We start from the raw sequence: 142,169 nt of genomic DNA, 5'->3' as shown, positions 1-142,169 counted from the left end.
GTCGACTGGGCTCTAAGAAAGAAGATGAAGAAATTTTAATAAAATTGGGATGCATGTCTAGGGGCCTAAGATGTGGTGACTGTAGTAAAAATGTTGGTTTATTATTGTGTCATTGCCACCTGCATATTTAAATCTGAATTGAATTATTCAGCCACATGGGAGCAGTGTAACAAACAACCTTATCAAAGATTGAATTTGTTGTTGTCCTTTTATATGTGTGTGTGTTACTTGTTTGGCCGTGCTTTAGTCTCAAACTCTCCGTCTCTTTAGCTGCTACTGTTTCCTGATGTTCACCAGTTAGCTGGAAGCAATGTGGACGAGGCTAAACATAGCACATCGAAGTCAGAGTACTTGCTGCGTTACTTTCTTCCCCATTATTACACATGTACATCAGCTAATCATGCAAAACCAGTACGCCACGAATCAGGAGACACCTATCGTTTGACCAAAGACCTATAGGATAAGTGGTCAATTTAATAAACTGAAAGATGCTGAGAGTCTAAAGGCAGGAATTAATGAACGTGTGGTGGTGAGAGAGTCACTGGGCTAGTGAGACCAATGGCTTGGTTATTGAATTTAAAAAGCCATTTAAGATTGAGATTATTTTACAGACGACAATTTTTTTGGGGGATACTCTAAACTAAAGCATGCAAAGGGCTTAATCTCTTGAGTGAACTGATGTCAAATGTGAAGGTCTATCTAAACGTGACAGATGTCGAGCTCAAGGACGCCCAGAAGGGCGCAGCTGCCACGGGATATTCATCTGCAAAGGGATAAGACGATCTTCCTAGTTATTATGCCAGCCTCATTCCACTAATACTTGGCTCTTTTAATACTAAGACGTGTATTACAATGTGCACCTCTTCTCTTACATCGTCTTACGACAGATTGACGAGGCAGGCGAGGGGAATTCAGAGAGTGGGAGAATCCCCAAAGAGACTTCTAAGTGTGAGAAGAGAACACAGTGGAAGATGAATGTATGTTCTCTAATTAAAGTGAATGATGGCTTACCATGATCACAATAAGTTGTCATTCAGTCTGCAGGCCTTATGAGTCATTATCCATGCACGTGCCGAGCAGCGAGAGACCGCAACAGCCGTGTTTGTTTGTTCATTGCTCCGCGGCGTGCTTTCAGTGGTGGGGAAGACATTTTTCAATCCCCACTCCAGGAGTAAGAGGGTAATTGAAAACACATATCAGACACACGTAAAAAAAGAACAAAAGAAAACCAAAATAAACACGCTTGACGAATGAAAGGATGCATCAAGCGATTAAGCTCGGTCAGCTCCTGAGATTGGCTCAAAATGCAGAAAAGGAATGTTTAATCAGTTCATTAAGTATCCATGTGAGGCGAGCTCTCAGGGCAGTGTTCATTAGTAGCATCCTGGCATTCCTCTTTACAGACCTTCACATGAAATAGAGGCACTGAGGCCTTGAAGCAGGTTTTTTTCCACAGAGATGTGATGTCCTGGTAAGTACATCACAGAGAAACTCGAGTGCTGTGTGATGAAATGACGGGTGACTTTAGTTGAAAGGCATTTGACCAAAGCTTTATTCATTTCAAATGCCTTTGCAAATCAACAATTTCGCATTTTTCTGTCCAGCAAACCAGGCATGAGGGAACACATACAGTTTTAAATGAATGTACACACGGCACAAACAATCCGGCTCTCGGATAACGGCTCATGGCCTGTTTCTTTACTCGGCCGTTAGGAAAGAGAGATGTGCTTGTTGAATGCCAAACAGCTAAACATCGCACACAACAACGCCCCAGGGTTCTGAAAATGTGGCCGATGGATGTGTAATATGTGATTGTTGCATTATTCAGGGTGTTCGGAAGATTTTAATGACAATAATTAACAAGCAACTCAAAGATTAGACTTGAACAACTTGTTTTATCAGAAGCAGTTTACATCTTGCTTTTTGCTCTAAGGCATCTGAAATAAGTAATGGCTATAAACTTGCTGCAGTGATACAACACATCCATGTACAGCACAAGCATGCAACAGGGAGATCATTAAATCGTACACTCTCTCAGATTTATGCACATATAAATATACGTGTGTGTTTGCATAATGTATGGAATATCCCTGGTGGAGCTGCATTACCTCTCGTCATAACCAACGTAAAGGGCAAATAATTCCTCTGTCACCTTTAGGTTTCCTTAAATCATAAAAGCAATGGAGGGAATCAGCATTTTCTTTCACTGATTCCCAGTCTGCCATTTCATGTTTGTTATTTTATTGTATCACTCAAACTGGAGTGTTTGCAAACGGGGCACGAGCAGCATCCTGCTTGTTTTCTTGTTTGTTTGTTTGTTTGCATCATCGCTCTCTACTGGTGCTCCCGACACATTAATGCACATTACGAGCTGCTTCTTCCCCCGACTCTTTGTGCTTTCTCCCAGGTTTGTATGCATCGAGGTTACACCTGCTGGATGCTGACACCCACGACTCTTATTATTATTATTATTAATAGTCACATTACTATTGCTGATACCATTAGTGTGTTTATTATCATATTCATTCTCATGTGTCCACCGCTGCGGTTATTATTAGTACCGTAATATTTCCATCATCTCACAGCTTCCTGCTCTCATTGAATGAATCATTTCTGTCACACGCATTGAATGTGTTGTAACTCTCTGTACACATGACATCTATTACACTTCTGTCTATCCTGAGAGGGGGATCCTCCTCTGTTGCTCTCCCCGATGTGTCTTCCTTTTTTATTTCTCTATGTTAAAGGTTTCTTTTTTGAGAGGACTTTTTCCTGTGCCGATGTGAGGGTCCTGAGACCGAGGATGCTGTACGTCGTACAGATCGTAAAGCCCTTTGAGGCAAATGTGTGATTTTGGGCTCGACAAAATAAATTGTGTAAAGTGCACTCTGTTCAAGGATGCAGTCGAGGAGCTCAAATAAGCATGTACACCTCTACTCCACATTGATTAAGGATACTCTTTTAATAAACTTGCATTCTGCTGCTGCTAACTGCATTACAGTGTTGGTGCCGCTCGAAATGACACAGAAGAGTGGATCTCTGACCCCAGCCCGCATCACCTCTCGTTTTTTGAGTTTGAATGAAGCGTCTTTTCGTGATGTCTGGCCATCGGTGCCTCGGCGGTGTCTTGACGGCGGGTTAGCCATTTATATATAGATCATATATATTCAATCTCACAAAATGCCAATGGTCGTTGCAGACGTACCTGGGGGAGATCTGCACTCTAATGAGTGCATCTTTTCAGTCGTGGGTGAGATTGTGTGTAACCAGTGTGTGTGTGTGTGTGTCCTCTCCTTCAGTCCCATAAAACATCTTTATTTAATGTCAGATTTCATTTCAAACTCTGATGGGATGTTTCGTAAAGATTTCACGTTGCTTTAAATTTTTAAACAGCACTTTCTGTACAATCGCGTCATAAACCGCAGCATCACATTAACATGCCACACCACTCCGAGGCATCATTCAGTGTATTTGTGTTTTATCAAACTGTTAAGCAGTGATGATTATGCACTTAGTAATTGTCTTCACTCCGCGTAACAGCTCTCTGCAGACGTCTCCCACACACTCTTCCTTATGCCAACCTGACGCTCCTGCTGAATTCACTAAACACCTATTACTGAAACTGAAGCAGACATCCAATTACATAGTGAGAGAACAACAGCAGGAATAGACACAGGATTGACACATTCCTTTCTCCCTACTTAATGTTTCACACAAATGAGTAGAGATGTATTTAGCTAAATTAGGTCATAGTCTGCTGAATGTAGGCTGAACAGAACTATAGAGCTTGTTTACATTTCTGAATACTTCATTTTTAATTAAACAGGTCGATATATCGACTAACTTTACAGATCATTGTGTTTCTATCCGCATGGTGCAGGCTGAGCTTGTGGTTTTAGATCCTTCAACATAATGTCCATGTTGCCATGTAATTATTCACAATCCATCAGTACATTATGATCAGTTTCTGGTTTCAGTGTTACAAATAGTATACATATGCTGTGATTATGATTCACTTATTGTAGGGTTGGAGATATTATGGGCTGTTTTTTATGATTTATTCATGCTGCAACCAACTGTGTGAGTCATTAACATTAATGAGCTTTACACATTATGGTAAAAAGGACCCATCACCCTGACTGCTGCTAAGGCTCGACAGTCCACTATGGATGTCTGCTGTGCTTGTTGCTCGTCCACTTGAATGATTGGTGGCCTGGATGGATACTGCACCCTGTGATTGGTGGGTCAGTTATACTCAATTAAAATGTTCAGCCGTGACTACTATACGCACGTCTGTGGCTGTCCATAGTGAATGTATTATCACTTATCAATCACATATATCTGTTCGAAGTCATTGGCAACGATAGCTCAATCATCATTATCAAACATTAGAGAATGATTTATTGTTCACACAGATTTAACAAAATGATTGATCACACAAAGGTAATGAATGTGCCTCTAATTGACATTTTACAGATTGCTCTTTACACTGCAAAACTTTCATAATAAAAATAATAGTGTTTAGATTTTTTATTCGATTCCGTCTCTCACTTTGTTTCTCATCTCCTCTTTAAGCTGCGGCATAACTGTTCATTCAAGTTAGTCTACCCCTTCAGTTAGTTGGTTTGACCCTTTGTTAAAATGGAGCTTTCGCGCAAGTTCAGACAGGAAGACCCTCATGCCCGCCGTTTTTTCCTCATTCGCCTGACAATCATTTCTCACACATGCCCACTCATTGTTTACTCGCTGTCATCGTTCGCCGCCGTCAATCATGATTCCAGCTGCACAGAACAGCTGGTCCCCTCTATCCAAAAAGCATGGGCAAACAATGACATGGCGAGCCAATCGTCTCGCTGCTGCCTCATTTAAATATGACCGTCTCTCTACCTTCAGTTCTTTCATGTTGCTGTCGCGCACCCCTCCACCTGCCCATCTACGCCCAGTCTTCCCGGATCCATCAGCTTCATCAACTCATCATCCCATCAGCTCATCAGCTCAGCACCACCAGGTCTCCACGGGGGGGATCTATTTCGTTGCTGATGGTGGCAGTCGGCCCTCAATTATAAATCTCCCCGTGCAGTCCAAGCGCCAAAGACTCTGAGACGTCATCATTTCATATTATCTGTTAACAATAAACATGATCCTTTCTTCATCTAGCTGGTCTCTGATTGAACTACAATACTGTTGTGTTGCATTGTGTCAAATCTAAGTTTATCAATAAACTACGAGTCATAAAAACTATGCAACTCCAAGTGCTGTACATCAAATCCTAAAATACATAAATAAATAACAACATTAAAATGGGTGAAACAAGTCATAATATAATAGAACTAAAAGCCAATCTTAAAGGGTATTTTTCAAGTCCTCCACGCTGTTGGAGTAAACACAACACTAATGCGAGTGGCCAGTTTGAAGCCATAGCAATTATTTTTTCATCCAGCAGAATTACTTGAATTATCCCTCAGAACTAGTGGTAATGCAGCCTTTACACTTTTATTAAATTAAAACTGAAGGAGCATCATATTCTCTTTTCATCTTTTGGTGGTTTTGAGAACCCTTCTCTGCAACACTTGTGGAGCCAGCTGCCTTTTTTTCCAAAGAGGAAGTTGTTTTGGAGACAAGTGTATATCCTCACGCAGGGCACAATACGAAAATAACATATATACTATTTTTTTCTTCCAAAGCCCGGCTTACAGGTTTCTCACACTGCTGCGAGCCTTCCTTGGGAGAGATCACTTGAATCTGTCACAAAGTCAGGGAAGGGTTGGATGGCAGGAGGGATGGATGAGCTGATGGATGGTTGTGTGTGATGTGTGGGGTAAAGGTATTTTACCTGAAGTCCTCTGGCAGCTGGAGCTTGCTGTCAGCCTGCAGCACCCCAGATGGAGTTGAAGCTTTACCAAGTTTTGATAAAAAAATCATACGGAACACAACTTTTCTCTTATTTTTGAAATTGGGGGGAAATTATGCTCGTACTTGTGACTCATCGGGAAACTAGCGGAGAAACCCACAACGTGAAAAACAACTTTATAAAACTGCATCACAACTATAGGTCTAGGTAATAGAACAACCTTGAACACTTTCACGATATTTCCCGATGCTGACGTTAAGTTTATGGGATTCATTTTCTTAAACTAATCTGTCATATATTTTCCTATACAAGACCAACAGCCAATACGCTGCAGCCTCCACTGGAGCTACTGTTGCGGTGGTCAAGCATTAATATTATCATCGTGAATATATTATATCGTGGTAATAATTAACATCGATCAATATTAACCACCAATCATCTTCTTTGAGTTTTAAGAGACATACTATCCTGATATGTTGTGAAATACAGCAGTTATAGTTTGTTGCAGACCAACACTGAACAATATGAGCAGTGTAAGAATGAAAAGAACATGTTCAAGACTTCTTTTTTTTCGATTGAGGAAACTAAATCATTTTTTATTGAAAATCTGCCCTCAAGGGAAATAATGAGGAATTAGCTTCAGGAGTTATTGTTTGCATCCTGTGTGGACAAAGGATTACGGGCCAGAGGGATGAAACCCCTGAGGTGAGTCTGGAGGTGGGACATTGAGCGGAGAGAGAACGAGGCAATCTGGGTCAGAGAACAAAGAGTGGGAGGCGGTTGAGGTATTATAGAAGCTACAGATGGGGCTCATCGGCTGCGAGTGTTGCAAAAATATTGAAGATACGGCAGCGCATGCTCTGTTCTCAAATCAGCCGGAAAACCATCCAGTTCCCATCACGTCTCACTGTCCACCCCGTGAATCATCGCTCACTGTAATATATCAAGAGCTGCACTGTATCTCAGCATTCAACCCTATTTTTCAAGTCATAGCGCCTCAAGTCTGATATTCTCATGCTTACAGTATCCATATTGGAGATAACGAAAGACAACTCTCATCTGTACAGCTCCAGCCTACTCCGGCTGCATTAATCTCACTTGGTGCCGTTACAGAGTCCTTTGTTTCCAGTCTGTTGATAGTGGAGTAATAAGTAAGTGCACACAGAGGAGAGAATGACAGGGGAGAAAGAGGGAGAGATTTATGAGGATACAAAAATATCGGACCAGATATAAAAAGTTCAGGTAATATCAGTTTTAGAGTTTGTTTGACCCCCTGCTGAGGTTTCTGAATAATTCACTGGCTGCTTAAATAGCTTACTGCTTCAGGTTCTGCGAGTTGGGGTGGCCCAGACTGCGAGGCTTGCTCATGGGGCAAAGTCAGAGTCACGCACAGGCAGAGTTGGTTTAATTGGTTAAATGAGCTCAAATGAGATGAATCTACTTTCTTAACGCTTTTCTCTTGTGCCGTTTACTTTTATGCTTTCGTTCTGCTATCTGTCTCTGTTGCTTGTTTTTATTTGTAAATCATCCATGCCTCATCTTTGTTTTCTAATTGTAATTTCTCTTCTAGCTTTTCCTTCTCGTCTGCCTTGTTGTCCCTTCTCGCCACTTTATTTTATTCTTTTGTACTCTCTTCTCATTTTTCTTACATTTCCTCCACCTCCCTCCCTTTACACTACCCCTATCTGGTCTCTGTGCAACCATGAATAATGCAACAGGGCTGGGGTGCTTTGGAACTTATTTTAAAGTGTTTGTTTTTGCACTGAAGTCCAATACACAAGCCCTCCTTAGAAGCAATACTGTAATAATGTGCTACCGCTGAAGTATTCAACTACAAAGACAACTCGAGCCTTGGGCTCTTCCTGTTATAACAGCATTTTTTAGTGAAATTGAAAGGAAGTGTTTTTTGGCATATGCATTTGAGAAATGGTATAGATGGAGCCGTTGGGTCTACTAGCTGCAGGCGTTTCAAACGGGGAGGCGTGTGATCTGCATGTGAGCAAACATGACGCCAGCTGAGGTTTTTTATAACATAGATGGGGACGACGCGGTAATCAAGTTGATAATATATCTTCACTATTCACTTGAAATATAATTATTTGTCAGTACTAATTGATGATGTGGTTTTGCTTAATGTGTTTAAGAAAGCATCCACTCTCCTGTCTCATGGCATTGTGGTGTTTTTCAAGTTTTTAAAGTGTTAAAGTGCTTTACGATCATTACGTTTGTCTTACACTGACCTGCCACGGTAACCAGGATGATATTTACTGAACAGCAGTTTCTGTGTCAGTGTTGCTACTCTCGCCACTGATGCAGATATTCTCCTTTGGCTCTGCTTATATTGGCAGCCTTGTTAATTTGACAAATTAACTAAATGTAATCCTCCATGATTTGATTATGAGAATGTTCATGAAAACAACTAGGCCCTTTACACAGAGCACATTTTGACATGTCACGGCGGGAAATCACAGGTGTAAATAGTCCAATTAAATGCTCCAGGCAAAAGTCAATTACACAGTGTAGTTACTACTGTTGCTGCCTTTTCAGGTTCATCTCATATGCTGTGGAGCCACGCTGTAACTCATTCACATCACATGCACATCCACTGTATTTCACATAAATACTCGTGGGTCCAATGCCATCTTAATGAGGTACACATTTTTCATTAACTTTTAGTTGTGAAGAAAACTTTGTAGCGGAAGGTAAAACTACTCCAACCTCAAGCTCCTGCCAGATGGATGTTTTTAGTTGTTGTTTCGGGCTTTGCACACCTGTTCAGTATGTACTGGTTTTGTTCCACTGAGTGGGAGTAAGCAACTAAATTTGCAACTGAATTTGTCACTTCATCTATTCATATTTCAGGTTATGGCAGCAGTTGGGTAATATCCTTGTGGTCATCTACTCCTCCTCCCTCTCTCACACTGCGTAGTAATGTTGTAAATGAGATTTTCGTGTGGGGAATATGAAGTTTAGGAAACACTTTCCGAAACAATAGAAGCCACCACATACATCTCTATTGCCTTTCAAAAGAAAATCAGACACAACTTGTTTTCCAAATTCACTTTTTTTCTTTTCTTGCACACTCACCCAGAGTGAGTGAAAGTGGAAGAGCAGATAGCGTCTTTTTAAGATCATCAGACATCAATGACTTGTCTCACCGCCGTCCCCGTCTGTCAGCCCACAGCGGCTGAGGAACCGCGGAAGTCTCCCTGGTAGCAGTCGCAAACAACGGTAGCAGGCCGTCCTCATCGATAGCGAGAACTTCAAATGGGCCGACAGATTTAAGCACCTACACACACCGGAATACACACAAACACAGTGACTCAGTGTTAAGTCGCACATTTTCCTCAGATACGAAGATCTGGGATGCAGAAGAAGGTCTCCCTTCAAGCTTCAGAGCCACACCAATGCGCTCAGTCGGGGATACGCCAATGACACACTCTGAAGAAAAGGTAAGCGATCAGAGAGGAAACAGATATTGCCAGTGTCAGGCAGTTCCCCAAAAAGTTCTCCAACCTCACCGGGACTTTGTCAACAGATCTTTTTGTTGCTGCATTGCGTGTTTAATTTTAACCACAAGACTCACAACACATCTTTGCCGCCTCACAGTTGTTTGCTTCCGCCAACCATCCAGGCTGCAGTGATGGGAGGGTTACTTTTGAAATGCAATGGGGTACAAATTACAACCTCATTAAAAATCTCAAAAAGTAATCTAACTCATTTAATTGCTTCATGTACAATTGCATTAATGTGTGTAATTAAATGACATAACTCATACACATGTAAAGGGTAACTTTGCAGTATGATGAGACGTCCTATAAAACTTTTGCATCAGAGGACATTCCCAATGTAAATTTGTAAATGTTAGGCATTCAATGCTCCTGTGGTGTCATCACCACAAGCAATGGACAACAGCTTTGAAAAATGATTGGTATATTAAGTATTTGTGTCAATCTCCTATTATAATGCAGGGTTACACCTTTTTATTAGTACACTTATTAACCTTAATAGGCAGATAGGAGTGTGATGTTGTATATAATTAAGTGTTTCCAGTATCACTTCAATTCTTTCATAAACAGCCACACTTGGTTGTTGTGCTGCAGCAGTTCTATTGCTGGCCTCATGTTACCTTATAAAAAGTGCACAGATTTTAAATTTGGGAAAAGAGAGCACAGGTATTAGATGTGTACTCAATATCAGCATAAACCCTGATTGGAGATATCAACATGTGTATTGGAAGGAAAAGAAGGATTGGTGCTACTGTGGTAATCTCTTTAGACGCATATTATATATATAAATATATCTCCTTTTAACAATTGTCTTTATTGATAAGATAATAACATAGTGAAAGACTGTTTTGGTTCAATGTGAGCACGATCATGCATCCCTTCCGAGGAGGGATACAGATCACTTCACAGAATGTGTCACTCAGCCTCAGTCACGTAGAAGAAGTTCAAAGGGGTGAGAGTATTACCGACAGAGAAAATAAGTACTGTGATTTGCCGTGCGGTGAATAAAGAACACAGCAGCAGGAGGCATGTGTGAACGCTTTGAGACACATGTGTGCATACACAGCTGTGGGTAAAATTAGGAATTGGAGCGGAAAGGAGAGGGGAATGTCTGCATTCAGTGTGGGTCAGTGCGCAGCCTCCCTCCCTGTTTCCCTCTGAGACGGCTATAAAAGAATATCTGATGTGGATGCAGCGAGTGAAGGAGCGGCTGGGAGGACACAAAGAGTGCTATATCACTGTGGCGTTCGGAGCCAGTGGGTGTTACTGGTGCCAAGTGACTCCATGAAACCTATTCAAAACATGCAGGTCAGCGTCCACACCTGCAGCCAGGGGAAGGCCTGAGAGAGCTGGGAGAGAGAAAAGGAAGGAAACAGAATTGCTTCTCTGAATTATGTTCCCCCTGTGCCATTAGTCTCCAACACTCTTCAAATGCTAGATGAAGCAGAGAGCGCAAGGAGACGGGTACCAAAGCTGCATCAGTGGCTGGTTTACTGGCCCCACGGAGACATTGCCACAGAGCATGCAGTGGATCGTCACGTAGACCTAATGAAAAGATGGTCAAATGTCATTGTCAACTATTTTTTATCATAAATTATAAACGATTGGAGCCTGAGCTCAAAGTACTGCAAACATCCAGGCGCAGAGACAGAAAACATCTTTTTTTTAAATAGAAAACAAGACCATTTAAAAAACAAATGACCACTAAAGGGAAAGTCTAAGCGTTTAAATAGAGACACCCCCTGAAAACCAATCTCACTTCATTGTTAGGTGTGGTCAGACGTGCAAAACACTGCTTTTTAATCGGCTATTAAAAGCTGTTTAAAGTGTGTGTCTCATGGTATGTTGTTAAAACATAGCTCCTTCGCATTAAAAGTGGTCGAAATCTGGAGAGAAAACCTTTGGTTTGCTATCATGATCGACTGAGGCTCAGATGGAGGCTCAATCAGGCTCACATGGCATTGACATATATAATTAATGTGTGCAGGGACAAGGCCTAGATGAGCTTTAAAACTCATCAGGTCTATGCTAGAATCCATTTCCAGAGGAGACAGGTAACCAGTGGAGTGAAACTAAGATATGTGTAATAAGGGTCCCGCTGTCAGGTTTGCATTCTGAAGATACGGAATGATAAAATTATGGATTACTTTCTCCATGTTGGTAAAGATTAGGTTTGACTTTGGATGCATTTCTCATTACAAGAAATTCATTCTTCACCTGCTTATCAAACAGGAGGTTGTTATAGTTTTAATAGTTTTCAGTCATGTGACATGAGCAGAGACCCGGAGGGCGAAACAATGTTCCAACATGGCGGCTTACGCTGTGAACTCTATAACGAGCCACCGCACACGCTTTGGTTCGCTTTGACAGACAAACAGGAAATCTGAGGCACGTTTGACCCATATGGAGCAACCGCTGCCACATTTCAATCACTACAAACAGCTCAGTCCCTGCCGAAGAGGATCCATCCCCTTTAGCTGCTGTCGGGATGAGAGAGTATAAAAGTACAGACAGTTATCTGAACTTTATATCTGGATCAGTCGAAGCTGTCAAAGCAAAGATGTGTGCTAATTAAGCATTTAGTGTTGGTTTCAAAGATTACACGACTTCTTGTCAGCGGGGAACAGTGTGTCGAGTCAGCATATTTTCACACCTCTGGGAATTGAGGGCTTATTTCAACCAAACCAGAGTTGGTGATTGTTGGAACAATGGAAAGAGTAACCAAGACAGTTTTCATGAATTTTAATTGGTCTGAATTCAGTTTTTTTTTTTTTTTACAATGATCAGCGATTGTAAAGTGACTGTTACTGGAGTCTTGTTGCTTTGAGGAGGGCATATTAATTGGATATTTTGTACATTTAAAAAAAGCAACTTTGGCTATCAGGACAGAAAAAGAAACAATCTGTTTGCAATCCACTTGACATTCGTTATTTTGTTCCCACTGTCAGGTTAACTCTCCCTCCAGTTTAAATGACCCACCAGTGACCGGAGGAGGAGGAGGGGTCGGTGCCATTTGTAAACCTTCCTTTGTTACCAGCTTTCAGAGTACTGTCCAACATCCTACTTTTGGTTTACAAACCAGTTGCTGGTCACGCTTCACAGACATGCTGTCATTTATAACTGAAGCAAATCTCTCTGTTCACAAGGTAGAAATCTCTATGTGCCCGGAGCACTTTCTCAGTCCAGTGAGATGGCTTTGAATATTTGAACCTGCTCCCCTAAGACCTACGCCAACACCATTTAAAAAAAATTCAAACTGAAGACCTTATTTTTCCCTGTATCACTTCTTTACACACTATATTAGTGTAGTTTGCTGTCGTTTGCTGGCATTTTAAGGCAACATTTTGATCAACAAATGACCTTGTGGTTTAAAAATAAGTTTGTCTAAATAATCTCGCCTAAGGCATTGTATTGGAATGGCTGGAATGATATAGGACTGTTGTTAAAGTTGTGAATTAAACTCTTTTATAAATGACAAAAGTCAGCCAGCCTGAGCCATGGTAGTCTGCCGTTCTTCGTCAATGGTATTATTGTATTGGGTTCATGACTGGCAAATACTTTTTTCCAGTTATTCTCCATTGTAAAAGCTTTAATAGACAAACTGTAGAACGCGAGTTACACTCTGCTTATGAATAGATTGCCAGCCTTAAATGGTCCTTGAAAACCACTGAAATCTAGAGGGAAATATTCAGCCTTTGAAGTTTTGAAATCGAATGCAATAAAACAACTAAAAATAAATGAAAGTGATTTGCTAGTTGATGTGAATATTCTGGGAATTGGTTTTCCTTTTTGTGAAAAAGTGACTCATAATGGAACTTAAATCTAATTATAGATATCAATGAAGTTCTGATATTGTCGTCATCATTTAAAAATAGAAAATAAAAAACATCTAACCCACTACGATTTCACCACCACTAAATGGTCCTTAATATGAAATATTTAAATTTGTATTTCACATTGTGGACCATCTGCTCAGACAAATGAAGTGGAGGCACATCTGTGCCACCACATTATTGGCTGATTTCTGGGATACATTCCATTCTATTTGTTTAATATGGCAAGCTACTTTAAATCTGGGTGCTACTTTTAAAAAGCTTGTGGCTCACGGAAGAAAAGGTAGAGGAGAAAGTTAGGGGATGGGAAAAAGTGGGTGTGACCATTTTCAGAGGGGCATCACGCTAACGAGAGCCATTTAGTGTGATGGGATGTAATATGGGAATTCTTAGTAGAGTTGTGAAAGTGTTACACTGATATTTAGCAGTACAAGATTAAAGCTTCTTTATTTGGGAATAAAATCATTCAGACTCAATTGAATGCTATTCAATTAGATGTCCCTACAAACCAATCTCAATATTATTGCTTTTCCCTGTTTGTTGAAACAATAAGTGGCATGCTTCACAGTTGAATGTGCTCCTAGAAAGCCTGAGTCGTCAACCAGTCAGCTGCAGGTTTATTTCAACTGCAGCGACTACTTGATGACTTGGCTGTTCAGAGGCTGGAGGGAGCGGCAAAATGCAACGAGAGCATTCTGCAGCAATAACTAATACGAATTAAGATGTACTGCATAGTAGGTATCTCATTAAGCCATCTCTGCATTAAAAGTAATAAAACAAAATATAAAATGAGTGCCTAGTGTAACTACCTTTGCTCTATTGTGCATTATTACCATATTATGGCAGGACATTTTAATTATTCCATTTTGCAGCAATGCAGCTTTGTGCCAAATCTTCTTTTTCACACAAACAACTGCATTGGAGATACATCCGTTACCAACGAAAACTCATCTGTACGGTGTCTCTCAGGTTTGTATACTTGATGCGATGAGGACATCATTCACAACAAAGAGCAACAACATCAACCACACAGGTTGCCAAGAGCAACATACAGCGCAGATCATCCGCACCATTAGTAATGTTTGTTCAAGGTCATAGTCTAAAGAGAAAAAACAAACTAAAGGTTTCACCCATCAACATTACTTGCGTGTGCCAACAAAGGATTTAATCATTGAATTAAATTATCTGTAGAAGTACTAACTTGTGCCATGCACACTCGTAAATCACCATTCATCTGTTTATGAGTTTCTCTGTTAAATCATATCCACATGTAGCCTTTTCAATCCTAACTCATCACTCCATATGCATCCGTCTGCCACTGTTGCACACACTGAAACTATACACATAACTACCATAAGCAAAGCATTGATCGGGGAGCAAGTGAAAAAGTTGCACTCATTGCTCATTGGTATCCACACGCGGTAACTGAGCCAGCTGTCTGACCTTCAACCAGCTACTTATTTTTTTCTTCATTGATGGCATGGTGATGTTAAAATCCCTGGCTCTGAAGAGATGTGCGCTAATCAAGCTCACGTTGGACAGATTAGCTAACGTTGGTTAGCTAATGTTGGTTAGCTAATGTTAGTTAGCGTTAGTTCATTAGCAGTTGTCAGCTCCAAAGTAGCAGATTTATGACTTAGATAATGCAAGTAACTACAAACAGCTTTACGGCATTGATGTCTCCTCACATTACATTTGCTACCTGTTGACTTCTCGTTTAACTAATCATGTACAGTGGGCCCATTCCCAGCTACTTTGGGTTTGGTTGGTAATGTTAGCTACCTTCACAGATCGGTTTACTTTTACATGATACAGGTCATGCATATTAAGTTTAGCTGTGCTATGGTTTCTGGCTTGGTGCCTTGGTCTATGTAATACAGCTGATAAAGATAACCAGCTCTATCTTCTTAAACTAGAGCAACACATACATCAGATGTTATGAAGTCATTATCTTTAATGTTTCTCAGGATGTAATTTTGCAGCAGACAGAAAACAATCAGGACACTGAATTATTCTCACATTAGAAAAACCTACACATAATGCCTCATACATAATACTGCATGGTCCAAACACTGCTGAATGATGCAGTTGTAGAATATAAATTGCATTGTGGGAAGTCTGCAACTCTGCAGACATATCTGACCATGTCACTATGGCAACACAATGATATTTTGAGGCGAGAACTTGATCTTTTACTTGGCATGTGAGAACAGTAATCTAAGATCACAGACTGTTTGACATGACATGGCACTTGCATTGCCCTCTGACTCCAAAGCTGTTTTGGCAAAACGTACATAAATTATCATCAAGCATAGTTAGAGAAGTCTGGCAAGGTCACCACAATCTTTAGTCCCATTCATACATGCTTTTTATTCCAGAAATGTTCAGGAAGCTTGTTTGCATGGTGTCATGTGTAAATGGGTGTTAGGATCTGGAGTTTGTGTCTCGTTTTGTGTCTTGTTTTGAAGTCCTTGTGTCATCTGTCTCCCTGTGATTGTCTGCCCTGTTCCTGATTGTTTCGTTCTGTGTGATTGCTGGTCCCGCCCTCATTGTGTCCACCTGTGTCTCGTTCCCCGTTGTCCAATCCTCTCACCTTGCCTGTGTATTTAAACCCTGTTTGTCTCATTCCTGGTGTGGCTTTGTACTGGTTGGTCCGCGTTTTTGTCGTCCTGCTGGTAGTTTGAAATTAAATATAGTTTTTTGTAGTTATGTCGGCATTTGGTTTCTCTCTCGCTGCGACAACCGTGACAAGTCATGACAATGGGAGCAGGGGTTGATATGCCTGGCAACTATACTCTGGACATTTGAGCAAAAATAAGCATTCCTAAAGTTATTCATTTCTGTGGTGAGCTAATCCAGAGCTCATAACCACAGGCAGCTGAGAGCCCGGCAAGTGGTGCCCACTGGATGCCATGAAGAAGGCTGGTTGGTGCTGCACCCGGCAGCTCCACACTTGCTCGTGACAACAGCTGGCCACCTTACAGATCCAGAAGGCCATGTCTCAATCTCGTGTGTCCCCTGGGTGTGGATGCTGCCAGGCCTGCCCTCCTTTTCTGAATCCTGAGCCCAGCCACGACCTGCTGCAGCTGGACCTGGAAAAAGCACTGCCAGTTATGATATTAAGACCTTTTGAGATCCCGTTCATCGGTCAGTTATTTTGGGTGGGTGCCAGAATTCGGCTGAGAATCTTAAATAGGAATGACCACAGACTTCAGTATCATTGTCAATATGTGTCTGCTGCACTGGTTATTGCCTTTATATTGTTTACATGTTCCTCATGGATTACTTTTATGCAACTTAACTTCCTTGTATCCCTATCCTTATATATAAGTGGACTCACTCATAATGCATGGTGTTTTTATCTTTTGTGCTCTGTGAAGATAAAAGGCATGCATCAGGTGAACACATGTATAATATGTGATCTGACTTGTGTGTTATGTATGTTTATCAAATTATGTTCGTAAAGCATTCTTCATCGAATAATCAAAGAAATGTTGTTGTGCATGCTTCTCAGTCTTACCCCAACCAATGAAGTATTCATTTGAACAGCATTAGGTTTCAGTGAACAGAACTGCAAACATAGGGCCTCAAATAAATTATTAGATTATAGCCTCAAACCAGCTATTAAAAGTTAAGCACTCTGGACAAGATTTAAGAAATACTAGAATAATAAGGCGTATTGACATACTGTTTGAATCATGTTAAGATCAGTGGATACCACTTGTGGAATCCACAACAAGACTGATCAATTATTAATTGGAAATGTACCTGATCAATCGTTTTTTCCCATCCAATCTTTTTTTCTTTTGTGTCAATGCGTTGTGAGCATTTGCACACATGACAAACATATTTATAGACTACATTCTAAAGAAAGGCTACAAAAGTTGGACCGATTTTATTCATAATATTGGATAAACCGTGTGGAAAGAGCGTCTCCTCAAGATAGTGTTGCATGTTGGGTTATTTTTAAATCCATAGTTGCTATAGTTGCTGCATTTATATTGTTCTTTCAAGTGAGTACTCTATCCTAAAAAGTGTTAAGGAAACCGGGAGTTTTTAACAGGTGGTGTGGTGAGTTTTACTAAAATAAACACATGTTATCACTGACCAACACACATGTATGTTAATAGGGGTATTTTATGTTTTACCTGTATGTCCTAAAATATAATATTAAAATAGATGTCTTTGCGGTCTGATTACTCCTTCATGTATCAAATATGTTACAGTGCATGGGTACTCGATCCGTGAAAAATGTAAGAGTCAACATCCCTAGTTTCCATGGTGATGTTATGCCACTCTGAGATCAGAACTCAAGCTCTTTAAAGAGAAGGCCTGCACTTAAGATGCTGCCGACATCTGTGCAAATCAGGACTAATATGCCTTCTTGTTTGAATGTGCAATAACACAGGGGTGATTCATAACATGGTGTCAGGTTGCATCAACATTTGACTTTTGGTGTCTCGGTTATCATGCCTCACATGGACGGACCAATAAACCAGCATGTTAGTGCAATGCTTAATTAATTGTGTTACTTCGGCTCAACGTTTCTCACAGAGTGAATCCAAGCGTTCCTGCTGGCCGCTGGCTTTACAGCTCAGCATGTAGATTTATATCAATAAATGATCTTCATACGGCAAATCAAGTGTGACGCTTGCACATTCATGAGAGGTAATAAAGTACACAACCCACCAGAAACACAACAACTGCTCCCCACAAACACACACTTTCAAATGAGTGCATTTTGCATAACGACTCGTGGGATAGACTGCTAATACTATAGAGGTTCATTGATTTTCAGTTGCTTCATTTAAAGCGGAAGTGTGTTTTTTGGATCACGAAGCTGAAAGACGAGGCCTGCTGTTCTCTCGGGGTTGTGCAGCACATTCCTCAGATAGCCCTCCAAACACTGGCCTGTTATTACAATACAGAAAGATCTCCACAGTTAGTAATATCCATTGTTGTGCTTAGGGAAATGTCTGTGCGGCCTGAGTGCATTGTATATTAATCTCAACATAAATTGAGGTATAGAGAGATGGGTCACTGAGGACTAACTGCATTCTGACCATTTCAATTGCAGCAAGTTAGAGCTGTTTAATTGATTTCCTTGATTTTTGTTGTGTTGCTTTGCATGCATACACACATACTACACATGTGTGTCTACACACAAACACTGAGTGGTCATGGCCGGGTGCTGATGGCAGCAAGTGAAATACATAATGGCAACCTGTGAGCCCCTGTGTGTTGTTAGTCATTGAGATGTGTATGCGTTGCACGGACTATGAGTTAGATGTTATGTTAAGATTCAGATGTTTTATTTGTCACATAATGCACAGGGTGCAGTGAAATGAAAGTGATCAATCACTCCTGCACTAGCTGTGCACTGGCTACAGTAAAATCAAGAATCACAATATTTACAGTAAGTGTGTGTGTGTGTGTGTGTGTGTGTGTTGCCTAAGAGAGCTAGTAAATGTGGGTCTATGGGGTTCCCAGAGTTTTAAAAAGGATGGGGGAGCCCTTTGGTTATATCTCCTCTTCAGGGCTGAATCAGGTTCACCTGGTCCAGCCCTTGATATGCTGCGCTTATAGCTGGGGACGCTAGGATGCACTGACACCCCTCTCCTTTTTTTCTCCTTTTGGATGAATTTTCATCTCTCAATCACACGTTACTAACTCTGCTTTCTCCCGAGTCCTTGACTTCACTCATGGGGTGGACGATCCTATCTGCCTGATGGATCATCGAGGTCTGGGTCGTGGAATTCCTGCACGCCACTGTCCTGTTGAGACGCCCACTGTTGAGACTACCGCCATCTGCCTGATGGATCGTGGAGGTCTCCCTGTCCTTCTGTACACATTACATCTAGCACCTGTCCATCCTGGAGTAGTGTGTCTGTGAGATTCCACCTTCTGGAAAACAATAGACATGATGAAGAAGTCCAGCAGGAAGCTCTAAGTGTGGACAGTCGAGGTGGAAGAAGCGATCCTCCTTTGCTCACCTGAAGGTTTCTGTGTTATTTGGGAGTTTTTCCTGATCCATGTGATGTTTTGGGGCAGGGATGTCTATGTATACAGATTGTCACCCTCTCCACAGTAGTCCGTTAATCCCCAGTGGTGAGTCGTCCTCTGTTGTTGTACCCTCCTAAAGTCCACAATCAGCTCCTTAGTTTTGGTGACATTCATGATGAGGCTGTTGTCCTGGCACCAGAGTGACAGATCAGCAACTTCCTCCAGGTAGGCCTTCTCGCCGTTGTCGGAGATCAGGCCCACCACCACTGTGTCATCCGCAAACTTGATGATGGTGTTGGAGCTGAACCTGGCCACACAGTCATGTGTGTACAGGGAGTACAGTAGGGGGCTGAGGACGCAACCCTGGGGGGATCCTGTGTTCAGGGTGAGGGATTTGGAGGTGTGTCTGCCCACCCTGACCACCTGTGGCCTGGCGGTCAGGAAGTCCAGGATCCAAGCACACAGGGGTGTTCAGTCCCAGCTCAATCAGCTTGCCGGCCAGTCTGGAGGGACTATGGTGTTGAAAGCTGAACTATAATCAATGAACAGCAGTCTCACATAGCCCCCTCTGGCTGTCCAGATGAGAGAGTGGTGTGCAGTACCTGGGAGACAGCATCATCCGTGGATCTGTTTGGGCGATAAGCAAACTGCAGCGGGTCCATGGAGGAAGGGAGGAAGGCGCAGATGTAGTCCTTTATCAGCCTCTCAAAGCATTTCATGACCACCGAGGTGAGGGCCACCGGTCGGTAGTCATTCATACATGCTGGAGAAGCATTCTTGGGCACAGGGACAATAGTGGATCTCTTGCAGCAGGCGGGGACCACGGACTCAGCCAGGAGGAGGTTGAATATTGTGGTGAACACTGGAGCTAGCTGGTTAGCACAGGTCTTCAGTACTCGCCCAGATATGCCATCTGGACCTGCAGCTTTCCTGGTGTTCACCCTCAACAGAGCCCTCCTCACACTGTGCTCGGTCACAGAGAGTGTGTGTTCATCCCCAGCGGTAGAACTCACCTCGGCTACGCTTAACGGTGTTGTTGTTAGCGGCGAGCTAGCGCTGTTGTTGCTAGCCTCAAACCGTGCATAAAATGAGTTCAGGTCGTCCGCTAGGGATGCGTCGGCACTCACCATTGCGCGGGTCTGCTCTGGTAGTTTGTGATAGTCCGTAGCCCCTGCCATAGGCGCCTGGTGTCGCGCTGCTCCATCTGTGATTCCACTCTGTCTCGGTACCTCCTCTTGGCTTCCTTCACCGCCCTCCTCAGTCCATAGACCGCTGCCTTGTACTCGTCCATGTTGCGGATACAAGACCGGAGTTATAGGCAGCAATGCAGGCGTTCACAGCTTCACGGATGGATCTATCAACCCACGGCTTTTGGTTAGGAAAGTCCCTAACTTTTACCGTGGGGCGATGGTGTCGTTAAGCGTTGCTATGAGGCTCATTGCTACTTCAAAACTCGCTGGCGTCACTGGAACTGGATTGGATCATGTCCCAGTCGACAATACTCAGAGCGTCCTGTAGCTCAGCCTCTGATTGGTCAGACCACCGCATTACGTTCCTCGTCACTACCGCTTCCCGCGATCCTTTGTTTATACTCCGGAAGCAGAAAAATGGCGGCATGGTCTGATTTCCCTAACGGAGGAGAGAGACAGCCTTGTAGCCTCTCTTGAATGGCGATAGCAGTGGTCCAACGTTCTTTCCTCTGATAGCACACGTAATGTGCTGGTGAAAGTTCGGCATGACTTTTTTTAGGTTTGCCTTGTTAAAGTCCCCAGCCACCACCACAGCCCTGTCGGGATACTTGTTCTGATGCCGTCATAACACATCATGTAGGTCCGATAGTGCTACGACGGTTTTCCCTTGTGGTGGAATGTGACGGCTGTGGTGATGACCGAGCTGAACTCCCGGGGAAGGTAGAATGGACGGCATGAGATCGTCAGATGTTCCAGGTTCGGCGAGCAGGAACGAGAAAGAGTCTTAATGTTCTTGGGGTCGCACCACATGTTGTTCGTCATGAAGCAGACCCCTCCACCCTTAGATTTACCAGACTCTTCCGTTCTGTCTGCACGGAAAACAGAGAAGGACTCGGTTGGGCATATGACTCGATCCGGCACCAGCGGGGTCAGCCAAGTTTCCGTCAGACAAAAGATGTTACAATCCCGCATGTCCCGTTGGAATCTGATCCTTGCCCTAAAATCATCCATCTTATTTTCCAGAGACTGGACGTTAGCAAGAAGGATGCTGGGCAAAGGTGGACGGTGGGCTTGAACTCTCAGTCTGTTCGAATTCGCTCCGTTTCCCTCGATGTTTCGTCGTCTCCCGTAGTAGCGGCTTCACTGTTGTTGTTGAGGTTTGCTCGTACGATCTCTGCCGGCCACGCTGGATCGATGGAAAAAGTGGACAAAAACCCTTGTTTTGCGCAAAAGTTTATGTCCAAAAGTGTGCTGCGGTCGTATGTTGTTAGTGCCGATGTGTTTGTGGCAAAGAAAATATTAAAAATAAACACAAAAACTAAAAGAGCGCACAATCTCCGCGGAGCTGCCGCGACGGCGACTGGACACAGCCGCGCGACGGCGACTGGACACAGCCGCGCCACCCGGCCATCTCTGAGTGGTCATGGCCGGGTGCTGATGGCAGCAAGTGAAATACATAATGGCAACCTGTGAACCCCCTGTTTGTTATTAGTCATTGAGATGTGTGCGTTGCCACGGACTATGAGTTAGATGTTATCGCCCCATCCACATGATCCAATGCTCAAAGCCTTAAGAGAAATGTAGCCCACTGATCAGAGCTCTTTCAAATAAATCTGTTCAATATGCCTGCACACCTTGAGGTGTTCATAATAGTTTACCGGATAATAGCTTACTCCGCAAAACACAGCGGAGCACTGTTTGAACGCTAAATCAGAAGTCAAATGCCGAGTGAAAAAAGTAAATCTTTAACCTCGCATGATAGTGTCTCATTTCATTTGGCTCTGGATCACAAAGCTCAAGAAAAGCAAATATGTCTCCAATAACCTTTCCTTCACATGTTCCCACCCACTTCTTTAAAAGTGAGCACTTGAAGAGTCTGACGACAGGACTGAGATGGGGAGAGATTAAGTTATTTTCAATTTCAACTGGATGATTCTCTGCTCAATGCCATTCTGCACATCAAAGGAATTGGTGAGCTATTGAACAAAGTCAATCTGGGCTTTAGCATTTTTTTTAGGAAGGCAGCTGTCCTACATCCAGCATGATAGCTGCACAAAAAGCTATTAGTGATGCACATGTGGAAAAATAATGATCTAATTTCAAATGGGTGTTTCTGGCAGCACTGGAGAGAGAAAAACTATCTGTGGGTTCTACGCTGTGTCCTCCTTTGCCCAATCATTTACAGAGGCTCATCATCAGACGGCTGCATGTCCGTTCTACAAAAACGTTAGTCCAGTTCTGCTCTCTTCGAGGACCTGAGGGACTTACAATAGATTCTCCGCGCAGCTAAATTTGATATAGAGCCTGTTGTTAGTTATTATGTTGAATATACAATGTGTGTGCTGGCAGCACAAACCACTCTGTGTGCTACGCAAAGACTATGAGATGATTACACTATCCTGTCAGCACTTTCTAAACTGTGTGCGTCTAGAGGACGCACGGAAAGTACTAGCCGTTATGTGAAATTAATAAATTGAAACTTTATATGATGCTTTCCTCCCAAGACCAACTGATGCATTAGTCAAGTAGTGTGAGAGTACAGCCATAACATCAACAGATGAAGGTGGTTGGATGGGTCAAATATTTCCTGTTTCTTATCGACAATCACAGCTGGTTTCATTAACCATGACCATGACCGTTCCTTGACCTCAACCAGGTGGTTATTATTATAACCATATTCAGAATGTAATTATTTTTCCCCTAATCCTAACCAAGTTGGTCAATCTAACTAAACCCATGGGGAACAAAGCAGTTTGGGATAAATAAAAATACAAAGACAAAGCTATGTGCACACAAGTCATTATCTTCTGCAAAAAGATACAAAATATAATTATTTTTTTCATGACTTCCAAGATTCCCCTGATAGTATTGTCGCTGCACCATTAAAAACGTTATACTCCTTGTATGGTAGACCCTTCCATCAGTGTACGAATGTATGTCAATGAGGTGAAGCACTGGTGAAAATTACAAATGACCTCTTAATAGCAGCAGATAAAGGACTCCTCTCTGTCCTGGTCTTGTTAGACCTTAGTGCTGCATTCGACACCATTGACCATGACATCCTATTTCAGAGACTGGATCAGTCGATTGGCATTTCAGGCACGGCACTAATTTGGTTTAAATCCTATTTATCAGATCGATCTCAATTTGTATTTGTAAACGATGACGCCTCGATAACCACCAACGTTAATCACGGAGTTCCACAAGGTTCTGTGCTTGGACCAATTTTATTTACCTTATACATGCTTCCTTTGGGCAATATTATCAGGAAACACTCCATAAACTTTCATTGTTATGCAGATGATACTCAACTATATCTATCGATAAAACCAGAGGAGAACAACCAACTCGGTAAAATTCAAGCATGTCTTAAAGACATAAAAACATGGATGACCTGCAACTTCTTGATGTTAAACTCAGACAAAACCGAAGTAATTTTAATCGGCCCTGAGCACCTCAGAGATCAATTATCTGGTGATGTGGTTTCTGTAGACGGCATTGCCCTGGCATCCAACACCACTGTAAAGAATCTTGGCGTTATCTTTGATCGGGACTTGTCCTTTAACTCCCACGTAAAGCAAATCTCAAGGACTGCATTCTTTCATCTACGTAATATTTCAAAATCAGGCACATCTTGTCTCAAAAGATGCAGAAAAATTGGTTCAGCGTTCGTTACTTCGAGACTGGATTACTGCAACTCCTTATTATCAGGCTGCTCTAATAAGTCTCTTAGGTCCCTCCAGTTGATCCAGAATGCTGCAGCTCGTATTCTCACTAAAACTAAGAAAAGAGATCACATCACTCCTGCACTAGCTGCTCTGCACTGGCTCCCAGTAAAATCAAGAATCACTTTTAAAATTCTTCTCTTAACGTACAAAGCCTTGATTGGTGATGCACCATCATATCTTAAGGAGCTTGTAGTACCATATTGCTCCACTAGAGACAGGGTGTCCGCGGGTCCTTAAAAAATCTTTAAAAGTCTTAAATTGCTTTTCCTAAAAATAAGGCCTTAAAAAATCTTAAATTGTCTTAAATTCAGATTGGATTGGTCTTAAATTTTTTGGGTGTCATGTCACTGCGAATATGAGGCAATCAGTTCTGCCAGGTCTAATATTTTGCTCCGGTCGCTCTGCGGTGTCTCTGGTGTCACCGGGGCCACGCCCCTTCTCTTAAAGGGGCCCCGCGTATTCTGTCCCATCCCCTACAACGTGAAGCATCGGCTACTTTAGAAAACATGGCAGGATGCAAGTTTAACAACGGCTTGAAAAGAACGAGTGTTTCTGGTCACGGTCGGTGAAATGCTTCTGAAGCTGCGTTATGTGTCGGGAGACTTTCCAGCGGTGGAATCTCACGAGCAGAGCAAGAAGCACAGAGACTAGCGAAGGCCGCCAGCAGCCCGCGGGGCTAGCTCCTGCTCCGCCGCTAGCTCCTGCTCCGCCGCCAGCAACGACGTCAACGCTACAACGCTGGAGGTCACCGGAGGAAATCCAGCGCCGTGCAACAAAGAGCTCATCACCGAAGTCCAACGCTGCAGTGCGTTCTTCATTCTGTTCCACGAGACTCTGGACCAGACCACCACGAGCAGACAGCTGGACTTCATGTGCGTTATTGGTTAAATGACCAGGTCCCGTCAGGATCCTATGGAGCTCATGGGCCATGACACGCCCAGGACCTACTTCACATCTCAAAGTAAGTCTAACATAAATATAACTAATATAACTAACCTCCTGTGAATGAGTATGTGTTTCATATAGTTAAGCTTTACTCGTGTGTCAAATTAATAACAGCTATGGATAGGCGCACTACACATTAATTAGACTAACAAAAAATAGTTTTAGAATGGTAGTAAGTAGAGTGGTGTTTACCTGTCAATATGTCTACATAGTGTTCACTCGGCTCAAGAGATGGCTCGCGTTGCTTAATTTGTAAAAATAGTTTTCATTCATATTTATCCAGTCTGACATTAATCTGAAGTGGTGATGTCATAAGAGATGTGGTGACTGTTGTTTAGCTAATGTCTGCCTTTTTTTTCTTTTTTCCAGGAGAATGGACCAAATGTCAACTGGAAGTTGTTTTTTTTCATATAGTTTGAAAAGGATTGTTTTCCTAGTATATTCACAAAAGCTCAGGAGTAGACGTATGAACCTGTGCACAAACATCCATCACATAGAGACATGAGAACTCGCTCACTCACTCACACACACACACACACACATACATTCTGTTATGTAAATGAATTTGCATTTTAAAAGCAGCTGGAATTGTTATTTATGTTATTTTATAGATTTTTTTGTTCAAAAGGAACTATGTTGCCCGTATTTTTTTCAATATATTTACTTGATGTTATAAGCATTTGTTCATGGGACCTAAATGTTATGAAAATGTTGTATTAATAAATATAATTTACAACAGCAATGACATTTTTGTGTTATCCTTTCACATTACACCATACTGTTCATTTTGAACAAACATCAGTGTGTTTAGATTAATGTATATTTCCACTTTTGATTTGTATTTCCATCACAAGTTAGGTCTTAAATTTTATTTAAACATGGTCTTAAAAAGTCTTAAAGTCTTAAATTTCACTTGTTTATTCCTGTAGACACCCTGAGAGAGCTACGCTCACTAAATGCGGGACTACTTGTAGTTCCTAGAGTTTTAAAAAGTAGAATGGGAGCCAGAGCCTTTAGTTATCAAGCTCCTCTTCTATGGAACCAGCTTCCACCTTCAGTCCGGGAGGCAGACACAGTCACCTCGTTTAAGATTAGACTGAAGACTTTCCTCTTTGACAGAGCTTATAGTTAGGGCTGAATCAGGTTCACCTGGTCCAGCCCCTTGATATGCTGCTATAGGCTTATAGCTGCCGGGGGACGTTTAGGATACACTGAGCACCTATCTCCTCTTTTTTCTCTCCTTCGGGATGAATTTTCATCTCTCAATCACACGTTACTAACTCTGCTTTCTCCCCGGAGTCCTTTTGACTTCACGTCTCATGGGGTCATCGGACCCTATGAGACGGCATAGATCCTATCTGCTGATGGATCATCGAGGTCTGGGTCGTGGAATTCCTGCTCCTGACTACGCCACTGTCCTGTTGAGACTCCGCCCACTGTTGAGACTCCGCCCACTCCTCCTCTCTACCGCCATCTGCCTGATGGATCGTGGAGGTCTCCATCGTGGAATATGCCTACTATGAACTATTCATACACTCTGTCACATTCATTGAATGTATTTTAACTCTAAATCTGTCCTTCTGTACACATTACATCTATTGCACCTGTCCATCCTGGAGTAGTGCGAGTGTGTCTGTGAGATTCCACCTTGTGGAAAACAATAGACATGATGAAGAAGTCCAGCAGGAAGCTCTCGGAGAAGTGTGGACAGTCGAAGTGGAAGAAGACGATCCTCCTCTGTTGCTCTCCTGAAGGTTTCTTCCCTTTTTTCCCCCCTGAAGGGTTATTTGGGAGTTTTTCCTGATCCGATGTGAGGTTTTGGGGCAGGGATGTCTATGTGTACAGATTGTAAAGCACTCCGAGACAAATTAGTAATTTGTGAAATTGGGCTCTACAAATAAACTGAATTGAATTGAATTGAATTGAATGACGTGTAGTGTAAAAGCACTTTAGACGAGAAGGTCGCCGTACAAATACAAGTCCATTTACTATTCCCGTGTATACAACCTTTGCAGCTTTGCACAGCTCCAACCTGAACAGGTCCTAACAGCCTCATAACTGAGAATACATAACTTTGAAATCTACTTTGCATATTCTATACATTTCTATAATTCTATAAGTTTCTCATATCATATTTGCATGTAAAGTCAACATTACTGCAGCTGTTGAATAAATGCAGTTGAAGTAAAACATACACCATTTCACAATTACATAAAGTAGCATGAATTAAAGATTATGAAGCACGTACAAGTACCTCGGAATTACACTTAAGAACAGTACTTGAGTTTACAAGAAGCCAATGTACAATAGACTTGGGCATTATGAGTAATGAATCCACAATTAACACCAATGTACATATTGAAGGCTAAAGGCAGCAGCATGAGGGCAGAGATTAGCATCCAGCAGATGCCAAGACATTTAATGCCTCCAAGCAGATCTGCAGCAGACCAATAAAGCAGCTGCACATTGCCAAGCACACAAACAGCCACTGAACAAAGCCCGAGCATCAGCTCTCAGTATTCCTCTGGCTTGAAGTGCAGTTAGAGGCCGACAGCTGACGTGAGAAACAAAAAGAGATGGTGAATAACAGCAGCGGGGCGTGCGTAGCGAACACGATTATTACCCCACAAAGCAGTTTAAATAGGCCGTTTATCGTTTAAGGGTGCGTTAGATATATTCGAGCTGGGAGAGTATGGCATACCGTACGTAAGTATGTTCCACTCAGTCAACACATTTTCGCTCGTTAAATACCGACACGAGGCCAGAGGCTCTAGACTTCAAACGCTTTTGGATGTGACGGGGATAAAGTTCTGGAGAAATGTCCTGTGTGTTTGACCGTTCCACCTCCACTCACTCTTTTCTCATTCTATGCCTGTATTGACACTGTGCTGTATGCCTCTCCATGCCGTATGCATTCCATGTTACTGTTGTAGTCTTTTAGTAAAGTGTGACAATACTGAGCCATGACCTTTCATTCTTCAACGTCATCAAAAGACAAAGAACATACTCAATATCTAGACTGCAGAAAACCTACACAAGAGACATTTCAAGAACTGTGGTTTTCATAATTTTGTATTTTTCAAAGCTTTTGTAGAGGAGAACATTCTCAGAATTGTATTCGTAATGTCTTTCACTGCAACAAAGATTTAACTCCTAAGAAGCCACATCGTGTGTGTGCGCGTGTCTATTTCTATCAGGATTTCTTTGGATATTTTGTTGGTTGTTTTGTTGGATATTTTGTTCTTTGTTCATTGTCCAAAAACGTGACTGCAGTGTGCGTATTCTAAAACCTGACTCACAGATTTCACAGTTGCTTCTCTCCCATTTGTGTCGCTTTTGGTTCGCTTCCAAAGGCGTGTGTAAAATGGGTGTGTGCTGTCCTCGTGTGGGAGTTGTTCCGGCCACTGACCGCTCATGTGGATGAGAAGGTAGCCAGCAGCAGGTGGAGGGATGAGAGATGGAGGCATGGTGAGAACACAGGAAGAGACGTGACTAAATGTCCACGGACTGTGTCGTGCGGGGTGAGCGTGGCTCCGTTCAGAGGCTCTGAGTGTTCAGCATCCAACTCACTAACGTCACAATAAATAGGTGGAACTCCAAAGTAGTGAGATGCCACAACGGCGATTAGGAAGGTGTACAAAGGATGATCTGACTATTGAAACAAGCTTGTTATGAAGATGCCACTGCTGAAGCAGGTGTGAATTAATTCCAAGTGTAATTTGGATAATACGTGCTTTCACATGTTACAAACCATATTCACCAGTTCACCTAATAATGTTCCCGGCTCTTTTAAAGGACCAGTGCAGATACATTGTGAATGACCTTATGTAAAGCCAGTGTTTTACATGGCCGACTCTGGGGAGAGGACTGGATCTCCAGATATGAAGAGCTTATTCAAAGGTAAAAAAAACACAATGGATTTTTAGTTGTTGGTAAGTTATACATGAATGAATACATAGTTATGAATAGTCAATAATATTTCTGCCAATAGAGCCCCTAAATGCGTCCCATTGTCCCTTTGAAGTTAATATGAGCCGTAAAAACGCACTTCCACACAACAGTTGTCGAATGAATTCTCCATTTATGGAACATATTTTTTAAATTGTTGCTGATAAATAGGTTTGATACAATTCTGGTAAGGAGAGGAGAGGAGATTCATCCTTGAAACATATTGGGGACCAGTTTGTCTGTTTCTCTGTAAATCAATGCTTTTGGACAAAAAGAAATCACATTGGATTTAGTACAAGTGCAAATTGTAACTGAAATTTATTCATTTATATGGGAAAGTTCACATAAGAATTCAATCCCCACTGACATCTTAACCCTCGCTGAAGGCGCTTAAAAAAAGTAAAGTTACTTCACCCCTGCGCTCGCCAGTTTTAACATGAAAGGGGAATGACTTTATCCCATCAACTTTGAAGTGAAAGTTGACATCTCCGCTCAGTCTTCAGTACTCCCACTACACTTCTGCCCGCACCGCACTCACCGAGGTGGGATTGGTGGAGATCAGGGAGGACACGCGGTTCCCATGGTGATTATGTGTACCTTTTCCCAGGGGACCTGTCGTTTTAGAAACTGCCTTCCTTAGCATTGACTTCACCGGCCCTTCCCCGTCCCTCCCTCAGCTCTGTGTGCCCATTGTAGGCTGAGTGTGCGTGAAGGCCGGCTGACATTTAGCTCTCAGGCCCCGTGAGCCGATGGGAGATGACGGCTGTGAAGGGCAGCGCAGTATTGCTGCACATCACGATAAGAGAGTACCCCTCATGGGCGGTCGCTGCTCCACCGCTTGATATTTTAAGGGAGTTATCTTGAGGAAATACAAATTGATGAGACAGTTTGGGGGAAGAAGACGTCTCTGTGTTCTATAGCAGCCATGATGAGCTCCATTCATAATCTCAACTGAGCCCACATCTGGCGTTGAAGTTTTTTAGTATTCCACAATTCTTAGCAGGTATCTGACAGACGCCTGCTTCCTTGTCTCAGTTTGACTAAACATGAAGGGAGCTTCGAATAAAACCTGCTGAGATTGTCTCCACGGTGTATATTATCAAAGAGGCTAATGGTGTCGTCTTGCCACCCTCAAGCATTTAAATGTCTAAATATGTAGAACCGATTATATCAAATCATGTTTCAGATGCAACAGCATAGAACTGATATGTGTATACTTTGCTGCAGAAATAATGATCTTTTCTTATCAAGTGTTGTTCACTGTGGGTATTTTGAGAAGCGTTCCCATCCTGAGAAGGCTTTGAGATCACAGTTCTCTTCGAAGATTTGACGTGTTTAACGGGGTGAGATGATTTGTGCCGGGAGGGATTGGATTTGAATATTTGAAAACACAGAGAAGTTTCCCCGTGCCGCGCCTCCCTATTTGGATGGGGACATCTTTTTCCACTTGGGCTGCAACCGACAATTTGAGAAACTGAAACAGACAGCAACATTATTTCTCCATGCTATTTTCTTCCCTGACTGTTCCTGTGAAACTGTTATCTAGTGGTTATAGGATAAACTCCCACCAGCCAGATTAAAGCAAACACCATGGATTATTTTTAGTTCTATTTGGCCCAGGTCACAAGTGTTTTACACACCACAATTAAACACGACTAAGCTTTCAAAGCAAACCGTTGCTTTATTATCAGCAATGGACATATAAAATAATTACTGCAGCACTGCGTCCTCACATCAGCCGCCTCCGGGCAATATCAGCCTGACAGAATAAAGTATGTTAATGGCGGCCTCTACAAAAGCAGTTTCAAAACTAGATGGAAAAATAACCGATGAAAGGTTCTACCGTTACATGAGACCGACAAGCTCGACCCCATAACGCAGAGAGCTCTGATTGTTGAACACTTATATGCGTAACTATGTTTTGCTTTATTGTTTTATTCTTCATCTGCATGAAAGCAAAGTGGAGCCAACCTGTGACTGTATATTCAGCTTGGCCTTGGTGCCATTCAGCACGAACCATCATATTTTCAAAGACATGAGTGTTTAAGTTTAAGTCGAGTGTTCGGTTTCACACAAAAAATGCTTTGTAGAGAATGAAAATGCTTTAGAGTTCGAGGAGTTAGAGTGCCACTCAAACAAATGCAGACTCTGAGGGGCATCGAGACTTCAACAATCCCCTGATGCAAGACTCAGAGAGATGTGACGTTCTCAGTCATTAATCACAGTATTACTATTGTATAGTATTGCCATATCACGGAGATGTGGTGCTACAATCACGTCACAAAAGCTGCACAGACGTTGTAATACACATTTAAAACGTCATTTTTAAGCTCCAGCGCATTTAAACATAGCTCACAGAGAGTCAATGAGACGGACGGCATGACTTGGGATTCAGATGATGACGCAGCTACTGTATCCTGGAGCTGAGTAACCGGAGCGCACAGAAGATGAGCGGAAGCGCCCGTGCGCACCTCCCTGAATAATCTGGCTGAGCAGCGTCGCTGTCTCTTCAGCTCACTGACAATCCAACCGACCAGAGAGACAAGACAGGCGCACTGACTTCTCTGCAACCTGTGTGGATTTTTATTTATTTTTAACTCAAGAATACAAATCAGTACAAGTTTTTTAATTTTTACCTGAAAAAGGAGCTATCAAATCCTGAGACCGAGCTCCCAGCTGCTGAAAGTAAGAATTGAGATTTGTTGGTTTATTTTTTTTTGCAGGCGCGACCATGTGGTTTATGGATATTTTCATGAGTTTTCACTGCGGATTTTGATTTGTCTTTTTCCACGGTTTTAATAAACTAAGTTTACTCCTTTTTTGTAATCACTCTGTGGAAGACTGGAGAAATGCCTTCAACCACTTGAATTATCGAGTTGTTCTTATAAGTTTCGTATTTTAAGGGGCACTTCAATCCCTCAGTCAGTGATTCCGGAGCCATTGTTTCCCTTTAATAAGTGGAATTTGCGTATCCAGTCGGGATGCTGGTTCTGGTAGTTGGACTTTTGTACCTTTTCAGTGGACGCACGGTGCGAAGCCAGGATGCTACAGGTAGCCGCTTCGTGTGTAACGCCATTCCCCCGGGCGCAGAGCCGGGCTGCGGGTTTGGTTCCACGGGAAACCGTGTCCAGAGCAGCAGCACCGTGGAGGACGAGCTGCGGAACACGATCATCCACCTCCGGGAGACCATCCTGCAGCAGAAGGAGACCATCGTGAGCCATCAGGGCACCATCAAGGAGCTCAACTCCAAGCTGGTGCGATGCGAGACAGCAGCCGAGTCTCCGCCGGGCAAGTCCCGAGGTCAGGGCTCCAGGCGGAAGGAATACGTCAAGAACACCATGGGGGACCTGCCCCGGGATCCCGGCGATACCATAGACCAGCTGGGCAAGACCATGCAGACTCTCAAAGGTCGGCTGGAGAATTTGGAGGTAAGATGGCACAAATATGCAGCTCATGCGTAAACGATCCAGATAAGCACTTTGGTTTAGTTTACCCCCAACATATGAATTACTTCTATTAATAGCCACCAACAAAACCATATGCATTAGGCCTACACATATTTTAATGCATTTGTTTTATTTAACAGAGATACACTCGCCTTGGGAATGTCTTTTAGCCCTCTTATATGTAATAGTCCTTAATAAAGAGCACTGCACACAGGTCTGATAACAGGCCTACAGTGCTGCATGAATCCTCGAGGGGGATAGTGAGATCAAAGGGTCACGTAATACATGTCACATCAATACTTTCTATCATTAAAAGATAACTCTGATGTCAAAACCTGCGGTAAAAGAGTCGTCAATAAGAAATGAGCAATAAAACTATGTCAAAGGTGTACTCACGCATGTGGTGTGTGTTTGTGTGTGTGTGGTGTGCGTGTGTGTGTGTGCTTTCTTGCGTGTCCCACATAATGTTTTATTTGCAATCATATACCAAATTATTTATAACAGCTGATGAAATTAATTCCCGCATATTTCACCTGCATAAAAGGCTTAATGGTTTCATCGATCATAAATTCCCGTTGCCCTGCAGAGCTTTATCTCAACCCGCCTCAGGAGACCTGCTGTGTGCATTCATTCCACAAGGCTCCCATATCACAACTGATATTGAGGTCATGAGTGAAGTGCTACAGCAGAAGGCCGGTGTAAGCCATGGCTTTATCTCTTATGTCATGTTACCAATGTAGTGCATTTTTCAGCATCTGACAGATCTGATAACATAAACAGTCACCACTCTTGATTATTTAAATCCAAGGTTGTTTCTATACAGTATGCTGCATTGCCGATCCATGCATCTCTCCCCGTCTCCCTCTCTTCTTGATTGGATGCTTTAATACACCGATCAAATCAAGGATATACTGCAGCTGTGAGGAATGAGGATAGATATTATAGCATTTCAATCGCATATCTATGGATCTGCATCTGCTTAACATAATGATTATAAAACTGGCTGATAGCACATGGGTCCCTTCAGCAAGACCTCTCTAACTCATCAAAGACATCTACATATCCAAACAATTGCATTCAAGACCTTGTGTGTGCACCAGCTCACCGCTCATTTGAGCTATTCAGACGGTTCCATTGTGTCTGAGAATATTAATCAAACACTGTGAATGGGTCACAAAGTGTGTGACAACACACAACATCAACACACCCTTTAGAAATGAACATCTGAGGGTATTTTGCAGCACAGTGAAACCACCACTTATCAACTTGGGACTGTTCAGTTTTGGTCCATCCCCCTTTTTCAAAAATCTTCTGCGATCACGCCTGCATGGGGTGAGCTCAGGGTGACGTCACTCGTGGCGTCTACCTTTAATACCCTGCCCACGTGGGTGTTTGGCAGGTCACCAATGAAAGTCTGCCACAGGGACAAACTGTCTTCATTTTGATATTGCTGTCTCAAAAGCAATGGTGCTAAAGGATATCAGGGCTGAAGGGTCGATGCTATCAGTCCTCTACTGCACAAGGAGGTCCTAATGTTGACTGAATGCTTGCTTGAGTGCACACAGGATTAATTGGATTACATGTCTGTCATTGTTTGTATGTGTCACTCCCTGCCTAATCCATCCATTCATCCATCCATCATCCATCATTCATCATCCATCGCCCATCATCCATCATCATTTCCATCATCCATTCATTCATTGTCCATCATCCATCCATCCATCATTGATCATCCATCGCCAATCATCCATCGTCCATTATCCATCATCCATTAATCATTATCTTGTATCCATTCATCCAACATCCATCATCCATTAATCATCCACCTCTCCATTATCCATTATCCATCATCCATTATCCATCATCCATCATCCATTATCCATTATTCATCATCCCTCATCCATTCATCCATTATCCATTATCTTGTATTCATTCATCCAACATCCATCATCCATTATCCATCATCCATTATCCATTATCTTTTTTCCATTATCCGTTATCCATTATCCATTATCTGTTATCTTTTATCCATTCATCCAACATCCATCATCCATGATCCATTATTCATTATCCATCATCCATCATCCATCATCCAACATCCATCAATCCATCCATCATCCATCACCCATCATCTATCAATCCATCATCTGTCATCCATCCATCCATCATTCGTCATCCATCCATGCAATATGTCCCACTCGGCCTCCCAGCAGCAGAGTGTGCGTCTCCCCAGCACCAACGTGTCAGCTGGAGGCGTCTCGGCTCTGACTCCTCTGCCCCCAGAGCTGCGGGAGCTTCTGCGGCAGCGTCTTGGGGGGCTGGAGAGCCAGCTCCTCCGAAAGGTGGACGATCTGGAGCAGGAGAAGAGCCGGCTATACAATGAAACCGCGGCCCACCGCCAACGCACCGAGAGCACTCTCAATTCACTCCTTGAGAGGATCACGGAGCTTGAGAAAAGTAAGTGATATAATGGGTGCAGGGACATTTTGGCCAGAAGTAATGCTAGACCTTTTCTGTCTGCCAGATTTAGCTATAATTATTCAATCCCTGTGCAAAGTCCTAATGATGCAAGAACACAAGTCTCTATTATCAGAGCCATTCTCGGACCAGCTCCTGGTCTTGAAAAATAAGGCTTGCAACACTGCATGTTTAATTAGTTTGAGAACTATTGGAGAGATACATTCCAGGGTATCACTTTTATGGCGACGTCAGAATAACAGTACCTTTGCCGCAAGCAAAATTATTCTTGAAGATTATGTCACCACTCACTGAACATCTCCTGTGAGAACCGTGTCCCCCGAGACTCAACTGAGTCAGGGACTGTTTTAGGAGACAAGGGTATTGCTCACAGCAGGGGGGCACAACAGCACACCCACCTGTAGACTATAATGAGTCAATACTACAGCCCCACAAGAAATACCACATTTGTGAGCCTTATAAATTCAATTTACATCAAGGCAATACAAGAGGTGTTGAATCAATACTGCAGGGACGTCTGAGGCTTTGTGGTGTTGTGTCGTCAGCTGGAAGTTTAGGTTTTTTCTACTGCTGATCACCCATCAGTGAATTTGTACCACGATCTGGTTGTCTCCTTGCCACCATAACGAGTGCAAGGGATAGAGTGAAGCACTTGAGACTGTAGGAGAACATTATGACAATCTCCAGCTCGTGGCATTGGACCATGTTTATTGCATTAACATCGGAAGAAGACTTTCTGTTATGACACACCAAAGTTAACTTTAAACACATGTATTTATTGTCCATCAACAGGTAATAATGCCTTCAAATCACCTGAGGATTTCAAAGTGTCCCTCTCACTTCGCACAAACTACTTGTATGGACGCATCAAGAAGAGCCTGCCAGAGATGTATGCCTTCACCGTGTGTATGTGGCTCAAGTCCAGCGCCATTCCCGGAATAGGAACCCCATTCTCTTATGGCGTGCCGGGCCAGGCCAACGAGATAGTCCTCATCGAATGGGGAAACAACCCCATTGAGCTCCTGGTTAATGATAAGGTAGGTCCACAATGACAAACTGGCACACACTGTTCTCTAATTATGTGTTGATGGAAAGGAGAGCAACTTTGATTATTTCCCTCTGCCCTAATTTTCTGAAGAGGGAAGCTCAGAATCATTCATGATCGCCTGCAGCACCGCTGGCTGTAATGATGCTGGTAAAAGTGGATCAGCAGTAAGGCTAATTAAATGTAGAGAATGCATGAATATGTTCACGTTGGTAGCTGCTGTATGCACATGTGAGCATCATGATACAGCTGAGACGACATTCGCTGACTATCAGCTCTGAATATTATATGTTGCACCTTATAATCATTTCATATCATTGACCGACAATACACACACACACACACACAATAATAATAATTCATTACAGGACTTGTGCTGCCGTGTGTGCTCATTTGAAGGCATCGTCGTCTTTGCTCTCTGCAGAAAATACTATTGCTGCAGAGTCATACTGCGAGGATTCAGTCAATGAACGGCATTTCAGTTGCTGTGACACAACAGGAAAAGTGTTGGCAGTATAAATATGTTATGGAATTTAGCTTTTAAGTCCAAATAACTAATTGTTATGTTGATGCTTTAATAATAGGTTTTCCTGGTGGCACAGTTGCTTCTGTAACTGGAGAGGCCCTCCCCCCCCCCCCCCCCTCCTTTTTCTTACTCTGTGTTGTTTACCTTGGCCGTTATTGTCACAGGCAGGTCTCCTCTCAGTTTTTCCCTTCACCATGCATTATACATGTGCTCAAGTCAGACAGATGAGTGAAATATGCTGGGAGAAAGGGATGCGAGTATAAGGGAACAGGGAGGGAATAAAAAAGCCGCAGAGCTTTGGAGGCGACAGGGTGCCGAGGAGAGCGAGGGGAAAGAGCGAAAGATCAGAAGACGCCAGGGAATAAGGAAGTTATAATGTAACAGGGAGAGAAAACATCAGAGAAAAAGAGAGTGAGGCAAGACTGGTTAATATAAATACTGTATGTGCAGCAGCACATCCATGTGTTGAACTTGTTCACAGTGATAACAGGGTCCACTGGGGCACATTTTTTCTTATGCTGTTTATTTGGCTGCATACTCAGAGAAGCAGAAAGCTGCCTTGACAAACAAAAAGTGCAACATTGTGTTTTATGTTTGTGGGTGGCTATAGTGGGACTCTTTATTGTTATAAAGTAGCATCTCCGTCAGGATAGTCAGCGTTGTCTTTGTGAGTAAACGTTGTCATTATGTCCCCCTCCACCCCCCAAAGGACAAATTATGTAAAACATGATCATGGTATTTTCATTTTACAATAAAATGTAGCTGCCAAGAGTTTAATCTATAATGGATTCAACTTGCCTTGTACAACAGTTACAATTTTTCCAATTTAAAAAAATATCTTTTCAGCAGTCCTATGCATTATATTGTGTATTATTACAGATTATTGCTGATACCATTAGAAATTCATATGGTGGACTCCGACACCGTTCATGTGAACTGATTTTTAACATGACCTTTTTGACTGTTGGGTAGGAAGTACATAAGTATAGCACTTGTTCAAAAGATTTTATCTGCAGAAGCTAATCTACATCCTTTTGGAACAGAAGAAAAAAATGGCTTTTGAACCAAAAGTGAAATACATCCTTTTTTTGACAACAGACATTTTGACATTTTACAGCAGGAGAATATCCGTATATCAGTTCAGGTGTCAGGGCTCCTGCGAAGAGAAGTCAAATAGTGTCTATAAAGAGCAGTGGGAAAATAATACTACTATTTTTTTCACTATGAAATGTTACCTTTTATTTGTGAGATTGAAATCATTTGTAGTCTTTTAGATGAAAAAGAGTGAGTCATGTGTTCATAATGTCTGCGATGTGGATACGGTGTTTAAATATTAAACTAGCTGTGTACAAAATGTCACTACTGTCATATTTTAAGTAACCCCAAAATATTTTCATTTAAAAATGTCGAAATATTTAACAGTCGGTGAGGCTTAGACTATTCCAACTCAGACAGACTTTATGATAATACTACATTCCTTGTAGTCTCGGTGGTGGAAAGATACCACCAGGCATTCAAAATCTAAACCACTGCTTCTGTAATCGCACGTGGCTTGGATTTTATTTCCAGTTCCTCTTCCCATCTTTTCAGGTTTATGTGAAACTGTAACAAGACACAAGTGTGAAGTAATTCTGTAGGCTTCGAAGGAAAAGGCTAATGAGATACACAATCTCATGCGATGTTCTGTATCCTCAGAGGACTATGATGTCATTGGTTGGTAAAACATCCACAGTTGTTTTTCTTTGATCTCTGAACAAAGCGGGAAAAGCATAAGAGGACACTGTTTCGCTGTCAGCAGCCCAACTGCTTTGAAGGATGTCCCTTGATGTCACCTGGGTAATCTACATTGTAGATGTCACACAGGCTACATCTGGAGAATTCTCTGCAGACGGATGTCTCTTTGAAGCTCGAACCCTTCTAATTGCCGTTCTTGTTTCGAGCGTGCTTCAATTAATCTCAAATCTCTCTTGACACTGCTTGCCCTCTTGTGCTCCCCCTCCCTGCTCCTTGCTCTTGGGAACTGCTGACCAGGTGGCCCAGCTCCCTCTGTCAGTGAGTGACGGACGCTGGCACCACATCTGCATCACCTGGACGACCAGAGACGGTTTCTGGGAGGCTTACCAGGATGGCGAACGTCTGGGTACCGGGGACAACCTGGCCCCCTGGCACCCAATTAAACCTGGAGGGGTAATCATCCTGGGCCAGGAGCAGGTGAGAGCACGAAACACGCTTAGCTGGTAAAGAACAGGTGTGTGTGTGTGTGTGTCTGTTTCCTTGTGTCACTAAGATCCCTGGGTGTATTCTCCTCTGAGGGAACAGGGGAGGTAGCGAGGCTCTTCTCACGCTATCGTGTATTACCTCATTCGTCTACTTTTAAAGTGCACCTTTCCGCCCTTTGGAGCTGGGTCAGCGCGTTATTTTAGCAGTTTAACTTTATGACAGCCTATGTATATATGAAATAAATGTACAGTGACAGATTAACGACATCCTCAGAGAGGCATTACGTCATGTTGCATGAGAGTGGAGGGCCGCTGTGTTCTTGCTTCCCCACAAGGTGAGATTGCTGCATGTTGCACGGCGCTATTGGAAACTTCACAACACTTGGATATTTAAAAGGTGCTGCACACTAGAAAATATTCAGAGTTGTTTCGCAGTTTGATGGAAATCTAACAGAATTGATGCGTTGGAATAAAAGTTGTATGACAATTCCTTCAGAAGTGAACTCACACACTTTCATCTCCTGCTTTTCCTTGAAGGACATCGTCGGAGGCCGTTTCGACGCCACGCAGGCCTTTGTGGGCGAGCTGAGCCAGTTCAACATGTGGGACCGAGTGCTGCGGCCCGTGGACATCATGGGTCTGGCCAACTGCTCAGCCTACATGCCGGGCAACGTGGTTCCTTGGATTGACGCTAATGTGGAAGTGTTTGGCGGTGCGAGTAAAGTTGCTCTGGAGATCTGTGAAGATCGGGCTTTTGATTCTTAAAGGATCTAATGCAAGGAAATTCAGCATTGCAGCGGGGATCGAGAGGCCAAGTCATCTGACTGTTTGCTGCTGCAGTCAAATCCCACAGAAAATGGAACCAGTCCAACATTTTTAGATATTTATATGGTATGACTGTGCATCTGTTGATGTCTCCACTGAATTTGAACCCTGAACACATTACAGCAGACTTCAAATGAGTGTGTTCATCTGAAGAAGATATGCTGTAGCATCACAGTCTACTGTAATGATATGACTTACTGTCATCATGTGCTTTCTCTCCAGTAGATCGGCTTTCATTTGACTCCTCTTTGCAAACCGCTCTTTTTGGTTGCATTCCTTCTTCTGACAATGCTGCACTGTATTCCTCGTGAATGTCAGCTGCAACAGACTTTGATGTGCTGCGGAACCGTATTCCTGAGTTGATTACCAGACGCTGTGAGCTCCCTCCCTGTTTGAAGAGAAATGAGGCACCGAACCAGAAAACACCGGAAAATAAGGTGGAGGTTCACGAGTTCCAAAAGTACAAAGAACAACCTTTCGCTGTTGATTACTTTGAAAAATGACAAAATGTCTGAATAGTATGCATGAGCCCAAGCAGTGAATGGACGTCAGTGCAGAAGTGACAGTGCATGCTTTCTGTCAATATACAGAATGTGTGGTGCGTCCAAAACAAGCCAATGCAGCGTATTGACAGCATTACGCAAGAGAGTGTGTGTGTGTGTGTGTGTGTGTGTGTATGTTCATGGGCGTATGGCGTATGGCTTGTCTTGTGTGTAAAAAGTCCAGAGATTATGAGGGAGGGAGGACATTTTTCATTCTGGTAAATCTATGCTTAATACCGCTCTGCCCCTCGAGCAGCTGCCATATCCCAAACAGCTTTATGGATGGGCTGGCTCTGCTCAGGTTAATAGCGATGTCGGACGGCTGCCCAGGACTGACGTATCGACACAGTTGCAGAGCCCTGCCGAGTCCGCAGTGAGGGCAGGGACTGGGCTTGACCCTCAAGGGCAATCCTTAATTCCTCATCCGGGTACTAATTGTGTTCATGAATGAGTACGGTGGTGCGCTAAGCACACCATAAATATAGACGGATCAAATCTAGAGATGCAGATGTCAGCACTTTACGGACATTGTGAATGCCTTTATCGGCTTTCACTGAACAAGGAGGTTAATTTTGTTCCATGGATAGTATTTATTTTTAAAAGAATGTAGAAAATGAATGGTTTTGGAACAGCTTAGTGAATAAAATGTGTAAATTTGCAGCTTGATTTTTGTGAGTCAACTTAATGTTGTGGTGAACATTCGTTTCAATGCCGTTCCTCGGTACAATAGTATCAAGCCTGGTGCTGGAGCCCCGTAAGAAGACAACGTAAAAGAGTCAACATTGACATTAACATCGCTATCACCGAAAGAGTTTCTTTCTTTCTTGTGGAATTTCTCCACTGAGTAGACACTAGCACACGAGCCATTAAACAGCTTCTATTCAACTTAGAAAAGAATGCAGTAAAAAAAGAAAAAGATGGAGTCGGTTACTGGACAGCACAGAAGGTTGTAAAGAGAAGGTATACTTCTTGTGTGTCACCAACACAATGTGAATGTTCCTCTTTTGAGTGTCTTTGTTTGCAATGTTCCAATGTAACGTCAAGAGACGTCTGTCTCGTTGAAAGTGTATTTCTGTGTTCTTTCTGCTCATGAGTTTTGTCCATTAGGAGCACAATGTCAGAAAAAGTACCCAGAAAATGCAGAAGTACTTGTAGAAAAGCTTTGTTTATATGGTGAATGGCCTTTTTGTAAAAACCATATGTGCTTTTGCTTGTTCAAACTTTTTTCCTTCAGTGCTTATCGCACTAACAGCTCTGTAGCAGTTCAGAGGGACACAAGGAAAAGTGTGTGTGCTATCATTGTTTTAAAGTCACCTTCGCGTGCAGTATCCATTCTAGTTGTGCACCTTTCTGGCGTCCAGTTGAATGTCCTTTTGCACCCAATAAAAAAGTGAACAAGTTCCAGGTGTGGCAATTAAAGCAGCGACTCAAAAATGTGACAGAAAAGCTGGTCTGCCCCGAGCAGTTGAACATGTTTGCTAAAAAAAGTATAACTGCAATGAGTTGAATGTGATCTTGCCAAGGTCATGCAGCATTTATGTTAATAAGGAAACGTTATTCTTTAATAGAGATTAACACTATTTTTTACATTTCTGGTCCCCCTAATTCAAACAGACATGTTTGTGTTTGTCTGATTGGTAGAGAGTCTAGAGACATTATTCGTAGGACTAGCCATAATAAACATGCAAGGATACGTAATCTCATCTGGGCAATGTCATGTTGTCAGCAGTGGACAAATCCTTCGGACTGGCAGACGTCCAGGTGGAAATGAAATAATCTGCCCATGTGGATTATGGGAGCTGCTACAATGTAGGACACTGTGAGCCTTCTTCGTTCTCCTCCACGCTTTGTGTTGATGCTGCAGTGTGTTGGTGGTGACGCACCAGGGGGTCCTGTTTTATTAACAACAATCTGAAGCCTCCTGTAGACAGAATTGTGAAATATGTGTGTTGTTGTTTCTTTAAGCATATTCTTTACTTCTCATTTTAATTGCATTGTTGCTGTAACATCCACTGCATATCACGGTGCTCTCAAATGGCACAGTTTAATTATTAAAGAAAACATATCAACTTGTGTTGAAATAAATGAAACATAATGCAGATTGTCTTCAGAAGCCTGGAAAACAAAAGACTGATGAATACATCATGTGTGGGTTAATTCATAAAAACACTAGATGTGGTTCCTCGTCCAATATTCTCTACGCTCAGATGCAAGAATACAATTCGTAAAATGTAAATATTATGCAAATGATGCAATAATTTCTTATTTCCGTGCAAGGCGTGAAGCCGCAAAACAGTTCCGTGTTTGAGTCCCGGTATAATTCATCCGTCACGCTGTCAATGCATGTGTGTTGGAGGAAGAGGAGAGGTCCCTGTCACCCGACGATAAATATGTGAAGGGGTTCATGATAAACTGATTGCTGCTGACAGATCAAACCTCACGCTTTAATTGCAGCCATTCTCCATCAAGTTTGTTGAATATTAACTGGACACGAGACAAATTATCTTTCAGAAAAGGTGTTGGATGGAACTAATGAAACCTAAGTGGGAGGACATCATATCATCTGTCTCCACGACGGTGGTGTGATGCAGGATAAACAACGTGTGTTGGTAAATTGGGAAGAGTATTTGTTCAAGTAATTGAGTTTTTCTCCCACTGCGGTGGAGTTTGTAAGGGAAATCCTGGAGGGCTTCGTGAAGAAATCATCTGAGCAGCTGCTGCAGATGTAATGACAACAGTACATCACTTAAAACAAATTACCAATTCTGCATCGTCTCCAGCTTGTCCGTTCCTTCATTACACATGGCTGCATAGAGCGACAGTGAATAATTATTTGGCACAATTTTATCAAAGCTTTCTCTCAATCCATGAGGTAATCTGGCTTTTCCAACAACGCCCGAGGTTGTTTTAAAGTGTGTGAAAATCCCATGATTAAAATCAAATCACATTTTGATTGCCATTGGATGCATGTGGTGCAGCGGGTGGAGGTGATGGGGTGAGGGGTCGATTTTAAAGTGCCATTCGGCTCCTGGAAACCTCTCTCTCACACACACCGGGTCCCCATGGAGCCCCAAAGATGGAGCGCAGTTAAAAACTGTAAGAAATACAAGTTTCAAGATTAAGATTCTGGCTTAGTAATTAATGCCTGATGGAAGAAAAGCCTGAGCAGAAGGCGGAGCTCTCCGAGGCTTTTGAAAACTGTTGTTTTCTTGGATGTCACACACAATTAGTGAGACGCACAAACCCCGTTCCAGCCTTTATCGCTGCCTTTATAAAATGATGCATCAAAAATGTGATATTCTCTTCCCATCTTTGATTCTGTTCGGCAGCCATTTTAAAATCAGACACAGAGGACTCACTTTTCCATTGGACACTATGTTCAATATGTTCTCTAGATATACATTGTTTATTATAATCAGTAAATTATTAGTCACAGACAGACAGCGCTCATGTTTTCTCCAGGAGAGGAGGTTTAACATCCCTGCTCGACCGAACGTTTTACATATTTATGCTCAAGAGGCAGATGACAGAAACTTAAATGCTGTTTTAAGGGGACTGAGAATAAAAAGAGTGAAGGCATAGATGACGTGAGAGAGGGATAAACAAATGAATGATTAAAGAAAAGGAAGCAGCTGCCGTATGACAGAGTGCAATGCCACCTCTCTGAAGATCAAAGAGCCTGTGGAAGCTAGATGAAGATATCCATTCATCTTTATTCAAGCAATGCACAGTATCTTCAAGTATACGTGTAAGATATGAAATCCGACATTTCTCCTTGCTCAGATTAAAAAGCTTCACTGTCACACTGTTACCTATTTCAGAGGATGATATAATGTATTTTTTCCAACCGAGACATTTACAACAATATCTCAGAATTTCTGCTTAAGAAACTTTAATAATGAATCTGAAGGACAGGCTGAAATTTTCCATCTGCAAGGATGAGAGCATAGATCTCTCCCACAAACTCTTCAGCACACATGCGGACTGCAAATTCAACACCGTCCTCTTCTGTCTGTCTTTCAACAAGCAGAGACGCTGTGCAGCCACACATCTCTTATTGTGCGACGCTGATTGTGCTCTGTTGTTTTATCCAGAACACGTGTGTGCCACCGCAACAAATAAAGATCTTGACTGAAAAATGTCGTGTGCCTGTCTTTCTTTTCTCGTGTGAAACATTTACTGCGAAATGTGTGAACCTTGAGGGCTGTGCTCAGTTTCAAGGCCAGTAAATCCTTCAGTATCTTTTATTTTGGCTCAAACACTATCTTTACTAGATGCTAAACATGGAGCTACAATCAGTAGCAGGTTAGCTTAGCTTAACACAAAGACTGGACACTGGGGAAACAGCTCACCTGGCTATGACCTTAAGTACAGAAACTCACACAATATATGTCCACACATTGTGGTTTAACTGTATCTTGGCTGTAACTTCTTGGAACCACATTGTGATGACAAGTTTCCAGCTTGTGACAAACAAACAAGTTACATCATGTTAGTAAGGGAGCTTTAGAGATACTGCTTGTTTGATTTGGATATCTTTGAACAGAGCCGGGCTAGCTGCGTCCCCGTTTTCAGTATTTGTGCTACGCTAAGCTAACCGGCCAGCTTCATCCTCACAGTAAGAAAACAAGAGTGGTATCAGTCTTCTCATCAGTGGCGGCTGGCCAATAGAGGGCCACGGGGCCTGGCCCTGCCCACCTTGAGCCACACAGAAAAAAACGTTAAAAAATGTGGGGTCAGTTAGAAATGTCCTTATTTTTCAAAGAATGAATATAACATTAAATTAATCAGAAATACACTCGATACATTGCTAATGTGGTAAATGACTATTCTAGGTGGAAACAGCTGGTTTTTAATGAAACATCTACATAGGTGTATAGAGGCCCATTTCCAGCAACTATCCCTCCAGTGTTCTAATGGTACATCGTGTTTGCTCATCGCCTTAGAAGACTAATGGATGATTAGAAAACCCTGGAAAACACTTGTGAAATTATGTTAGCGCGGCTGAAAACAGCTATGCAGGTGAACTATACAACTGGCCTTCCTTTGAGCTTGAAGTTTGAGGAACAACATTTATACTTCAAAAAAATAATATTTATAACCTTCTCAATGTCTTGACTATATTTTATATTCATTTGATAAATAAAGGTCTGAGTTTCCATGGAAAAATCGAAATTGTCTGGGTGACCTCAAACTTTTGAAGTAGATATATATATATATATATATATATATATATACATTTTTTATAATATTATTAATTATATTAATAATTATACAAATTGTCAATATTTGTGTTTTGGTGATACCCAGTAATATTTGTAAATCAGGATATCTGCACAAAATAGATATTTTTCCCGTACTTTCTGGACGTCCTCTCAGCCTGTCTGCATGTCTCAGCTGGGCTGGGACAGAATTGTTCTGGCCCAGAAGAGACGGGTTTAAGAAGCAGTTTAGCCTATTACTGATTAAAGATAAAAAAATAAGTGATATACTGTACAATTTTGCTAATTTCGCATCCTAAAATAGGTTCAGCTTTGGACCAAAGTCATCTGGCACAAAAGCTGCCCGTTCTCGTCATGGAGCTTTTTTTAGCGACACTCGCGTTTCTCGTCCAAGAAGACCCGACCCGGTAAAATCAATGGGGACATAACCAGCATGGACAGTTACGGGAGGGAGTAAGGGACATGAAGCACTTGTCGGAAGTATTAAAAAAACATGAGAACAACAGGACACGTATGGATAACTCCTCAAGCAGAAGAGGAAACACAATGAGGATAAAAACAGGCACACTTTCACCCTAACAAAGTCCATAGGGGCATCTTAATATATAAACATGTTCTATTATATTTAATATATATATATATGTAAAAAAAAAAAAAAAAAATGCATCATTCTCTCATACAAATCAACTGAAAATAATGCAAGCCTTTTATTCTTTAAGAAAACTCAAATATCCTATCTCTAAATATTAGAATATCATGAAAAAGTATACTAGTAGGGTATAAACAAATCACTTGAATTGTCTAATTAACTCGAAACAACTGCAGTTTCCTGAGCCTTTCCTGACAAACACTCAGCTGTTATAAATCTTTTTTTACTTGGTCTGAGAAATATTAAAATTTCAATATTAAAAGAAAAAAGGCTTAATAATATTTTTTTGATTTGTAATGAATCAGAAGAATGACATTTTTGTTTTTTTAATTGCATTACAGAAAATAAAGAACTTTATCACAATATTCTAATTTTCTGAGACAGTCCTGTATGTGTTATTTACATTATACAATATTTATATTTTATTTTAATATATTTATGATATGTATATTGTATACATTAACATTAGATGGTATTTATATATCATATTATACTGAATATTATGATATGATATATGTATATTAATATACTGAACTTTATGTCTAAGATGTCCTTATTATGTCAGTGTTGGAATAAATGTTAAATATTTAACTCCAAAGTAGAACTGCGTGTTTGATACTTTTTTTGCATTTAATCCCACTGGGATGTTTGCTGAGATTGATTGGAAGACCAGCTGTGAGAATCAGTAGTTTCTCATTTGTCATGATGTAGAAATTAAGAACAAAATGTGATCAGAGTTGAGCAGGTGTGATCATGAAACTCACCTTAAGAACACAAGTGCGTTAAACAAATCAGCGCCTCTTGACTGGAGATTAAACACAGAAAGTCATCACTTTACTCTCTGATGTTGATTCATGGGACGGACTCTCAAAGTCACCCAGCAATAAACCAGACATGTAACTCGTCATGATCCTCTCATCTTTGTGGAAACTAATCAGATGTCGACAGCTCGCCTTCCCCCAGAGGTGCCGTGGATAAGTGTATTATCTAGATCATTCCACGCTGCTAACAAAGTCGCCACCAGCCGACGCTTCCTACCAGAGAGATGAACCCACCCTCCCGTATATCGAGCACACTCTTGCTGTGTGACTAAGCCGATGCTTAGTAGATCATGTGACTTTCATCAAGAAAGGGATCTAGGGACATAAAACCTGATATGTGTGGATATAAATCCATGCAGGCTCTATTTATAGAGCGGCGTATTATGAACGCGAACTTCCTGTTTCCACCGGCTGAAAGTAAGCCCTGCATCCTGCTTTGGATCACGCAATGAACTCTAGCTTATTACTCCCAGACAAAAAGCTTCAGGTCCTCGACAGATGGGGGACATGGCCGAGCATGTTTCAGTGACGAGTCTTTTAAACAAAACAATACTTTTAGCTGGATCTTTGAACTAAGGGAACTAACAGAGAGCATGACAAATAGGCACCTGTGTGTCTAAAAGTGGTGTGAGAGGAATGGTTATTATACGATGAGCGGGAGGCAGGATCAACAGCCTCGTTGCCAAGGTCACTAGCAGCATGTTACCCACATGTTCCTCTTGCAGCCTCCAGGTGAATTAGAGGATGCTGGGTAAAGCTAGAGCAGATACGTTGTGTCTCTCCGTGTGCTTTACAGAGGAAAAGTGTCCGATTTGTCACATAGATGTGTCAGCGCTCATGCTGTCTGAACACAGCGTATCTTGTGAGGGATCGAATGGATTGGATTAGTCTGTGATTTATACACCGGCTTTGTAAGATGTTTGTCACTCTGGGATTTTTTAAGAAACACTGAGAGTCTTCATTTTGAGCCACACACAGATGTAGCCTACAGCTAATGAGAGATGTATGCACGCAAGCATGTTTTGCCGAATATAACCCGTACAGGAAGTCCATGAGGCAAAACACTGGATCAACGGAGAAGAATGGCATCATTACCTTCGCATTGAAAATGCGGAAGGTTATGTTTTGATCGTCGTGTATTTATTTATTTATTTATTTATTTGTATGCGTGTTATTCGCAGAACTCAAAAAGTATTGAACCGAATCACATGAAATTTGGTGGGATGATTGGTTATTATCCGGGGACCAGTTGATTCGATTTTGGGATCGATCGGGTCAAAGGTCAAGGTCAAAGGTCATGAACAGGTCAAAATCTTCTTGAATCGCATGAAATTTGGTGGGATGATTGGTTATTATCCGGGGACCATTTGATTAGATTTTGGGATCAATCGGGTCAAAGGTCAATGTCAAGGTCATGGAAAGGTCAACATCTTTTTTTTTTATCATAGCACGATACATTTTTGTCCAATTGGCATGCAACTAATGCCAAAATGTTCATAATTCAATGCCCAATCTTGTGATATGCGAAGGTATGCGCTCTACCGAGTGCCCATTCTAGTTTGATTATGTTTCTGCCACGCTCAATTTTACACAATTCAATTATTGTTTCTGGCGTGTCATCGCTGACACCATTCAATAATCAAGCACTAATCCATTCTGTTAGGGAGGCGGGGAAATGCTATCGATATGCACAGTGGGAGGAGATTTAGAGGCAGGCACTCAGGAGACTGTCGTTCAGCTGAGTTACAGCGACCATGATTGATCGCGGCAAGACTTTCCACTGACTCATTGTGCCAAAGAGTTTTACGGTTGTTCGCATTAACAGCAGTACATTTTGCATAATTGATAGGAGGCTTGTAGACAAGTACTTCTTCATGAGGCCATAGACAACAAAAGCCATCTTATTCTTTCCTGATTGCATCCTCAGCTCCGGATGTGATCCAGCTGGATTGTGAGTACGAACATGTGGTTTATGGATTTAAAAGTTGTTGTGGAAGCTGCTTTATGACTCTCTGACACACGCTGACGAGGTAATTCCGCTTTACATTTTGAAGTGTGCATCTGTTGTTTAAAAGAACTTCTTTTTCAGCCAGGAGATTTCCAAAGTTAAGTTTGTGTACCAAATCTTAATAATCTCTTATCCTCTCGTAGGATTTATGAACTAGAGCCACATGATATGACGCTTGAATGGCTGGAGGACATTGCCTAATTTCCACAGCTAAATGTGCTAACCGGTGCCCTTTGGGGAGTGTTTTAAAGCCTGTGTAAATATGTACACACTCAAAGGTGAGTTACACGTCCATGTTTACTCAGCTATAGAAAAATGCACAGGCAAAAACACAGCTTTAACCTCTCTATACAAAATGCATAATAATTCTTTCCCTGAATCTTCATTCTGTTAGGACGCTGCTGCTGAATCGTGAGGGCAGAAGTTACTGGACCGATGTCCTTATCGCAAACACGAACAAGTACATTAATGTCAATTCAAGATTTTCACATATAAGCGGTGAAGAGTTGCTGTGGAAACCGTTTCATATTCCCGTATGAATTATTCTAAATGCAATACATTTAATGTAACGATAATTATATGAATTCTAAGTGACACAAAGCTTCTCTTGTCTGCAATAAGGAAGATTTAAATGGCGAGGCGTAGATTCAGAGGGAATTAGGAAGGTGTCCTTAACCCAGATGCAAACCTTGAGTATTTAGGGAAGGCAATCATGAAGACAGAAATAGCAATCAGTGCGTGTGTTGTGTGTCTTTGTGTGTGTGTCTGTGTACGACGAGCCTTCAAACGCCCTCGGTTAAGGTCCCCGAGGACATAGCATTGGTGCACAGAAATGACAGCTCTTGTCTCACTCAGACAGGATTTGGGGGCGAGAAGTTTCGTTGCAGCTTCACAAGCTTATGTAGCTTGGAGATGTGACTTTGGTGTCATCAAGAAGTGTCTGGATCCCAAAAGGAGTTCTGCATAAACACAATGAGGTGATCAATACTCGTATAAATGCCCACTGCCACCGGGAGGTGTGTTTCAAAATAGTAACTGTTTGCATGTTTAAATGTGAATTTACGCCCTGTGAGAAGAAGTTCATTTGTGTGGCATTTTAAAGATTACCCTGATTAGCCCCATGAGGTTGCTCCAACTGCAGGTCAACAGGGCTGCATCCATCATGGCTACACGGCCCCTCTGCTGCTGCCTTGCATGCCCGGGCCTATTTACTCTGTGTGTGTGTGTATCTGTGTGTGTGTGTGTGTCTGTGTGTATCTGTGTGTGTTGGTTTGCTGCATGATTCTCTGTGACGAACGTACAGAAGTCCAGTCACACTTCCTCCACCTCCGACACCGGAGGTGCTTTTTCTGATTTATTTAACCCCCTTCCAAAGTTAACGCAGACCTGGCTCTATGGCCCTGAGAATGACCAATTATGAAATGTCTATCTCACCTAAAAAAGATAAAGTTATTGGACATGAGTGGAAAATTAAATGGCAAAAAATAGGCCGCGTGGTATGCAACTGTTCGCTCTTGAGCTGCATATCAAATCGGCCTTTTTCTCAATATGATGTTGAAGAATACATGAGCAGGTGGTTTAGTGGATCAGCAGTTTCTCCTCATAATAATTCTATTTCAGACTTGTATTCTTATCGCTTTGGAATAAGAATGAGTTTAGAAAAATGCTTCTCCGACTGAGGAACAATTTAATATACATCATGTCTGTCTCTCTGTGGTCCCCTTAAAATTAATCCGTAAATCAATGTAAAATAGTTTTCACCCTCTGAAAGCTATTCCTTTAAAAATCTATTTTCATATATGATGTTTTTTCCCTTATATACTCAAGTTCTTCCAGCCTCCTCCAGGCTCCAGCATATCATCATCTATTCTACTTTTACTTTAGACAGAGATTCATGTCCTGGGAATGATTTTATGCAGTTCAACCCCAAAAGTTGCTCAAATCCCACTTTCTGTGTCCATCACGATGCGCCTGTTAAAGCTCAGGTGTTTAAGGATGATGTGTATACTATGGATACTGTGACGCTGAACAAGACGGCTCATGTTATGGATATTCTGTAGCTATAGTGTGTCACTAAAGTGCTTGGAGATATGTTGTTTTTCTGCTAAATGCATCATGCAGTGCTTCCACAAACAGATTTCCACAAGAGCCTATTGTGCCTATTTTTAGTAACAACAAAGCAACATTGTACATGAGAATTGGTCTTTTTTCTTCAGGTCTTCACTTAGCCTAATATATGATCTGCTTGGTGAACGTGATGAGCTCCAGCGTTGCAGCTCAGTCTGGAAATAATAGTCTTACAGCACATCGGGCCATGGCGTTGGTCAAAATGAATGTGTACATCCAATACTTTTTATATTTATTCTGTCCTTGCAGTATTTTAGAAACAGCATGAATGACGTTAATGAAAAAAAAAAGCAATAAAGAGTTCCAGAGAACGAGGGTTGAAGTTCACATATTTGTAAACTGTTCTTTATCACACGGTGGTGACTGCGAGAGCATGTACGAGTGAGTTCATCTTCGAGGGGAAAAAGCTCATTCTTAGCCTTCTCCATTGTCCACTGCTCTGTGAAGCACTGCCGGGGAAGATATGGCATGTCGGGGAAAAAACGAGTCGGCCTTTCTGGCACAGCACAAGTCTTTTGAATGTCTTGCTGCACTTCGCTATCCCGTCACAACGATTGGAAGGCTGTCCTTGAGAGGACATGCACAGCGGAGACAATGAGCCAGAGGTCACAGAGAGCTCGGACAACACTGGCAGCCAGTACAGTGCATGCAGAACTTCTACTCACATGTTTTATTCAAAGGGATACCGTGCAATACTTCTTATTTTTACCCTCTGCTTTCACGTGTTTGTTTTCTCTTTCTCATCTCGGCCCCATAGGTGATGCTAATTACATCAATTATTTGGTCACAGTTGGCAGTTTGACAGGTGTTATGATTGTCCGAGAGGTCAACTCGCTGATGAAGTCAGAGGGGCAATGATGGGAGACCGGGGGGTGTTTTTAAAGTCGATTTCATAGCAGCGCACTCTGCGCTCAGCTGTGCTGTACAATTTCTCCAAATGGATGCAACAGGTCAATTTTGATTAAAGTAGATATTCAACGTCCAAAATATTCACTGACAGGACGTGCATACTGACAGGTGACTATAGCCTGGGGACTAACTGAGAGGTTGTTAGGGCGGCCGTAATGCAGGAGAGAGATAGAAGTAGAAAACCCCTCTCAAAGTGGCGTTACAGACTAATTAAGTTGTGTGTGGCACTTGCGTGTCGTGTTTCTGAGTGCCGAAAGCAGCTCTATGTGTTCGGAGCCTGAGGGCACAATCTCATTTTACATTCAGCTCCTTTTGTGGCTCCCCTGGCTACATGGAGCTTTCCACAGTTTTAACATCAAATGACATTTACAAAGCATTGGCTCTGCATATTTGCTCTCGCAAGTTGACACTTGTGAACTTTGCCACTGCACTGTTTGGTTTGTTGGGTGTGGAAAAAAATGCAGAAAGTTTAGAGCCTTTGTAAGTTTGAATTGGTCATTTATTTGTATTGATGATGTGACCTCGTCGTTGAATATAAAAAGAAAGAAAATCAAGCACTGGGCATTGAAACAAGAATAACTTTACACGAGGTAAAGTTATTCTTGTATCCTGGAGAGGGATCCTCCTCTGTTGCTCTCCTGAAGGTTTCTTTCCTTTTTTCCCCCTGAAGGGTTATTTGGGAGTTTTTCCTGATCCGATGTGAGGTTTTGGGGCAGGGATGTCTCTGTAGACAGATTGTAAAGCACTCCGAGACAAATTTGTAATTTGTGAAATTGGGCTATACAAATAAACTGAATTGAATTGAATTGAATAAAGACATTGATGCACATATAGTTTTTTGTTTTTTATCTCAAAGGTTATGAAACTTCTCTCAGCATGAGAGAAAATCACCTGACCATGAGGGACATCTAGTGGTAACTCATGAAACCTCCTCTTCAGGTAAAGAGCTGCCACGTGTTACTTCTACTGCACTGTTTTTCATGATACTTGATAAAAAGAAGTAATTAAATTCGAAAGCTGGATTGTTAATATGTTACAACGTATCACTGCAATCGGTGGTGTATTTGAATGAAGTCAATATTATTATTATTATCTTTATTTAAAAGGGACCATGTACAGTTAAAACATAAATGTCACCATTGGATGCACTGTACCAGAGTGTAGCTTCAGCTAATTTGCATCTGTAGTCCCCTGACAGACCGTACAACATAAAACATAAAACAATAACAAATAGTATATTTCTTAATAGTAGTTTGTTTATATATGTTTTTAAAGCTGTTGTCTTTAACACTACAAGCTAATGTAAGCACCACACTCCATGAAGTTAAACTAGAAAACGTACACAAGGAAGAAATAAATGGGTCAAAGGAAATCTCTTTAAAAGGAAATTGTTCATATCAATTAGTCAGTGGCGGGCCGTGCATTTTCTACCTAGGCCTTCAATGCCGTCTTACTACAGCTGAACAACCTAATGTAAGATTAGTTCACCATGGATTAGTTGCCTCCAGGGAGCGCCCGTCTCCTGTATTTAGTTCACTGCCCACCTTTTCTACCTGCCTACAGAAAGTGTCAAGCTGTACAGAAATATACAGAACAATACTGGCCTTCAAAATAAAAGCGTCGCAAAACAAGAACGAACAATATTCAGTGGATTCAAGAGAGGTAAAACAAGGCAACTACACATATACAAAGTTGTATACAGATGAGAGGATAATGAAGAGTGACACCAAAATAAGTGTGAAGTTTCAAACAATTGTAAGAAAGGTGGTAGAAATGTGTTCATTCGTAAAAAAGAAAAATTCAGAGGGAAGAAAACACTGTTTTTGTCAAGCCTAATCTTTCCCTGTGGTATCGGCTAATACCCAGTTATCAAGATTGAAACTGAGAAAGTACGTTCGCTGCATCCCAAAAAATATATAAAACATTTACATTTGATGTTTTAGGTAGAGCCCCAATTTGCAGATACTAATTTACTACAGTGCAGTACTTTTTACTTTGTAATTGAGTAAAGCAATATATTTCCACACTGTGGTATGACTACGTTAACTAAACGCCATGCTTTGAATACTTTTTCCACCAATGAAAATGTTGCAACACAGTGTGACCAGCGACATTAGAGACGACAACAGATTTAATTTGAAAGCAGCCAACCGGAAGTGTGTTGTATTCTTGTTCTCGGCTCGGCTTGCCACCTGTCCACTTTATAGCTCCCCACCTTCACGGGCCTGCCCGCCCTCCTCTGAACTAACCACCTCCAACAAGTTTGACAGCTCAGCTTTTCTCCGCGTCTCCTGCAGCAGCAGCAGCAGCAGCAGTCTCTCCTTCTCTGGACTTTTCTTCGTCCCTCGCGCTCAGCTTTGATCTTTTGCGTCGGCATGTGTGCGTCTCGCGTCTCCTGCTGGATATGAGGAGTTGCATGTGTCCCTAGGTGTTGGTCACTTTTCCCTGTTGGATTTTTTTGGGGGAGGTTTTGACGTCGGTTTAGTTTTATATAATAATTTTTTTAAATAATCTGTTGAAGCGAGTGGACCTAAGTGAAACATGTCGCGGAGCGTGGACGAGGTGAACAAGCTCACCGAGAGCACATACAAGGTGGGTAACTGGTGGGAACACAACAGGTGCGACCACGACACGAGACTCACACATCCATCCATGATATCTGCATGCGACCACGAAAACAACAGCTTCTAACTTTCACGTTTACCAGGGTTTTAAACAGCTGGTTAAATATCCAACTGTTTACTAATAGTGCAGGAAAAGAGTGAGGGGACCCTGTACTCCACCTGGACTCTCTTGACCTTCTTGTTTGGCTTATAATATAGCCGAATATGCATCTGATGGTAATAGGTCGTGTGTTATAAATGAGTGCCAATGCTGTACACGAGCTATGTTAACCTTCAGGTTGTGGGTGTTGTGCTTTTGAGTTATTAGCCTCTGCATCAATAGAGCAACAGTCAACAACTCATCTTACTTTCACAGACCTTTAGTGAGTTTGGACCACTGGGTTTGAAGAAAATAGATCCACCCTCAGAATTCCATTTCCTCATCGAAGTGTTTCCTCGGTTAATCAGCATCACGTGAAGGCCTCCTTCGTGCACTCTGGCATCTGTGGCATCCAGTAATTAACTTGAGGTTATATTCTAAAGATAAGTGGATGCTTTGAAAGTGAGTGGATTTCACCTTCTCTGAGCTGTTGGGTCGTGGGGGAAAGTGTCCCTCAAAACATAACACATCTGTCAGTTGGTTTTTACAAAGCACTTTTTGCTTTGTGGTTTCGTCAGAGAAATCTGACCAATGAGTAAAAAGATCACGCATGGATGGATGTGAGCCAAAAATCGAGGTCAGTCCTCGGCTCAAATAAGTTGACCTTGCGTTTTATCAAAGAAGTGGTCATTAGTTGAACAAATGCGACCAATGTATCGACTAAGAGAGTGACCTTTAACTTATTACACTGTGTAGCCTGTCTGCATACTCCACAGGTGGCACAGTGAAGGTGATGGGGGGGGTACTTGATCATTTCTTCTCACAAGCATTAAGCCTTCCTCAGTAGCTTTGACCCCGCTGGTCTCCTCCACAGCTCCTCGGTGTGATGAAATGCGGGAAGAAGACTCTGTTTAAGGTTTAATAATTTAGCTCAGGGAGTTGCGTGGTAAGATTACACAGCGAGCTCCTCGGCAGCCGTCACCTCCGGCACGCTGCTATGATCAACAGTAGCTGTGTGTTTACTCGAGAGGTGCAGCGAGTTAGAGGAACATTGTGTGGCCAAAAGATTGTCGTGTACATGTTTTGGAATTTCTGGAATGCGAGACTCAAAGATGTCTTTAACTTGTTCTATACTGCGACGGACAGCTTGTGTGTCACTTATTGACACGGGTCTGAATCCGGAGTGAGGGAGAAACATGATGAGACTTGAGGTGGATTAGCCAAATTTAATCATTTCCTGGATTCTGGTCTTGGGTGTGAACCTAAACTAAGAAAATATCATGATGTGTGACATGGAGAGGAAGAGTCTAAGAAGAGATTACTGACGATAATCCCACTTTCTGGCATTGCTCAATGCTGGATGTTCTTTATATGTAAAAACACGAAATCTTTTCTTCTAATTTGTTTCCTCTCATTGGCGTTCTTTTATTCTTCCTCATTCTTTTGTTTTTGTATTGACGCAGTTCGTTAAGCTCCGTGTTATTTCCCGCAGAGCTTTTTGTCTTCCATGACATCCTGTGTCAGTAAGATCAGGACTGCTTGCCTAGCATACATGTTAATTCATTTCTACCTAAAGGTCATAGGTCACAGGTCACAGCTCCTGTTAATGAATAGTCAACAAGGTTCAACACGACTGTGTGTACGTGTCCACGTCTGATGTCACTCAGTCTGGTCGGACCGTCACCCGCCTGCTGAGTCAGCAGCGTAGAGCATAACAATTATAACCTAGAATGAGATCATGACTAACTGTCTGTCTTGTGTCTCCACCCACCCAGAGTGTGATGGACCAGTTCAATCCAGGACTGAGGAATCTGGTCAACCTGGGAAAGAACTATGAGAAAGCAGTGGCTGGTGAGCATGTGCCGACATGATTCAACTTTGACAGTAACTCAGAGTTTAGAACAATGAATGCGTGTAACTAGAAGGTTATTACATGTCAATTATGTTCAGAGTACTTGTACAGAGTGTATGTCATGTTATATTATATTTGCTATGTTATGCTATGGTAGTTGTTGTGTGGTGCCTTGTCCTAAGAATTTCAGTGCCCAGTCTGACCCTGTGTCATTCTGTGCATCTGACAATAAAAGACTTGTAACTTGTAGGTTGAGAGGACAATAAAGGCTTTTTGGGGGGGGTCCAGGTATACCTTTATAGAGAATATTTAGATTGTTGTTCAATGCTTTAGGGAGCCAATGTGACATTAATAGTTGTTTTATTGTTTTTACAGCAATGATCCTGGCGGGAAAGTTGTATTTTGATGCAATGTCTAAGATTGGGGAGAATGCTGCAGTGTCTCCCGTCTCCAGAGAATTAGGTAAGTCTCCATATTGTCCCGTCCTCTGGATCTCTACAGCTACTGCAGGACATCTGCAGAGTGTGGATATAGTTCCTGCTTACCTGGAACAGCTGTTCAATTCAATTCAATTCAGTTTATTTGTAAAGCCCAATTTCACAAATTACAAATTAGTCTCGGAGTGCTTTACAATCTGTACACATAGACATCCCTGCCCCAAAACCTCACATCGGACCAGGAAAAACTCCCAAATAACCCTTCAGGGGAAAAAAAAGGGAAGAAACCTTCAGGAGAGCAACAGAGGAGGATCCCTCTCCAGGATGGACAGATGCAATAGATGTAATGTGTACAGAAGGACAGATTTAGAGTGAAGCTACATTCTATGAATGTGACAGAGTGTATGAATAGTTCATAGTAGGCATATTCCTGTTGCTCTCACTTCGGAGGCGTTTAACGTTGGTTTCCAGGGCTGCATTTAAACAGAGTAGGTTTATTTATAGAGGGTGTTGTCTGGATAATTTATTCTAGACATCAGACATCAACACTTTCTCATTCTACTCTTCGTGTAAATGCAGCTGTAAAATGTGTCAGTGTTTTCATAGGACCGTTTTACAATCAGAAGAAGTAGGAGACTAATCGATGATGTAAACAGTAATAAAAGCAAGATAAAGCGAGGTAATATAAATGCCTCCCCGTCATTGTTTTACAACGCTGCCAGCTTGAGCTCATCGTGCAGGAAAGCAAATGACCAAAAAGTCCCGATAGCCAAACCTGGGCAGCTTTTTCTTCTGCCTGGTCAGAGAGGAACCTGCAATAAGGACCTCACGGCTGCACTGAGCCTCATAAAGACAACATAACCTGATATTCAGCACAGCAAGCGATATATGCAAAGTAATAAAGGTAATCTACAAAAACACCAATCACTTTTACACTTGTGGCTCTTCAGTTAAAGGCAATGCTGCTGAATCGGCGTCAAATTATCGTCACGTTTTTTTTTCTCCATTATTGAGCTACACAAGCCAGAGGGCACCGTAGCTCGAGGACAGCAGCAGTTAACCTTCTATTATTGCCAGTGCGATGCTCGGGATGGCTGTGCGTGTGGTGAGCTCAATACACTGTAGCACAGGGTTTGTTTGCTTGGAACCAACTCCCCAGGCTTCAGATCCCACGAGCTCATTTGTAGTCCAAAGATGTCTGGCTTCCTAACCCGCTGTCACTAGTGGCACACTTTGATAAAACCACGGTATGTCTCTCAGCTCCCCTGAGGATTAGCAGCAAAACTGCTAATTAAATTCAGCAGCCCAACGGGAAGAGCCACCTGGTGTTCTCCTGGTGTCAATATCCCGGCACACCTACAGTGCCACCCAAAAAACATGGAACTTTCCTGACTGCTTGAAGGGTAACAATTTTGTTCATCTCCTCCTTAACGAAGAAATGTGGCCGGTCGGATTAATTTCATGTCGGTCGCACCAGATTCTACTGGTGACACGTTTATATTGTGCAAAACAGTGGGACTGTAAATCCACATGACAGCTTTCCGTCGCTCCATCTGCTCAGCATGGCTTGAGTGTCTGCAGCATATGAGAATATGGACAAGTGAGAAGTGGCTTCGAGTTGAGAAGTTTCCTCTCAACGGGATTAAATGTTCAACAGTCAGATTTTTTTAATGAATAGACAGGTGGTTGATAATCGAGAAAAAAAATCATCAGTTACAGTCTGTTATCTCCTCACACCGTAGTAATGAATAACGTCCTCTCCACGTAAACATGATGACTTGGCAGAAACACCAAGGCGTGTCATCTGTAGGTCATAGAATGAACTCGGCTTGCAGGTGATGCACGTTAGGTGTCATTCTCTGGAAATAAAACCGCCATGACAAATGGTTTTCAGCCCAAAATAACCAAATTGCTTAAAGAAAGCTTTTTCTGTATCAAGTGTCCACGTGTATGCAAACATGGCTGTTGGTTCTCACTGAGGGCTTTCCTTCGAGCAGTTTACAGTAAACTAGATCCTCTGGTGTCCTCTTGTAATAGGAAGTGAAGAAGATATGAGGGGAGGGACATCAACAAACTGGATATGATCAGTGTCCATCTGAGAGATAAAAAGAAACAATGATCACTCTTATTACTATTCAAAACAAACCCATCAATTCCTCTTTAAAAAAACAAGAAAACTACAAATGATAAGTCCGAGGGATGACATAGACGTTAGCGTTGTAAAACAGTTTGAATGCTGGGTGGAGTCCCACTAATCCCTGTATTAGAGAGACAAACGGAGACGCGCGGTCTCATGGCCGATCAGTGTCGTCTGAGTCGCTATGGAGATGTTGCCGAGGAGCAGCGGGTGATTAAAGACACGCTGCAAACGAATGAGCCGGGCCGCGTCATGCATCGTCACCAGAGTCTGCGTCACACCTGGCAGACCTTCTGAAGGTGTTGTTCAAGGCAACTATAGGAATTATGAGAAAGCCGAATTTCTTGACAGAAACATGAGGTGTTTCACAAAGAATAAAAAAGTCTCTTCCCCTTGTGAACTCGGGGATGTGGTGAAGCTGCCCGTCAGAAACCTGAGCTCCACTGACGCGTAGCCAACCAGAAACCAGATACTCTTGAGAGGCATTGGAGGACCGGTGCACCTCACCGTCCTACCTTCTTCCTCCAATTCCTTTAGTCCTCCTCCTCCTCCTCCTCCTCTGCCAGAGGTCAAATGTCAACAGCTCTTTCATTTAAGCACTCGGGCATCTCACTTGTTTCCTTCTTCGCTGGTCGAGCCAGGAGCACAAATTAAGATCTGAATACTTGTATTTGAGGCAGAACTAAATGTCACTGAAGGTGGAACCCAAAATATGGTGTTGGTTTCCTAAGACCATTTATTGAAAAGGACCGTACAACTGTTGCCAAGAGAGTATTTAACAGCCTGTGGGACGCCATGACCGTGGAGCATTTTGTTATCCGCGACCGCAGGGAATTGAATCCCATCCAATCTTGTCCTTTGACTGCAGCAACGGCTTTACAGGCGCTTAATAGACACACACACACACACACACACACACACACTGGGGCCATCCGTTGATGTTTTTCACCCGATCAAATGGCATCAGGCCCGCTTTACATAATCCAAGCATGTTTGCATGATGTGTCAGGTGGCTCTCTCTCCCATGCCAGGATTATTCATCCCAGTCAAAAACGGTGGAAGAACTGTGGGCTGCTTTGCATGCTACCGTAGAAATGGTGTTTACAAAATCAGCTGTGTGTAGGGAAGGTGTGTTCTGTTCCTCTTTCTATGTTTTGCACACACAGCGAACAGACTTTCTTTATTTTACCGTCTTTCCTCTGCTTCATCACTGACACGCAGCTGAATGGCTCGAGAACGAAGTCGCTGACATTTCTTCATTTTCGTCGCATCTGTCGCAATCCCCGCCTGCATTCACGATGACGAGGCTCACGGAGGAGCACGAGCCATCTTTCCTCTCTGTGTTTTTTCATAATTCACGCCTTCACCTGAGGCGGGGTCCACCGATTTTAAACCGCTAAGTGGTGTTCAGTGACGCCGGCCACAATGCTTTGGAGGACAAAAGCGCGCTCACTGTAGCTGTTGTGTTTCACATAACTCGAGGAACAGAGGAGCCATTATAGCCACGGTTCGCTCTCCAACCATCAAACTCTTTGTAGTTTCACTTTTGCGCACTGTGAAAAGTTTAGGCACCCAATTTGCTGAGTCATCAGACGCTACCTCCATTGACTAATGGCCGTCAGCCCCGTGATGTAGAATGGGACACGGCTCCAGACATTTACAGCCCGGGTAAACGGGTCGGTGCCGCGTGGGTTCATCTCGGCTTGGTTTTTGTTCGCTGATGGCGGTGTAATCCACATCATGATGACACGCCTTTGCCCTCACAACTCGCCCCATGGAGAGCGCCTGTTGCTCGGCAACGTTTTGCACAGGCCGTGACAACAATAAACAAATGAGTGTGAACGGCTGGGGGGAGAAGCGCTGTTGGTGTCGTTACTGTAGCGTTGTGTCAAAACGCGCTTGCATTGATTTCATTGTTCAGATGTGTCGATGACTCACTTCGGGGCCAACGAATAAACCGGTCCGTCGGGTATTTGACTCTCCACCACACCTCGTAACGTTTTTCAGATTGCATTGTGCTTAATGTAAGATAAGGAAACGATAAGGTCAGATGTGTCAGGCCTTCAGTCCTGGGTCGTTTGCACAGCGTCCCTCCGAGTTATGCGGTGAACTTTATCTCACGCTCTGAGCCAGAAGTCTCCACTTCAGTATTACTAGACATACAGCAAACTATGCAGTCTCACTCTCATCTATATTCCAACGTGTTTTACTGATGGGTTTGTTTATATATCATCCAGAGCCTGACTTGTAGAATTTTCTTCATTTATTTTTTTAAATGACAAAATATTTTCCGATTTATTTATTGGTAAAAAACAAGAAAGTGTGTCGGCAAAATAAAACCAGACTTTTGAACATTTTGAACGCCAGTCGGGGGTTTGCGTCGTCATTCGAACACGTCAGAAGGCTGTTGAGAAAAAGAAAATATAATTTTTATATTGATTTTATTTAATTTGAACAGAAATAATTAGTGTCAAGGCCCAGGGACAGCTGTTCCCTTGTATTCATCTTTAGAAAGGTGGGGTTTGTGTGGATGACTCCTTTATACATATGGTGCAATATTGTTCAACACAGCATGTTCAAACATGGACATATTGAATGACTAAAGTCTGATTTATTCACTGAGTCACTATGAGATGGCCCAGGTCTTCCATTCATGCACAAAGTAGCTTGTTTTGAATCAGAAGCCACTGCATCTGTGTAAAATGTGGCTTTGAGCAACAGCTCAAGGTTGCAGCCCTTTGTACACTACCGCTGCACCGGTTGGCTACTGGAGAATGTTTTTTTTGTTTTTGTCATGACCTTTCTTTTCACTGTACAGAAAATACCCCTATGGGGAAAAGCTCAGTGCGGGTAAAATACATAACATCCGGTATCATGTTTACATTCTGAACATTTGCATCCTGCTCTTATATCTAGACGTCACACGACGGTCCCGTGGGAGAGACGGTCGTCATTCTGTCACGTATCCTGCTGCACACACAAGCACACCGTTTCTGTAATTACCTTCGCGTTGAAAATGCGGAATGTTATGCTTTGATCGCTGTGTATTTATTTATTTATTTGTATGCGTGTTCCTCGCATAACACAAAAAGTTTTAAACCGAATCGCATGAAATTTGGTGGGATGATTGGTTATTATCCGGGGACCATTTGATTAGATTTTGGGATTGATCGGGTCAAAGGTCAAGGTCATAAAAAGGTCAACATCTTCTTGAATCGCATGCAATTTGGTGGGATGATTGGTTATTATCTGGGGACCGTTTGATTCGATTTTGGGATCAATCGGGTCAAAGGTCAATGTCATGGAAAGGTCAAAATCTTCTTTTTACCATAGCACGGTCAATTTTTATCCAATTGGCATGCAACTAATGCCAAAACGTTCATAATGCAATGCCCAATCTTGTGATATGCGAAGGTATGCGCTCTACCGAGTGCCCATTCTAGTTGTAACTGTAGTGTGTTGGTTTCTCCATCAGTCTTTCTCTTCAAAGCGACCCATCTGTGAAAGAGAAGTTTGCAGAGTCGTTGGCCCACACACATCTTTGCAAACGCACACATTGTTCCTTCATAGAGGGGTGTTAAAAAATGGTGACACACACATGCACATCTTTTCAATCTGGGAGAAGCGCTATCCAGGCAATACAATATGTTAACAACAGACACAAGTCGGATTGAAGGCCATCTGGCTCATAATGCTGCAACGCAATGACACATAAGTTTACTGCAAACATTATTTAGTGGTTTTGAAAAAAGGTAACTCAAATTGAAAGTTTTTAATGAATTCATTTATTTGTTTTCATTAACAAATACATTTGTGGGGTGTTTTTATGATCACTGAAGGTGTGTACTGTGGGGAGGTCATTACAAAATATAATTATAATTTTCCTCATAATGCTCCATAATCCTAAATTGATTGCCCTCGTGAGCAACATGCAATGACAGAATGTATTTTATGGCTGGCTGCCATCTGAGCTCCTATTTATTAGCTAAAACAGTAGGTGGTCCAGTTTTCATTTCAGCGATGGAAAACCGTTGTAACATAATCTGTAGCATAGATATAACAGTGTTCCCCCGAGGTTTACAGCTTCAGGGGGGGGGACCGACCGACCGACACAAACATCTAGAGTTGATGCAAACTATAGATGTTTGGTAACATTTAAAGACGCTTGACAATTAAATGCAGTATAAGAATTATTTAACTAATTTTATGCAAGAAAAAACGAATTAATTGTTAATATAGCGATTTACATAACGCAAAACTACAAAAAATTGTCAAAATGTACAAAAGAAGCTTATTGAGCTTGTCAAAATAGGTGCAGCCCCACAGGTTAGGTAGTTGGTGTAGGTAGGCTACTTATAATGTAATAAATATATAGCTGTTTCATGGTTTAAGACTAAACAAGTTCACATACTTGCCAATAAAGAGTTATTGGCTACTGAGTTTCACACTGCATGTCTTTTCAAAACAACAATAACATGCAACCTTTGCAAAACAAAACTAGTGCAGATATGTGTGTCATCACGTGTTATCATTATTATATGCTGCAAGGAGCTTTCCACAACAACTCTTTTAAAATAAATCTAAAACAATCTGCATACCCGCCGCGCCCCACCTGGAATGCCTTGGCAGCACTGCGGCTCGGAGAGCTACTCCAAGTACGACATGTCACCACTTTGGGAATGCAGATATATCGGTTTGCTTTTCCCGCGACATATCAGACGCGCTCTGCTGGCCGGTGGGAGCGCGCTCACCGGTGTGCGCACACGTGTCTGTGCGCATGGGGGCGGAGCTCCGCCGCGCGGGATACGGAGAGCGGAGAAGCGGCGTTAACGCGAACACGTAGAGACAGAAATGACATGCCGTTATGTAGATACGATAAATAACGAATGGCCGTTTATTAAAAGAACAAAGGGGAGAACCTTAAATTACTTCCGTTTTAATCTGGCGCGATAGAGAACATTACAGGGGGGCGGGGGGTGATTTCGGGGGAACACAATATATAATAGGGGGAACACTATACATATATATATATAAAACATGTGATGGCACATCATTTCTCAGTGATGATTTCAATCAGGAACTACTACATATTATGTATACATTGTGTTTATTGTCATTGTGCATTGTTGTCCGTGTATTTTATGGTAAGAAAGCAAACAAGACCAAACGATGAGGTTACTACCAGCCTATTCATCTTCTGCAATGTGTGTTTGTATATATGATGTTTACATATTTATATATAATCCGTATGTATGTCTTTGTCCTCTTCTCTCTGTGCGACAGGTGTTGTGCTCATGGACATCTCAGAGGTCCACAGAAAGGTTCATATTGAGCTGGAAGAAAATGTGAGTGCTGGATATGTTTTTGCGCTTGCGCGCATTGTTCCTGAAAATTCCTGTGTAACCTAAATTCCCACTAATTGCGTTGCCTCACCCAAACGCACTTTTGCCGGTCCCTCTCTGAAACTGTTACTCGAGACGAGCGCAAGCAAAGCCTCCGTCCGCTAAGCGCCATTTAGTGGCACACACAGTCAGCCAGGAGCTTTCTCTCCGTCCCCACCCACTTTAAATTGTACCGGCATGACACGAAGAAGTCTGATGAGGAAACAACAGGTTTGTGTTGTAGGAGCACTTGTTGGTTTCCTTCGTTGTTGAGGACAAGGGGGCAGGCCTCAACATGCCTCTGGAAAGCACCAGCTGGAGCTAATCTAGTCTCATGCTTACAACAGAGTAAAGCTGCAAGTACTGATTATTTTCATTCTGAGTTCATCTTCTCGTTGCTTTGTTGTCTGTTTTAAGATAGCGGCCAGATGGTTATGAGAAGTTCCCGGTGCCCGAGGTTGCATCTTCCAAAAGTTATGAGGTCGACAGAATGCTGCAAAATGTCACAAAATGTGTTTTATATTTCCATTGGATAAACGACATAAACGGATAATTGATTGTCCACTAGTTGCAAAATACTTTCAGCATTATATACCACAACACTCGGTAACATTTACATCGTTAATGGAGCCTTTTAGATCTCAACACTGTCCCCACGCAATCTTTGCTGCGCGAGTGATTTGTTTGGTAAAATACATAATGCCAGAGATTGAAAATAACCGATTAAATCTGAACTTTGGGGCTGAAAAGTTGCGAGGCGCGCACTCCCCTGAGATGTTGTTGCTAACGGCATCAGTGAGTGGGTTGACTTGTTAATGGACTCCAATGAGTCACAGCAACAAGTCGGATCAGAGAGAAAAAACGATGGAAGAAAATCCTTCCACACACTTCGATTAGGGTGTGTGATGTGTGCGACAAGGTCTCCGCAGTCTTCTGTTTGTGTGTGAGTGTTCAGTAATGGGGTCTCCTAATTTGGGGGCCGCCACTGCACCCCATCAAGGCTGAGGAGACACTCCGACACCCTCACACTAATGGGAGAGAGTTCGAGAGAAAAGGAAAGAAGTCTGTGGGCATTCCCACGCTTCGGTTCTGACTCATTCACAAGCGCAACATTGGACTTGGCTCTCCGCCCGCACAGACGCTCTCCGATCGCTCTACATTTCTGTCTTTGAGACTTCCCACTTGTAGCACTTCATCCTCTCATCAAGTTTAAAATCACCAGTGTGTCTTCTTTCCCTCTCTTCTCTTCGTTGCCCCTCCCCCTCCTCCTCCTCAAGTTTAAGAGGTTCCACAGGGAGATAATATCCGAGCTGGAGAGAAAGACTGACATGGATGTGAAATACATGACAGTAAGTCATTTATGTGCACGTGCATGTTTGAGTGTGTGTGTCCATCCCCCCCAAGTGAGAACAAACACTGCCCTATAAAAGTATGTTTTTATATTTTTAAAATGCCTGTAAGTCAAGGGCTTCAGTTTAAAACATTTTATTATTGATAGTTGTGCTCATGAGAAGTTAGATGGATGTAAAACTCAATAATATGAGGGTTTCCAACACTCTGATCCTGGGCAGCAAATCGGTGCTATAATTTCCTGCCATTATAACTGCCGACATGGCAATTAGTGTGTGTCCAAATGGGAGTTATTACTGCCACACAACACATGTTTTCCAGCACCATCACAAAACAAAGTCAAAACATATTGAAGTTATTACTGTTTTAATGTTCAATTTGTTAAATGTGTCTTGAAATGGCAGATAGAACCAATTTCACACAAAGAGAAATGTATTCTTATAAAGCCTCACAGCAGACTCGTATAATACCGTAATAATAATGTGAGGGTGCGATATCTTGTAATGACTTCAAACTTTACTCCACTGAATTGGAATTGAGCCGGTGATTCCTGGCGTTTGATTTCCGCCACCTGTCAGGCCGGATGTCTGCGTTCACGTGGGTTTCCTCTTCCCTCTGCCGCAGGCCACGTTCAAGAGGTACCAGATTGAGCACAAGATGAAGCAGGAGTCTCTGGAGAGATCCCAGTCGGACCTGAAGAAGCTGAGGAGGAAGAGCCAAGGCAAGAACGCCAACAAGTACGAGAACAAGGAGAGCGAGGTGAGATTGAGGCCCACGCACGGGGAGACACGCGGGACACGGGAAACGCGCCACGCGACGTCTTTGCGCGTTTAAATGCGCGCGGACAGAATTACACAGAAAAGTCATTCACAAACTGACACCCGAGACACGCCGCGTCAGAGACGGTGTAACCGGAGTCGGGGTGTCTGTCTGTCGGTGCAGCCATGTAGCAGAAGATGTGTTTGTGGCTTCTTTTGTCCGCTCCACTAACACACCCGCATGCCTTCTTCTCTGGCTCCACCCGCATGCCATCTTCTCTGGCTCCACCCGCATGCCTTCTTCTCTGGCTCCACCCGCATGCCTTCTTCTCTGGCTCCACCCGCATGCCATCTTCTCTGGCTCCACCCACATGCCATCCTCTCTGGCTCCACCCGCATGCCATCCTCTCTGGCTCCACCCGCATGCTTACCGATAAGAAGAGACGAACACATGCACAAAGAAGCATGTGTACGACGGTACAATCCGAGCACCTATTTGCAAGGAGACGTACGAGTGATGCACCGTCTCCGCCGTCAATGGCTGCCGGGCATGGTGACACAGAGTCAGTAAATACTTGCGTCATTGTTACATCGGGTGTTTTTCCCTGCAACAAGTAATCTGTGAGGAATGTGAAGTCATGACAGCCGGTACAGTTGTTACGTGGTCCACGCAGTCGACCTACCGGCCTGGCTGAGCCAGAGGGAACACGGAGACGACCAAAAATGAAGGACACAAGGAGTGATATAACCAATATCATTTTATTCTTGCTTTAACTTTTAATTCATCATTACCCAGAAAATAATATTAATGATTTCAAAATAACAAAAATAGTGGGGGAAAAAGTCCCTTTCCCTCATCATATACACTTGGAAGTTGTCACTTTTAATGTAAATGTTTTTTGAACTAGACTTGAAACGATAAGCCAGTGAATCACTTATTTGAACCACACAAAATGTTTTCTTGATTTAGAAAAAGGATTGTTGTTCCAGCATTAATATTGGAACATACTAAAGGTTTACTAGTTCCAGCTTCTTAAATGTAAGGATTTACTGCTTTTCTTTGTCATATATCATCGTAAACTGAGTAACTCTTTTATTTTTATTCAGAATATTTTGTTATTTTATAAGCGTAGCCCTAAATGTATACCTTTTTACTATGACCTCCATAATAATATTACATAATGACATGTTCGAGAACGTGATGAACTCTTTATCCCGTATCTTCTAAATCGTCCTCCCTCTTCACTCCTCTATTCTTCTCACTTGTGTCTTTCATTCTTCGGATGTTCTCGTTCCTCCACACTCGCTATACACACTCCTTCCCCACTATATCTCCATGGCACCTTCAACTCCTTCCGTTTCCTCTATCCTTCTCACCTCTCCTCTCTCCCTGACCGCCACCGAGCCACGAGTCAGCTCGTTCGCTTGCTGCTGTGCTCAACAATCTAATTCGAGGCCAGGTATTAGGATTTAGCCGCAGGCACCGATTGGCCGGGCGGTGTCGAGGCTTAGAGGCGGGACTTAACGGCAACAGAGGGTTCACCGGAAGACACCAAAGACGCCTCAATGCCGAGGAACTGGAGGTCTGAAGGTGTTGCCCTCTGCACATTTAGATAAACAAAGATCAAGATGCGCATCACGGCTCCTACGTGTCACAGACGGAAAGTGTTTTTATCTGATCTCTCGGTCGCCGCCCCTCGTCTTCCTCCCTTTATTAAGACACAGGATGGCTCTTCACACTCCCTCATCCACTTGTTGGTGGAAATTATGCCGCCCGCCTCTCCAGTTCTGGAAAGGTGTTTCTCGTTCTCCGTCTCTCTCTTAATTATATTCTATTGAAACTATATTTATTGGACAACAAACAAAACAATAATGAAGTTATAATTACATAGCAGAACATCGCGATGAGCTGAGTTAATGACCTTTATGAATACTTATTTGAACATGATGGTAATCAGTTGGTCCTTTGGAAACACACTGTTATGAACTAAGTGGTGTAGCTAGTGAGGCACACTCGCCTTTCCTCTCCTCGGGTAAGAATAGGGGCAGTTATGACACAATCTGGATCTAAAATCTGATATTTTTGCAATTTCTGCAGAATAGAATACATTGTGGTGTAGAAATAACTCCCAGTTCAATCCTTTATCTAGAAGTTTAGGAATATGGGACTGAAAAGCACACTCCTCATACACAATTGATGACTAGTAAACATCAGTTTGATGCAGTCAGTCAGATTTTTAAGTCTACATTTTTTTATGAAAGTCAGCAAGTTGCTTCAGAAATTGGCATGTGCTCGTTTGTTGATGTGTAGACGCAGAGATCCGCGTTTTATGACACTGGCCGTCAGAGATATCAGCAACTCTAAAAAGAGAAGTTAATGTCAGGACTTCCTGGAATTAGAGAGACGGACATATTCACATTCGGCCGCACTGTTTGGATAAGGATGATGTCACCGCTGCTCAAAGTCGCTTTGGTCACTGAATCCACACACGGGTGCATACGGTCATGTTTTTGTGCTTTTCATTTTTCTAGTTTTTTTAGAAATAATTCAGTAGTACTGTTTGTTTCTGTTTGAGTTGTGAGGGCGTGTTTACTCCCAGAGGAACATTTCTACCATACTTTTGGTCAGGTGATTAAATATGAATTCATTATTTTAATGATTATTTAATGACTTATTTTTGCAGTTCACATTCATTTGGGTGAACTAACGAACGATCCCCGACCAAGCGGCTGCCACATGTCCGTGTCCGATGTGTATCTGGGCATAAATGCACTTAACCCACCACAGCCTCCTGGTAAATAAAGCCCTTAAGGGTTTACGGCTTTATCAGAAGAGGACAGTTGTAAAAGCTGAATAGAGAAGGTGTGTTGTATCAACAACCATAATGGGCGGGGCCAATTCCAGGCACTTGGGATGACAGCGTGGATCTCAGGTGTAGCTTCAAACAGGAATCCAAGACAAAAGATGACGTTAAAAGAGGTGCGGGGGACTAACTGTTTCTTCGTACTCTTTTTGAGAAGAGTTTAATATGTAGTATTGTTAACGATTGGTTAGACGTTCATACAAAGGCATTGTACGAGCCAGAATGAAAATCCACACAATGATTATGTAGGCTCACATCTGGGCCCTGGTTATAGTAACCACACCAATATATACAACCCATTGTGTGTGTGTGCTGCTTTTTTAAATTTTTTTAAACCACAACCAGCATTGTGTTTATTCTTCCTCACAAAATGATCCTATCAAATAAACCAAGGCACACCTGCACAAGGACACACACTAGTCAACGATTATTCCTGACCTTTTTATGATCTCAGGTTGTGGGCGTAGATAACGCTTCCCCTTCCTACCACCGCTGGGCTGGTCCTCTTTTCATCCTGTTGCTCAATCTGTCAATGCAGTAAACTGTCGTCTCATAATACCTGTCCCCCTGCGAGAGAGAGATTAGGGTATTTAGAAAGGAAGCCTGCTCCTTTCATATCATTTGCCCTGGTTGGGTTTGTGTCCAGATGTGCAGTGAAAGGGACCAGATGGCTCCAGACCGCGTGGCGGAGGAGATAAGACACGACGATCTATTGAAGATGGTTGTTTGTCAGTCAGCGGGTCAAAAAAACACAAACTAATGGATCGAAATCCATTCATATTCACTTTTTATATTATTATTATAATCTTGAATTATATGTCTGTTGTCAGTGCCTGGAGACGTTGACCAGCCGTCAGATGGACATCCAGCTGTTCATCGCAGACGGCTGTAAGGAGGCTCTGCTGGAGGAGAAGAGACGCTTCTGTTTCCTGGTGGACAAACACTGCATCTTCTCCTACCAGTTTGCGTCCTTCCACGAGAAGGTACGGTACAGAGCCGCGCTTTGAATTGTCGAAGCCCGTTCCCCATCGACGAAAAGCTCTCTTTATGTTGGACTTAATGTGGCTTTGAGAGGGAAATACAACCGAGACTTTTAACTTTTGACTACATGAGCTTATACCCAACAGGAATACACATTTGCCGATTTTAAGACGTTAGATTGAACAACTTGTTCCTAACCCCCCCCCCCCCCCCCCCCCGATCTCAAGGCTATCGTGTTGCCATAGAGATGGAAATGTGAGCACCGTTTCTTCTGACGAATCGTGTTTTCTTTGTTGACGTCCTTCTCTCGTGTCCACGCCCCGCCGGACAGGCCAGAGACATGCTGACGGCGAAGCTAAACAGCTGGCAGGACCAGTGCAACGACGCCGCCGACATGCCCGACAGCATCACGACCATGATCGAGGGCCTGCGCACGCCCATCACCATCACCCCGCTGCCCTCTCCCTCCCCGTCCCGGCACAGCATGGTATGAAGGGAGGGGCGAGTGAGGCCGCGTCCTCGCGCCGCCGCCTGGTTTCAGCGTGCGGTGTCTCCTTTGTGTGGCAGAACACAATATCTCAGCCATGATACATGAGACACATGCGATGATTACATCCTCACAGGTTAGAGGATGTAGTTTCCGAGCGCTGTGAATATATCAAGGAAGAGAGAAAATTGTTACGAATAACAACATTTGTTATGACAACCGCAAGTTGGAATGACTCGCGTTCATATCTTATGTTCGTTTGATCGGTAACTTTTAGTAGATCGTTAAATGAAGCTTTTTTAAAATATGCCAGAGGTTAATGTTTAGCTTTTGATGAGGCCACGAGTGCGATCATTAAACAGTCCAATATAGATTGCAGCACTGGCTCCCAAAGTGCTGCTAGTACTAGGAATAGTCGGTGAAGATATGGAAGATATGCAGGATCTCCCTGCATGTGTGCATAACTTAGTCACACACTGTGGTCTTTAGTAATAGTAAATAATAACATAAAAAACACTGGCATGTTTTGGCGTATTTATTCAATTATTTTCTTAATCGTTCAAGTCGGAAAAAAGAAAGTAAACCCTTGTTTTTTAGTAACTAGTTAAACTTTGCAGCAGCGCGAGGTTCTGGCGCGTTGATCACACGGTTCCCTCGATGAGGAGGAACGACGGTCGTCTTGGATCCATCTGACAGAACTGCGGCTCCCTTCAGCTCATCTCACAGAGCTTCAATTCATTTAAAGGCCGGTTTAGAGCACAGCTATTTGGGTGTGAATACTTTACATAGAGTGCATGTGTCTATAATAGTGTGACTTAATGGAAACATGTAGGTCATTCCAAAGGGTTATTGTTGTGCTTCGATGCTGACGCTCTCATTCATGTTCTCGAAGCAGAACACGTCCACTCCTCCGGCCCCGCCGCTGAAGGCTCACACCAGTCCTCTGGCTAACATGTTCACCCAGGAGAACCACACTGCCACGGTCACCAGCACCACCAACAACAGCATAGGTATGATGGGATGGAATATGGCATGTTTTTTTTTCATTGGTGTCTTCTTTGGTGACTTTGGTGCTACACACTGTTTAGATTTGAGAATAACTTTAATCTACAGAGACGTATTTAAATAAATGTTTATAGTAAATGATCGTAGGTCTGTGTGTGGGGCGGCCCACCCCTTTGGCCCAGGCTGAGATCCCGTAGCATCAGCTTGGCTGCCGTGACATTTGCTGAAGATATTCAGAAGGATACATTCTGTTGACTTTTCCTTTTTGGAGCCACCGCAATGTTGATATATGCGTCTTATGTGTAAATATCTTGAGAACCATTCTGCTGACGGTAATGAGCAAATACTGCTTTGGCTCATGGCGTTGTCCTCGTGAGCGTGTGAGGATGATGAAGCTCAAAGCACTTGTGCTCTTAACCTTTGCGCTTCATCATCCTCCCTTTTTCATTCCTTCCTCACTCGCAGACCACGGGAGCAGCGAGGAGAACAATCTGGCGAGGTGCGTGTCCGTCGCCACCGGCCTCAACAATATCGTGAAGAGGCCGCGGGTGCGCACCATCTTCCCCCACAATGCCGGCAACAACAACACGCTGCTCGGCTTCGAAGAGGGAGACGTCATCGCCCTGCTCATCCCCGACGAGAGAGACGGCTGGATGTACGGCGAGCTGGAGAAGAGTGCAAAGTGAGTGTAATGACGCGTTAGTAAAGACATTGATTACAGGAATAAGGAAAGGCATGCGGTAGATTTAGATTCAGTGCATGTACATGACCAATGTACAGTATACTTCACGCTTATATTTCACGGAATATAAGCAGGAAGTGATTCCTTCTGATATGTGGATTTACCATAATCCCCCCCCTACACTTCATCATCAATGTTTTTCATATGTTCCTCCGCCCTCCTATCGGTTACATGATTGATAAGGGCTGGTCCCTTGACCGATTGTTATGCTGACCGTGTACACGTGCTCACACAGCCCGAGGCTCACCGAGTGCTGCCCGAGCTGGAACACTCACTGATAAGGAAATCAAAGTAAAGTATGGCCCGAGGGAGGGATGCAGGATACACGGAGTACCACCTGCTCTCCCACACAGACGGGCACCAACCAAGCCCACTCTGCCCCGGGTCTCCGATGTCTGATTATTTTTTTCTTTTTAAAGGCATTTAATTTGACATCTGGGAAGTTTGTTTTTTAAAATTGTAATCATTCATCAGGTTTGATCTTTATCACTGTCGGGAGAACTTACCGGGCAAATATCCTTTTTTATAGAGAACGGATCGAGGGAAGAAAGGAAGTGAGGAAGTTAAACTCTGGCGGTGCTGCTTCCGCTCTGCAGGCCGGGCGAGCTCGAGAGCCCCGAGGCTTCTAAAGTCCCCGTCCTCGTGTCGGTCGGATCCCCGCGCGTCCTGCAGGGGGGTTTGGCTTCCTCGCTGGGTTTCTCCCTTCTGTCTGATATCGGCTTTGAAAGCGTATCCCGGCAACACCCAGGCTGAATCGGACCAGACACCGAGGGATCAACAAAACACGCAGCCAGGGTTGCCAGATCTGTGTGACAAAACCAGCCCAATGGCCAATCAAAACCAGCCCAAAAACTAGCCCAATATCAGAACTCAAAATATGCCCATAACTCCTTCATGATGCCCCCCTGAGACAGGAAAGTGACCCACTGCGAGCGTTGTCGGCGTGTACGTGCTGATCTGGAGTCAGTTTGGTAGGATTTGGGTATAAATAAATTATTTCATTTTAAATATGGATTTTTATTTCAAGATATTCATGTATTTTGCATGCAAAATAGGTCTACCCGAACCAGCGGACAAAAAATTCAACCCGCGGCAACACTTCAAAAGTAGCCCAATTCCGCGGGAAAACCGCGGACCTGGCAACACTGCACGCAGCCAATAATGACGTGTGACCGTGCGGATTATTATCACGCTCACTTTTCCTAACGTAAATTTGACCTCATTGGCGGTCGACGTGAACACTGCGAGCTACCGGTACTCTTCAGTTGTCCTTGAACAAGGTTTGTATTAATGCCAAGTTGTTTCAGAGTACTTGTACAGTCGGAAAGTCTTCCCTTGATCAACGTAAGCTGCGATTAATACGAGTGAGCCCGAGTGACGTGGTTTTTTATCTCAGTTGCACAAAGGGAACGGCTATTATCCATGCCAGATGTGCAAATATGACCACGTATGTACTTGTGTGGTGATTAGGAACAATCTTGTACCGTACCAGCACAATGACACGCCGTCCTTGGTCCGAGCTTCTGATAGTCCCGCTGTGACTCATGACTTTGTTAAATAAACCTTTTCATTTTCTCTTGAAAAATTCCTTTGAATGTGTTTTCAAGCTTAACTAAGATTTCCTTGGTTATCAGATCAAGGTTAAAAGATTGCAGCAGCGCCTGCAGTTGATGAACCGATTGGACGAGCTTGAAGACGTTGCTCTGCCGTGTGTTTGTGTGGGCGGGAACACACCTCCGTTCCCTTCATGGATCTCTGCATCCTGGCTCCGATATCGACTCGCTTAACAAACGAAGATTCATTTAAGGTCCAAACCAACACTTATCGTGTGTCGGCTCGGCAGCTTTGAGATGAGAACTTCACCACGAGGCCCCGATTCACTGAAGTCCTTCATTTCCTTTGCTTGTTATAAAAGACGGAATCGGGGAGAGGAGCTTTCGGAAAAGATGACTTTCATCAAAATAAAGCCGTTTGACACTGAACTCTTTGAGCTCCGTTTACAAATCAGAGTCCTCCATTCCTGAGCATTCGCCTTTTCTGTGATGAATTCCAACTTTTGCTGCCATCGTTGCCACAGCGATACAGTTTCTACATCGATACAGAGAAGTGTAATTCAGCGATAGTGTGGGGGAAAGAAGATGGAGGAAGTGTTTGCTCATCATTTCGAGAGGCTTTCGTATTCCTGTGCAATGAGAGCCGATGTGCCGGCAGGAGGAAACACCTCGGATGTAATCATCCCTCACTTGGCTTCTCCGTCTGTGTGTTGCAGGAGGGGCTGGTTCCCTTCGTCCTACTGCCAGGCGCTCTCCGAGCCTCTCGCGAATAACAACAGGTAAGGAGACTCCACGTTCACACACACACACACACACACACACACCAGCAGGTTTTATGTTGCAGCCAGCTGTATTGCTGGCAGTGTTTCCTCTAGTTACTCATGTTGGAGTGATAACCTTTCTAATCTTATGGAGGACTCTCATTCCTCAACCTTTGATTCCTGCCGTTTCCTCAATCTTTTCACCGTATGAAAGTTTTCCGTTGAGACGGGTTTAAAACAATTTTTGTTTTGCCTTACATTATATAATGCAGTGGGAGGGATGTGTTCTTTAAAGTGTTTGCGCACCCACGAAAGATATTTTGCTCATGTGAATTCTGTGGAACCAGCAAATCTGTGGAACTAGAATGAATTTTTAAAATGTTACACAAGCTCGGCAAAATATGAGGAAACCGGACGTTTAGTGCTGATAAATAGATTTTACTGCTGATGAGAGAGAGAGAGAGAAGGTTCAGCGAGTGGCCTTTTCTTCAGAGAGACTAATCCCTGTTGGATTAATGTATTAGATCTTAATGTGCTGCGCCTCCCAGAGAGAGGCTGCCAGCCAACTGCCACAGAAAGCTCAACAAATGACCAGCGCTTGGGAACACAACACGCATCTGCATCCTGGTCCTTTTGTCCTTTTGGGGACCCCCCACTGACTGTATTTAGTTTTTGCCCCCAACCTTATGTCTTATCATTATGCCTGTAAGCCAAACCCTAAATTTAAGTCACAGCCCTTGAATATAGAAACACAGGATCTCATGCAAATCAGTATTCGGCCCCTCTCCTACAACCTTCTTCACTTCCGTCTCTCATCCTATATTTTCCTTCGTATATCTATTGGTAATGCCCCCCCCCCCCCCCCCCCGCCTGCTCCTCCACAGCGTGTCTGGGGTCCCGCACCGCAGTAGAAGTGTGGTCAACCTCCACCATCAGGACACGGAGACCGACGAGGCGACCATGGTGCTCCCCCCGGCGGACTACAGCGGCGTCTCGCGGCGCACCGCCGTCAAGAACACCGCAAACTACAACCACCAGCATTCCCCAACGCCCTCTGCGGCCTCCTCCTCCTCGTCCGATCCCCACACGGTCAGTCAGCGGGTGTGATAAAGGAATGTGATGGGCCCAGAGCACTTTGACCTTCTGCTTTGACCTTCAGCCGTGCGTCAGATCTTTCTGCTTACGGCTGTCACTGGCCGTAGTGATAGAACTGGCAATGTGAGGCTTTGTCTCACCTGATACCTACTGTGTGTGTGTGTGTGTGTGTGTGTGGTGTCGGATGAGCTTTTTATATCTGCCTTGGAAACCTGACCACAGACTAGTTATTCTGGGTATTTTCAAGCTCTGCTTGTACAAACAATACAAAGCTGATTGAAGCTTATTTTTTCTTATAAAATTAAAATACTGAATATACATTTTGAAAAGCATACAATCATGGCAATTAGGCTCATTGGAGGTTGAGGAGGATGACTCATTTATTATTAAGACAACAACAGTGTTGTCTCCTTTTTTATTATGAGGGTTACGTACTCAAACTGCTGCTTATTTATGTAACAACCTCCAGTCCGGGGGATTAGAGACGTTCAATTATCCAGAGGTGTAAATGCATGAAGAAGCATTTTGGGTTCTTTCCAGCTCCCCGTGACCCTGAACAGGTCATGCAGTTATAGAAAATAGAAGGATGGATTTTTGACTACTTTGACTGTCCAAAAATCACCATAGTAACCAACCTTAGATGTAGAGCAATATTATCTGTGTGGGAGACAAACAGACAAAATATCTGAATCGTGTAAGAAAGGTGAAAGCACGCTTTACTGCAGGAAGCCGGTCTTGTTTTCCTGAGCTGTCGTTGGGGCTGGAGACGGAGCTCAGAGCTGGGAAGCAGATCGCCGTTGTGCCAGTAACCCCCGGTGGGCTGGCAATGAGTCTCTCGTCCAGTAAGAGGCGGTGCCATTGGGAGAGAGGAGAGAGTTGAGTCTGGGCCAGCACTGCATGCACAGCACCCGCAGATCATTTAAAGATGATGCTTTCTGTATCTGAGCAGAAGATGTCCATTCTCACAAATGGTGACCCATAATTTGTATTTAATATAATAGTTCATCCCGCACCATGGCTGTAGTACATAACTAGATCATGCAAAGTGTCAACCAAAGTTTGGGCTTTCCTCCATGAAGGCTTTCGTTGTTCTGAATGTAAATGTGTTGTGGTACGTCGGGGGCAAACGTTTCTGCTCTGTCTTCCCGATCACACGTAACCCTTCTCTAGTCTACCTGAAGACTTCTGATGACATTTTGCACTTGTTTATACCATATTACTAGCATGTTTCACATTCAAAATGTTGAAAACATCTCACACAAATGTTCTCTTCCTCAGCCTGTGTCCAGTCAAGTGGCTGATAATCCATCTACCAATAGAGACTCACTTAAGAGATATATTCTACATGCCAATGATACACATTTTTTTCCTGAAGTTTACCATATGGACTAGCATTGACACTCTGGGTGCTAGTTGTCAATTGTTATGCCATAAAGCTATTTACATACTTTATAAAAAGTGTTTACTGTTGCAACTTTCCAACTAAATACACTGACAAGTCTCTACCTCTCTCTCATTTTCTATATATATAAATATATGTGTGTATATATATATATACAGTATATATATACATATTTGTATTTATATATCTATGAATATATATATATGTTTATATACAGTATATGTGTATATATATATACTATAACACAATATAAAATTAAAATTAGAAAAAAAATATCTTTATTTTTATTTTCTTTATTTAAAAAAAAAAAAAAAAAAATGTGCATATTTCTACAAATCATCACAAAATATTGCAAGCCTTTTTTTTTTTTTTTTTGCTGATTGATTTATACAGCTGCTTAAAAAACTCTAAAATCCTATCTCATAAAATTTTAATATTTCCTCAGACCAAGTAAAAAAAGATTTATAACAGCTGAGTGTTTGTCGCAGGTGTTTCGAGTTAATTAGACAATTCAAGTGATTTGTTTAATACCCTACTAGTATACTTTTTCATGATATTCTAATATTTAGAGATGTTTCATATTAACAAATAAAAAAATTGCAACATCAATAAAATATTTCATTTGATTTGTAATGAACCCAAGACATTTTTTTTTTTTTTTTTTTATTACAGAAAATAAAGAACTTCATCACAATATTCTAATTTTCTGAGACAGTCCTGTATATATATATATTCAAAGCTATATAAATAAAAATGTGTATATATCTGTATATAAATAAAAAGATGATATATATATATAATTAGTTGTACTTTTCGGGGCGTGCGTGTGTCTCAGTGCACATCCGGTCTACATCTCTCCACCACTAACTCTTTGTGGTGGAATTCCACTCCTGGTGAACCCGATACCCGGCGTCCCTCTTGGTCGCTCTCTCTTCCTCCTTTCAGTTTCTCCCGCCATTGTTCGTCTGCTAATCTCAACATCTGTACTTTTGTCTCTCCATCTTCAGTGCCCGCCTCTCCTTTCAGTGAAGTGTATCCTCCTTCTTCACAAAGCTTCGCTTCAACTCATAACGAACACAGATCTCAGAAAAGACTTGACGGTGGTGAAAAGTTCTCCACTGCTCCGGTCGTTCTGTAATACTACGAATAAATACTACTAATAATGTATGCTCAGTGTGTGAGTCTGCACATGTTGTTGTTGTGTTGGTCGGGTGCTCGTGGCGGCAACATTCATGGACATTATTGTCAGTAAGTGCTGCATCACTTTGTGTGTGACAAACTGAACGAGTAAGGTGGTGAAGCGTGCGTTTCCTCTGCACTGATACTGGGAGGAAGTCAGTTTCATTTTCCTATAATATTGCATGTTGTTTTTCTAGGTATTTGTTGATGATCCCAACCCTACTCCAAAAAGCTCTAATATAATCAGTAAAAGTGCTTTATTTACATATTTTCCCTTCAGCAAAACCTTTTTTTCAAAGGGGAGGGGAGAGGAGGAAGGGAGGAAGGGAGGAAGGGGAGAGGAGACAGGAGAGCCGAGGGAGGTTGGGTTACCAGTAATGGCACTGTCACCATGAAAGAAAAATGTTTCACTGTTCTCTTCGTCGAGGAAAAGGAAAGAACAACCAGGAATGAATGCATTTACAGGATGGAGGCAAACGGGGAGGGAGAGGGAGGTGACGGATTGAGATCGACAGAGAAAGTTAAAGAAAGTTAAAGACTGAACCTTTTTGTCCAGTCAGTCGCTTTGTCCTCCTCTGACCTCTTGTGGAATCTGTGCAGAACTGCAGGTTGATAACTGGAAGAAAAGGCCAAAGGGAAAATCAACAGTTCATCTTCAGCCCTTCAGGCAAACAGTTTCCGTGTCCACAAGTCCTCCCTAATGTAGTCGTCCACTGCTCCCTGTATGATATACTAGTATACTTTGAAGTAAATTGAGATTTCTGACATTTATGATTGCCATTTTGGAGTCGCGTTCACATACATTTTTGTTCGGTTTCGGGAGTTTACTGGCAGAACATCAAATAAAATTGGACACTAAAGGCAGTGCACGTCTAGTAAATAGGTGGTGAGGTCGGACACGGTCTGTGGCTACTTTTCTGATGTGTACAGGATCATTTTTCGAGATACAGCAGAAAAGCAGAAACTGTAAACTGTTGTGTGTGTGTGTGTGTGCAGTTGGGCTACAGATAGATTTTCTCCTTCTTTATCCCTCTTCCCAGTCCCGTAGCGGTCCCTCTCCCACAATGATCAGCATAGTAGAGGATTTCAGGTGGTAATTTGAGGATGTACTTTAGGGTGTAAAGGCTTGAATGACATCAACATGTTAATCCGTTTGTGTGAAACTTGAATTTCTGTGAAGAAGTGAAGACTCTCCTCCCCTTCAGGGTTTAGCCTCGCCCCAAATGTCATAAGAAAACATTCTGTGGTTGATTGGGGAACAGACTTGAATTTCCAGAAGGTCCAGATTCCACACTTGTGATTCGACAAGCTCGCTGCCTTTCCCACGTGTGCGTGTGTGTCTATATACAGGACTGTCTCAGAAAATTAGAATATTGTGATAAAGTTCTTTATTTTCTGTAATGCAATTAAAAAAAACAAAAATGTCATGCATTCTGGATTCATTACAAATCAACTGAAATATTGCAAGCCTTTTATTCTTTTAATATTGCTGATTATGGCTTACAGCTTAAGAAAACTCAAATATCCTATTTCTAAATATTAGAATATCATGAAAAAGTATACTAGTAGGGTATTAAACAAATCACTTGAATCGTCTAATTAACTCGAAACACATTTTCAAATGTTTGATTTTGTTTTGCTGTTATAAATCTTTTTTTTTACTTGGTCTGAGGAAATATTCAAATTTTATGATAGGATTTTAGAGTTTTCTTAAGCTGTAAGCCATAATCAGCAATATTAAAAGAATAAAAGGCTTGCAATATTTCAGTTGATTTGTAATGAATCCAGAATGCATGACATTTTTGTTTTTTTAATTGCATTACAGAAAATAAAGAACTTTATCACAATATTCTAATTTTCTGACAGTCCTGTATATATATATATATATTCTTTTTTTTTATAATCTATTTTTATATGTATTTACATATATATATGTATATATATATTTATGTATATATGTGTGTGTATATATGTGTACATCACACATGTCAGAAAGAGGGGTGGTTGAGGTATTCACAGTGCAGATGTGGTTATATTGTGTGTTGTATGATGGTGAACCTGTGTGTTTCTCCACAGGCTAACGGCACCTCCAGACCTCAGGCTGCTTACCTGGCGTGAGTCCCACGAGCCACGAGCACCGCATGCTGCGCCGGCCTCTCCCTCCGACATGCACTCATCCTTCTCTCTGCTGCCTCTCCACAGGGGAGGGAACCCGTTCTCCACAGTCCGGCTACGTCCAACGGTCACCAACGACCGCTCCGCGCCGGCCGTCTGACCGCTCCACAACTTCCTGTCCGCCTTCCTGCATCATCTGACGGGGACGTGTCGCTCCGCGCTGCCTTCACTGGTCTGGAACCAGACGGGACTCGGCCAGCACCGACACAAAACAATGCCATTGGAATCTGGGATCCCCTCACTGCTACTCTCACTTTGAAGTATTTTGGGACCGTTTTATTTTCCAAAACAGATGCTCACATATTTAAGATATGATATATATTTTGTCTGTCGTCCCTGTTTGTGGTAGCGATGTTGGAAGGACCACGTGCTGACCGACGCTTGAGAAATGGATGAAAGCGGTCAGAGGAAAGACTGCGACGTACTAATGCTGTTGATGTTGCTTGTCCATTGACTGTTGCCATAGCAGCAGGACGTACTTCACATGTTGCATCTTAGTGGCGATGCTTTGATGTTGACTGTTGCCGCGAGGACAGAAATCCCTCTGAAAATCTTCCACCCCTCTTGTATATATACATTTGTACAACAGTCCTTTGCCATCTAGACAGGACTTTCGCCTTAATAAAACAAACGGAACTTCTGTAAAGAAATATCAGTTCACTGTTGTGTCCTTCAAATGGTGGACGGTCACCTCGTCTTCACATCGGCAGTGCAGTCCTTTCTGCTTTAATCATTGCACATGTAGTTTTAAGACCAGTCTGTCGACTTGTTTTTGACCCACATTACAATCTTAATAGAATTTGCTGTATGAAAAATAAAGATGTATTTCTTCAATTTGCTCGTTTTGTTTATCATGCACAAGAACTTTAAAAAAAATGTCCGTCTGTGTCTGTTATGGAATCCTTTGTTTGTATGAGAAGTAACAGAATATTTTTGTTTAAAAAAAAAAAAAACTTTCCTTTTGCGAGAAAACAAATGAAATCAAGCAGGTAGTCAAAAACATAAGTAGCATTCATTTTTAATTACAGTAACCGATTTATAAAAAGTAAGAACCTCAATCATAAGAGCGTGCGTAGTGTTTTCTAAAGCAAGATTTTCTTAAAAATCACTTCCACCCGGTTCTCTCTCTTCTGCCAAGGACCGTTATATAACATCTGGCTGAGATGGAAGACGTGGACACGGAGACACGGGGACAAAGACCATCTCACTTGATTGTCAGGTTGGGAGGAATGGGGCAGGGTGACTTGTCAGAGCACTAAGATAAAATTCCAGAAGGTATACACAGATTTTTTCATTTTTGACTGCGCATGCTTCATCGAAGTGAAACTCTGCAGATTAAAGGAGGAGTCTGTGCTTTGACACAAGAGTCCCCGAAGTCAAACTGATTGAGGTTGTAAAGTCGAGGGCGTTTCAGATTGTGTGTACCTGAGGTCTGCATTGGCCCTGGAAAAGCACAACCCAGCAGAATAGTCAAAAACTATCAGTGCAAATATGGCCCCAAGAAATAGAATCGACAAAAACAGACACAATGGTGCAGGCTTTGTCTGAAACGAGTCCATCGTCTCAGACGGGACACTTTACATCGTTTGGATGAAGTTGTATGCTTTTTTTTTTTTCATTTGACAGCCAAAAACGAACATCGGGGAAAAAAAAAATTTACCTTTCTTGAAAAAGCAAAGCATTCTATGCCGTGCGCAAAAAGGAAGAACGGGAAAAAAGGTACGCACGTGTTTTCGTTCATTTTGGCTTGGAAAATAACAAAGGAATCTGCTCCGATCCTCGGATAACAGATAAATCTACAGGAGAAATCATGACTGATGGAATCTCTGATCACTCAGCATGTAGTGAAGGCACTGACAACAGCTGGACACTCATTATGCGAGAATATATCCTCAACTGGCAGATGAAAATAGACTTCCACGCGTGCCTCGAATAAAACATAATTCACGGTATCATCTTGATAATTTGTTGAGCATAACATAATGGCAACAGCAATGTGCAATATTAAGAAAAGATAACAAAATAAAAAGACAAACGCTGGATTATGTGTGTGTGTGTGTGTGTGTATGGGAGCACCGGCAGGTGCACAAGCTGCAGTTTGGTCCCTCTAGCCGAAGGTGGCGCCGCAGTTGGGACACCTTCTCTGACGCAGTGCGAAGCAGAAAAGGAGACCAAAGGGGAAGAAGAAGATGGCGCACATGATCCCCAGGCAAGTGAAGTCATCCTCCAGGACACCAACTCTGCAACACACACACACACACACACACTTGGATTCAGGATTTTAGTCACAAACTATAATTACGGCCTGGCGGCTGTATGCCTCCACCAACAGGTCCAGTTTTAGCTCTTATCAATGTCTATCTAAAGTGTCATCACTGCATACTTTTATCCAGTGAGACATTCGTGTGAAATTGTCAAAATTAGCAAATAAATTATTGGAGGTATGGCCAAAAATGTGTTATGTGTAACAGTGACTTCCAACCACCAAATTCTAATCTGTTCATCCTTATTAATATAAGGTCATAAAAGGATTTTGAGAAGAAGGCCATGGTCTGAGCAGCATCACATTGTGATGGACGACTGGATGCTTCTCTGAAGTCTCTCCTTATCTCCAATCTGAAGCATGTCCTGACATTCCACCGTCAACCACAATCAGAAAGACTCCTCTTTGTAGGAGTCTGACCTAAAATAACTCAAAGTTAGATTTGCCAATTTGTTACTGCTCTCGTTTGAAATCATCCGCAGTTATAGTGTGCAAAAGTGTGCCCTTTTAAAAAAAAGGTACAAAAGGTAGATACGCATTTGGCTTAGAGTACATATTAGTTGTACTGCAAACGGGTCAAAAGATCTTAAGAGAATTTAAAGTACAACCTACCGAGGGTGCGTGTCTCCTGTGACATTAAGACCAACAATAACAAATGACTGTCAGAACGTGAAGCCACCAGAGTTGAAGCTCACCGAGCAGCTTTAATCCAGTCAGTGAACAAAGCGCTCACCACGGTCACATGACCGCTCTGCACCAATCAGCACGGGCAGTAATTCAGCTGCAGGCCTCAAGAAGGAATTAACAAATGCAATGTTTCAAACTAGACCCTAAAGAGATGGGAAATGAAAAGCACCTAATGCTGATGCTGTAAATAAGACTTTTCACCTATATATGGATTTCTGGAATGTGGGGTGTGGATACAATCGAAAAAATCTTGATAAAAAGTCCTTAATTACATCAGATTCTTCTGCAGGGTGACCTGGGTTTAACCGTAGCTCCAAAAGACGGCATGCTTACATAGGAAGACAGTGTTTGATCGACCATGGCACAACACCACACCATGTGCCGGGCAGTGAGCATGTACACAATGTATTTCTCCTGTGGTGCCAGGAACTGTGGCTTTTACTGACCGAGTAAACCTGGCCAGCAAATGCAGACTAAAACTCTACCAGACACTCTCAAGACTTCTGAATGTTGTATGTACTGTGGTCATGAACAGCAGACTGGTGTGTGTGTGTGTGTATGATCAAACGTCAGGCAGCAGCATATCTAACAGTAAACGATCAGGCACATATTAACCATGTGAACAGAAGGGTTCATTCCCCTCGTGACAACAATAAACCATCCTGCTACGGAAATGAAAAGCTGCCCAGCCCTTAAGAGTAGATCTAGTGTGTGTATATTTTATATATATATATATATATAAAGGACATCTTATTTCCATTTGCTTTTGTTTTTGTAAACTGCGTCCTGTAGCCACCTTGGCCTGGATCTGCTCCCGTCACATGTTTGAGGCTGAAATCATCTGGCAGGATGTTGACTCAGTGGCTCAGTGACACTGATGTGAAACCATGTTCAAAAACTGAAAATTATGGTCACAATGTGGAACCGACAGACCCACACACCAAATGAGACAGACAGAAAACTGGCTTTGTCACAGTAAACACAGAACGCTCATCTTTAACTGTGAGCGAAGCGACAGCTCCATGCACATCTGGGTGTGACGTGTGTGTGTGTGTGTGTGTGTGTGTGTGTGTGTACACTCACCTGCAGGCCGGGCAGCCCCCTACCACCACTACAGACGGTTGTATGATGGTGTAAGTCCCAGCGTAGGGCTGCTGAGCTATGGCAGGGTTCATGTGGGCGGGTGGGATGCCTGTGGTTGAGAGAACATATTTGGGTTTGTTTTTAACAATCAAACATGTCACCATATCATGTTTGGCTTTGTTGTCAGTGTTGCGAGTGTGTTTGTAGGACAGTTGGGCATTCACAAGTTCATAGCACTGACCCGTGGGCATATTGGTTTTGTTGGTGGGTTGTTTACCACCCGTGTTTGTCTGCAGTACCGTGACACAGGACACTTTGATACCATAACCATGCTTGCTTATAACACGTGTCTGATAAGGACACCTACCTGTGAGAGGGACTACAGCTCCTAATGGATCACAGTTTAGCTCTATAAAATACACTCTTCTATAATAATTGCAGCAAGAGACTACTTTAATCTTCACAGAAGACTGACAACATGTAATTTAGCAATCAGTAAGTTACAAACTATTACCCAAAATGAGAAGATCTATTAGGACAGAGTAACTTCCTTGTCACTGCAGCTCTTATCCAACCAGTCAGAAGATTCCTTCATATAAAGCAGTCATAATGTACATAATGTTTAAAAAAAACACCCAACAGATTGTGTGTTGACATTGTAAATCATTAGACTGTAACGCCGATTGGTTACTTTTGGCTGAATTGAGCACTCATAATAAGCTACACGACCTTTAACACCGCGCAAAAGCTGCTCAGTATAATACCAAACATGGCTAGTGCTCTACTGCGCATGCGTGGCAATGGAGCACCTAATAACCGAAATGTATTTGTCCTCCAAGGTTTGTGTTCCTCAAGTCAGACATGTTGGTTTTCTGCCCCCTGTGTGACCCTCCGAGACCCCCCAGCGACCTTTAAGCTGGACTTGAAACGTAGACGGAAGTGGGCAGCGGTCTTCCCGTCTGCCCGCTGCAGGTTCCGGTAAATGTGGAACACGTTAGTGTGCTACGTGAACGGGGCTACTTGCCTCTGCCATCGGGGTACGGGTAGGGCGGCGGCGGCGGCGGGGCCGGCGAGGGGATGGCCCCGTAGCCGGGCTGCGGCGGGGGGCCGTACTCATACGCCCCCGGGACGCTGGCGTAGGCGGGAGGTCTGTCCTGAAGAAGAGGTTTGTTGTCCACCATCTCTGCCGACGTGGTGCGTCCTCGAGTTGGCTCGTCGTCTGCCCGGAACTTTTCTTATATCCTTGGGGCGCGACGCTGAACTCCGGTTACTTGGCGTCGGTTGTCCGGAAAGCCGTGTGACGTTGGTAGACACGCAGTGGCGACAAAAACAAAGGTTAAGACGATGCGCAAAAAATAAACTTCGTCCCTCTCCATGCGCCAACTTTGTCCTCCTTGACGCAACAAATCTAAATATTTCGCAAATGCCCACTTTAAAAAGACAGGAATGGTCCGACTCTCCCTGGCTATACTTAACTTCACTCCATTTCGCTCCTCGGGGTTAGTCCTTTGGCACTAATACGACAGCAGTCTGTCATCACAACGTCTTCTAATTCAGCTGGAACTCACAGGGGCTTTTCCTTTCTGTCTAGATTGTCACGAGAGAAGAATCATGTGACGAGCGGCTGCAGCGCCTCTGCGCACCGAACGCATTCTTAAAGCGACAGTACATGAAAATAATAGGCTCAGTGCTGCATGCAGTGCACTGCAGAGCCAACACACCATGAGCAGTGTTGCCAGGTCCGCGGTTTTCCCGCGGAATTGGGCTACTTTTGAAGTGTTGCCGCGGGTTGAATTTTTTGTCCGCTGGTTCAGGTAGACCTATTTTGCATGCAAAATACATGAATATCTTTAAATAAAAATCCATATTTTAAATGAAATAATTTATTTATACCCAAATCCTACCAAACTGACTCCAGATCAGCACATACACACATTTTATTTATGATAATATACTGTATCTAATTACAAAAGGCCATTTTAGGACCTAGGTGAAATAACTGTTAAGGGAAAACTGCTTTTAATGCTGGCATACTAAACATTTGGTGTTACTTTGTAGATATTACAATACATTTGGCAATGATAGCAATGCTGTTGGACTTTAAAAGCAGTGTATATGGTTTGGCACGCACGGGCATTTTTTGAGTTTTGATATTGGGCTGGTTTTATTGGCCATTGGGCTGGTTTTGATTGGCCATTGGGCTGGTTTTTTGCCATCCTTATTATGAGTGGGTTACCCTCCATGTATCTATTATTGGATTCACATCCTCATATTCAGTCAGAGTTCAAAGATTTAGTCAGTCATATAAATATATATATTATTTAATAATAATAAATACATATATTTATATGATGACTGTTGCCTCTGTCCAAGGTGCTAAGCCTGTGACCCCCAAGGACGAGGGATCTGTCCAGCATAGTTGTTGTTCACCCTTGAAGATTATGTTTTTGGATTATTATGTATCGTACATGTTAGTACTGTTGCTGTGTTAATTGTAGCTATTTTATATACTGTTGGTTAGCAATGCATCATATTATACCATCTCTAAAAACTCCACCGCTCTGTTTTCACAGTTTTTTTAAAATACCTCTTTAATTATTATGTATCTTAACACACAAAGGAGCACTTAATCCTTCAATTTATTTTAACAATCTAATTATGTATGACCAAATGTTGAGATACTTAATTACTTAACCGGACAGGAATGGTATGATCTAAGTGTGATCTAAAAAGTAACAATGCTGTCAGACAAATATAGTAAAGTGAAAAGCCTCTGAGATTGAGTAAAAGTATACGGTTGCATATACTCAAGTAAATAAAAAGTCCCTACAAACCTACTTAAGCGGGCCTATAGCACTTGAGTAAATGTACTTATTTATTAGGAACCTTTTGTTGACCTAGCTGTTGGTTTGCAATGAAATATTCCGAACTGTAGCCAAACATGTAAAACCAACCTCGTGCTTCAATAATTCATCTGACGCTGAATACATTATTAATATATGCGAGTCAAGCAGCGGGGTGTCGGAAAAAGAAGAAGAAGAAAAAAAAGTAGAAGGAGCTCATCTGGTTCCACCAATAGGAGAACGAGATCCCGCGCTCCTGCAAGAGCTTCAACCAATCAGAGCGGCGCTTCCTCCATTTCCTGTTGTGGTCTCGGGAGTTAGACGGAGCATTCCTCCGGTCCCGCAACGGGAATTAAACACCACAGGCGGAATATGCATGAATGACTTTACTTTTCGTCTCCGAAGGGGGCTGCTCGCGACAGAGCCTCGTGTGTAAGTGATGGCGGTGTGGTTGAACGTCTCCGAAGGTCGGCGGACCGATGCCTGACCCCTTGGAGATGCAAACAGCTTATAGACGACTTTGCGGCATTCAGACTCCATGTGTGTGTTTTTCGCCGCTGCATTGCACGTTTTTAACTTCCTCGTGCCGTTCACTAACCGGGGTTTCTGAACGTGTCCTAGCGTGCGCCTCGGGAGATGACAGCTGTCGGCTGCTGCACCTGATGTCACGTCGCGCGTGTTGATATTCCCTTGACAACCGCGGATCGGACACCTATATTCAGGTGATGTTTGACTGCTGTGTGCGTGCGCGTGCGTGCGTGTAAAGATACACTGCAGACGCAAAGGTTAAGTTGATTTTAGGAAATTGCATCAAATAAACGACTGTCTAGTGTGATGTGCGCTGTTTACTCTTCTTACAGACACAAGTTTCGTCTTTCTGAATGAGAATAAAGTGCACGCAGCTGGTTGACATCATAATAATTAATATTGCATGGTATGTCAATACACCGCGCACAGGCCTGTTTGAGTGTATCGAGGCGTAGTGACTGTCAATATTGGAGCGGATTAGTGTCAGTCCAGTGTCAGGTTAGGCAGTCAGAATAAACGACAAACTTCCGGTTTGGAATTTCAAGTTAAAAGCCCGTTGACACGTTTCAGTGGATAGAACAAGAAAATTCCCAAATGAATCTCACAATTTTGAGAAAAAGTAAGAAAAAAAAGTATAAGACCAAATTCAAGACTGAAGTCCAAACTTTGAGAGTAAAGTTGTAACATAATAATAGAAAAAGTTGTTTCATGTCTTTAATCCTTGTTCTTATTCATATTCAAGGGTGAATGTAAATGCAGCCTTTACTCCAGGCTGTGGCTCTTCAGGATATCAATAACGCTAAGTGCATGAAATACATATGGAAAGATTAGTGCTGTCTTGCTGTCTCCATTCAGGGGCGACCATGCCCATCACGCTGCTGTGGGCCGTGGATGTGTACGGCAGGGTGTACAGCCTTTCCACGGCTGGCCAGCGCTGGGAGCGTGCAGATGACCTGCTGCTGGAGCTGAAGCGGGTCGCAGCGGGGAAGAGTCGCTGCTGGGGCATCGGCTGCGACCACCGTGTTTACCTCAACGTGGTGCCCAGTGAGACCTCCATCCGCTACCGGGAGGAGACTTATGAAAACCAGGTATGTCGGGACGCTTACAAACGAGACGCTGTCTATCGTTAAGGCTCAAACGCCTTACTCTGTGTGTGTTTCCAGAGGTGGAACCCGGTGGACAGCTTCACGGACACACTGCTGCCCACCGACCGCTGGCCGTGGAGCGACGTGACCGGCATGACTCCTCAACCACTCCACAGCTTTGAACTGCCCTCCCGCAGCTGGGAGTGGGAGGGAGACTGGTATGTGGACCAGAGCTGTGGAGAACCCAACCAGACCGGGGTAAGAAATAGCATATCATCTTTTTTTTATGTATGTCTATGCATCAATCTGGCTTCCTGTCTTTCTCATTGTTGATGCACGTGATATAAATTGTGCGACCACGCTTGACATCCTACTCCAGTGAGGCTCTGTTTGTGCGTCTCTTTAGGGATGGGAGTATGCAGTCGACTTCCCCGCCAACTTCTCCCCGGACAAGAAGTGGAACTCTTGTGTTCGTCGCAGGCGGTGGATCCGCTACAGGAGATACACAGCACAAGGCACCTGGGCAAAGGTGTGGACACTCTCTGGTTCTAGAAACATCTGTGTCGAAAAGTTGAGCACAGGTCCGACTGAAGATTCAAACAAAGCCACGGTCTTTCTGCAGATTCCCCTGGACTATCCCAGGAAGCCCCCGCTGCCCCTCTGTGACATAAGCTGTGGTGGTTGGGAGATGAGCGACCAGTCTGGAAGGTATCCCTACCTCTGGGCCGTGTCCCAACAAGGAGAGGTCAGTCTGCTGGACCAATGAATGATTTAGTGCATGTGAAATACACTTAGCTAGAGTGAAGGATTCCATGATCCCCTCGCGATGGTTTTGAGAATTTGCAACCCTGGGGTTGATTAGAAAACACGTGTGTTATGATTGTAAAAGTTGATGGAGTGTATCGCCCTCTAGACAACCGCTACACTGCTGCTGAACAGTCCACTCATACAGCCTAACATGAGATAAAATGCTTCTAATGTAGGTCTGTCAGATATTCGGGCAACAAGCTGCTTTTTAGTGCAGTTCACCTCACATCTCTGGCCACAAGAGGGCAGTATGACTTCATACAATCGACACTGTCAAACTTAAAGGTGCTCTGAATCCTGTTTATATGGTATAAAAGTAAGCATCAATTTGAAGCTCTATTGATGATCTATATGCTTATGGATCATGCTGTGCCAGGTGTGGTTCAGGGAGGGCATCCACCCTCGGGTCCCAGAGGGCTCCGGATGGGAGGAGGTAGAAGTGCCCAAGGAGGTGGCTCAGTTGTCGGCCGGCCCCGGAGACCTCCTGTGGGCATTACTGTGGGATGGGAACCTGCTGGTCCGTACTGGCCTCAGCCTGGACAGCCCGACTGGTCAGTATTCACTGTCATTCACATTTACACCTAAATCATTTCCCACTAAGTCTTATCTATCCTCCTTTTGTTCTTTTCTTGAACACTCCCTCTGGTGGGATGATTTTGAAATTGTGGGAACTGTGTCAGGATATGACCTTAGTGTCTCTTCATCTAAAGCGCTTGGGATTTTTGTCACAGCATCATAGTATATGAGGTACCTTTTAATATATACTGTGGTGGAAATTAATGTTCTGTTACCTTGTGAGAAGTCACAATTAGTTAAAGCATGGTGTTCTTATAACACTTTATTGCAGGAATAAGTTTACAAGTAATCAACCATGAGCTAAGTACAAACAAGTCTTGAAACATTCAAAACTGGAACAGGAATCTCTGAGAAATTACTGCTGTGGTTCAGTCCAAGTTTTTTACAGAAGCCCAGTAGAATAATATCAGTGTATGATCTACTCGAGCTGATCTACACAAGCGGAGAGCAATGATAGGGGGTCTCGTATTGATCATCTCTGGCTTAAGTCCATTAAGATGAACCCAGGACATTTCGGTCATCATTGGTGTCTCGTCACCCCCCTTTTGAACCTGTCCATGTAGACAAATGGTACACTACCGTTCAAAAGTTTGGGGTCACTTAGAAATGTCTTTATTTTTCAAAGAAAAGCACTGTTTTTTCAATAAAGATAACATTAATCAAAAATACACACTCTACATTGTTAATGTGGTAAATGACTATTCTAGGTGGAAGCGTCTGGTTTCTAATGAAATATCTCCATAGGTGTATAGAGGCCCATTTCCATCAACTATCACTCCAGTGTTCTAATGGTACATTGTGTTTGCTAATCGCCTTAGAAGACTAATGGATGATTAGAAAACCCTTGTGTAATTATGTGAGCACAGCTGAAAACAGTTATGCTGGTGATATAAGCTATACAACTGGCCTTCCTTTGAGCTTGAAGTTTGAAGAACAAAATCAATACTTCAAATATTAATCATTATTTCTAACCTTGTCAATGTCTTGACTATATTTTCTATTCAATTTTCAAATCATTTGATTAATAAAAGTGAGTTTTCATGGAAGACACGAAATTGTCTGGATGACCCCAAACTTTTGAACGGTAGTGTATATCAAGAGTTGCGCAAGCTATTATATCCTAACAGGACAATGATTAGGATTTTTCCTCCGACATATACTGTCCCTAAAAAAGTACGTAGAAAAATGGATACTGATGAAAAGTTGACTAGCCTCAGGTGAAAGTGTCACCAGAGCCTGTGGTGTTGTCATGTGGGAACCAAAGCAAATAAGCTATATATAAACGACACTGCAAAGATAATCAGCAGCAATACATCTGTATGTTTTTAAAATAAGTAAAATATGATGGTTTAAGCTTAAACGTCACTTGAACAAAAGGTGCCATGAAAGCTGTGTTGGCTTTGTCGAGCAGAACAGTTTACACAGCCTAACTTAAACTACCACAGTAAAGATGACGGCCTGCTGAGATTCAATACGTCACGCTGTGTCAGTAAACATGCAGCATTTGTCCTCCGTCAGGCATATCGTGGGTGGAGGTGGAATCACCAGGAAAGGAGGTTGAAGCGCTTCATGTGGCTGTTGGAGTTAGCGTGGTCTGGGTGGTCACTAAAGACTACAAGGTGAATCAATACTCCTCACACTCCGACCAGCTGTTGATCATTGTGATGTAACCTATGTGTGTGTGTGTGTGTGTGTGTGCGTGTGTTTCCAGGTGTGGTTCAGGCGTGGCGTGAACTCCCACAACCCCTGTGGCTCCGGCTGGATCAGCATCGGAGGGGAGATGATGGTGGTGGATGTCGGACTCAACGAGCAGGTGAGAAGATTTCTCTTGATCATTCCACCGTCACACCTTTTGGATGAGAGCCATCTCACAATGTATTGAGTTTCCCCTTTAAGGTATACGAATGTAATTGTGTTTATAGAACAAACATGTAGGTTCAACAATGTCATCAGTTTTTTGAGGAAGAAATATTTCTTGAAACCATAACACTTAAACGTGTGAGACACAGGCCTGCTGGAGTGTTCTTTGTCAATTACATTTTGTTATCAATAATTTTGTTTGACGTTATCATTCCTTCTTGATTCCTTGCCACCTTACTGGAGTGTTTCCAGTTCACTCCAGCTGCTTCCCCTCTGATCGATTCACTTTACCCTCAGCTTTTGGATCTGGTTTCAGGACGAGCCAGATCAGGGTTGGGGTCGGGGGAGGGGGAGGGGCTTTCTCTCTGTATCTCACTGCTGAGGACTTTGCTAGCACTGCAAACCAACACCTCACACCTCCTCCCCTTCTGTCTCTCCCCCCCCCGCCACACCCTTCTACCTCTGGCCTCGAGTCTTGCCCCGCAGCCGCCCTGTAACACGAGTCCAGCCAGCCGTCCCAGCCAATGTCCCGGCAGCAGCCCCTCAGGCCCAGCCTTATATATCCACCGACTATATTCCTACTGGCTTGACGTACGGGAGACTCTCTAATTAGAAGCTGGCCAAGCCGTCGTCATCATATCCCATATTTCATATTTCAGGGTTGGATATGGATAATTATGGATACGTGTGAGGTGGCAGGTGCCAGTGTTACAGTATATGGCCTTATAAAGTAACAGTTGCCTGTGACCTACTCGTGTCACTGAGAGTGAAGACGAGTGTGATTCTATTTTATTGGACAGGATTCTGCCATTTATATCCTATTAGTTATAAGTTGATACTGAATGTCCTTATTTAATGAATTTTTCTGGGGGAAAAACGTCACTGTGCGTGTGTGTGTGTGTGTGATTGTTGTGTTTCCTCTTTGTTGTTCTACATTGTTTTCTTCTCTCTTCTCAGGTGTGGGGGGTCGGTGAGGACCGAGGCCTGTATTCCAGGATGGGCGTGACGCTGTCTGAACCCAGTGGGAGCGGCTGGATTCCTGTTTCTGCCCAATGGGGGAATAGTAAAGGGGTCATCCCACCCAGGTCTGTGCGAATAAACCATCAAGTTTAATCCCCTTGAATCTTGTGATGCAACATACACTACCGTTCAAAAGTTTGGGGTCATCCAGACAATTTCGTGTCTTCCATGAAAAAAACTTTATTTTATTTATTGAAATGAATTGAAAATTGAAATAAATATAAAATTGACATTGACAAGGTTAAATAAAGATTATTTGAAGTATTAATTTTGTTCTTTTTGACTTCAAGCTCAAGGAGGCCAGTTTGTAGCTTATATATCACCAGCAATACTGTTTTCAGCTGTGCTAACATAATGCACAAGGGTTTTCTCTAATAGACACATTAGTCCTAGATTATTAGCAAACAAAACACACATTAACATTACTGGACTGGAGATGGATGGAAATGGCCTCTATATACATATGGAGATATTTCATTAGAAACCGAGAGTTCCTAGAATAGAATAGTAATACCCACACAACACAATGTATAGTGTTTTTTTGATTAATGTTTTATTATGAAAAAAAGTGCTTTTCTTTGAAAAATAAAGACATTTCTAAGTGACCCCAAACTTTTGAACGGTAGTGTATCTGATCATATCCCTTATCTTCTCCTGCTCTGTCCATCCGTGTTTGTTGATAGGAAGAGGAGTGAGTTCGATGACCAGCTGGCTCAGGCCTCAAAAGGCTCCCTTTTGAGCTGCACTGACTCCGACTCAGAGTTGGGTCCTCCTGATCCACAAAACACCACTGAAGACGTCCCGGTCCTGGAGGCAGCAGCCTCCTCGGTTGTCCTTTTAGGGGGAAATGAAACACCTCCACCTCCCCTGAAAACAGAGGACCCTCCCTCGGCCTTACAACAGGATGCCCCCAAACCGTTTATCCCGGCAAGCGACAGCTTCATCAACAGCCTGGTGTCCGACCGGGACAAAACCTCCACTCCCCAACTCCCCGTCACAAAGCAAGAAGTCAAGGAGCCGTCCCCAGCTCCGATACTCCCGACCCCCGAGACTGCAGGACACGACGTCCCCTGGATGAATGTGGATTTGGAGGGAGCCGAGGCGGCTCGATGTGCACAGGCGGCGGGGCCTTCGTCGGGCGCCCATGGGACTCTGGGGACCGCTCAGGGTGTTGGAGAAGAGGACGCCCCGGTGTGGACCTGGATCTCTGGTGGAGGCTGCGATGTGGACGCAAGTTCTCAGATCAGCTGGCTTAGTCCCACAGGTACATGGGCAGCCAGTATGCAGGCAGTTTAAGTACTTATGTCTATTTACCGACAAATAAATGTCGAACAATCGGCCAAAAAAACTAGCATGTTGTTAAATCTGGAGGTAAGATGATGGCTTGTGAAAATTGCAATGTCAATGTAGTGAGGTAACGCCTCAGGGGAATCGATGTCGCATATTTGATCACATTATGTTGAATGTCAGTTTATATCTGTTCATCTGTTGTACTCTGTGTTGTGTGGTCGTGCTTTTACATGGATAGAGATATACTGTGTGTGTCATCTCTGTCTGTCTGTCTAAACGTCTGACTTGTCTGTCAGGTCCTCTCACCAGCTCCCTGTCTCTGACTCCAGTGCAGTCGGCAGCGTGGAGCGAGCAGCAGCATCACAGAGAGGAGATCAGCAAGAAACCGCTGGAGAAAAGCCACGTAAGACTGCTCGCGTTTCACACTCCCTCTTAAACTCCTCCGTTCTGCCTCGGATTGAGCATACCTCCTCTCCATGTGGTCGCATCCTCCCCGTTTCCCTCGCCAGTCGGTGTGGGTGCGTAAAGGTGCGTTGCGCTGGTGGAGAGACTTGAAGCCTCAGCGCTGGGTGGATGTGGGCGTTGCCCTTGAGCAGTCCAGCGTGTCTGATGGCAGGAAGGACAGCATTTTCTTTGTCTACTACACACAGTATGATGAGAAAAAGGTTGGTCACGGTCAGTTACAGTCTCACCTGTCCACTCACGGCTGTTCACTCCTCATTTTTCACCTTTTTTCCTCCCCCCAGTACCTTAATGTGTTGATACATGAAGTGACAGCGCTGGTTCCAGTGGTCATGGACTGCCACTATGCCTTTGCTGTGTACACCACCCAAAGGACCAAACAGAGGTGGCCTCTGATTCTGGCAGCACAAACTGAAAAGGACATGAATGACTGGGTAACGGTTGCACAGAAAAGTATTTCCAGAGGAAATGCATCTGAGCGTGTTGCATGTTAGGCAGATGGTTTCATCTTTTACTCGAGTTGTATTTACACTTCCCAGCTGAAGCTCATTGCTGATCCCATTGCCCGTTGTTTCTGGGTCTGTCCTGTGTGTTTAGTTGTGCCTGTTGTCTGACTGTTGCTGTGAGTGTCGAGGGATCACAGGACCCTCATCCAGACAGGCCCTGTGGTCCACGACCTCAAAGGGAGACATCATGGTCCACGAGCCGTCCTTCTCTCTGGAAGCATCTGCACACACACTGGCCTGTGACCTCATGTGAGACTTGATACCAAATGGTAGACTCTGTCTGCCTGTTTTCATTCTCTCTCTTTCCGGTAGATCTAGTTTCTTCATCAGCTTTTTTTTGTGCCAACGTCGTCTTAATTCGACACGTCACTAACTTGCTAACATACTGCTCTGCATGGTCAAATCTCTTCCATACTCTATGGCAGCACCTTGTCTCTGTGTGCCAACAATAACATGGCTAACACCGGGTGCTTCCGCTGTGTGGTGCTGCAGGTTCTGGCGGCAGGTCCCGGGTCACCTGCGCTGTGTAGAGTCTAACAGTCTGGGGCTGGTGTGGGGCATCGGGTGGGACGGCGCCGCCTGGGTCTACAGTGGGCGCTATGAGCAACAGCCCAGCCCGGGTAAACTAACCCATATGTGTCTCACAAACTCAAAACCAATTCAGTAATCATATCCCTAATGTTCATAACCTGAGGAAAAATATTAACACTTAGTTTTTTGCTTCCATAATAATTCAGACTGTCTATATGCAGATAAAAGGCTTATTTCTCTTTAAGTTTTTGTATAAATGTATTTAAATCTGAGTTAGTGTGCACTTGATCCATCCACCAGAGGGGCTTGGCACATCCAGATTCTGATTAGACACTATTATTATTATTATTACACATGTGTGGCCTGGGCTCTTCACATTAATAAGCCCTGCTGTTTCTCTTCAGCTCCAAGGAATAAACCTTTTTTCCCAGCAGTCATGTTGACACTTCATAGCAGGGTAAACAGGTGTAATTTACATAAAGACGGCAGCAATACTGTTTGATTCGTGCGTCTCAGTCCTTCCAGTGAACAGATGTGTGCATTCCCAGGCCCACGCATTAATTAATGTTATTGATTACACCTGTGTTTAATCTGCGCCGATGTGCCCAGTAGGCTGCTGTGAAAAGGGCCTATTGTGTGCAGATCCGTGCTGCAGCATGAGGTGATGGGAGCAGATCAATGGCACCTCAATGGGCTTCAGGATCTTTAACATTTAGCTCATGAACAACAGCTCTGTTGGCGTTCCTGCAGTCAGCATGCAAATGGTTAACTCCACTTAAAACTGTAGTGGCCTTTTAGTGTGACGAGGCACACCTGTGTGATAACGATGCTGTTTAATCAGCGTCTTAATGAGCCACACCTGTCAAGTGGACAAGAGAAGTCTTCGCCAACACTGATTCAAGCTCCTTTGTTCACACAATTTGAGAGAAATAAGGATATTGTGTGCATTGAAACTTTTATTCCTACTCCTTGAAAAATGTGAGCATAAAGAAGTGTTGAATCGTTTCAGTGTGTGTAGAAATCCTTTTTATAAGTGGCCCAGTAAAATTGATCTGTGACTGTGTAATAACTGCTTAAGTAAACATGGAAAATATTTGCAAGTAAAACTTCTCACTGTTAGATTCTCTTAAAAGCCATGTTACTTTACATTTGTTTTGATCCATACTCTATAATTGGTACAAGAAACCAGAGCTGTTTTCTTTAAATACCAAATGTATGTCACTTATATAGTTATTTACTTGCTAACACAAAATAAATAATCAATCTTCTTGCTTCAAGCATGTAGTTTTGTGTGCAAATGCTAAAGCATCTGTTGCATCTGTAGCAAAGTCATTGCTAGCATTACATGTGTGTGCATGCTTGTGTTCACGGCAGGATCTGCAGTTCAGCTGCACCAGCAGACGGATGTGAGGAGTGTCCATGTGTATGAGAATCAAAGGTGGAACCCTATGACAGGATATGCAGACAAGTAGGAGCATTTCATCTTGTACAAATGTCTTTAATCATCGCAGCTGTTGACAGGTCTGGGACTACTCTGAAAACATAAACGTTCTGGGGTTTTTTGCCTCCAGAGGACTTCCTACTGACCGGCCTATGTGGAGTGATGAGAGCGGACTGAAGGAGTGCAGCAAAGGAAAGACACACCCGCCCTCCCCTCAGTGGTCCTGGGTAGGTGGGATTGAAACCGCGTTTGATTTCTTGTTTCATCCCCGGCTTATTCTCCCCCACTAATCTGTCTTTCAGGTGTCGGAGTGGGCTGTGGACGACAACGTCCCTGGAGGAACGGACAAAGAAGGCTGGCAGTACGCGGCAGACTTCCCCACGTACGTTATTATTATCATCTCTGACGATGTCAAATATCTGCATCGTCAGAAACAGAGGGGTCCCGTTTGTCTGACTGACCTCCCTCCCACAGGACGTTTCATGGCCACAAAACCATGAAAGACTTTGTCCGGCGCAGAAGATGGACGAGGTAATCAAACACACACACTCGCTCACATCTCTGTGGTTTGCAACTCACTTTCTTTGGCTTTTAAAATAATCCTCTATATTCTGCGTGCAGGAAGTGTAAGATCACATTGAGAGGTCCATGGCAGCAGGTCCCTCCCATCCGCCTCAGTGACGTCTCCTTGATGCCGTGCCTGGCTCAGAGCCGGATGGAGCAGGTCCCCGTCTGGGCCCTCAGCGACAAGGGAGACGTCCTGTGTCGGCTGGGTGTCAGCCCCCAAAATCCTGCGGTGAGATTTGCTGAAGAAAAAATTCTCAACATGTCGATACTTTTAGATCTCAAGAGAGATTCACAGTGAGTGCAGCAGGAACGATTTCTATATTCCTCGATCTTTGATTCATATGTCCTGATAACAATGACGTCATTGTAATTCCTTCAAAGTGTTTATATTGGTTTTGTTCTCTGCAAACATCTCTCTAACTCCAGTGTGTCTGACCCCACAGGGAAGCTCCTGGCTGCACGTCGGCACCGACCAGCCGTTTAAGTCCATCTCTATCGGCGGAGCAAACCAGGTGTGGGCCATCGCAAAGGACAGAGCTGTGTTCTACCGAGGGTCGGTCTCCCCTCAGAACCCTGCAGGTCGGTTGAAGATGTGAAGCTGTTGTCACCATCCATCCTGTATGCAGCACTGTTATTGTTTGGGAACAAGGCGGTAAACTCTGCAGCGCTCTCGTCCCCCTACAGGAGAATGCTGGTACCACATCCCGTCTCCCCTCAGGCAGACCCTCAGACAGCTGTCTGTTGGGAGGACCTCTGTCTTCGCTGTGGATGAAAACGGTACAGCAAACGTACATGTTTTTCAGAAACTTCATTAGAAAATCCAGTTCACCGATATCTTATCTTTATACAGGTAACTTGTGGATCAGACAGGGCCTCACCCCCAGCTACCCTCAGGGCTCAGCCTGGGAGCTCATCTCGAACAACGTCACCAAGGTCTCTGTGGGACCGCTGGACCAGGTCAGACACTTGTTTAGTTGTATCAGCAGTCGGCAGGATATATATTTAATACATATATTAGTGAAAACTATATCCGTTTTGAGAAACCATAAATGGCTCGTGTTCTGTGCTGTTGTCTCTCCAGGTGTGGATCATAGCCGAGGGAGTTCCAGGCTTCTCGGCTGAGCGTCCTGGAGCCGTCTGCCACAGGCTGGGGGTGGGCCCCATGCAGCCCGAGGGCCAGTCCTGGGACTACGGTATAGGGGTGAGTACACCATCATTAAGTATACCCCCTCTAATCTACATTTAAATGGGAAGAAAAGAAGAAAAGTTCAACAACAAACACATACGTTTGACCTTTTTAATATAAGCATTTATTGTCGGCACTCGTGGAATTGAAAAAAAGCTATATACTTTTAAAGAAATATATATTTTTCTTTTGGGGAAAAATCAACAATGTTAATGTCTTTCAATACTTAATACTTTGGGACTACAGATGAAAAATAGCCTCTTGGCTAACTGGCTGGCACATTTACTGAAATGTTTTTATCAATGTGCACAATCCCTTATTAAATAAACCATTAAAAACAGCTCACACAGTGCAGTTACCAAGCTACACATTGAACTATTTTCATTTGTAGTGCTGTAGTCTGAGGACTTTGTATATTTTCATTCTGTGAGGTTTCATTTGGTTTCCAGTAGGTCCCTGTTGGCGCCCTCTTGTGTACACGAGTAAAGTCATGAGCAAACAAGCCACTTATTGCCGTTTGTGTGTGTTTGGACTCCCCAGGGAGGATGGGAGCACGTCAGTGTGAGGGGGAACTCGGCAGAGGCTCCTCGCTCGCCCCCTCCTCCTCCTGCCGGACCCCCGCGCAGCCCGCTGCCCCCACGGCCTCCAACACAAGAGAACGGGAACGCTGCCGCCGCCCTGTTTGCGCCTGGATCCACGTCGGCCTCCCCGGACCGTTCCCCCCGGGCCCCGATCGGCCCTTCAGGTCAAGGGAATGCACAACCACGCCCCTGACGGATGAATGTTACTTCCTGGCTCGTCTCCCAGGCAGAAGCCGTCATGTCAGGAGCACAAGAGCATTTCGTGGACCTTGATGTGTTGTGGGACAAATGTAGAAGTGAGTGCTAACTAGGCTTTGGGTGTTTTGGGATCTAGCAATATCTTTGATTTGTCTACATGATATCCTGTGAAAACCTAAGAGGGTGAGACTGATGAAGGGCTGCAGCGTGGCTACTAAACTAACTCGTCTTCAAACACACAATCCCACAGTAGCCTGAATTGTCTGTTACTAGAATCTTGTTTTGTTTTTGTTTGGGTTGGACTGTTATACATGTTTATGTGCTTTCAATTATTTATTTATTTATTACGCATTTGTTGAATTTTGTTTCTCCATGTTTGCAATGGAGTGTTTTTCACCCATATTGGATAAACCTTCTAAATATTGAAGGCTTTAAAAAAAAATCTTCACACAGTGCGTTCTTAATTACGAGCAAATAGAGAGTAACATGCTGAATTCAGTCTCCATTAAAAGTCACCTCTTTATCCTACGGCAATAAGTAAAGTTCTTCTCGTCTACATAGCAGTGTTGTGATTCCACAGCGGCTCTGAATGTCATCTTCTTACCAGGGTATTGCAAAGTGGAATAAGTCTAAAAATATGGATTTTATGTCAAGACATCATTTCATCATTGTCTGGAAAATGAGTCGATTGCAGTTTGTGGACGAAGAGCAGACGGGAGTTCACCTGACTTGGATGCTTCACGATGAAAAGTAGTTGTATTATGCAACGAAGGCCGCCAGCCAGAACTCATCCAGGGTGGAGCGGTTCTCTTGTCCAGGTATTAGTCACCTGGACAATGACTGACCTCTGGGACACATCGGAGGAAAACATGCAACCTTTTGTGACAAGTTCCCCTTTTTCTGAAGATGGCTGTGGTGGAAAGCTTCGAGTCACTAAGTTAAATTTGGAGGACGTAACACAATATTTACATTTGCAGACATGCACAGGAACCTATTAAACAGATTGTGATAAAACTTATCCACTATTGCTTAATTAAGGTTTGAGCCAAAAGGTCAAACGGCATCTGACCTTCTGGCACTGAACAGTTTGTGTATGAAACAAGAATGCCTCCTCCTCCTCCTCCCGAGACACACAGCCTCACTATGTGCAGCGACTACACAGAGAAACGGCAAACAGTCTGAATTAGAAGTTCATTTGAATTTATTTTCATAATAAACAATGTAATTATAAACATTTCATTCAATTACACTAAGCATGATAAATATGAAGTAAAAATATTTTTGAAATCTACAAGTTTAAAGGACAATGAATTCACATCTGCTTTTGTGTCTTAATTTAACTGCTTTGAGCCGACGCCTGTGATATGTTCCTCTGATCAACTCAGCTTTACGTTACAAAATGAAACCTCATACCTACAACTCGACTTACATCATTTCCCATTTACAGACACAAAATCAAATAAAAATTACATTTACACACATCAGTACAGTTCAACATTAAGTTACATTTCTCAAATGTGCAAGATTAAGCAAATGTATACTGTAGTCAAATAAAAACAAGATTTTCTTAAATAAATGTTCAAGTTTCACTGAAACACAGGCTGCTGGTTTTAACAGAGGTTCACATTATCTACAATGCAGTGTCCTCTGTGTGGAGATGGACGCGAGCCGACAGGAAGTGCAGCCGGTCAGCGGCGACGCCACCAGACAGGAACTGCAGAACCTACAGGTCGTTGTTTTATAGCTGTACATGAAAACCCTGGAGGGAAAGCATATCTGGATCCATAACAGTTTGCATTATGCTCTCACACACACAATGCAACAGGACGAGGGGTCCTGAATGGAAGAAAATGCCATGTGAACCGGTTAATTAAGTTTGACACAAAGTTTTAAAAAAAGATTTAAATAAGAAAATTAAATAAAAAAAGGCAGAAAACTGTCCGTGACACGGTGAAAGCAGCAGTGCCGTTTGTTCTAGTGGTGAAGCTTTACGTCCCTCTGCACTTTACTGAAGAAATGCCGCCGCGTCGTCTTACAAACTCAAATTTCAACTAATTAACTAAATTCATTGCACATTTGTTGACAAACGGCTCATCAACTTTTCTTCATTCTGACATTTAAAAATAAAATCACACTTTTCTTTTCTTCTTCTTTTTTTTTACAATCTCACGAAGCGTGTGATTCGTCAGCAGTGATCGTAAATGCGTCTTTACAGCATCACAGGCACCGCGAGAAAGACCCGGTGACAAGTAGTCCAAACCATCAGAGCAACGTCCGGCACATTTCAGAGCATAAAATGAAGCGTTACAAAATGAATAACTTGTCTTTCGTGTTTCTGTATTTCACTTGAATCGACCGTGTGAGGATCGACACGTCGACCCTCGTCCAATACCGCCAACCGTTCCTCCTGGGCCGTCTCAACAACATAACTACTCACTGCAACGTTACTTTAAAGCATAAATAAAGGAACACTCAGTGTTTCACGTCTGGGGATCAGGGTTGTTTTTCTTCTAGATACGGTACATTTAAACCCTTCTTCTTCAAATGCTGTACAGAAGGATACCACACACAGCTTCTCTCCAATCAGGAGAGTGTGACACATAAAACACCTGATGAGGTTACGAAAAAAAACAATCATTTTTCCAGAAGAGGCAACCTCTGAAAAATAATCGCACAACACGAAAGAGCAAAATGAATTAACGTCTTCAGTTTTAGGTCTGAATGAAATCAAAGAGCTTATTCCTATTTGGCTGTAGTGACGAGTGTTGCCAGCCCAGTGTGTTGAATTCAGAGCATAAAAAGTCTCTTTTTTTCTTCTTCTTTTTTTGGTGAAAGTCCTGGAGAATGAGTGCACTTGGACACACGACAAAAAGAAGCAGCCAAACACCTGGAATGCGCATGATAAAGTCTTTAAAGCAAACATTTAGAAACTCTTTTTTTCTTTTTCTTCCTCCCCCAAGTGGAATTGCACTGGATTCAAACCACACACTGACGATGCAGCCGGAGAGGTGATGCGGCTCAGGCGGGGGCGGGGCCACGGCCGTCTGATTGGCCGAGAGTCGTTGTTCTGGTGGACATCTCGGCGTAGGAAAGGAGCCGCTCTGCCCGAGTTCTGCATCCACGGCGAGCCCCACACACCGCATCACACGTCCGTATTCAGCTGGTCTCCATTGTTAAAAAGTGCGAGTTTAGGTTCATTTTTCAAAGGTGTGATGGTGAGACATCACTAGTCCTTCTCTCCATCTTCACTGCTTCCTGAGGTGGAACACAAGAAGAGGAGGAGGAGACTTTAAATACGACTCAAACGGGAACATGAGCTTGGGACAGAATATTGATATACATTGATGTAATATAGTCGAATTAAATAATATCTTCATACATTTTCACCAAGAAAGGTATATGAAGAGATTAAAAATGCAATGAAAATTAACTAGTTTTAAAGAAATAGTTTGACATTTTATAATTATTTGTATTTTAGCTTAGACTGGAACAAGCTAGTTATGTTTGTCCAAAAGGCAAATTAAATCCACGTCTAAAACTAGTTAACTAACTAACACCGTAGATCACGTTAATTATATTTGTGAAAAAGTAAAAATAACATCTTGTGGAATGACAGCGAGTTACGGGACGGGCCATTTCTTTGTATGCCGTTGGTCCCTGTAGCCTATGCTAAGCTAACCTTCTCAGAGTCATAGCTTTATATCAACTCTACACAGATGGGAGTGGTGTCCATCTTCTTATCGAACTCCTGGCATACGCCCACAATGTGGGACTGTTCCTTTAAGCCCGTGTAAATCCCCGAGCAGGTCTGGTGCCACTTGCCTCCTTGTTCGATGTCAGAGTCGGTGAGATGCGTCAGGGAGAAGCTGGCGATGCTGGCCGGAGAGATGGAGAAACGGGAGTAGTTTGAGGAGCCGGACCAGCTGGGCTCGAGCACGCGGCCCGCCGCGGGCGGCGAGGAGGAGAAGCGCGACATCGTCTTGGATACGGGGCCTTTGTCCGTCTTGGCCGGGAAGGCGGGCGTCAGGGAGAAATCGTCATCCCACTCAAAACCACCACCTGCGGGGGTTTCAGGAACCAGTCAGGGCGCGGAATGTAAAGACAGTTGGCAAACGCTGCTTCTCTATTTAGTGTTTGTTTGTTTGTTTGTCATTACCCTCTTCATCAGTGGAGCTTTCAGAGTTGAACCGGTGCAGGTAGCTGGCACCGGGCACTGGGCTGCTGAACTCTGGAGCCCGATTGTGTGAGCCTGAGGAGTGGTCACCCAGCTCCTTGGTGGGGGTCTCCTACACCAGGAGGAGTTGGACGTTAATCAGAATGGCCACAACAATGCGTCTTATGCGTTACACTTATCACACCACAACAACGGAGACCGTACCTGGTCAAACAGGTAGACGGTGACGTCGTCGAAGAAGGACACGGCTCGTCTGGAGTGATCAGAGTTGCGGCTCGCAGGGGCCGAGGACGCCTGGCCGTTGAGCGCGGTGGGTTTCAACGAGCTCTTCAGGCTCTTGGCGCGGCTGTCATCGGAGACGACGAGCGGCACCGTGTGCTCCGTCTCGTCCTCGCTCTCCGAACTGGAGCTGTGGAGCCGGTACCCGCGGGCGTCGTCGTCCGAGTCGTCGCTGTTCTCGTCCTCCTCGTCGGCGTCTACGTCATCCTCGTCGTCGTCGCGCCTCCCCAGGAAACGCCCCTCCATGCCCGGCTCTTTGATTTTATGTCCGTCGCTCGCGTAGGTCCTGGTGAGCTTGGCGTGACCCGAGCTCTCCGGCGCTGGCTGAGGAGGGGCGGCAACGGGAAGCGGGGGGAGGAGTCGAGTGGAGGTTTCTCGCTCCTCCGATTGATCAGGAAGTGTGACATCATGGAGCGACTCGGGTTTGTTTACGTCTTCATTGGGACCGTTGGGAGACGTCGTCGCCTCCGCCTCGCGCCGTCCTGCGACATCGGAATCCGCATCCGAGAACACGCCCCGCCCCGCATGCGGCGCTTCATCAGTTTGTGCTACGGAAGATTCGCGCCGGGTAACCAAAGAATCGGCGTCCCTCTCCACGTTGACCTCCAGTGTCGGACCTCCGGCGGCCTCGCCGGACACCTCAGTCGAGTTCCTCAGACACGTGACTTCCCCCGAACCTCCCGCGACCGATTCTTCAGACTTCTTCTCGGGTTCCGATTCATTGTCTGAGAAATAGGCGGAGTCTCTGTAGTTACTGGCCATGGAGGGCTCCTCCTCCGCAGGAGCTTCAGGAGCTGCTTGCTGCTCCTCGCTGGGAGAATCCAGCACACCCTCGACTTCAGAGACGATGATTTCTGGTGTAACCAGATTTTTCGCAGCTGTGAGCTCCCCCGTCTCCTCCTCCTCCTCCTCCTCCTCCTCTTCTTCTTCTTCGGCCACACTCAAGCCATTTTTGACAGGAGAATCGTCTTTAACATTCGGCTGAGAGTTCCACTCTGGAGACTCCAGGTTCTCCGTCTCGTACCCACTGTCGGATATTTTGTAGGGAGGCTGGAGTTTGTGTTGGGCTGTTTGAGCGTTCAGCTCGTCTCCTTGCTCGCCGAGCCTGTGGATGTCGAGAGAGTCTAAAGAGTCGGGGGTCTCGGCTGAATTATCTACAGTTGGAAGAGTGGTGGACATGCTGTCCTCCAGCAAACTGTCCTGGCTGACCTGGTCCAGAGACCGAGAGACCAGCAGAGAGGATCTGACAACAGGATGTGCATCCGTGTCCATGAAGGACTCTTCGTGGTCAGAAAGAGCGCTTTCCAGTTCGGTATCTGCGTCCTCAATCAGCTCACTCAGCAGATCGTTGCTCGTGACGTCTTCACTGTGTCCGTTGTCCGAGGACGACGCTTGGACCTGCAGGTTTTCAGACGTTTGACTTTCTATGAGCGGAACATTATTCTGAGAGGTTCTAAGGTCTCCTTCAAGGCTGGGGATTTTGGCATCTGTGCACAATGAGTCTGTAGTGGCACTTTCAGAGATTGCAGGGGCGTGGCCGTCAGTTTGACCGACGATCACATCAAACCTCTTCGAGGTAGAATCAAAACCGGAGTCGGCACCTCGGTCAGAGGATTGCATCAGACCGAGGTCTTCTGTGGAAGAACTATTTCTAACTGGCAGCTGGTTGCTCGCGTTCTCTTCTGTGTCCACCGTAATGAAAGGCACCAGTGTTTTATTTTCAACCAGCGATGGACATAGCTCCCACGAGCCGATACTGGGAGAGTCGGAAAGTTCCTGTCTTGAGGATGTGCTCCTTGCTGAAGGTTTTAAATAATTGTCTGCTGAGATTAAGCCACCTAAATTCTCAATGTTGTCCCAAGAACTCATTTTGAACCGTTCCTCTGGTTCGTGGGATCGACCAGGGAGAAGAAAGTTCTCCTGAGGACTAGAGAAACCGGATCTGTCTTTCATCAGGCTGCGGTCTTTGAGAAACATAAAGTTATCAGATAGCCTCTTCTCATCGGTGGTCTCCCCCTCTTGCACAGAACCCGCCATGTAAGAGGCTTCTGAACAGTCCCCGAAAAAGGAATCCCCATTGCTCTTATCGATATCCACCTCCTGGACGTCTAAAGGTGCACCTTCGAGGAAAGGGTTCCCATTGCGCTCTGGAAGCTCCATAAAACTCTGTCTCCAGGAAGGAGAGTCCTCTTGTTTGGACACCCAGTCAGTGAAAATGTTGGCGTGGTACGGACTGTCGTTTTCAAGAGACGACCAGATATGGCTGTCTGGTAAATAGGAATCCTTGGAGTCAATACTTTGGTGGAAGAAATCAGCATCGGTGCTCGACTCATCCAGACGGACATCTTGGAGGACAACAAAGTCTTGCCGGCCTGAACTGAAGTCCATGTCTGGCCCTCTATTCCTATCCTCCCCAACATTGCTCTCCCCTGGTTCTTCTAGTTGGATGTAGTATTCATTGCCATTGGATGGCTTCTGTACATCAAACACTGGTAGAATTCCAGGAATTCCTGAAGGAGCGCTGCCACTTTTTGTGCCCGCTGCTCCGGCAACCGGATCAGGGAAATGGGCCTGGATGTCTTCACTGGAGACGGGAAAGAACATGCTGTGATAGTTCAACGTCGTGTCCATGCCCGAGCGCCCGTGGCTGCCTTCGTAGTGGTCGTGCTTGGCTGCCTCCCAAACATACTCAAAGCTGAGGCCTTTGCTCGTTTCCGTGACGGTAAGAACTTCGTCGATCTCTTGTCGCAGGGCGTCGTCGGCAAACTGTTCCAAGATCGGGTACGACGAGTGGCTAACGGTGGTCTGCCGCGTGGAAGGGTTCGGCTTGAGGGCATCCCAGCGTTGATCGAAGTCTTCTTCGACGTCCTTCTGGCCTTGCATGCGCAGGTAGATAAGCAAACGGTGCACTTCCTCTGCTGTGGCCCGCTTGTCTGGAGACAGCCAGCAGAACTGCAGGACCTCATGCCTGCAGGAACAAGAGCAGACATCCGTTTAATGGCCAAACGTACATAAACAGAAGCTTACAGTTCTAGTTGTATTAAATTTGTGCCAATGGGCCGATTCCAAAAACTCACCATCTGTCGGAATAAGGGAGCTCCAGCTGGGACTTAAAGAGTTTGACTTGTTGATCCTTGATCACATGGTTGAGAACCTCCCGGTCAGTAAGATGTGGGTACGGCTGGACAGTGTTCTCAAAGAGCTCCCACAACGTGACTCCCAAGGCCCTAAGAATAGAGGACAAAATAACTGTTGGATTTCACTGCAGGACAAAAGTTATCTTGTGCAATTTGAATTGAGCAAAAGAACTTGACCTCTTGACCCTAAACCACCGTTATGAACACCCTAACTCACCGCACATGACTGAAAATGTAAATAAATGTAATTATTTCACAAGCAGCTTTGACAGTAAGAGCCACATATAAACAAAAGCGAGTCGGGGAACATTCTGAATGTCAACACGTTTTTATTCAGGCGGAAAATCTGTCTCTTGTGACGGCTTTAGCTCAGTGGGGTAAGAGGGCCGTCCTGCAACCGCATGGTTGTGGGTTCGATCCCCGCTCTCCCCATTAGTTGCAAGTCGAAGTGTCCTTGAGCAAGGCACTGAACCCCCAGTTGCTTCCCGGGCGCTTCACCGCAGCCCACTGCTCCTTAATAACTAAGGATGGGTTAAATGCAGAGAACTAATTTCCCCTTGGGGATTAATAAAAGTGTATATTCTATTCTATATTCTAAAACTACCCGGCGTGGCTCTGCGGCATTCTTTCACCAAAATGCGTTTTTGGGCAATGAGCCGTGAAATCTGGGAGTGGCGGAAAAGGCGGTGCCGTGTGAAGAGATGCTGAGTTGGTGTCGTCTCAGTATCTTCACTCCCTCTTCTGGAAATGATCCAGATTGTTTGGTCGTTCCAAGCCTTTGTATTTACAGGAAGGACTCATCTTCCTCAGCAACCATCCAGAGGTGGACTACAGAGCAATTCATTGTCTTATTCCAAATATACGACATTTCATGTATACTGAAATATATATTCTCTCTCGGGGGCCCTTGAATGGAAAGATTGTAAATGAATTTGGATGAAATTCGTATTTACTCAGTAATTATGATGATGGGTTTAAACATGTTTTTAATGTCCTCTCGTGTCAGTGAAGCGCTGGTCAGTGTGGTGCTTACCACACATTGCTGGGCTTGGTCTGCTCCATAGTGATCACTCCCCCGTGGCGCTCGCCCACCAGCTCAGGAGCCAACCAGCGGAGGGGTGCAAACACATCATCCTCTGTGATGATGTAATCCTCCTATAGTAACATAGTAAAATCAAATCACACGATATTTGCTTTTTTTTTTACAAACTGGAACATTCTAGATTACTCCAAGTAACGCAAAAGCTCACTCGACAGCGCTCTGCAACCGGAGCCATTTGACTGTTTGTGCCCTGTCCCTTTGCCTCTCCCTTTCTTTACAGAAATAGATTTACAGGGTGACCTTATCTCCCAGTATTAAATTCAGACAGACAAACTGACGGATAAGCAGTATTTTGGGAATGTGGCAGACAGAACTGCCTTGGGACATAACAGCGTGTCCAGTTACAAGACAAGACAACCATCAATCTTCAGTGAAACATGCTATTAATCAACACCTACACAGCCTCCAATAGAGAAATATATTTATTTTCTGTGAGACGGTCGTCTGGAGCTGGCTGCACAACAAATAAACAGACTGAAGCACACAGCGGATACGTTCTGATCCATTGGAACTAGATTGTTGATTTTGATCAATTAAAGCTCTTTTTAAACTCTCATTAACATGAAGAGTTTAAGGACATTTAGCAGGCTACATTTTCTGATGAAATAAAGGTAGGATTACTGCAGTGTGTCGGACTGGCGTGCTGTGACCCAACTCCACCCACATCCTGCTACTCCTCCCACCCCCCGCCTATCGAAGATCTTGAGTAACCACCATTGGACTTTATAAAAAAAAGATTAATTCCCAACCCAATTGGAGCATGTCCATTTTGGAATAAAACGTATTGGTCTTCGTAGTTACATACAGTTATTGACTAAAACTTTGTTGAAAATATCTAAAACTGAGGTTTTGGCTTACTTTGTATCTGTAGGGTCCGATTCCATAGTCTCCCACTTTGACAGTAAGATCTCCAGTGAGGTAGCAGTTCCTCAGAGCCAAATCACTATGGGAGCATAGAAAATAGCATGAGGAGGGATTAACTAACACAAATCCACAAGTACAAAAACATATTCACTTATTATGAAGAAAAAAAAGACGGCACAGCAGAAATAAATAGTTTCTAGAGGGAAACAGAAATATTTTGTGACGCTGCCTAGGATTAATTTATTCCATGTTCAATGTTCAATGGTGTTCTTCTTTTGATCAACAACAACAAAAAAGTGCCTCCTCACACTTGGAAAAAAATATTAATAATAATAATAATTTGGAGGTTTTAATTGCTGGCGTCAAATTGAACCCAAAGGGTAAAATATGTTAGTAAATATAAAGGTAACAGGAGGGTGAAACATTGAATCGGGTCAAAATGACCCTAAGGCGACAGGAGGGTTAAGCAGACATATGTTTGGCAGTTAATTTGCACTTTCAACTGTCAGACCAACTGAAAACTCTGTAAGATAAATGCAGATTTATTTTAAACTTGCCAGTTGCTCTGCTGTTGGCTTCGGGCCCGATACGCAGCGTGGCGGTGGTCTCAAAAGGAGCAAACATAGCAGTACTTTTACTGAAAATATATGTCGAGCAATCCCTAAACCATGGGTGCAAATAAAACCACTTTTCACAATTTCTGAATGAGAATATATCAAGACGTTTGGCAGCCCCGTTCTCACCCGTGAATGGTTACACGGCTGAGGTTTCAGCTTTGGATGTCGGCCCACACAGCACTTGAACCCTGAGGGTTTTGTGTCTGCGGAGCTGCTCATTCAGTTTCGCCAGCTTGTGGCTGAACTCATCGTTCACATTTTCTTTTGTAGGATCTGAACTAAAGTACCACGGAAATATTTTTATGATTGCAAATTAAATTTGTCTGCATGGGGGCTGGGGGCATATCGAACTCCCTTTGAGTTGTAACAAGGATTAAAAACACAACGCCCAATATGAGGCTATCTTTTACAAGCAAAGAGCAGACTCATCATATCCCTCTGGCAGCAGACAGCTGACACTGTGGCTATGCATGGGAGCTGTGTTATTGGAACCCTCGGAGCTTATTCTGAGCATGCAAAATAGAGCCGATGAGCTGAGCATCGTATGTAACCCCGAGCCACCCCAACACCCTCTGCCCCCAGTTGGCCACTAGCAGCCTGACGTCCTGTACTCGCTGGGGTACAAATTAAATACAGCCTCTCTGCTGCACACACCTTTTTTGGAGAACACTGGTACTCCTGACACTGGTTGGACAGTAAGCACTCAAGTAGAACTAAGTTAACCCAAGTCTTATTTTATGAGGTTTGAGTTTAATGACATTAAATATCAAGTAAAGTTACGATAACAATTTAAAATGTAAAAAAAAAATTACAAATATAAATATATATATATATTTACATTATACAATGAACGTTTATTAGTGTTGATCTAGATTCAAACATTATGCAGTATGCATGTGTATTATGTGTTGGCAAGACGCAATATTAAAATGCTGAAATGTCAGTAAATCTAAATACTTATGAAGCTAAATGACACGGTCCAAATGATGAAGACAAAGGTACATACAGAACAAAACATCACCACCTATCCATTCTGATTAAAAGTACATACAAGAAAGAGTGTAACGAGAACTATATCGACATTAAATATATATTCAATTCAGACAACTATTAATCTAATACATTTAACTGGGGCAGAAAAGCACAAAATACAAGTCGTAAATAAAACATAGAAATGCAATGCGCCTGAGACTGAACCAGTGGGCGTCGCCATGAACAGCAGCCACATTCTTTGACCGACGCACAGCTGAGTGCGTCTTAAACCGGTGAGCTTGCACGAGTGTTGCAGTTCTGATGCGCTACCTGTGCAGGAAGTTGTGTTTGTGAAGGTGAGTGACACCAGCAGCGATCTCACAGGCCATCCTCTGCAGCTGCAGCAACTCAGCATTTCTGAACAGCCAGTCCTGCTGAGACAGATAGCCCCGCAGATCCCCCTGCAAAAAACACACAGAAACATCCAGTCAATCCAGAGGGATTTGTGTTCGTGTTTTAGCAACGGGAGGAATTGGGCAAGCGGTGTCGGTCAAATGCATTGACCAGAAACCGCCACACGGGGGCAGCAGACGCTCCCATTTTGGTGTCCTCAGCACTTCTCACTGCGGATGTGGGAGAGGACCAAATAAGGGTATCACTGTTTATTGGACCTCTATACCGGGTCACAGAGATTTATAAATAAAGGAGTTTGGCTCATGTCAGTGAGGTAAGCTGCGCTGGTGTCCATTTGGGCGTCGGGCAAACAACGAGGCGTCCCGAGAGCAAAGCGGGACCGGGCTCTTTGAGATGATTGACCACATTAAACACACTGCTCACACACATGGTCAGAGGGTGATATGGAGGCTTACGCTAGAATGCAGCTCTTGAACAAGGAGTTCTCCTCTGTTCAGATCACAGAGCCACGCGGCTCTTTATGAGGGGGTGCACGTTTGAACTACAACGAGGGAGTCCGCTGTGTGCAGGAACTTTAGTGGACACCTGTTGTCGTTCACACCTAACTTGAGACAGTGGACGTTTGAGAGAACAGTACATTTAACTCCAACTTCCTAAATGTGGAGGGCAAAGGGTTGCTTCAGTTATGTGGGCTTTCAGACTCCCAATTAGCCCGCAGAACGGACCTCCCTGAGGAATGATTTACTGAGAACATAATGTACACACGCCGGAGTGACAGAATATGCCGGGTGCTTCTGTTGAAAATATAAAGATCACATGCGGTTACGGAGCGGTGACGTTTGTGATTCCAGAAGGTGTTCTTATCCCGGGCTATCTCACAGCAGCTTAAGTTAGACGAGTCGTCTTACAAAAGCAGCATGGTTCGCCACTTTTACCCCTGCCGTGTACACACACACACAAACACACACACACACAAACACACATATTTACACACATATCTCTGAGAAGCAGTCTTCACAGGAGAGCTATATCCACTGTATGGTAAGTGATACCGTCTGCCCGTCTTTATGTGTGATGGCTGCTCAGCAGGTGATTAGGTCTGAGTTTCAGGGGGAGGATGCAGGGCTGCTAATGAAACATTTATTGTGAAAGGCCAAAACAATTAGGCCTTGTGTCTGACCCGTGGATAAACAAGAATGTACTGAGCTCAGCGATCACATGATCAAGTTAGGTAAAAATGTAGAAAAAAATGCAGGAAAAAGTCAGTGTTAAGTAAGTGACTCAATACGTATTCCTCCTTTACACTTGGCATCACAAATAATTAGTTACTAGCAGCTAAATGAAGCAAGTGGACCATTGAAGGTTTTTCTTGTAACCTCAAAGTGTGTAACCGGCAATTAAATACATTTTAAAGAATGAGTTACCATCAATAGTCTGCAGATGTCAAACAGGACAAAACCACATAAAGACAACTTTACCCACAAGGTGGAATATAACACTCGGCATGCCCATGGGCCGAGCGCAGCCAGTAATGTTTAACGCAATCGAACGGCATGACGGTAAGAGAGCCCTTCCACAACATTACGAGGATCGTTAGCTTTAACAACTGCAATAAAGGACGGAGATCAACAACTTTTGAAAGCCAGGAGTCAGCTGGCTCACGACCGAGACCCTGACCCAGAGAAGGGTCTGCCTAACGTCTGAGCCCGGCATCGGGCAGAAGGTCTATGCATTGGAAGCCGTCACTCACTCTGGCATGTGACATTCTGAGGCCCCGGCACCAGTTGCTTGATTTATTCCGATGTGTAAAATTTGAGTCGGGGTTTACCGGCACAAGCGATACAGGGCGGGGGGGAACACCACCAGTCCCCGGCTAACAGAGGGACAGTCAGTGGCTTTGTGGGATTCATCTTGTCCACCGTCACATTTAGTGTTTCGACATCTAGAGGATGATTGACGTGGCCTGAAGTGGTAAGAGGACAGAAAAGCAGGTTCAAGCCTGTTCCTCGACATGGAGTTCATGTTACACCCTGCAGAGGGAACATGAACGGGAGATGCTGAAGGAAAGGAATCAAGGATTGTGCCAAACAAAATCACACTTGGATGAAGTCCTCAAAACTCTTAATCCAGCCAGAGATAACGAGAATAGTCATCACTCAGTTGTTCTACCCTCACACATTATCACCTTCACCCGGACCTGGTCTTTATATAAATGACTCGCATACACCTGTGATGAGTCCTTTCCATCTCCTGTCGGAAGCTTTACGAGAGCTGGCTGGGGAAGACCACAATGCTGGGACAGCGGCCAGGCCCGGGCAGCTGGACAATACCCCGTCACGCCGTTATGCAATGTCTGGCGGGACGAGACAAAGTGGACCGCGCTGGACACAATATCAGGTCAGACTTATGGGAGGGGAAGGTGGGGGTGGAGCAGAAATGCATTTCCTTTTCTCCTACGAGCAACGGGAACGCAGCTCAAATGAAAAGCCACCATGTTGCACAAGCAACTAAGAAGTTACACGGACTTCACCGGCTGGATGTGACATTTCCCTCCGAAGCAACTGTGCCGTTGAACTTCATGTCGCGCCTTGTATTAATGGTAACCACATAAAGGGCGTTCTGTCTCTTGGTATGAGGCGGGAAGTCAAGCAGGCGCAAACAGCTGCGGACAAAAAGACCGCGAGAGCAATCTACGAGTCGAGCTACAGACCGGACAGCGAAACAATTTAGCAGAAACTCGCTTTAAAGAATGAGGTAAACAACAATTAGTTGCTCCTATTTAATACGCCCTCACGAGATCAACATAAATACTGCTGACACACACACACACACACCTAACAATGAGTCAACCAGTAGCAATGATTACAGACTAGAAGTGACATGCAGGGACTATTTAATTTTAAGTGTTCTGAATTCTGACTCCACGGTATGTTTTGAGGGTGAAATTAGGCTGCGTCACAATCTGTTCGTCACGGATGTTGAATCAACATCTCTGACTGCCGAGTGAGTATTACAGGTTGTGCTGCATTACAATGTGAAGTGTTCATAATTTCTTGGTTAATTAAGTAACCAAGAAGTTATGAACACCTCCATGGTGCAAAATGCTACGGTGCTCCCCATCGCTACGGGTTGTCCGGTTATTGAATCAAACGGACACCGAGGTACACGGTGTATATTTTTAGGTGACGTTTTTGGCTGCTTGCATGCGTCATTAGGCCCCCAAAAGGTTTCTTCAGGAACAGTTTAGTTTACACTGAACTCGACCGTCTCGAAACACGCACAATGTGCAATCCATGAAAATGTACAAACACAGCAACTGGTGGAGCTGACACCAGAGGAGCGGAAATGGAGCCTGTTCCTTTACTGGGTGAAGTGGGAATGTGAGAAGACCGAGGCTTAGTTAGACCGGCTATGCAACTTCGGCAGAATTAGGGGAGCCGGGAGGAGGGGGGGGGGGGCCGGGGGCTCCCAGCAGTCAGGCACACACAGAAAAGGTAAAGATAACAGATAAATCAGCTGCCATGACTGAGCTACTTCTATGTGTTCAGATTGAGACAGCAGGCTTCAAATCCAGATGCTCCACAGGGCAGCTCAGCGATGGTTGCTGGGCAGTATTTTAAAAAAAGGTCTTGCCCGATGAATTTGTGATAATTTGAACAAGTTGACATGAGATCATTTTTAAATATCTCAATTAATGATGCCTTCCAAGTGTAGCGAGCAGTGAATCTCTCCATTCCTTGACACTAGTGCAGACATTGCTTGTTAAATGGTGGAATGCTTGCAGAAAATAAAAATAGGATCGCACACGGCTGATTTATTTAATTCCCATGAATATCTTTTAAAGTAGAGTCATACACAATAAACAACATTTAGTATATAAAAAAATGGGATTGAAGGTGAATTGCGTGCTTTTAAATAACATGTATAGGAGCATGTGGTGACTCACCATTTCACAGTACTCAAAGACAAGTAAGAAGGGGACGGCCTCAACACACTGGCCCAGGCATTGGAGGATGTTCTGGTGCTGCAGCACTCTGAATAGACAAAATAACACAGGCCTGTTGGTACTGATGCTAATGAGGACTGCAATAAGCTTTGAAATAATACTTTAAAATAATATCTGTAAAAAAGAGGAAAAAAATGTATGCAAGTAAAGTTTTAAACTATTAAATTAATCACCAACTATTTTGATAATTGAATAATTTGCGCGAGACATTTAAGAAAAAGAAATGAATACATTACATTTTGTTTCTCCTCTATGACAATAAAGAGTTGTGCACAAAGCAGGACATTTGTTGCAGTTTTTAAAAAAATCTGACAATTTACATATAAAAATAACTCATTAAATATTCGAGAAATTATTCTTCATTTTAATCCGTTTGTTGCAGCCCTATACATATTCAATATCTTGATTATAGATCACCTGATTAAAAATAATAGCCTGTACGTGTGTCTGTTTACCTGTATGGATCCCCCTGCTGCAGGAAGTCATTCTGCTCCTTGGCACTTGCATTAGCTTTTAACTCCTTCACCACCACCCTGGCTCCTCCTGGATCAGTGTAGATTTCACTCAGAAGGACCTGTTGGTACATGACAATACATTAGGATGAACAAGAGAGACAACAGCCATAGAATATGTAAGCCTCTCCGTATAAGTTATTATTAAAAAGAGGAAAAACTGTTGAAAAAGGCAACAGATTGGCAAGATGGGGGAAGAACGGGTACTCCACTACACACGATGAGAATTATTCGGAGAGCAAATATAAATACATGTCAGACTTAATGTGAGAGAAACAGAAAAAAGCAGGGGAAAAAAAACACAGGAACATATTTGAACTAGAATGAGCACTCGGTAGAGCGCATACCTTCGCATATCACAAGATTGGGCATTGAATTATGAACATTTTGGCATTAGTTGCATGCCAATTGGATAAAAATTGACCGTGCTATGGTAAAAAGAAGATTTTGACCTTTTCATGACCTTGACCTTTGACCCAATTGATCCCAAAATCTAATGAAGTGGTCCCCGGATAATAACCAATCATCCCACCAAATGTCATGCGATTCGAAAAGATGTTGACCTTTTCATGACATTGACCTTGACCTTTGACCCGATCGATCCCAAAATCTAATCAAATGGTCCCCGGATAATAACCAATCATCCCACCAAATTTCATGCGATTCGGTTTAATACTTTGTGTTATGCGAGTAACACGCATACAAATAAAGAAATAAATACACGGCGATCAAAACATAACCTTCCGCATTTTCAATGCGAAAGTAATGAGGCAGCTGTCCTATAGTTTAATTCACAACATATGCTACAAACAAATGTACAGTGAGTTTAATGGAAAAATTCTATTATAATTGAAAAAATTGGGAAGATGATTTGTGCTTAAAACCTTTAGTCAAGGTCATATAGAATAAATGCGTTAAACCGAACATAACCCGAATTTAACATTTACTTCTTTTTTTTTCGGAAGTTAACAAAAACAATCTTACCTGACCAAACCAGCCGTTGCCAATCTCTTGGATATAACTGAGACTGTGACGCGCTACCTGGAAGCCGGTGGATCCCTCTGTGAAACAGACCACAAAACAATGTTAATTAAGACTGTACTCATTTACAAGTTTCATCTGGAGTTTTGGAAAAGTTTCACTTGTTGATCTATGATATATTGTGATATAACATAAATGTTCATCGAAAAAAAAGTTATACAAATTTTTTTTTTCTATTTAAAACTGTCTGCAAGTATGCATGTGTCTGACCTGTGACACAGACAGGAGGTTGGAGGTGTGGGGGTCCAGGCAGGGCCACAGGGGACACAGCGAGGGTGTACACCTCGGCTGGGGACTGCATAGAAGGCGTGTCCTCTGCCGGTGGAGTGAAGTCAATCTCATCGTCAAAGTGGTCCTCAAACTCCTACATCGACACAAATCAAGAGGGATTCAGAACCGGCTTGCCATTCGACTACAACGCAAAACGGCAGGGCATATATTTCACCGACAGAGCCTAAATTCACAGACACTGTCCCGTATGATCGATGCCCACTCCATGTATTCATTAGGTGTGGCCCGCATGGGGGCAGGTGGAGCCGAGTCCATCTGACTACCCGCCTGCCGGGACTCTCACCTTGAAGTTGAGCTCCCGCTCCTTGCAGCAGGTCACACAGTTCACTAGCAACACCACCAAGGCCAAAAGTGCCGTCAGCGACACCAGCAGGGACAGGGAGACAGAAACGGGCAGCGTGTTCTCTTTGCTTTCACCTGAAATGAGAAAAACAGAAACGATGCTGAATTATTCACACCCACAGCTGTGCATCATTTCGGAATGAATGAAGAGGCGGTATAAAGTCGGCACCAAGCAATCCAAGCATAGACGTGTGTTTGTTTGACGGTAACACCACGCGGCAGTGCTCCACTGGCTTCTCTTCTCAATCCACCTACAAGAATGGTTTATTAAAGCTCGACAACACAAACGGACTGCAGTGCTCCTTAAAATGCAACTTCTAGAGCGTATTGCGCCATCAACTCCACTGCAGTTTAACACTGAGCAAGATGTTAAAAAATGTCAACACAGTGAATTATTTATAATTGATATATAAATTATTATATATATCTATTTTTTTAAAAGGTGTACAATTTCTGCAAACATTACGTGATAATTGTGGCTCTTCAGGCCAAACCTTCCAACCTCTAGCCCTCACCATTCAGAGAGACGGGTGTGGGGGCGTCTCCTGGCTGCCGAGCAGCTGATGGTGCAGCAGCGGTGACGGCACGCGTTACGTCTGCGCCGGTGGAGCTGCTGCCGGCCCGGCAGTCGGGTCGATGGTCAGGGCTGACAGCAGCCTGGCAACCCACCCACTGCGCTGCTCAGCTGCTGCTGACTGACATTCACACAGGAGGCTTTGCATTTGAGTGCAAACAACATCCTTGTTCTGCAGACTGCCCCACACGTAAAGCACCGTAACTGGTAAAGGTCACCCCTGTGATCTATTCTTGTAATTAACATAGATAAAGCGCTGTTACAATGGGCTCCGGTGCAGCGGATGTCCCGCTCGTTTGAAAGGTACGAGTTGGAGTCACTTTTGTCGGTCGGAAGACGTTCAAGTCAGTCCCTCCCACTTGATGCTTACATGGATTTTGTGGATTTGGAATATTATGCAATTTCGATTTTTGCCATATCACATTGTAATAAAGTTATCTCAGCATGTGTGTGTGTGTGTGTGTGTGTGTGTGTGTAAAGAATAGTGAGATGCGTGTCCCCATTCTTCCTCCTGTGTTTATTACGTCTCCCACTGGTTGTAGCTCGTCAGGTACATCCTTTCTGCTGGAGGGGAAATCAACACCTACCGAGTGTCCTTCTGCTGACCACACCATTCCTGACAGATGAAGGCGGGTGCTGAATACATCCAGACTACAAACCTACTTCTAGGAGGAGAGAAAAAACTGACTTGGGAGTCTGACTAACACAAGAATGAAGCCTTTTGGAACTCCAAACTGTTTTTTTACAATATATACACTGCGCTTTCCCAGATTCCTTGCATTATAGTGTGGACGGTGAATGCAAATCTGCTTCAGATGACAGCAGATGCTTGGTCTAGTCCTGGAATGTAAAAATAAAATCTTATTTTCTGAATTCTGATGTCCACAAATCTCTTTGAATACCCATGGTAATCTGTATTTATATTTAGGTTGCTTGAGGAGTTGTTTTCACAACCATACAATTATGGACTGATCAAAGCTATAAGTGCAGCCAGCAGCACATTGGTGTTATCTCAAGCTACTTTTTTGATAGATCTATTTCATATCAATGCAGATTTTTTTTCAGTAGAAATGTCACTGCATGGGAATGAGAGCATCTAAACTGAGTGTTCTGCCTTATTGAAACCGTGTCTGTACGAAGCGAGCAGAGAAACTGGGATGGGTCCGTCACACTCGTTACCAAATGAGTGTAAGATGTTGATATGTTTTTCCATTTGCAGGGATCTCCAAAAAAAATGTAGATGCCTGTCGTGTTTAGGTGTAAACAATGCTTTTAGACATGGCCTAAACCATTGGCTGTGCACTTTAGCCAAACCCCAGCACCAAAAGGTACAATAACAAAGGTTCCCTTGTAATTAAACACAGGCAATAACTTGCAGCGGCTGAAAAGTAGTCGAACAACCGGCGGAGCACGGATCTTACAACTTATGTCTTGACCGAACTGTTGGACATCCGGGGGGGCAGACCAGATGAGCAGCAATCACTTTATCTCCCCGAGGAGCATTAGATATGATCTAAACTTTAGATCATATCTAACCTCTAATATATAATAATCTCAATCATGGCTGAGACTTTAGATTCTAAAATCTCAGCCATGATTGAGATTAATTTCATGGCTACCAGATTACGCCAAGCTATCACCGATAAAAAATAGAAAGGATTGCCCAACCTGGTCTTTTTCCTTATGGTCTAAACACACAGCGTGGTCAAAGACATCACATGTAACCGGGCCTTTAGGGAAAGTAAAGGCAGATATCCTGTGATACCAAGTGGAAAAAGTGGAAATACACAAAATACTGATATTTTACCTTATTTCTAAATAATGGAAGTTTCCTCAGGATTATATCTACAAATCTCTCATCTCTGCGAGACAATATAAGAGAGAACCCGTGTCTGCATTGAAATATTGATGAGAAAAGGAATTAAATATTAAATGGACCCGTCATCAGGACACCGGCCTCGTCGATGTAGCTCTAAATGAAGCTGTGTAGATGCAACTGTTAAATGAAAGCAATTCATCTTCATCATTCGGAGGGTGGGTCTTGTCAAGACATACAGGACTGTCTCAGAAAATTAGAATATTGTGATGAAGTTCTTTATTTTCTGTAATGCAATTTAAAAAACAAAAATGTCATGCATTCTGGATTCATTACAAATCAACTGAAATATTGCAAGCCTTTTATTCTTTTAATATTGCTGATTATGGCTTACAGCTTAAGAAAACTCAAATATCCTATCTCTAAATATTAGAATATCATGAAAAAGTATACTAGTAGGGTATTAAACAAATCACTTGAATTGTCTAATTAACTCGAAACACCTGCAAGGGTTTCCTGAGCCTTGACAAACACTCAGCTGTTATAAATCTTTTTTTTTACTTGGTCTGAGGAAATATTAAAATTTTATGAGATAGGATTTTAGAGTTTTCTTAAGCTGTAAGCCATAATCAGCAATATTAAAAGAATAAAAGGCTTGCAATATTTCAGTTGATTTGTAATGAATCCAGAATGCATGACATTTTTGTTTTTTTAATTGCATTACAGAAAATAAAGAACTTTATCACAATATTCTAATTTTCTGAGACAGTCCTGTATATGGGCTGCTGAAGGTTATACTTAATTCCTCTGAGCTACAGTTATAAGCGGAAGGCACACGTGGACAACTGCTAGCCGACACTGGCCTAACAACTTAAATCTGCTTAACAAGCATCAATCAAAACCACAGACTGCACAACACTTTACAACAAATGACACAAGAAGAGGAAAATATATGCAGGGAGCAAAACAGAAGAATGATCATTTGCTGGAGGAGAGAAACAATGTCATGATAGGTCCAGAAAAGGGAAAGACGTGATGGTGTCCCAGAGACGTCACCGGTCCGGCTTTCCCTTCTAAATAAAAAGTTAAAGAAATGCATGACCTTCAGTGAGAGCAACAGGTTTTACCTTAGCTTACATTAAGAAATCAAGTGTAGGCCTTAATCTCTATTTGGACAGCTGTTAGTTGGACTGCTGAGTTACAGAGCCACGCATACTCTACAGCTTATCTCAGCCTTAGATAAGCATCAAAGCTGCATAAACATTCAGAACATGAAACGGTAAATACTGCATGCACTACTGTACGGTTGCCGTGCACGCGACGGCCCAGTACCCCCCCCCCCCCACGACACCCAGGTTGCTCTCAGCACAGCCTCTCTCAGACGGAGAGAGAGGGAAACCCCCGACGGGTGTTCCACGATGCCATGCAGAAGACCAATTGAAAAGAAAAAGTGTTTACCTTCCCAATGTTTTAAATATTTCCCTAAACTACACATCCACCAGATCAAACTATTAGAACACCGATACCACGTAGTCTGATTGTGTCATAAATACATACGTCATCATTATAATCCAAGAGAGAGCTGATTGATAACAAATTAAATGTACAGCCCTGTTTGAGTCAGATCCAAAAATATGTCACTGTCAGGTTCATGTGACGGGGTGAGGCTCAGGCGCAGAGAGACAGGCTGGACGCAATATAAATAACAAAAAAAGCACTCTTTAATGAGGCAAAACAAGGTCCAAAAGGGGCAGGCAGAGGATCGTCGGTCAGGGCAGGCAGGCAGGATCAGATACGACAGACAGGACGACGGGAAAAAGACACAGAACTAGAGACGACAATCCGACAGCAGACAAGGGAAAGACTGACACAATATATAGGGGGGGAAACAGGTGTACGACATCAGACAGTAACGAGACAAGAGTGGCTGAGGGCAGGTGCAGGGAATTAAACAATTAAGACAGAGAAGCCACAGAGGAGACAGAGGAGACACGGAACACAGGAGAAACAGAACAGGGTGTTACACACGCTGCCTATTTGTCACAAAACACTATCTGCATCTGCAATTATAGCAAACAAGGTGCACTGGAGCAATCGTTCAGAGAGAACCCCAAATGTCTTTAATGAGGCTTAACTGCACAACAATCCTGTGAAAAATATTGGCTGTAATTGTTGGCAGCTTTTTGATACAAACAGCCTCGCTGTTCCAGCCGGACAGCAGGGTTCTCGGCCCAGAGAGGCTGCAGCGGCAGCCAGATGGAATCAGTGCTTCTCAGTTGAGCCTTATCCGAGTCATGGGTTCATGTGATAACTTGGCAGGCCCCACCAATGGACTCAATGAGTTTTTGGGACCAATACGGCAGCGAGCCACCATCTCTTATTTCGGTCGCACTGCATATTTCAGGAGGCATTCACGCTGACCCATTTTTGCAAATTTTACCCACCAGTCTGCACAAGTGGATGTCTGTTACTTTCGGTGATGTCCCGGATGAGGGACGGCACCGTCTGGCTGCCGTGTTTGGATTTGACTAGGATTTGTCCGGCTGTTATAAGAAGCACTTCGCCTCATCGATCAAAATGCAGAGCCAACACTTTTGGATGCCCTCGTAGGAATCCATATTGGATTGTGTTGTCATTTTAAATTATAAATTAGTCATATTACTACTGTCAAAACAATAAAAACATCACTTCATCGACTGGTCCACAGCATGTAGAAGCAGCATCCCCACTGTGGTGGTTATCACTGCATCACAATGAGAGTAATGCACTGGAAGGTTACGGCCAACGCGTCCACCTTGACTAACAGACCAAACAGGCCAAGGTCACATGGCTGTTACTGCAGTTGGAACATTGACACTTTCGTTAAAGCTTAACTTTCCACCGTTGCTCATGTTTGACCGCACGTCACTCGAAGACCAGCTTTGCAAATGGCTTTCCAGTTCCTGTCCTTAGAAGTGGGATCTCACTCCCACTCTATAATAACAATGTCAAATGTTACCAATGAAGCATAACTGAATCACATCTGGACACACTGGGAAAAAATGATTCAGGAAGTGGAGCAAAGAACATGTTGGAATAAAAGCATACTTGTATAATTGATAACTTTTCAGCAAGCTGTAGTATAATTTGCAAACAATGTTGTTGCCAATCATTAACTGGTGCCGATAAGATTGGAATGCGTTAAGGTTACACATTACCAACCCTGAAAGCAGCATATTTACATCTTCAACTTGTAATGTATCACGAGGAAGCACGGTGAGCATCTTGCTTTGAAAAGCTGCAACAACAACAACAAATTGTGAAATGCTGAAACATCCCTGTGCTATACAACATGTAGCTCAGTGGGGTAAGGGGGTCGTCCTGCAACCCCAAGGTTGTCAGTTCGATCCCGGCTCTCCCCATTAGTTGCAAGTCGAAGTGTCCTTGAGCAAGGCACTGAACCCACAGTTGCTTCCCGGGTGCATCACTGCAGCCCACTGCTCCTTAATAACTAAGGATGGGTTAAATGCAGAGAACTAATTTCCCCTTGGGGATTAATAAAGTATATATCAATCATCTATCTATCCACTTAGGATCTGCAACAAGTGATTTTGTTTGTGGTTGATTCATCTACTTGATTTACTGTGCCATATATTAGTGAATCAAAATTCTTTTGATTCAAAAACTCAATCAATATTAATATCTGAGAATCTGTAACAAAATATATGTGTAGAAATGTACTAAGATCATCAGAATCGTCACAAATTAGTTTTGGGTTGGTCAACTATCAATTACATAACAGCAGACTCAGATAGTATCGCAAAGTAAAACAGATTAAATTGCTTCATACATTCAATTTCCTCCTGGTTCTGCAATTCCGTCGTGAACATTAGTCTCTGAATCAACATGTGATGCGTTTCATCACACTGGCATATTAAACTATGGCAAACCGTGTCCTTCCACGACTACACTTTGATTCATCCAAAAATAACAAGATCACACCTGTGACACAACTTGTGATGAGGAAACAGTGTTTCCATGCTGGTGAGCCAGTCCATTGTCCCATAAACTTGGTTAAATGTCAATGGCTGGACCAACCCCACTGACAGATTAACAAGTCTATCCCTGCAGTCACACAAGGCTGTACTACATTAACTCACACACACACCACTGCTCCCTGGAGGTAAACTCATTTGAGTTAAACATCAGTCAGAATGAAACTTCAGACAAGAATAATAAGTACCTTTTTAGCTCAGGTGGAGGACAACTGTAAAGTGTTTTGAGTGTTTTAACGATGACATGCTGATTCTTTTACATCATAAGCGGTGTTCACATGTGCACCTGTCCATGAAGACAGAAACAGTGACAATCGTGTCAACCGTGTTATCGAATAAACAATAACAGTCGGTACATATGTAACCTCCATGCACTGAAACAGTATTTTACAGGAAATGCAGCAGAGTTGTTGTGTTGTTAGCTTTTAGCTCCTGATTAGCAGAAACACTTGCTAGCTGAGCAGCTACACAGACAGGAGTAGCGAGTAAACAAACAATAGCTGCGTCTCAGCTCTACAGTCGGCTGGCTCACCTGAGGCGTGGGGATATTGAAGAGGGGCAGCTTCCGACAGCCGAACCGCCGACAGGAGAATCCCACCAGCCAGCAACAACACGTCTCCGCGGCGGCTCCTCATCCTCCTCCTGGCTTAGCTAACACAAGGTTAGCCAGCTATTTGGAATCGTCGTCCTGAACAATAAATGAGTGTTGTGATGCCCAGTCGCGTGTTCTAATCATGGACAGCCAGTTTAACGTCAGCGTGGGCTACACACACACGCATTATATGTGTTGTGTTTAGCGTTAGCTACTTACTGTCACAACAGCTAACTAGCTTCAGCTAGCATGCCAATGCTAACAGTTTCAGCTGACGACAGCAGACACAGCGACGAGACGTCAGTGCTCCGGTGTCCATGGAAAGCAGCTGAGCGCTCGGCCTTGACCACGTCTCATATTTGATGTCTATAGCTTCGTGTTATTTCAATTAACACAGGTAAAGAGAATTAGACAAGAGCCCCGACTGTCATGAAACGGCTACCCACCAAAGCGCCATGTTCCTGTACGACGTCACATCACGAAATTAGGCGTGCAACCTCAAATGATTGACAAGCGATCGAGCCAATCACGACGAAGAATACCTTCCCGTGAAGCACGCAGAGCCAATCCGCTTCGAGCTTTATTATCAGGCATGTAAATCCAGTTCTGTGTATCAAAGCTGAAGAGAGCTTTTATACATGGAGTCACTTGCCAACCATGTGAGGCACGCAATCATGATTTGTCTACAATATCTGTTAATTGTTGGCTTTATGGCCAACAATAAACTGCCTAGCAGCATTTAATATGTGATTAAGGTAATCTAGCTAGTGCATGGACCATGGACTCTTTATGATTGATTTTCATTTTCATTATTTTGTTTTCATATACATGTTGCTGGGCATATGATTTACCAGGAAACATTGTGAAATACTCAAAGCATACAAGTAAATTAAACTCTTGCATGGTTTTAATAGCTAAAAATATCCAAAGATGCTCTTGCAGAGTCAACTTGTTATTTATCTCAGTTAAAGACTATTCCTCTATCTATCTTTTTTCTTTTTAATTACTTTCAAGCCGTAGCACACGGTAATTGATTTTTTATGACAAAACCGTAATAAAGAATATATCACCATTGAATTATTGTAATACTCTGTATGTGTGTTAACAAGATAATACCACATATTTCCCCTTTGTTGTATAGCTAAGACGTACAATAAGATAGCGGCATATTCATCTGTTTACATAGTCTCTTTATTCTTTTTCTTAAATGATCATACATATGTAAAACTCAAATTTAATTCACACAGACAATATGTAATTATCACATTCATCTCATGAAATATTTTGCTTTATCTAAATAAATTTGCCTCTGTATTTTATTACTCCTTATTACTATTAATATAAACAATAGTACAAGCAATAGATATAGCAATAGCAGTAAAGGCAGTAGATAGTTAAAAGATTAATAATATATGGGGGAAAAATGTCACCAGTTAAAATACATTAATCTTTATAATTGCTAGTTATCAGAATGGTGTGTCATTGTTATTTACTGTGCCAGCAAGTTTACACAACAATTTGAGCGAGAAAATGATATGCTCTGATTAACTGATGAAGGAGGAGGAGGAGGAGGCATTCTGTGGCGTGGGGGAAATCTCCATGGGTTTGAGGACAGATATGTTGGGTTGCTTCTTGCACTCCGGATCAGGAAGCTGCAGAAGAGACGAGAAGCAAAGATCTACGCATCAAAGGCTCAAACAGTGCAAACCTGACCTGAAGCACCGTGAGTATCAAGCTTTTAGCAAATGCATGTGCTTGGCAATGGTTTGCGTGATATTGTAAGCGTTTATGTGTGATTCTGTGCCTTGAAGCATCTCAATCCTTCTGATTTAAAATAGTGGGGAATCTTTTTTTTTTTTAAGTAAGTTTAAATTTTTTAGTTTGCTCCTTCAAGTTGCAACTACTTTCTCCTTAATTTAGTAAAAAAATAGCGTGATTTAAATCATGTCAATATGATAAAAGAAAACGTTTCTTTGGATGAAATCTTGTGTTAATCTGTTTATACCTTGCAGTCAAAATAGCACAGATACTGATAAAAGGTACAACTCAGCAGCTTATTATTTTTTATATAAAAAGTACTCATAGAGGAATGATTGTGCTTTAGTCTATACACACATTTTTATCTGACAGAGACTGTTATATTCAAACATTTTATTTACTGTCACCTTGCATTTCCTCCATACATGTGTGTTAACAACCCTCAGGCAGCTACAGAGGACCATGGCATTTTCAGGGATACTAAGCGACGAGGACATCAAGGCTGCGGTCCAGGCTTGTCAAGGTGAGTCAGACAGCATGGGCGCGCTTGCACGCAGAGAGACACACGAAAACACATACTCTACACTTTGTGAATATAAATCCATACACATAATGCAGAGAGAGACATCCTTTGTGAGATCCCATGCAGTCCCACTGGGGAGACCAGGAGGCGTTGTTCACAGTGGGGACCGGAAGCCTTGCAGGTAACCAGGCAGCCATGTAGCAGGAGAGCAGTCACCACCCAGATACCAATGTGGGTTTTTTTTACGTTGAGCATTCACAAAGAGAGGACCCAATCACACAAGCTAGACAGCCCTCAGTTCCCAAAGCACTTAATTATTCATCTCTAGCAATTATATTTGCATGACAACACAGACACAGCACTACCCCTCAGATGCGTATGCCCTTTTTTCAAGAGAACCCTCCTGTTAGCAAAGATTCAGGCAAAATAACATGCAAGCGTTGTCTAATTCTTGTGAACGTTTGTAAGGAGATAGTATTTTTAGGATTCATTTCAAGGACTAAAATGTTTTATTAAAGTGGGCATATCATACGAATTATCTTCAGGTGAGGGATCCTTTTTCTTTAAATATAAAATGAATATGTTTTAATAAGATAAGATAAGATAAGATAATCCTTTATTAGTCCCACAGTCGGGAAATTTCAGGATCTTGTAATAATAATAATCTTGTAATCTCTCATTCTGTGGCTGTTAGTCTTATTCAGTGAATGACTGTGATTAACTTGAGGGTAACTCATTCTAGATGAGAATGTTGCTCTCCAAACAGCTTGATAAAAAGGGGCTTTAAAATGTAGGTTTGCATTCGGCCCCTGAGCGATATTCAGTGTGCTTTGAATGTTTCAATGGCATAATAGGACCGCCTATAATGGCATCCGATAGTGATGTGCTACAGGGTGTTTATTGGTAAATGTCATCGGTGGGAGAATGAAAGTCATCTGAGTGAATGAGTAAGTGTGACCTCTCTATTCAGTTCTTCACAATTCTTGCTTTCACACTGAGAATTCTCACTCCCACATCTGTCTTACTCTCTTTTTCTCACTTGGGCTGTCTCCCATGCAGCTCCGGGCACATTTGACTTCAAGTCGTTCTTTGCTCAAGTGGGACTGACCAGCTCCTCCGAGGCAGATAGAAATAAAGTGTTCACGGTCCTGGACCAAGACAAGAGTGGATTCATTGAGGAGGAGGAGCTCAAGTAAGGATATCATGCGTCTGTGTGGGGTTCACGTGCTTGAGCAAGGACACAGATGGGTCTCTGGATGAATGAATTTAGTAGTATATGAGGGGAGGGCTGGTGAGTAAGTTATGGGAAGGGGGATTGCTCAGAAAGGCCTCTACGGTAATAAAATGGCATCAGAAAATATACAGTCAATGATGATATGAGCCGATATTTTCTGTGCACCCATCAGGCTGTTCCTTCAGAACTTCTCTCCGGGGGCGAGAGAGTTGACTGTGGCTGAGACCAAGGTGCTGATGGCTGCGGGCGATAAGGATGGAGATGGCAAGATTGGAATGGAAGGTGGGTGCATGTAAAACATTTGGAGAAGCCGATAGCAGATGGAAAAAAGGAGCCGCCTGTGCAGGGGGAGCTGTCCGTGACTTAGTGCTGAAACTGCAGTCTTTAAAAAATCACATATAAAAACAGTATTAAATAATACACCGAATAATGAGTTGATTGTTTAGCTATTGTGCTTAACCATAATATTGTTTGACAATGACTCGTGTGGAGAATACTGTCGTGCTTAATAGGAATATCTGACTGAATACATGTTTCTCCCCCGCAGAGTTCTGTGACATCCTGAAATAAAGAGGATGAACATCTTTGTTGTTTTGTTTTTTCCTTGTTTTAAGTTAATGGGTTTTGTATGAAAATCCTGATTTTCCAGATTGATTTTTGCAAAACCAGAGACCTGAGATCTTCTCTGCCTGCTGCTCTCCCTGTTCATGTGATCCAATAAAGATGTTTGGTGGACAGATGGCTTAAGCTGGATGTTACAGTTTGTGTTTGTGTGTTTTTAATCAGTTACCTGGAATGGGTTAATAAATTAAGATCTGATCTCGTTGTGTACTGCTTTTTTTCACTTTCCTGAAATGGATATTGCACGACATGTCTCAAGTAGTCCTTGACGTTAAAACTTAAACTACTGCAATGGCATCCAAGGTAATGAGGATTGAAATTACAGTATTCATGTGAAGTTCCTGCATCACTTAAGGTGACGACAAGAAAAGTTAGCAATGAACGACAAGTTTTCTATTTGAGAAACAAAGACTTTCTCAACAAATCATCTTGTGCAAAGACAAAGCATCATTAAACAATGATTACCATTCAGTTCACGAGCAGGAATCAAACAAGAACTATCCGGGAAAATGTTTGCTGAGTGCTTATTAACTCCGCCATTTATATATCTGTGCTTTCTCTGCTATAACAAAATGGCCTGTTCTGATTCAGTGTTGTAGATAATCTTAAAACATAGCACATGTGATAGTGGGAGAATTGAACACTTCATCAATTCCCCCACTTTGGAAACAAAAATGTCACCCCTTTTAAAATGTACGGACACATGGGCTTTTCCAAAGAAATTCACAATTATGACTGCCTTCTGCTGGACTGATTTTGAATTTCTGCAGACACAAGAAGAAAAATAACCACCTTAATTATGGTTAATTAATACATCAAGGGATTGAGGTTAAAAGGCCTACAGCAGGGGTGTCAAACAAATTTTCCCCGTGGGTCACATCAGCATCATGGCTGCCCTCAAAGGGTTGTAACTGAAACATATAAATGTATAAACTACTCCCAAACATATTGTTATATAACTCTCTTTGCATTTGATTATTGTTTATTTGAGTGTAGAAATATTGTACAGTACATTAGAACATTTATCCAATGGTATCTCATAAATCCATTTAATTTGAAACCTTCAAAATAAAAGCACAACATATTTTTCTTAAATTTCTTTAAGAAAGGTGATCATATTCAATTCAATTCAGTTTATTTGTATAGCCCAATTTCACAAATTACAACTTTGTCTCGGAGTGCTTTACAATCTGTACACATAGACATCCCTGCCCCAAAACCTCACATCGGATCAGGAAAAACTCCCAAATAACACTTCAGGGGGAAAAAAAGGAAGAAACCTTCAGGAGAGCAACAGAGGAGGATCCCTCTCCAGGATGGACAGATGCAATAGATGTAATGTGTACAGAAGGACAGAGTTAAAATACATTTAATGAATATGACAGTGTATGAATAGTTCATAGTAGGCATATTCCACGATGGAGACCTCCACGATCCATCAGGCAGATAGCGGTAGAGAGGAGGAGTGGGCGGAGTCTCAACAGTGGGCGGAGTCTCAACAGGACAGTGGCGTAGTCAGGAGCAGGAATTCCACGACCCAGACCTCGATGATCCATCAGGCAGATATGATCTATGCCGTCTCATAGGGTCCGATGACCCCATGAGACGTGAAGTCAAAAGGACTCCGGAGAGAAAGCAGAGTTAGTAACGTGTGATTGAGAGATGAAAATTCATCCTTAAGGAGAGAAAAAAGAGGACATAGGTGCTCAGTGCATCCTAAACGTCCCCCGGCAGCTATAAGCCTATAGCAGCATATCCAGGGGCTGGACCAGGGCAAACCTGATTCAGCCCTAACTATAAGCTCTGTCAAAGAGGAAAGTCTTCAGTCTACTCTTAAACGAGGTGACTGTGTCTGCCTCCCGGACTGAAGGTGGAAACTGGTTCCATAGAAGAGGAGCTTGATAACTCATATGTCTTTCAAGCCGTCAGGGGCCACATAAGGAGCCTTGTGACCTAAAGGTTGATGGTCTCGTTTTTAGCATTTCTTAAAGAGGTCATAAAGGGCACAAAAAAACACTGAATAGTTGCACGTGGCTGACAAATTCATTGAGAAAGGGGGACGTTTATATCTGCATTTATATTTGAGTTTTGTGCCTTGGCGCGTCAGTATTAAACCAGGTACCAGCATAACATAACATAACATATAACATAACTTGTTACACTTTTCCTCAAACGCACAGCACAGAAATAATAGTCTGATTGATTGGTGCATTTCCCACTAAAGACAGGGGTATGGTGGTCTAGGCCCCAAAGACCCGCTTTGCCACTCACTGGAAACTCGTTCAGATGGACCATATGGAAATATGGTTAGTTAGTTCGATAGTTAGTTCATGTTACAGTACAGCACATATATGTATCATATAAGACCAGCTCAGAGGCTTCAGATGAAAGAATCAAAAGCCTGAAAAATAATACTAACTATAATAGAAAAGCAATTAGTTAAATTCTTTTCTGAGCAAACTACCACAGACATTTCATCAAATATTACTGGTAAAGATAAAATAGGTCATTTGGTATTATGTTAGATGCAAATGCATATGAATATGAAAGTCTTATAAGCAGTCTATCACAGAGTGACATCTATTCTCAGATATGAGGAGATAAAACCCAACAGTGCTTTTGAGGGCAGTACAAGCAGTCTTTCCACATATATTTACAACCTTTGAGTAGCCAATGATAACTTGAACAGAACATTTCCTCTGTCCATTAATGAAGTAAGCAGCAGTTAAACTGACAGCCCTTGGAGCTCATTCATGTGGCATCTGCTCTGTGTGTTTTTCTCAGGAATATGACCCTTGACCTAGATAGCCACGCTTACACATTCATTTCATTTATACTCTCAGATAAAATTCGGAGAATCATCATGTTGAACGCTTGATATCGTGGAGGCATCATGTCCTGCGAAGTCAGTGAATGGCCTGCTCGTGTTTCCACGTGTTTACGCCATAGGCCTCCGCACACATGGTAGCATCCTCATTTGTTCACCTAAAAATAGATCGAGGCTACTTGACACATTTTTTTCGAAACTCATGCATCTTGGTACCCGATACTGAGACTCAAATCTCTGTAAATGGTGTTGCTCAGGGATATATAAGCACGGCTAGCGGTGGGAGACTTTCACTCTCGAGTCCTGCCTGATTTTCACTCGCCTCAACGCAACCCAAAGGTGAGTGGGATGTGCGCCCTGCGATGGCCACGCTGACTTCTTTCATATTGGGAGGAAAGGGATTGAGACGAGGAGAACCTCTTGGACTATAACTTTAGAGAGACATGGAACCAACATAGAAAAGAAACTACATGGACCACAGGACGACTCAATCAATGCGGAAAGAAGGAGGCCCAGTGTGGCCATTTGGGTTTTTCAACGGATCATCATTTGTGGATAATAATTCCTCAATTTTACCGTGTCTCTTTTAACCGGATGAAAAAAAACAAAAAAAAGGCAAAAGCTGTTGACAGGTTTGACATCACTGCCTCTCCCCAACTGCTAAATTAATTTGTGGTCGGGAATCATGTTGCCGTGACATAGCCTCTCAGCAGGAGCATCTATCTAGTGTTATAGCAGCGTCGGCGTAAACACAGTCAGACATCCGCAGTCGCAGAGCGGGAGGAACTCAGGGGCAGCTTTTGTAAAAAAAAATATCTATCTTAAATAAATATAATGAGCGACTAAAATAAACAAGAGGCTTTGGACATTTGTATGTTTCAAGATTGTTTCCAAGGCAGTAGTAGGGCATTGCCCATCTCTGATGAAGCTAGAGGAGGAATAGCCTCGTTTAATACTGGAAAGTTCATGATTTCAGGCTCACCAGTCCTCTGAATATCTCTCTGAATGTCTGTTTCTCAGGCCCTACGAATAGGAGAACCACTAAAATACAGAATAGCAGTAGTTATTGCTTGAAAGAAGGATATTTGCAATGCAATTGTATGGGATTTGTGATTCTGATACACTAACTCTGATTCTTCGTTCCTCCCACAGAAATAAAAAAATGGCCTTCGCTGGTGTCCTCGCTGAAGCTGATATCAAAGCCGCAATTGCCGGCTGCGCAGGTGAGACTTCATCATCTCAACTTATTGCAAAGTAGTTTATTCAGTTCACAAACTAGTACCTATACTTTATGAATTCTCCCTGCAAATGCAAAGTTAATCAAAAGAACAAACAACTTATCTATCGACTCTTGAGTTATTGAAACTGCCAGCCACAGTGATCCTATTAAATCATTACTGAAGCCCCATGCAGCTGCTTGACATGGTGCTAATGTGGCGTTAAAATGTGTTCCAGCTGCTGACTCCTTTGACCACAAGAAGTTCTTCAAGGCATGCGGCATGGCCAGCAAGTCCGCCGAAGAGATCAAGAAGGCTTTCTACATCATCGACCAGGACAAGAGCGACTTCATTGAGGAGGAAGAGCTGAAGTAAGACACTCAAGCGACTCTCACTTTAGCAAAACGAGGCCCCAGATGTCATATGACTTTCCTGTATTTTAGAAAAACAATCAAGAGGCAACTTCACTCTCTATTTCTGGACATTTTGCCTTAGGGTGGCTTTAATCTGCAGGTCAAACGACCCACTCACTGCAATTAAAAACTCAAGACATGTCACATTTAATAAAGCCTGAAGGTTTAATGAATCTGAAACACCTTAAATAAATACTCATTCTGCACAATGCTATTCAATTGATATCGTCTGCGATGCTCATGGTGCTGTTTTGCCCCCCCCCCCCCCCCCCCCGTCAGGCTGTTCCTGCAGAGCTTCTCTGCTGGCGCCAGAGAACTCACCGAGAAGGAGACCAAGGCTCTCCTGGCCGCCGGTGACGAGGATGGTGATGGCAAGATCGGAGTCGATGGTGAGGCCTCCTTCTGCTTTTGGAGCAAAGCGCTCTTTCCACATATATTGAACGTAGCAGAACACAGCAGATGCATGCGAGGTTAATTCGGCTACTTATTGGGAATGGACTCTCAATGTATCTGCATTGCAGTTAAATAATCAATATCCATACATCCACGCACAGACTCAAAGTCTTGGGCAGAAATTGGGTCCAATTAGCCGAGTTCATACCAGCATGGGGGCACTTTGTTCACGACTAACGGCACTTTCATTCTCCTTTCACAGAGTTCGCTGTTCTTGTGAAGGCATAACTTCCCACTGAACAAGATCCCCTTCTTTTCATGGAACTGCCGACTCCTTTGCCAGATCCCGTCACCACCAGCTGAAAGAACATTTTTTTATACCTTATTTATGAGTTGCCTGTGGATTATTTCTCAACATGGAAAGCATGTTTTACTGTGAATGTTACTCAAACGGTCCGAAAAATGACTTGTGCAAACTGTACAACACCATCTGCACTTTTGAGGAAGAGTGAAAAACCAGGAATAAATACTCTGTTGGTCTAAAGTCATCTGCTTCCGGTCAGTCGTCTTTTCTTTGATCAGCACCTGTTTTGACACTCGGTTCATGAGATGGGGAGGAGAGCTGTGCTCAAGCTGGCCGACACATTGGGAATAGCCCTCTCTGCTTATATACTTCCTGGATCCAGGGAGGTTTGCAATGGATACCTGTCACCCATATTGTAATGAGGAGGTCTCTTCCAAGGTCTTTTTCTGCACCCAGTGCTGAGTCGACAATTAGATGATGTGCTGTGGCAACAGGAGGGCTATTAACAGCCGCGGTTACGTCAGCAGGAACTTTAGAATCTGCTGCATTGACGCACATCTTTAGCGAGCTGAGGGGTTCCTTTTCAATTCAATCGGTTTTCTCGCAGTGTTTACAATGTGCCACAAATATTTCGGACATCTAAATGAATTCAAATAAGGTTATCAGTCAGATTTAAAAGGAATACACTTGTGAGTGCGAAGGGAACTACAAATCAGCAATATGTAATCCCATAACCCTATCAGATGACACCCTGAGCTTGTTACCATCAACCAGTAGTCATAATAAAAATATAGTTACAGCAACCTGATGCCAGCTCAGCCTCGCCCCAAAGGTCAGTGCTGCCACCTATGGGTCAAAGATATTCTCAGCATTACAAGAGATATAAATGTCAAGAAGCATCATTCAGAATATCCTTCATCTTCGGTCCTTTACTTTGTTTGGATATGACAAAAGATATGTCACCTGCATGAGCATTCCCATGTGCTCTTAAACAGATTGAGCTCCTAGAATAACACAAACGGACTCACAAAGAACAGGGATAAAAATATCATTCAGTCCATTTTGACTAATCTGGACAACAATAAATGCATTGTTGACTTTCCAGCCAAAATGTGACTTATTGTGACAGTGCTGACTGTCTTTATTCACAATAATCATGTCAGTAATTTGCTTTCTTTGATTGTAAGTAGAACGGATAAATCTGACAACAGAAATGACTAATATGACACATTAAGGCTGTGAATAGGTCACGATCAGGTTGACAATATAATGTATGTCAAACATAGAGAAGAAACTAAACATTTTTAAGACTTTAATCTAATACACAGGTGTGAAAGAAAGGCATATCCTCTCGTAAAGTCAATCCAACAGTCCAAATCAACAATGTCATGCAAAAGAGAAGAAACAACCACTTCACTGTTGTGTGTCGGCAGCAACATTTTTAATTTGTCCTCCTCAGAGCACACGCCTATTCTTAGAGTTGAGAGGGACATTAAAGACTTCTTCAAACGCACCTTTTAAGCGTCTTCATTTGTGAAACTTAAAATAGACCGGCTGCAGGACAACTCCTCGCCACCCCCTTCTCTGCGGTGTCAGTTATCTTATGCCTCAGATTTCGATGCAGTGAAACTATAAAAAGGTCACCGGGAGCAAGGGGAAGATCACTGCAGCCGACTCGAGTCCTTACTGTTTCATCTGTAGTCTACAAACCAAAGACACCAGAAAGGTGAGTCGAAATGAAAATGGAAAAGACAGATGAGATCCTTGCAGACAGAAACTCTGCATCCCGCGTTGCTTCAGAAAACATTGATAAAACTATTTTTTTTAAAGTGGACTTTGCACTGCAATGCGGCATCCAAAGACGGAGTTTCCTCGGGGCTTTTCTTGAGCGTTGTGTGCATGAGCACATGGATTACTGGTCAGACCTCCCTGCATCTGTAGAGTTGCAGTCAGGCACACGTGTCAATCTCAGCCTCCTGAACCGGATTTGGAAACGCAACATCAAAGGAGACCGACTAATTTGCCTTTTTAAAATTGAAATATTTCCATTTGAAATATATTTCAGTTCCACTTGGAACCAATAACATAACTATTGTGTAAATAGTGCTGCTCTGTTGTTTTAATGATAGTGTGATGTCCATTTAATGCGATTGATTGCTTATTCTGAATAAAATAATCCATATGGTTAACTATATGCGGGAGTATTCACACAATGTGTCCTACTTTAGAAATATAATAACCACCTTTCTCTGGTTTCGGCAGATCATAATGGCCTTCGCAAGCGTAGGACTGACGGATGCCGATGTCGCTAAAGCCCTGGAAGAGTGCAAAGGTGACTCTTCAAGTTACATGTGCAGCCCTCCCTGTTTGGAGCAGCAGTGGGCTTTCTGTCCAGCTACTGCGTACGTGGACAAACTCAAATAACAACATTGAACTTTACGTGTGCATTCATTTCAGCCGCCGGCACATTCAAGCACAAGACGTTCTTCCACACGTGCGGCCTGTCCAGCAAGTCTGCTGAGGAGGTCAAGAAGGCCTTCTTCATCATTGACCAGGACAAGAGTGGCTTCATTGAGGAGGAGGAGCTGAAGTAAGACACTCGCCACTTCCTTTGACCCAAACACATGTTCACAAATCACATTTGTGCATCTTTTGTTTTGATATCGTCTTCGTCAAGCAATAATGAAGTTAATGACGGAGGTTATAGGTGAATTGTTCTTCAGGACATGGTGACTGAATGCATGTTAAACCACAGGGCCAAACTATCTTCAGCCACTACATGAGCCTTCTATTTATATCTAATGCTTTCAATTATATGTAACATGTGTCTCAGCCAGTGGGAGCTGGGGTCTGTGAACTAACCACCGACTGTGTCTGCAGGCTGTTCCTGCAGACCTTCAAGGCAGATGCACGCGTACTGTCAGATGCCGAGACCAAGGAATTCCTGAAGGCCGGCGACTCCGACGGTGACGGCATGCTTGGCTGTGACGGTACGGACTCGTTCCCACGCAAAGTATTTACATCATTCTTTGGATTTTTTTCTCTTTTTCAAACTGGGTTTTTCGTGTCTCCACAGAATTCGCTGTCATGGTTAAACAATAAAGTGGCAACTTACCAACAACACCTGCTCTGATGGAACAACCAAGCCCACGTCGACCTCCCTACGTCTTCATTTCAATATGAATGATTTTTATACATTTGCTGAAGAGACATTTCCTCCTATGCAACACATTGTCCAAAAATGATGATTATGAATGTCGCTCGGCTGTGTTCATGTCTTAAATATGAATTTTGCTTAAACTGTCAAATCTATGATGCACTTTCCAGGTACAAACGGTAAAAAATATATAAAATATAAAAAAATATTCTTTTTCTGCAGTCTTACTGACTTACAGATGTGTTTCTTTTCAATTCATAAAAAAAAATACATATAAACTCAACAGGGCAAATATATTCACCGCCTCTCTCCCTCTCGCTCTCTCTCTCTCTCTCTCTCTCTATATATATATATATAAAGAGAGAGAGATACAGTATATCTATATCTTTCTCTCTCTCTCTATATATATATATATATATATATATATATATATATATATATAGAGAGAGAGAGAGATAGAGAGATGTATCTATATCTATATAGATATAGATATCTCTTTATCTCTCTCTCTCTCTCTCTCTCTCTCTCTCTTGGCATGATATAAGTACACCTGAAGCTATAATAGTGATATAGGTAAAGAAAAGCAATATCAAATTTAACTTACACACAAATTAACCTAAACGCACACACATGCAGCTCCATCCTGCAGCCACTAGATGGAGGTACGTCATTAAAAGTCGGGACAGAGTTACAGAGGCACCAGACAGATACAACACATATGTTACTGTAAATGATCTGGCAATAAAAAACAGCTGTTTGGACATTTGAGTTTAGCACATGCCAGTAACGAGGGGCTGGATTGTAGGGCACTGAGGAAACTCATCATGCATGTCATACAATTATAACATAAATTCTAACAAAGAATATATATTTTGGACAATAATTGATTCTTTTTTAGTTAAACTAAATAATGCTCATTATTTGGGGAGAGATTCTCCATGAACTGCAGTAAAAAAAATTAATCAAATTTTAAAAGTTATTCCAGTATATGTTTAAAAAAACATCATTTAAATTTTGATTGTGAAACTATAATGCTCGTAAAAAAACATATTTTCATATCATATTTTTAAAATGAATGCATGATCGCCCAGTAACAGTATGGCGTGGTGCATGACGTCATCAAGCATCACGTTTACTCTCGATCCGATGTCTTCAGTCTTCTTTTCACACAAACTCCCGAGGAGATGACTGAGTTTCTCAGGAGCCCTTTCACTAAAACCTCGAAATCGGACATCACTTGTTGAGGGGCCACATTAACAATTCTGCACCGGGATTAGGTTCAGGGAGGGTGGACATGCAATGACAAACTACCTGAGATACAAGCGTTTTACTCAATGAAAGACGGCCGGATGCTGCCAACGAATTAAACAAAAAGATAGTGTGTGCACACACTGTGCGTACAGTCCATGTCGGAAACACGATCGTGTATCACTCAAAAGAAAACTGATTTCCGATTTGTTGTTGTTTTCTGTCTTCAGACCTTTAAATCATGTTTATGAGTATCATGACGCCAGGCGAACTTTGCAGTTAACAGTCGCGCTGACACATGAGAGTGGATCTGCCAAAAGGTCGCACGAGACACAGCACACGCCGAAAGACGCCGGCTGGGGAGCTACTGTGCCTTTAAGAAAATTCAGGGATTTTTCAAGATATCAAGTAACAGGAACTTCAAGCCGTAACCACTGACGGTGCCATGGTGTAATGGTTAGCACTCTGGACTCTGAATCCAGCGATCCGAGTTCAAATCTCGGTGGGACCTGAATTTTATTTCTTCTTTCATATTTTGATTAGGAAGAATTTCGACGCTGTTCACGCGGGAACTCTTCTATCTAGCTCTTCACAATGCTCACTTACAACGAACTCTTACATCATGGAAATATATAAAATGTTCCTGTGTGTGTGTGTGCTGCTGCAGTGAACACCCCTCCACCTCCAGGAATGTGCTTAATGACCCTTGCATTTGTCCACTGGGGGCCACGAATGCCCTCGGAAGAGTCAACCTGGTCATTTTGCAACTGGAAAAATTGGACGGGCAAAGGGGAAAACAAAGTGGGACGGATGGTTTCTCCACCTCCAGTGGAAATGAAGTCAGTGCTCAGCCCTGAGTGACCTCTGACTGCTTTACCTCTGTTTAAATGGTGCACGTGGGTACCTGAGACATTATGCATCATCAACACCATTAAGGCAGGATGGGACACCGACAGCAGAGGGTGACCTCGGGTCCCTTAATCAGCACAGTTGACAAAGCAATTTAGCGAGGCTGTCCCCCTGTCAGTTTGAGAGAGTGAGAAGGTTATAAAGCACCGGCGTCCCGGACATTCACTGATGAGCAGTTTTGATTGGAAATAATCTGAACTCCATCTAATTGTGAGTCTGCGTCTGAGCAACTAAGCAATTTTCTTTAATGTGCAGACAGATCAGGTGAAAACCACAGAATGCCAGTGTGCAGCAGACACAAAGAGGTGCATGGCCCGACCTCTTAGGTGACTCAATAATCTCACGTGACCCTGCATTCATGTCAGACGTTACCGTGAGACACGCGGTCTGCTCTGCAAAACAAATATGTCATGAACAAATGTCAGTTGACATTTTATTCCCCATAACTCACCTCAAATGTAATGATAGGGGCATAGACAGGTGCACTGGGATGTGGCTCATATGGGCTCGTTTTGGGACTGCTGCCTGTAAAAGGATATCTGCATGAAAGGGTAAGGGTGGGGCAGGTTGATGGTGTGAGGGAGGGAGGGAGGGGGGGGGGGTGAAACAGCATGAGAGGGAGAAAAGGAGAGAGAGAGAGAGATTACAGCTACATTACAGCCTCCCTGCATTTACTGTACTGTATAATTCTAGAGGTGCGAGGAGGAGGGGCACAGGGATAAGAAGAGGGAGTGGTGGATGAGGTGAGGAACACGCTTTTTAACTTAATTTGCAATTTCCAAGGGTGCTACAGATTTCCACGGTCCGGTCTCTCTGCCCCTGGGCGTTATAAATAGTAAAGGTTAATTAGTTAGCTGGGAAATTGGATCAGGGGCGGGCAGTTAGAATTTGATCCATAGACAGGTAACTCAAGCAATCCCTTTTGTCACTGCAGTCAGACCTATATAAATCCTCCTTGACGTACAGCAGGCACCACATAGCTTACCTCTCTGCTGGATCACCAACCGGACGGGAACCCCCTGAACACGGTGAGTTGCTGTGTGGATCCGGAGAGCCTCGGCTGACTTTTGTTTGCTTTCAGAGACTTTGCAGATGTGGATTTTCTGGCTCCTGTGTATTCAGAGCTCTTGAGAGGCTGCCGGATAGACGGCGGGTGAAAGTATTGCGTTTCTATGAAAGATATTTGGATGATTTTGAATCTTTTGGATGAGACATTATTGGACAGAGAAGAAAGATGAATATGCACGCTGACTTTGAATGGCCACTGACTTCTCAGTGTCAGTGTGTTGACACCCGGACACATTTTACGCTCCATCAGAGTCAAGTTAGAGGGGTTGCTTCTGTACCTATAGCTATATGTGTTAATATGTTAATAATTCACCATGGTTGATCCTCCTACAGGAACAAAATGTCGCTCTCATCTGTCCTTTCCGCTGATGCCATCGACAGTGCCATCAAGGACTGCCAAGGTATCGTCTTCCACCAATATCATTATTGCTCTCTTTGGGAGATCTTTTTTTTCTTCTGTACAGACTTTCTACTGGAGACTTTTTCATTCAATATGGTTGTCTCTCTTGCAAAATGTTGACAACTAAAATGAAGTCCAGTATAATCTGAGATGCAGCTGAATGGATTCCTTGAGCATCAATTGGGCACGAGCCACGATCTAAAGAGAGACGAGAGACGACCCTGTCAGTGTGAACTCTGGGGAAAGGAGACTGGTCAAAATGTGCCTCTCAAACTTTTAAAAACACAGATTCAGGAGAAATATTTAATCCATACTATGCATCTCACATCACACTTAACAATACCACATCAGTCATCGTCTTGTTTCCACTAATAACATTTCTTGAGGATTTGCTGATGTTACGGGGGACTTTGCCTTCATTTTATTTGAGCGAACCAACATTAAATGACTCTCTCTGTTCTCCCCCAGCACCGGACTCCTTCTGCCCCAGGAAGTTTTTCCAGTTGTGTGGCCTCACCAAGAAGAGCCCCCAGGAAGTGAAGAATGTTTTCGAGATCCTGGACCATGATGGCAGCGGTTTTATTGAGGAGGAAGAGCTCAAGTGAGTGAAGCATCCAGTTCACGAACTACAGACATTCATATGTTGTGCCCGCGATGCAAAGGATTCGAGTCAAGATGAGATGTCTACGTGGAAAAGAATTACATTTTTAGTACGCTGTTGTAGTGAAGGGTGTGCCTGTCCATCATTCGTCGATTTAACTTCCCAGGGCTGAACTGACGAGAGACTAGACATTGTATTCTCTGGCTGTGCAGCAAGACAGCGGTCAGATTGGGCCTCAGTGTTAGCTTCTCATGTCCGGCCTCAGGGCTGTTGTTACCTCGAACTTGTGTCCCTTTGTGTGGCAGGTTTTTCCTCCAGAGGTTTTCCCCTGGGGCGCGCATTCTGACAGACAAGGAGACGAAGGAGTTCCTCTGCGCTGCTGATGACGATAGTGACGGCCGGATTGGAGCGGACGGTGAGTGGATCAGCACCTTTTTCATATATATTATGCAAGACATGCCTGTGTGTGTTTGTGTGACTAGAAAAAAACACGATGCTTAGGTAAACAATTCTCCACATTTGACCCTTT

At 43.2% G+C, this 142,169-nt stretch overlaps 9 protein-coding genes and 1 long non-coding RNA gene across 15 annotated transcripts in view; 8 read left to right on the top strand and 2 right to left on the bottom strand.

Moving 5' to 3' along the window:
- Positions 1-31,484: 31,484 nt before the first annotated feature.
- Positions 31,485-41,488, top strand: LOC130189170 (neuronal pentraxin-2-like). Of its 2 annotated transcripts, none has more exons than XM_056407887.1 (5): positions 31,485-32,435; positions 34,667-34,910; positions 35,724-35,968; positions 38,534-38,713; positions 39,259-41,488. In XM_056407887.1, the coding sequence occupies exons 1-5, from the start codon at positions 31,989-31,991 to the stop codon at positions 39,484-39,486; spliced, it is 1,344 nt and encodes a 447-aa protein (XP_056263862.1). In that variant the 5' UTR covers positions 31,485-31,988; the 3' UTR covers positions 39,487-41,488. The 2 variants fall into 2 exon arrangements, with proteins under 2 accessions (XP_056263862.1, XP_056263861.1); XM_056407886.1 differs by having other exon boundaries at positions 34,664-34,910.
- Positions 41,489-54,031: 12,543 nt separating this feature from the next.
- Positions 54,032-81,520, top strand: baiap2l1b (BAR/IMD domain containing adaptor protein 2 like 1b). 2 transcript variants are annotated; one of them, XM_056407881.1, is made up of 14 exons: positions 54,032-54,416; positions 56,303-56,378; positions 56,755-56,841; positions 64,237-64,298; positions 65,612-65,683; positions 66,309-66,443; positions 70,137-70,289; positions 70,619-70,774; positions 71,670-71,784; positions 72,245-72,461; positions 74,791-74,853; positions 75,720-75,924; positions 80,588-80,625; positions 80,714-81,520. In XM_056407881.1, exons 1-14 carry the CDS (start codon positions 54,366-54,368, stop codon positions 80,784-80,786), a joined length of 1,503 nt encoding a protein of 500 aa, XP_056263856.1. In that variant the 5' UTR covers positions 54,032-54,365; the 3' UTR covers positions 80,787-81,520. The 2 variants fall into 2 exon arrangements, with proteins under 2 accessions (XP_056263856.1, XP_056263855.1); XM_056407880.1 differs by having other exon boundaries at positions 71,667-71,784.
- Positions 81,521-81,688: 168 nt separating this feature from the next.
- Positions 81,689-86,325, bottom strand: bri3 (brain protein I3). Its single transcript, XM_056407902.1, has 3 exons — positions 85,744-86,325; positions 84,720-84,828; positions 81,689-82,926 (listed from the first exon to the last, which is right to left on the bottom strand). The coding sequence occupies exons 1-3, from the start codon at positions 85,898-85,900 to the stop codon at positions 82,794-82,796; spliced, it is 399 nt and encodes a 132-aa protein (XP_056263877.1). The 5' UTR covers positions 85,901-86,325; the 3' UTR covers positions 81,689-82,793.
- Positions 86,326-87,877: 1,552 nt separating this feature from the next.
- On the top strand, positions 87,878-101,218 carry tecpr1b (tectonin beta-propeller repeat containing 1b). 3 transcript variants are annotated; one of them, XM_056408100.1, is made up of 26 exons: positions 87,878-88,102; positions 88,184-88,284; positions 88,946-89,178; positions 89,254-89,433; positions 89,582-89,704; positions 89,798-89,920; positions 90,359-90,533; positions 92,077-92,177; positions 92,270-92,371; positions 93,376-93,503; positions 94,122-94,702; positions 95,025-95,131; positions 95,238-95,393; positions 95,475-95,624; positions 95,788-95,945; positions 96,189-96,316; positions 97,602-97,695; positions 97,799-97,895; positions 97,971-98,050; positions 98,143-98,199; positions 98,290-98,464; positions 98,679-98,814; positions 98,920-99,012; positions 99,086-99,192; positions 99,317-99,436; positions 99,962-101,218. In XM_056408100.1, exons 3-26 carry the CDS (start codon positions 88,954-88,956, stop codon positions 100,193-100,195), a joined length of 3,630 nt encoding a protein of 1,209 aa, XP_056264075.1. In that variant the 5' UTR covers positions 87,878-88,102; positions 88,184-88,284; positions 88,946-88,953; the 3' UTR covers positions 100,196-101,218. The 3 variants fall into 3 exon arrangements, with proteins under 3 accessions (XP_056264075.1, XP_056264074.1, XP_056264076.1); XM_056408099.1 differs by having other exon boundaries at positions 88,184-89,178; XM_056408101.1 differs by lacking the exons at positions 87,878-88,102; positions 88,184-88,284; positions 88,946-89,178 and having other exon boundaries at positions 89,343-89,433; positions 89,781-89,920.
- A 165-nt stretch (positions 101,219-101,383) lies between these two features.
- On the bottom strand, positions 101,384-125,449 carry lmtk2 (lemur tyrosine kinase 2). The gene is made up of 14 exons (XM_056408098.1): positions 125,187-125,449; positions 124,908-125,063; positions 117,893-118,026; positions 117,529-117,682; positions 117,262-117,338; positions 116,221-116,339; positions 115,706-115,793; positions 111,676-111,806; positions 109,751-109,835; positions 108,824-108,945; positions 107,731-107,880; positions 104,579-107,621; positions 104,357-104,486; positions 101,384-104,259 (listed from the first exon to the last, which is right to left on the bottom strand). Exons 2-14 carry the CDS (start codon positions 125,008-125,010, stop codon positions 103,898-103,900), a joined length of 4,698 nt encoding a protein of 1,565 aa, XP_056264073.1. The 5' UTR covers positions 125,011-125,063; positions 125,187-125,449; the 3' UTR covers positions 101,384-103,897.
- LOC130189317 (uncharacterized) lies at positions 113,818-119,398 on the top strand. The gene is made up of 2 exons (XR_008830752.1): positions 113,818-114,156; positions 119,068-119,398. It is a non-coding gene; the product is annotated as an uncharacterized LOC130189317 (long non-coding RNA).
- On the top strand, positions 124,947-129,302 carry LOC130189316 (parvalbumin beta-like). Its single transcript, XM_056408103.1, has 6 exons — positions 124,947-125,036; positions 126,525-126,690; positions 127,172-127,248; positions 128,308-128,440; positions 128,655-128,764; positions 129,030-129,302. The coding sequence occupies exons 3-6, from the start codon at positions 127,188-127,190 to the stop codon at positions 129,050-129,052; spliced, it is 327 nt and encodes a 108-aa protein (XP_056264078.1). The 5' UTR covers positions 124,947-125,036; positions 126,525-126,690; positions 127,172-127,187; the 3' UTR covers positions 129,053-129,302.
- A 2,902-nt stretch (positions 129,303-132,204) lies between these two features.
- On the top strand, positions 132,205-134,501 carry LOC130189315 (parvalbumin beta-1-like). The gene is made up of 5 exons (XM_056408102.1): positions 132,205-132,269; positions 133,083-133,153; positions 133,386-133,518; positions 133,840-133,949; positions 134,216-134,501. Exons 2-5 carry the CDS (start codon positions 133,093-133,095, stop codon positions 134,239-134,241), a joined length of 330 nt encoding a protein of 109 aa, XP_056264077.1. The 5' UTR covers positions 132,205-132,269; positions 133,083-133,092; the 3' UTR covers positions 134,242-134,501.
- Positions 134,502-135,877: 1,376 nt separating this feature from the next.
- LOC130188541 (parvalbumin beta-like) lies at positions 135,878-137,638 on the top strand. The gene is made up of 5 exons (XM_056406938.1): positions 135,878-135,983; positions 136,520-136,589; positions 136,715-136,847; positions 137,138-137,247; positions 137,334-137,638. The coding sequence occupies exons 2-5, from the start codon at positions 136,526-136,528 to the stop codon at positions 137,357-137,359; spliced, it is 333 nt and encodes a 110-aa protein (XP_056262913.1). The 5' UTR covers positions 135,878-135,983; positions 136,520-136,525; the 3' UTR covers positions 137,360-137,638.
- A 2,418-nt stretch (positions 137,639-140,056) lies between these two features.
- pvalb8 (parvalbumin 8) overlaps positions 140,057-142,169 on the top strand; it is a 2,679-nt gene continuing 566 nt past the window's right edge. The window contains exons 1-5 of one of the 2 annotated variants that reach the window (XM_056407247.1): positions 140,057-140,122; positions 140,506-140,599; positions 140,973-141,040; positions 141,508-141,640; positions 141,946-142,055. In XM_056407247.1, coding sequence (XP_056263222.1) covers positions 140,980-141,040; positions 141,508-141,640; positions 141,946-142,055 — 304 coding nt within the window. In that variant the 5' untranslated portion in view covers positions 140,057-140,122; positions 140,506-140,599; positions 140,973-140,979. Of the gene's footprint in view, positions 140,123-140,501; positions 140,600-140,972; positions 141,041-141,507; positions 141,641-141,945; positions 142,056-142,169 lie in introns of those variants that run through there. The other variant, XM_056407248.1, reaches the window with a different exon arrangement.

This window comes from Pseudoliparis swirei, chromosome 23 (assembly GCF_029220125.1).
Source record: "Pseudoliparis swirei isolate HS2019 ecotype Mariana Trench chromosome 23, NWPU_hadal_v1, whole genome shotgun sequence".
In the NCBI taxonomy this organism is placed as follows: Eukaryota; Metazoa; Chordata; class Actinopteri; order Perciformes; family Liparidae; genus Pseudoliparis; species Pseudoliparis swirei.
Note: the sequence above shows the minus strand (reverse complement) of the source record. Positions and strands in the feature narration are given on the sequence as shown.

Bases quoted from the DNA above. Each gene is read 5' to 3' on its own strand.
- LOC130189170 (XM_056407886.1), top strand. From the start codon at position 31,989: ATGCTGGTTCTGGTAGTTGGACTTTTGTACCTTTTCAGTGGACGCACG. The intron at 34,911-35,723 runs GTAAGTGATATA...GTCCATCAACAG, and splicing joins GATCACGGAGCTTGAGAAAA to GTAATAATGCCTTCAAATCA. The intron at 35,969-38,533 runs GTAGGTCCACAA...ACTGCTGACCAG, and splicing joins AGCTCCTGGTTAATGATAAG to GTGGCCCAGCTCCCTCTGTC.
- baiap2l1b (XM_056407880.1), top strand. From the start codon at position 54,366: ATGTCGCGGAGCGTGGACGAGGTGAACAAGCTCACCGAGAGCACATAC. The intron at 56,842-64,236 runs GTAAGTCTCCAT...TCTGTGCGACAG, and splicing joins TCCCGTCTCCAGAGAATTAG to GTGTTGTGCTCATGGACATC. The intron at 71,785-72,244 runs GTATGATGGGAT...CCTCACTCGCAG, and splicing joins CACCACCAACAACAGCATAG to ACCACGGGAGCAGCGAGGAG.
- bri3 (XM_056407902.1), bottom strand. From the start codon at position 85,900: ATGGTGGACAACAAACCTCTTCTTCAGGACAGACCTCCCGCCTACGCC. The intron at 84,829-85,743 runs GCAAGTAGCCCC...TCTCAACCACAG, and splicing joins CCCGTACCCCGATGGCAGAG to GCATCCCACCCGCCCACATG. The intron at 82,927-84,719 runs GTGAGTGTACAC...TGTGTGTTGCAG, and splicing joins GGGGGCTGCCCGGCCTGCAG to AGTTGGTGTCCTGGAGGATG.
- tecpr1b (XM_056408099.1), top strand. From the start codon at position 88,909: ATGGAAAGATTAGTGCTGTCTTGCTGTCTCCATTCAGGGGCGACCATG. The intron at 89,179-89,253 runs GTATGTCGGGAC...GTGTGTTTCCAG, and splicing joins AGGAGACTTATGAAAACCAG to AGGTGGAACCCGGTGGACAG. The intron at 89,434-89,581 runs GTAAGAAATAGC...GCGTCTCTTTAG, and splicing joins GAGAACCCAACCAGACCGGG to GGATGGGAGTATGCAGTCGA.
- lmtk2 (XM_056408098.1), bottom strand. From the start codon at position 125,010: ATGAGGAGCCGCCGCGGAGACGTGTTGTTGCTGGCTGGTGGGATTCTC. The intron at 108,946-109,750 runs GTAAGCCAAAAC...ATGTTACTATAG, and splicing joins TCGGACCCTACAGATACAAA to GAGGATTACATCATCACAGA. The intron at 107,881-108,823 runs GTAAGCACCACA...CTCTATTCTTAG, and splicing joins ACCAAGCCCAGCAATGTGTG to GGCCTTGGGAGTCACGTTGT.
- LOC130189316 (XM_056408103.1), top strand. From the start codon at position 127,188: ATGGCATTTTCAGGGATACTAAGCGACGAGGACATCAAGGCTGCGGTC. The intron at 127,249-128,307 runs GTGAGTCAGACA...TCTCCCATGCAG, and splicing joins TGCGGTCCAGGCTTGTCAAG to CTCCGGGCACATTTGACTTC. The intron at 128,765-129,029 runs GTGGGTGCATGT...TCTCCCCCGCAG, and splicing joins TGGCAAGATTGGAATGGAAG to AGTTCTGTGACATCCTGAAA.
- LOC130189315 (XM_056408102.1), top strand. From the start codon at position 133,093: ATGGCCTTCGCTGGTGTCCTCGCTGAAGCTGATATCAAAGCCGCAATT. The intron at 133,519-133,839 runs GTAAGACACTCA...CCCCCCCGTCAG, and splicing joins ATTGAGGAGGAAGAGCTGAA to GCTGTTCCTGCAGAGCTTCT. The intron at 133,950-134,215 runs GTGAGGCCTCCT...CTCCTTTCACAG, and splicing joins TGGCAAGATCGGAGTCGATG to AGTTCGCTGTTCTTGTGAAG.
- LOC130188541 (XM_056406938.1), top strand. From the start codon at position 136,526: ATGGCCTTCGCAAGCGTAGGACTGACGGATGCCGATGTCGCTAAAGCC. The intron at 136,848-137,137 runs GTAAGACACTCG...CTGTGTCTGCAG, and splicing joins ATTGAGGAGGAGGAGCTGAA to GCTGTTCCTGCAGACCTTCA. The intron at 137,248-137,333 runs GTACGGACTCGT...GTGTCTCCACAG, and splicing joins CGGCATGCTTGGCTGTGACG to AATTCGCTGTCATGGTTAAA.